The sequence below is a fragment of the Zonotrichia leucophrys genome, chromosome 20 (assembly GCF_028769735.1).
Source record: "Zonotrichia leucophrys gambelii isolate GWCS_2022_RI chromosome 20, RI_Zleu_2.0, whole genome shotgun sequence".
Classification (NCBI taxonomy): domain Eukaryota; kingdom Metazoa; phylum Chordata; class Aves; order Passeriformes; family Passerellidae; genus Zonotrichia; species Zonotrichia leucophrys.
Window position 1 is genome coordinate 8,567,670 of NC_088189.1, and position 138,594 is coordinate 8,706,263.

General features: G+C 50.3%; 8 protein-coding genes across 14 annotated transcripts in view; 5 read left to right on the plus strand and 3 right to left on the minus strand.

Annotated features, from left to right (window-relative positions):
• The first annotated feature begins 7,336 nt into the window (after nucleotides 1-7,336).
• On the plus strand, nucleotides 7,337-14,521 carry LOC135456398 (thyrotropin-releasing hormone receptor-like). Of its 4 annotated transcripts, XR_010442527.1 has the most exons (3): nucleotides 7,337-8,540; nucleotides 11,181-12,907; nucleotides 13,959-14,521. XR_010442527.1 is itself a non-coding variant. In XM_064730205.1 (2 exons), the coding sequence occupies exons 1-2, from the start codon at nucleotides 7,379-7,381 to the stop codon at nucleotides 11,486-11,488; spliced, it is 1,470 nt and encodes a 489-aa protein (XP_064586275.1). In that variant the 5' UTR covers nucleotides 7,337-7,378; the 3' UTR covers nucleotides 11,489-12,966. The 4 variants fall into 4 exon arrangements, 2 of the variants coding, with proteins under 2 accessions (XP_064586275.1, XP_064586277.1); XR_010442528.1 differs by lacking the exon at nucleotides 13,959-14,521 and having other exon boundaries at nucleotides 7,337-9,676; nucleotides 11,181-11,295; XM_064730205.1 differs by lacking the exon at nucleotides 13,959-14,521 and having other exon boundaries at nucleotides 11,181-12,966.
• Nucleotides 14,522-17,933: 3,412 nt separating this feature from the next.
• On the minus strand, nucleotides 17,934-49,722 carry JPH2 (junctophilin 2). Its single transcript, XM_064730153.1, has 6 exons — nucleotides 48,787-49,722; nucleotides 40,761-41,544; nucleotides 26,798-26,916; nucleotides 22,624-23,420; nucleotides 21,304-21,401; nucleotides 17,934-20,420 (listed from the first exon to the last, which is right to left on the minus strand). The coding sequence occupies exons 1-5, from the start codon at nucleotides 49,163-49,165 to the stop codon at nucleotides 21,321-21,323; spliced, it is 2,160 nt and encodes a 719-aa protein (XP_064586223.1). The 5' UTR covers nucleotides 49,166-49,722; the 3' UTR covers nucleotides 17,934-20,420; nucleotides 21,304-21,320.
• Nucleotides 49,723-52,751: 3,029 nt separating this feature from the next.
• OSER1 (oxidative stress responsive serine rich 1) lies at nucleotides 52,752-58,674 on the minus strand. Of its 4 annotated transcripts, none has more exons than XM_064729876.1 (4): nucleotides 58,595-58,674; nucleotides 56,218-56,335; nucleotides 54,309-54,422; nucleotides 52,752-53,561 (listed from the first exon to the last, which is right to left on the minus strand). In XM_064729876.1, the coding sequence occupies exons 2-4, from the start codon at nucleotides 56,295-56,297 to the stop codon at nucleotides 52,874-52,876; spliced, it is 882 nt and encodes a 293-aa protein (XP_064585946.1). In that variant the 5' UTR covers nucleotides 56,298-56,335; nucleotides 58,595-58,674; the 3' UTR covers nucleotides 52,752-52,873. The 4 variants fall into 4 exon arrangements, with proteins under 4 accessions (XP_064585946.1, XP_064585947.1, XP_064585948.1 ...); XM_064729877.1 differs by lacking the exon at nucleotides 58,595-58,674 and adding an exon at nucleotides 58,431-58,572; XM_064729878.1 differs by lacking the exon at nucleotides 58,595-58,674 and adding an exon at nucleotides 58,070-58,412.
• An 11-nt stretch (nucleotides 58,675-58,685) lies between these two features.
• On the plus strand, nucleotides 58,686-63,711 carry LOC135456169 (oxidative stress-responsive serine-rich protein 1-like). The gene is made up of 4 exons (XM_064729881.1): nucleotides 58,686-58,756; nucleotides 59,603-59,723; nucleotides 61,372-61,482; nucleotides 62,096-63,711. Exons 2-4 carry the CDS (start codon nucleotides 59,647-59,649, stop codon nucleotides 62,769-62,771), a joined length of 864 nt encoding a protein of 287 aa, XP_064585951.1. The 5' UTR covers nucleotides 58,686-58,756; nucleotides 59,603-59,646; the 3' UTR covers nucleotides 62,772-63,711.
• A 4,731-nt stretch (nucleotides 63,712-68,442) lies between these two features.
• Nucleotides 68,443-82,480, plus strand: GDAP1L1 (ganglioside induced differentiation associated protein 1 like 1). Its single transcript, XM_064730040.1, has 6 exons — nucleotides 68,443-68,759; nucleotides 71,103-71,295; nucleotides 75,794-75,967; nucleotides 78,024-78,121; nucleotides 78,243-78,357; nucleotides 81,089-82,480. Exons 1-6 carry the CDS (start codon nucleotides 68,580-68,582, stop codon nucleotides 81,430-81,432), a joined length of 1,104 nt encoding a protein of 367 aa, XP_064586110.1. The 5' UTR covers nucleotides 68,443-68,579; the 3' UTR covers nucleotides 81,433-82,480.
• Nucleotides 82,481-89,997: 7,517 nt separating this feature from the next.
• On the minus strand, nucleotides 89,998-95,509 carry FITM2 (fat storage inducing transmembrane protein 2). Its single transcript, XM_064730183.1, has 2 exons — nucleotides 95,335-95,509; nucleotides 89,998-92,672 (listed from the first exon to the last, which is right to left on the minus strand). Exons 1-2 carry the CDS (start codon nucleotides 95,505-95,507, stop codon nucleotides 92,021-92,023), a joined length of 825 nt encoding a protein of 274 aa, XP_064586253.1. The 5' UTR covers nucleotides 95,508-95,509; the 3' UTR covers nucleotides 89,998-92,020.
• Nucleotides 95,510-111,614: 16,105 nt separating this feature from the next.
• R3HDML (R3H domain containing like) lies at nucleotides 111,615-115,779 on the plus strand. Its single transcript, XM_064730084.1, has 5 exons — nucleotides 111,615-111,954; nucleotides 113,149-113,267; nucleotides 113,817-113,949; nucleotides 115,011-115,126; nucleotides 115,227-115,779. The coding sequence occupies exons 1-5, from the start codon at nucleotides 111,694-111,696 to the stop codon at nucleotides 115,357-115,359; spliced, it is 762 nt and encodes a 253-aa protein (XP_064586154.1). The 5' UTR covers nucleotides 111,615-111,693; the 3' UTR covers nucleotides 115,360-115,779.
• Nucleotides 115,780-137,718: 21,939 nt separating this feature from the next.
• HNF4A (hepatocyte nuclear factor 4 alpha) overlaps nucleotides 137,719-138,594 on the plus strand; it is a 15,250-nt gene continuing 14,374 nt past the window's right edge. Inside the window, exon 1 of the mRNA XM_064730344.1 lies at nucleotides 137,719-137,945. Within this exon, the coding sequence (XP_064586414.1) occupies nucleotides 137,719-137,945 (227 nt within the window). The remainder of the gene's footprint in view (nucleotides 137,946-138,594) is intronic.

Genomic DNA, 138,594 nt, shown 5'->3' on the forward strand with positions numbered 1-138,594 from the left:
ATTATATTTTTTTAAGCACCTATCTTACAAAACCCTGGTGAATTCATCTCCCCAGGGTTTTTAATGCCCTGTTGTTCTGATGGTTAATCCAAGCATCTTTGTGCCTCTACAGCAGCTGGGGGCTTTGTCATGGTGTTTCTGTAGAAAATGCCGTGTGCTCTATGGTTTAGGTGAAAGCAAAAAGATTTCCACTGAATAGCTGAAATTATCTGGAGCTGGGGTTCAAACAGCTGGGAGGAGAGAAGCCTTCAGACAGCAAACCATCCCAGCAGCATGCTGTCTTCCAACAAAAACAACTTGAAAAGGAGTTTTTCCTCAGGAAGACTTATCTTTTTGACATCAGCCATGTTGTCCCTGATGCTGAATTGGGCTGTATTTAATGTTTTCCCCAGACAGGGGAACTGGCAGGAGGCAGAGCTGCTGGAAATCGCTCTGCCCTCCTGAGAGGCATTGTTCCTCAGCCAGATAAAGGTGTGACAAAACAGAAAACATTGCCATTATAAAGCTGTATTGCCCACTGGAGGGGTGAGCTGCCTTGCCAAGGTTTGCTTGATGGTGCAAGAGAGAAACGCTGAGCAGATTAACCAGCAGGAAACGTTAATTTATTCACATATTTTTTATTAAGTAGAACCAATGTACAAGTCTGGTTATTTGCTGAGGGATTTTCATCCCTCAGAGCCCTTCTACACTCACACCCTCACTCCTGCTCATCAGGGCCATCATTGCCTTTGTTTTCAAGCCCCTGATTCCCTTGGAATTTTGTTGTGTATTTTAGTGAAGGAATGGAGGGGAACTGACTCCATTTCCTCATGTATATTAGGTAAAATAAATGTTAAGTTCTTTTTATGGCTGGCTGTAAGTCAAGAATGAATGCCCTAAATATACTGAGGTGCAAGTGTAAATAATCCAGCTCAGACAGACTCTAGGAAACATCTCATTCATAGCCACAAATCTGCATCTATCACAACAGACAGGCAAGCAAACAAAAAACCTTTCTCCAGAAGTATTTTGTGATTTTTAAGCAAACTCCATTTTTATTTTGTTTATCCTATCTATATTATTTGCACTGCAATTGCAATGGAGAAGAGACACTTCTGTGCACCAAATTTTAGAAAAGGAAATATTACTGAACATTAATAATAGCAAAAAGCTACTTCATCAGGTGTGCAGAATGTGCTGTACCAAGTACTTGTTGTTACAGAATTATGGTGTTGACATTCAGATGTCACAGAATTTGAAATAACCCATAATTACAGTCTAATTGTTCTGCCAGAGTTTTTATTCCTTTGTAATATCACACGAAGAGCTTTTATCTCCCCTCAGCATTATTGTGGCTGTTATCCCCCCAGGATGCCCCTCCAGCATTCATCCACCCAGATGAGTGTTCTGGGAGCTGCCAATCTCTGTCCTGGCTGCAGGCACATCCTCCCCTGCACGCTGGGATGGGGGATTGAGGTGGGATGTGTCACAGACACTGCCCCAAAAGCACATCAGAAGATGTGTCATTTCCACAGCACACCTCCAAGCCTTGCTGCTTCTGGCAAAGGTTCAGCTTTGGCTTCCCAAACCACAATTTCCTCTTACAGACATCAAGGCTCCAGAAAGAGTGGAGCTGCCAGTGCTTCCATTTCTTTGTGCTGCCCTGAAAGCCAACACTTCCAGCTGCTTCTCTCCATTTGCTTATCCAGGCAGATTTCCTGGAGGATTGAGCACACTGGAGCAGGTGACAGAGTTTATTGGTGACAGCAAGAGTTGTGAACTGTGCCCTGCTGCTGTGGCTGATGCCCAGGTCCTGCAGGGCCGTGGGGTGTGCAGGTGATGCCATCCCTGGGTGTTGGGCTCAGTGGGAGGGGAAGGGACACTTTGGGCCCATTCTCCTGAGCACCTCCAGGCTCCCACAGCCAGCCCAGAGCAGCACTGCTGGTGACATGGGGTGAGGAATCCCCTGGGATGACAATGTTTGTTTTCACTGGCTGTATAAAATACACTGTCTCCCACACACACACTCAAACCTGCACAGAGCATCCTTTCCCATGCTGGTATTCTCTGCAGAGCTGGATAAATGCCCAGTGGTTTGGTTCATTGACTTATCAAATCAGTCCAATGCATGTTGCCACAGATTTATTATTCTGGGGTTTTTTTTACTATTCAGGCTGCTCAGCCCTTCCAGGAGCCACCTGGAGCAAGCAGAGTTTGAAGGATGCACTTATCAAAATGTTAGTAGGGACATACTCAGAAATGAGAGGCTTGTGAATGGCTGGCCCAGGCCAAGCCCCTCATTTGCAATATCTGTTTTCATCTGTTTGATAACTCTGGGGCAGTGAGAGGCTTTTTCCTTGAGGTCTCAGGCTGCAAACACAGCAAGGAAGCAAGGGAAGGGTGAAGGGATAATTTTCCTGTTTGTGAAATGGCCTCACTTGACTTTCTTTAAAAGCTCAAATTACAGTTATTAGCTGAAGAAAAATCACCAGTTCCTTTGTGTCTTGAAGGCATTTGTAAGACACAGTGCACCACAGATTGAACAGCAACAGATCTTTAAAAGAGATTGTTCAAACCAGAGAGGAAGGTACCCAGAAGCCAGGAGGAAACTCTGCCAGTGAGACAGGGAAGAGAGGATCCTGAGAGGACCCACAGAGCTGCCTGTGCTCCCTGAACCTGGAATTAACAAACCCTGTCCTCATATGAGCATGGGGAAGCATCCTTTCCCTGGGACAGCTCTTCCCCAGGCTCCATGTTACAATGAGAGGTTGGAGCTCCTGGCACCACCAGGTCCATCAGGCAACCCCTGCCACAAGGGAAATGCTGCCTGTGCTGGGACCTGAGAGGAGAGCCTGAGGAAATTCTCATCTTCAAAAGTGGAATGGTTTCATCCACATCACTGCCTTCCTCTTAATTGTTTTCCATTCCTTCAGTCTTCAGCATTTTCCATAAAGCTGTTCCCTTCTACATTGCTGGCATGGATGTGATGCCACCAGGTCTGTGAGCTGCTCCCTCTAGGGCTCTTCACAGAAACCAGTAGAAAACCACCAGGGTTTGGGATTTTTTTTTTCACATTTTTGTGATCATTAAGCACAAACCCAGATCAATTTTGCATCTGTTTAATTCCTTGACAGCTGCCTTTTTTGCTTGATCTCTGAGGGCAATAACCCAGAAAGCCCCAGAGCAATTTACCCATTGCCTGTGACTCTGAAACAGTGAAGGTGATTTTGACAGAACTTCTCTGTCCTTTGTCTTTCTGACTGAACAATCCCTGCTGCTTCTGTCAGACTGGCCCATTCCCCATCTCCATTGGCACCTGTCAGCCCTCAGGCTGCTCAGCAGAGCCACCAGCACCCTCCTGCTCCCTGCTGAGCTGCAGGAGTGCACAAGTGGGAATCGCTTCCCCACCACCACTCACAACTCAAAATTTGGCCATTGCCTAAACCCTGTCACCAGGGTTTCAAAATCACTTGTGGTTTCTGTAATTGCACTTCTCCACGTTCACTGGCACCATGTGGACACTGCCACCTCTGTGCCCTGGCTCTAGCAGCAGAAGTTTTATGGATTTAATATTTGTAGCAATGAAGCCCAAGGGAACAGAAAGAAGTTTTTCGCAGATTTAGGTAGGAGGATCACTTTCTTTTAGCTCTGTTTACTTAATATATGAAACCTCAGAGTTTTTTCTGTTCATAGGACTAAGGGAGCTGCCCAGTGAGGCTGTGTGAGAGGGATGAGCTGCAAGAAAACTTCATGGACATCCTGAAGGCAGTGCTGAACTGCCTGAGCCCCCAGCCTGGGCACAGTGCTGCTCACCTGGCCATGGAGCTGCACAGACACCATCCTTTCTTTAGGATTTTTCCTCCTGAGAAGCCGAGAGACCTCAAGAACAAAATGTAAACAATGATTATCTGCTGCTGTGGAATGCAACAGGTGCATCTGTGATTGGTCCATGTTGGATGTTTGTAATTAATGGCCAATCACAGTCAGCTGGCCTGGGCAGAGAGTCCGAGACAGAATGTTATCATTCTTTGCTATTCTATTCTTAGTTAGCCTTCTGATGAAATCTTTTCTTCTATTCTTTTAGTATAGTTTTAATATAATATAGATCATAAAATAATAAATCAGCCTTCTGAAACATGGAGTCAGATCCTCATCTCTTCCCTTATCCAAAAACCCCTGTTTACATAGTCACAGACACCCCTTTCCAAAACCAGCCTTGCCAGCACCCAGGAACATGGCCATTCCCATTTAGAGACCTCAGGAAAATGAAAATTTCTCTTTGCTGATGTTCAGAGAGTGGGTGGTGGCAGGTATTCATAGATGGCAGTGCCAGGTGATGCCAGCAGAGAAGGAAATGCTGATGTGTGCTAAAAGAACAAAACATGGAATTTTAGTTAAAAAAATCAATGTCTTTGGCCATCAAAACATTTACATTTAAGTCAACCTGGAAGAAAATATTTTTGCAAGTGTCAAGCTGGGTAGCCTCTTAAACACACACCTCAGTCACATCCTGAACATCACAGTTACTGAAGGAGTCTGTAAGGGGAATATTAACCAGACATCAGAGCAAACCTCACAATTCTGACACAGAATCCCCCAGTGAGTGCACGGGGCAGACACACACTCCCCCAGCCCAGCCCCAGCCCGGGGATGGGCACAGAGCAGCTCAGGCACAGGCAGGAGGAGCTGCTGCAGTGGGTGCTCTAATGCTGCTGTTATCTGCACTAATAGCTGCTGGACTGTCTGTGCCACAGAGCAAAGCAGCCAGGGAAATAATTACCTGCAATTATGCTGCACTGTGTTCCAGGTCTGAACCAAAACAAAGCTTTTTCCACTACTTGTAGGAGTCTGTCTTGATTTTGCTTCCTGATCCCACAAAGCCAATTCCTGGAATGGGTTTGAGGAAGCAAATGAACACCAACCCCCCTCTCAGGACATTTGAGCCAGATTTGTCCCTCCTCCTCCTCCTCCACACACAGTTCTGTGACACAGTCCCCATCCTGAGGATGTGCAGCATTACTGTGAGACAGCAGCAGTGGGATGAAGTGCTGTAATTGTGTCTGAGCACCAAAATAGACAAGCCCTTGGCTTATGTGAGCAAACACTTGTGCCCACACTGCCAGTCCTTCCCACGGAAGGGCAGTGAGGGACAGGAGCTGCCATGCCCCCCAAACCTGGGGCCATAGAGGGTGTGAGGCTGCCAGTGGAGCCCTAAGGAAACCACATGGAAAGAGAAGAGAATAATTGTCCTTTAAAATTGACCCATAGGTGAAGGAAATATCATGGGAAGAAGTAAAAGCCTACATGGATTATTGTCTGCCAAAGAGCAGCATAAAGTTTCCCAAAGCAAAGGGGAAAATGCTATTTGCCACAGCAAGTGAAAGCCTGGGGACAGAGAGCTGCTCCTTGGGCTGAGGCAAAAGGCATTTTATCCACCTGGGTTTGTGCAGCCCAGGTTTAAAAATTTGCCTGTGAAATGCTGGACTTGAATCCCTCAGCATCAGAATGATCCTTCACACTTTGGATATGTGCCTCAGTGTCTGGGATTAACAGCACACTTCTGCCTTTAATTGATATCTAATCTAATAAAAGAGAGAGTTCTCCCCTTGTCCTTTCCTTCACTCCACGGGTTAGGGGCCCCTTAGCACAATTGCTCTTTCAATTAGAAAGTGCATTTTCTGACAGATTGCAGAGATGTCAGGAGCGAGCATGGAGCTGGCAGCAAATTGTGTTTCCTGCTGACCACCAGGGAGACACTGGACCACCAGGGAGATACCAGATACCCCAGACTCATTGCTGGAAGGATTTGGAATCTCCCAGTCCAGGACTGGTTAAGTCTTCTCCCTCAGAGGTGACACTGTGCTTGTTTGGGACTGTGGTGGTGTTCACAGGGGTCCCAGGATGAGGAAAGAGATGGGAATCTTGACTCCATGTTTCAGAAGGCTAATTTATTATTTTATGATGTATATTATAAGAAAATTATATATTATAACTATACTAAGAGAATAGAAGAAAGGATTTCATCAGAAGGCTAGCAAGGAATATAATGGAATGACAATAAAATCTTGTGACTGAGCAGAGAGTCCGAGACAGCTGGACTGTGATTGGCCATTAATTATAAACAACCACATGAGACCAATCAAAGATGCACCTGTTGCATTCCACAGCAGCAGATAATTCTTGTTTACATTTCGTTTCTGAGGCCTCTCAGCTTTTCAGGAGAAAAATTCTGGCAAAGGGATTTTTCAGAAAATATCATGGCAACATGGGACAGGGATGGCTACAGGAAAGACAGCATGAGGAGGTCACTACCCCATGTTCAGGAGTGCAATTCCTCTGCTCCAGCCCCAGGTAAATGGGAAAGGCTGTGGATCTCACTGGCATCTCTGCTCCCATCCTCCTGAGAATGAGAAATAAAGGATTCCTCACCCTCAGCTCCACTTGCCCTGGGGTGTCACAGACACATTTTCTGAAAAATCCTTTCCTTAGGATTTTTTCTCCCGAGAAGCTGAGAGACTTTAGGAACAAAATGTAAACAATGATTATCTGCTGCTGTGGAATGCAACAGGTGCATCTGTGATTGGTCTCATAGAGTTGTTTGTAATTAATGGCCAACCACAATCAGCTGGCTCAGACTCTGTCCGAGCCACAAACTTTTGTTATCATTCCTTTCTTTTTATATTCCTTGCTAGCCTTCTGATGAAATCCTTTCTTCTATTCTTTTAGTATACTTTTAATGTAATATATAAAATAAAATAATAAATCAAGCCTTCTGAAACATGGGGTCAGATCCTCGTCTCTTCCCTCATCCTGGGACCCCTGCGAACGCTGTCACACTGGGGGACAGCGAAGCCTCGGCTGGGGACAAAGGCACCCACACTCCGGGGTCCCACTCACTGCTGGGCTGCTTTCAACCTCTGCTCCTCCCACCCTGGGATCTCTCACCTGCGCTCCCATCCCCTGCCCGGGCTCCTCTACTCCTCCTCCTCCTCCCGCTCCGGCTCCGGGCGCGCTGGGACCCGGCGGGCTCAGCCGGGGGATGCCGGCTGGAGGCGATGCGGGGTCCGGGCACCGAGGGCCACCTGGGGGGCTGCGGGCTGTCCTGGGGGAGGGCTGGTTCCTCCCGGGGGTCCCGGCGGCCAAGGGGAGCGCTGGAGAGCCCGGGAGCCTGGGGAGTCCGGACAGTCCCGGCTAGAGGGTCCCGGGAGCCGCTCCCTGCCCCTCCGGGAGGAGAGTTTGCAGGGGAGGAGGATGCAAGAAGCAGGGAGGCTACAAGACCTGGGGTGAATCGTGGAAAAAAAAAGGAGGAGGGAGGAGCCGGGGTGGGCGGGAATGCGGGGAGGGGGCTCGGGGCAGCCCCGGTCCCCGCTGCCGCCGCAGGGTGCGCGGGGCTCCGCCGATGGATGCGGGCACGATGGAGAACGGCTCGGCCAGCGGCAACCAGAGCCTGGGCAGGATGCCCCGGCAGCCCCTGGAGCTGCAGGTGGTCACCATCCTGCTGGTGCTGCTCATCTGCGGCGTGGGCATCGCGGGCAACGCCATGGTGGTGCTGGTGGTGCTGCGCACCAAGCACATGGTGACCCCCACCAACTGCTACCTGGTGAGCCTGGCCGTGGCCGACCTCATCGTGCTGCTGGCGGCCGGGCTGCCCAACATCTCCGAAGTGGTGGCTTCTTGGGTGTACGGCTACGCCGGCTGCCTCTGCATCACCTACCTGCAGTACCTGGGCATCAACATCTCGGCCTGGTCCATCGCCGCCTTCACGGTGGAGCGGTACATCGCCATCTGCCACGCCATCAAGGCGCAGCTCCTGTGCACCGTGTCCCGCGCCCGCCGCATCATCGCCTCGCTGTGGCTCTTCACCTCCCTCTATTGCCTCATGTGGTTCTTCCTGGTGGACACCACCCAGGTCACCTTCTCGGACGGGGCGCAGGTCATCTGCGGCTACCGGGTCTCCAGAAACCTTTACATGCCCATTTACTTCTTGGATTTTGCCGTCTTCTATGTCATCCCGCTGGGGCTGGCCACTGTCCTGTACGGCCTCATTGCCCGCATCCTGTTCGTGAGCCCCCTGCCCGGCACTCCGCAGCAGCAGCACTCCTTCCTGGGCTCCGTGCACCTGGGCAGCTCCCTCCGGCTCTCCGGCCGGGGCACCAGGGGCGCCCTGAGCTCCCGCAGGCAGGTAGGGGCTGGGTGTGCCGGGCTCGGGGCTTTGACGGGTGTTCTGGCTGGGAGAGAGGTGCCACAGTGCTTTGTTTGCCTTGCTGGAGGGAGTGGGGAGGGTTTGTTTGCTGCTAAGGAGCCCCTCAAGCCCTGCTGGGGTCTGGTAGCATGGATGGGCTCCCCCTGCTTTGGTTGGGCTTGGAAGAGCAGGACAGGGCTTCAGATGGAGAGGCAGGAGTGCAAGCACTTCTGCTGGCTTATTAATTACTGGTTGCCTCTCCGAGGAGGAGAGGGCTGGGTCACCTCTCAGACAGTGTCCGTGCATGTGAACTCAGATTTAAAGGAGCAAAGAGAAGGGAGAACTGTCTTCCCTTGGAGTCCTGGCTGCAGCCATCTAGGTGAGTCACCTCGGTGTCACAATGGTGTGCTTGCATTTTGGTGATTCCTGTGTCTCTCAGCTGCTTGCTTCTCCCCACGTCCTTCTCCTCCCACCTCCTTCTGTCCTCACTGCTCTGTTCACACGGACGATCTCTGCCTCGTGTCCCATCCCTTTGGACAGGTCAAACATGGGACAGTCCCATTCTGAATAGCTAGGGCCCATTCAGCTTTCCTTTTAAAGGAAAGGGTTGAATCTGGGAGTTTGGCTCGAGTCCTTGAAATCACTAGTTCTGTTGTGATTTGCAGATAGCCCAAAGTAGACTTCAGCCTGTCCTGTTTCCAGCTCAGTAACTTGTTGCCTGCCTTGCAGAGGAACCTCCATTCCCAGGAGAGATGAATCAGGGTCACAGAGAGGAAGCAAACAGCTCAGAGAACGTGTGTTTCTTCATGAACTTCTAAGTCTTTCCAGTCCAGATTTTCCTTCCTTTTTTTCTGAAAGGTTTAAAGCAAGTTCTGACTTCTTCTAAAGCATTTGCCTGCTCTCCCATGACCACTGGCTGCTGAAGGAGCCTCGGGCAGGGTGTTTGGCAGCGAGGGCTCTTGACTGGTTGATGGATTTCTCCTTCCAGAGCAGCTGCTGGAGGGGCTGTGCTGCTCCCCCTGCAGTGCTGTGCCATGGAGGAGCACAGTGTGATCCAGCACCATTAGGACAAGTGGCTGCTGAGGCGTTCCAGCTCCTGGAAACATCTTGTGCTCTCTTCACTGTTACACCAGGAGTTTACTGGAGATTCTCATTACCTCCCAAAATATCCTAGCATGCAAAGACTTCCCCTGAGTGGCCTGACATTGCAGTGCTGCTATCATAAGGAATAAAGATATCACTAAGTTTTTAAACTGTAAAGCAGTTTTCCAGGGTTTCCAGCTGGTGTGTGTGTGTGTAGCTCTGGAGGTGCCTGTGAACAGAGGACAGGCACTCACATCAGCATTCCTGCTCTGGCCTCTCTTTATAGGGGAACTGGCTCTTCCAGACCCCGTGCCCAGAGTTCCCGGCGAAAGGTCCCAAAGGAGCTCTCTCAAAGGTGCCCATTTTCTCCCCTGCCTGGATGGCTGAGACAGATTTTCTGTGGCTGTGCTCCGAAACTGCACTATTTTTGGGGTATGAAGATGTTGTTCTCTCACTGGGGCTTCAAAAGTACCTGAATCCTGAGCAGGACAACACAAGGTGTTTGTATTTATCACTTCAACGAACACCTCCAAGTCCGTATTTCTCCTCCCGGAGAGGGACCACTAGAGGGAGTGGGATTCCTAAAAAAAGGATGTACAACTCGGAATGATGGAGCAGGAGCAAGGAGGGAGGATACTGGCTGGGGAGAAGCATCTGTGGCTCCCTGGACAGAGCTTTGTGAGACACCACTTGTACCTTCTCTCATATCTTTCCCAAAAGGCAAAACACTGTGGCAGAAAACAAGCTTCAGTCTTAGCAACAGCCTCAGCACTCACTGTATCACTGTGAGAGCTTATTTTTGGAAGTGTCCTCACATTTCCATTTATCCACACACAGCAAACCCTTCTATTTCAGCCACAGCTTGGTAACAGTTCCTCTCTTCTAGGAGAAGTTTTGTTGTCACAAACAGTGACTCCCGGTTTCTACTCACGGCATAACAGAAAGGCATAGTTTCTTTTGATGAAGTAAAAAAGCACTCCAAAAAAAGCTGAGAGACTCTAAATGTGATCCCAGTGCTTATTTTCATACTAATAACTGGATTATTGCACAACTTCCCTTCTGACGTTTGAACCACTACTGCCTAGATTTGCATGTGGCATCAGTGTTTAGTCATATTTTCTTCTTTGGAATGTGTGTATTTTGTAAGTAATTTGTTTGAGGAAGATTGTCACTTAGCAGATTGTCAAGAAACAGCTGTTGAAATTACTAGGATGACTGGTGTTTCAGAAAAACCCCAATTTCCTAAACAAGTTTATGCTGAGCTGAGGGCAGTTATTGCTCACTTCTGAGTTCTCAGTTTCTTTTTGTTCCCAATATGATTATGTAGTACTCCACTAGTGTGCTGAAAATTAAAGTAACCCATGGTAAGCAGCTAACTAGCCCTATATCAGCACAAGTAATATAAGATTCCTAACAGTCTCTTCTGCTTCCAGGGTTGCTCTGTACCAGGAGCCTATTCCCTGGAGCCATATGGGTGGTGTAGGAAACCAGGAAACCCTAGGGATGGAGATGAAGTGTATCCCATGGCACCCCTAAAACCAAGGTCCCCACCTTTAGACAAGTATTTTCCCCATTCATTTACTGTTATGTACAATTTTCAAATTTGCTTTCTGGTACAGACATTCCTATAGTTATCCCGGCCCGCTTCCAGGATGGTGAATACTTTCTCTAAAGAGATTTAGAGGCTCTTCAATGGTAGATGAAAACCTATAATTTCTGGTTTTATTTATGCAAGATTATTCCCTGATTAAAATGGAGAGAAAAAAAGTGAGAAATAGCCCCATTTTCTTTTAAATGCTTAGAGAGAGAAACTAGCTGTCTGCAGCAGTGCTCCAGGTGGGAAAGTTCTGCTGGGGGGAAAGTTCTGCTGGAGGCAAAGTTCTGCAGGAGATTTAGCCCCATCTGGCTGTTTCTCTTTTTGATGTCCCCCACCAAGGTGACCAAGATGCTGGCAGTGGTGGTGGCCCTCTTTGCCGTGCTGTGGCTGCCGTACCGCACGCTGGTGGTGGTGAACTCCTTCGTGGACCCTCCGTACCTCAACACCTGGTTCCTCCTCTTCTGCCGCCTGTGCATCTACCTGAACAGCGCCATCAACCCCATCATCTACAACCTCATGTCACAGAAGTTCAGGGCTGCCTTCAGGAAGTTGTACAAGTGCCAGGAGAAGAGTGCAGAGCACCCTGCCCCGTGCGCCACCCCGGTGTACTACAGTGCTGTGAAGGATTGTTCTCACGACAGCTCTGAGCACAACCTCACCGAGCAGGAGGATCTGAGCAGGCTCCCTGCACCTGCAAAGAAGAATAAACAAATCCTGTGAGCCTGAAACAATGCAGGCAGTGGGAGCTGTGTGGCTGTGCATACTGTGCTGGGAGAGTGCCAAGAGGAATTGCTTTGGCATTGTGGCAAGCTTCATTCAATATTTCTTCAGGGCATTTAACAAAACATATTGTTATAAGCAAATTAATTTGCTTTTCCTTAGTGCTGATTTATCCTTGTTTGGTGAAGCATTAGGCACGTGTCAATATTTAGCATCCCTAAAGTATCTATTGTTAAATATAGCAGTGCCACCCCATTTTGTGTTAGGGGCAAGTGCTGAGCTGGGCCAAAGCACAGAAAGGAATCCCAGGAACAGAAGGGCATTCAAGGAAAAAATACACTTTGTTAGAGTGAGCCTCTCCTACCCAAACTGACACCCTATGGAAGCTGCTCCTCTGGAGTCCTTCTGAAGTTAATGGGAACAATTAGGCACTTTCATGTGTCTCCTCTCATCTCAATGCTCTCCTATGAGGAATACACATCCCTACAGAGGAGATCAGTGCCTCCAAGGTATGAGGCCATTGGCTGTAAAGGGACTCTCTGGAGGAGACTCCTGCATTAGGAATAACCAAAGTTGGGTGTCATGAGCCTCCTGTCATGTTTCTGGAAACGCTGCAGTGCTGATAGCACAGAAACCAACGTCCAGACCAGATGGATTTGCTACAATGAACAAACTAATAATAAACAAACTAATAATGAGTGTTCCCTGATGTATCAGAAATACTTCCAATGCTGTGGTCTGAGTTTCTTTAGGATAACTTCACCTTTCCTATCCAAATTCCTCTGGTTGTTTCAGCTGGAAGCTATACTCTTGTCCTGTAAGCCCCAGTGTGGCATAGTCATTACCATAGAGAAGTGTTCTCTCTGCCCCAGCTACAGGTGCATTGCAATGGCAGGTGAAGAAATTCTCCTATTTCCTGGGAAGAACTTGTGAAGTCCATTAAGTGTTTTGTGATTAGTGACACAAATATTTATTGCTGCTGTCATCTTATAAGCAAAGTAGATATTTATACCCTGCAGCATCCAGGAGACCAGCCCAAGGACACTTGCCCCAGACTTGCAAGAGTCTATCTGGACTATGAGTAAAATCAAAAAGCTTGCAAATGAGCCAAACCCTAGGGCTCTTGCCAAATAAAACAAGTGTCTGCCACCAGTAAACCTCAAGTGACTGTGAAGTACTACTTTAACAGCCAATGCAGCCTCACTAGTCAACACTGGCTTTCACCAAACTGTAGTGTTAAAAGAGCCTAGAATTTTGCATCCATTCAGGAAAATATGTGCATGGTATTTTCAAGGGCACAAGATGTTAATTAACCATTCTGCATCTACAGGAAATGGCTTCACTGGGTGAGTCAGCACAAGACCTCAAATCCCCTCAGTGTGTTGGAACTGTCCAGGACCAGGGTTTTTTTTGTGTATAGGGGGATTTTGCATGTATGATTATTATATTGCATGTTATTAAACCATCCATGTTGCCCCTATTTATTTAGATATTTAGATATAGACTATAGATATTAGATTTAAAATGTAGATATTTATTTTGTCCCTTGCTATTTAGATATAGGATGAGGGAAGAGAACATTGTGGTTTTGCAATTATTTTAAACATAATGCATTTGGAATTTAGGGATTCATTTTTGTACTGTTTTGTGTATATTGTATAATGTGAATTTAGGAACAGAGTTCATATTTATTGTTGTTAAGAAAGTTTTGCACAGAGATTTGTGATTTACTTCTTGAAGAAAATGGAGGAGTTTTTGCTAATGTGAGGATTTGCTTGTAACAATATTTCTTATAGTACAGACTATTTTTCCCTCCTTAGGAGAGGTTTTTCCTTAGCAGCTCAGAGGAAGCCATTGATAAAAGCATGTGCAGACAAACCAGAGCAGTAAGGACCAGGATAAGGTGGAGCAGGGGAAGGGGATCCCTGGGTGGCTGCTGGTGCCCTCCTGGGACCTTGAGCACAGGCAGCATCTTCTCACAGGCCATGGGATGGGCTGTCCTGTGTCCTCCAGGCCTGCACCCTGAAGCTGTGAGTGCAGGGAGCTGGATGTGGGAAGAGGATTTACTGCCAGAGCTTGGAAACCCACCTGCACCCTGACCTAAGGCACTTCTCAGGCATGGGCTGTGCCGTTTGACAGCCTTGGTCTCTGCAAACACAAGGAGCAGCCAAATTCTGAAGTGTCCCCAGCAGGATGTTTTCCACCTCCTCATCACATTTCCTATCTTCACTGTTCCCCTTTCTGTGTCTCTCCCCAGATGGAGACACCCTAAAAGCATTATTTTCTTAATTCAATTTCAGCCTCAGGCCAACAGCTAATTGAAAGTTCTGAAATATTTGTTCAGCATACTTGAGATTCAATTAAAACCTGGTTCTCTTCTCCCTTTTCTGCTCTTAGCTGCCAAGGACTGCGTGACCCTTCATTATTTTTTGAGAAGTAATTGGCAGATAAATTCTCCTGGAACCACGAGATCTCCAACAAGTGCAGCAGAGCATTAAACTCTGTAGATGAGGAATGAATTCCTGGTCATTCCCCCTGCATGTATTCTGACACTTTAGGAGAAGCTGAGAGACTTTTGGGTGGAAGTGGAGGCAGAAGGTCACCACTCATCTTGCTAAGGAGATGCTGCTTGAGAGATGCATTCTGCTGGGAAATAAATCACTAGCAGAAAGGAATTAAAATAAATAACTCATCACAGCAACTTCCTTTGGATATTCAGGGTCTGAATAAAAACCTTGATTCCTCATAAGAAATCAGAGAGCTCCCTTGAAGCTTCAGCCTGCATTACCTTGTACCTTGCAACATCTCACACTGCTTGTAAAACCTCAAGCTGTATTTTACCCTCAGCATTTATTTGTCTCAACAGCATGAGTGTGGGCTGTGAGTTTATAAACATGCCAGCAAATAAAGAATCTATTGCTCCTAAGTAATTTATTGCATTGAAGTGCAACTCAACATGATCTGACCTGTTACTCTCCTAATTAAAGCTCATTAATTCTAACCCCTGCCCTTTCAGGGGTTGTTAACCTGGTAAAACACCATCTGGTTTCTTCAATTACAAACAAATAAGTCCCTGGCAGGAGAGGAGGGATCTGGCAGTGCTGCAGAGCCCTGGGGTGAGGGGAAGAATTTGTGAGCAGTGCAGAGAGGGGGTGGAGGAGGCAGAGGCTTGGGGAAGAGCTGATGGCAGAGTGGTGAGTGAGGTTTCTGTGCTGAAGAGCCATAGGTTGGCTGAAGCTCCTGCCATTTATTCAGTTTAGGAGATACCACATCCAGCACATTTACCTGAATTTGGCTGGTGCCAGTGATGGAGGCCACACAGTGATTGCCTGTATGCAGGGCATGGATGGGATCTTAGCAAGGGTTATTTACCCTGGCAAAACACAAGTTTAAGTAATTTACCAAAATCTGTAGTTCAAGCTCCTATCAGGTTGTCCTCTTACTTTGTCTCTAGATTTGGGTGATGGGAAATTGGGAAAATAGGGCATCTATGCCAGCCTGTGCAGGTGGTTTTTTGGGAGAGCCTCTCACCTATGATGCTGCCCAGCATTCTGAAAGTCAGCCTGCTCTAGGGCCAAATTACAGGGTAACCAACAAAATACCAGCAGCCCCCTAAAAAAAGGGATGTAAAGACCATGAGGGTAATTCAGCACCTCCCTGCAACCAGAACAGGGTTCTACTCTGTGGTACCCAAACATGTTTCTAAGATTAAATAGTGGTACCTTTAAATGAATAATATTCAGGTCACCAAAAAGGATGCTGAGCAATTGCTTATATTTTTAAGAGCCACAAGAAAGGGTGGACCACCCATTAGGGAAAGATTCAGATGCAGCCCTTTTTCAATGTGGTCTGGCCCCAGCTGCTTCTTTGAGCTAATTAGTTCAAGCACATCACAATGAAAGAGCTGCTAATAAAACCTGGGGATAGTCCTACAGCAATATTAATGTAATCACTCACAGTTACTTGTTTATTTTGCAATTCCTGTTTCCCAAGGCTTCTGGAGGGCTCTTGGGCCAGTGCTGCCCCCAGACCTGCCTCCAGGCTTGCACTCACTTGGGGGCTGCTCCTCAGGACTCTATAAACCAACTCAAGAGCTGAGTTCCAGAACTGCCCTGAGACACAAACTGGATCAAAGCTGTCCTGTGGGACTGACTTTAATTTACTAAAATACCCTCAGTTTAGCAGTTAACCAGCCCTATACATTTCTATCCTGCCAGGGTCTCAATGAAGGCTTCCATAGGAGGGCATTGCCTGTGCCCCAAATCCAGGGTGCTTTTTCAGATTCTGCCTAAGAGAGGGAACATGGTGGCAACATCACAGGTCCCTGTGCCACAGGTGATAGGCAGAAGTAATAAGGGCAATTTGTGCTTTATAATTGATGAATTATCTTTAATAATCACCCTATGAATTGGGCTCTGAGTGTGCTGTTTCTATAGAGACAGGGGATGCTGTGAGTGCACCAGTGGCTGCTCTGCCAATAGGGAATTAATGCCTGAAAACACAAGCTGTGAGCCTATAAAAACTTTACCCTCTCAAGGAGAAGGCCCTGGGGTGGTCCTGGTACTAACCTGGTTTTGAGGTCCTCAGCAAGGGCCCACTGGGCTCCCAAGCTGGCTGATCCTGTCCTTGAGGGCACACTGTGGCTGTTCAGAGGAAGTAAATTTAAAGCAACTTTTTCCAGCTGTGAGGTGCCAGCATTTCCAACAGGAGAGGAGAGGGTTCCACAGCCCTAAGCTGGGCATAGGATGCCCTTGCTGGTGGTGTGTGTTCCCTGATGTTTTAGGGCTCCTAAGATGTATTAGTGCTCCTGGGGCTCAGGCTAGCTTCCTCCAGGAAGGGTCCTGAAGCAAAGGCAGTGGTGTGGAGCCAGCCCCAGTCCTGGCTCCTGGGCCAGAGAGGACCACAGGAACCCTTCTGCACATTTCAGCCCTTTCTCAGTGTCATCTTCACCCCAGTTCTGACCCTCCCCTTGTTCAAAGATGAAGACCTAAAGAGAGGGTGGCTCCTGAGAGCCCCCATGGCCCACAAGGATGGTGGAGCACAGCGTGGCTGTCCCCAGGATGCCTGGGCAGGTCACTGTCAGAGGACACTGAGGCTCAGATTGCACCTTCCCTCCCACAGTGGAGGGTAAGGCTCCTGCCCTTCGACACAGGATCAGGCCAGTGCCTTTAGCCTGGTTCTCACATATCAGACACTTCCCTGCCTGCCCTTGGGGACACTTGGCTGGGCTCTGTGGGGACATTATCCCTGAAACCAGCAGCCATTGAGGCAGAGCGCCCAGCACTGTCCCCCCTATCCTGGGGAAGATGCAGACATTTTGTTTTGCCTTTATTAATACTTTTAAAGCAATGTGTCATTGCTTTAGCAGCAGACCCACCTTCCTCCCTACTCCCTCTGCAACACATGAGCCAAGGACCTGCTCCATTCATCAGCCTGAGATTTATGAGGTGCACAAGGCTCCAGTTACCCTGCTGCCCCTGACTGATGAATGAGATGTAGCTGGTTCCTTCCATACCATAAAGAAGGAAGAGCAGAGGAGAATAAAGCCATTATTTCATCAAACTCAGCTCCTTCAGTCTCTACCAGGGCATGAAATCTTCTGCCATGAGACCCCTCACACCCACAGAAGCAGCACTCCAGCCCATGAAGGCTGAGCCTGTGTCCCCCCAGCCTCTCTGCACAGTCTGGCTTTGCTCATGTGAGACGCTCCAGAAATAGAAAAAGGATTGGAGGTTTTGGCTACTCTGGATTCCTCAGGGCCCTGCTGCCCAGGCTGCTGCTGGGCTCTGCTCATCCATCCTCCCCCATAAATCACCCAGCTGCCATTTCCCTCTGCCTCGTGCCTGGCTTTCCTCTCACCCAGGCTGCCTCCAGAGGCTGAGTGAGAGGCTGGGGCACAGGCAGTGGAGAACCACTCCTCCCCAAAGCCAGGGGGAGCAGCCAGTGTTGCACAGCTCAGAAGGAGCCTGGCAGCAGCCCTGGGGTTGGGAGGCAGCAAAAAGACCTGTCAGCAGCCATCTGCATGGCCTGGGCAGGCTCTGGGACAGAGAGCTGCCTTCCTCCTGGCCCTGTGCAAGCCCTGCCCCGAGGCCAGCACCATGGGAGCATATGGAGAGTGCTCAGAGAGTTGCAGGGTCCTTAAAGGCTGCCTAAAAGCATTTGGTGGAAACAACTCTCTTTGCTAAGTATCCCCATCAATTAAAAAATGCAAATTTTTGAAACAGATAACTAGAAAAAAGCTAAAAAGCATCCAGATGCCACCAGTGAAATTCTGCATTACTCTCTGCTTTAAAACTAGAGTGAATGTGCCACCGTGGAAAGAAACTTGGAGATTCCCCTGCAAAAATCCACATGGATAGAGTGAGCAGATAACTGTTTATTATTGCACATAATCCAGCAGAACAACCGACAGAAAACTCTGGACAGTAGTACACAGATTGTAGTAAACAGCTAGCAAAATCTGTGATAAAGGTATTTTTGTGTGAAGAATGAAAGGTATCTGCATCTTTGTAAGACCTGAAAAGTATAACACAAAATCCTAGTCAGTTTTGAAAGCATGCAGTTTGAGGTAAATCTGGTATTTTGCATCTAAGAAAATGAAATCCCTAAGGGGCTCTCTCTCTATGTGTTTATATCCATATCTCAGTGCAATATGGATACAGTTATACGTCACATAAAAGCAAATCTACCTACTTTTCTCAGAAGGTTACTAGGAGGAAAGCACATTACTGAGTGCATATCACATGCATAAAAAATAGGAGGGGGGAAGGAATTACTTTGGCACTGTTGAAAAAGATTCATTTTTGTGCTTAGTGATAAATAAAAGCCCCTCAGGTCTCTCAATGGAAATTGTCTTGGTGGTGAATAAAAGCAGTTGGGATATTGAAACTGCAGAGTTGGCAAGTGAATGCCAGCAAATGGAGACAAAACATTAAAGGCAGCAGAGCCTGGGGTTTGCAATACATTTATATTTAAGGAAAGAAAAAAAAAAGAAAATAAGCAAACTGCTACTAAACTATGCTCTGTGGAAGTGTAGATGATGCTGCACAGCTTTCTCAGGACTGGTACAGCCACATGGCTTTAGGAAAGGATCACATTCACTTCTCCCACACTTAATACCACATATTTGCTACTGTGGCAATGTTCCTGAGCTCAATAAGGTTAAAAAATAGACTTGGTTCACAAAGAAAAGTACTGAATTATTCTCACTCTCTTATGCCATAACTAGAGTAGATAAATTAGGTAGGTTTTGCCCCATGTCTCCAGTGAGTGTAAACCCCCGTGTGTCTGCCACTCTGTCTCTGAAATCCTTTCAGATTGACCTTTGAAGCAGACTGGGCATCTGTTTTTTTCCTTAACTATCATTTCCCCATTCTTTCCAGTCCAACAAAGTTTTCCCACCCAGTCCTGTGCTGTGGGACTTCAGGATACACAGAGGTGCACAACCAACTATAAATAACATCTCTGATTATCTTAAAAAGGGATAGAAAATACACATTGCTCTTAAAAGAAGGAATAAACATGTCCAAGCACTCAGCCTCACACTAAACTGTAACTTCATCTGTGCCGACTTTCTAAGCTCGCACTAAGGATCAGAGCAGATCATGGTGGAAAAATCTCCTTGCAAAGGTCACTCCCCGTCACAGCTTTGGGAAAATGGGTGCAAACTACCCAGGCCTCTCAGCCTTGCACACACCAGCAACAGCTACACTGCCCCACTCTTCTCTGCCACTGCTGACAGCCTGGCTGCTGCATATTTCTGAGCCCAACAGCCAAATTACACTTCAGTCACTCACATCTCTGCACCTTTTTTCTTTCAGGCATAAGGTAACCTCTCCCATGATAGCCACCCTGCATCCTCTGCTGGAAAATCTGTTTGTTGGGTGCAATGAGAGGCCAGGACCTCCCGACAGCCTGGCACACCAAGGGGAGGAACCTGCAGATGTACAGTGGCATTTTCAGCAAGACCCTCCTTTTCACTGTAACTCACAACATTTTTATAGAAAAAAAAGGGGTGAAGGGACAAATTCAGCACACCTACTGCCTTTCCCATTACAGTGGGAAGCCACCCACTGCAAGCTGCTTTTGTGAAGAGCATTGTTGGTGGCAAGAGAGTGCTTGGATGGTGCCTGGTCCCAAAAGAGACCCCATCTCCACCCAGGGCACCCCAAAGGCACCAACAGCCTTGGATCCACCAGTCCCTCCCACCCCACCCTGCAGCCCCATCCATGGGCAGGACTCGGGTCACACTTCAACAAGCCCAATTTCAACTTGCTCCCCCTCTCAGTCCTCCATACATGGAAAATGATGCCAGGTGACAGGGGAAAGGAAAGACTTTTTGTTCATCCCTCTGGATGACTTCCAAGCACGGAGAGCAGCGCCATCCACCCCGAGCCACAGCGCGGCTCTCATGAGTCATTCCGCTTGCTGGATTGCTTCATCTCCATGCCATGGATGACAATCTCTGGAAAATCTCTGACACTGAGTCAACCAAGGGAGTTACAAAACACATCAGTGTGCACGTATGAGACCTTCTCACTCATTTTCCTACAGCTACAGATAAATCCCTCATCCCTGGCATGGCAGGACAGTTGATGGCTTTGGTGAGAATAATTTAAGGCAACTGCTATTTTATACAAAGAAGAGGAGACCACAGTGCAGAAATCCTGGCTTTTCCTTGGTAGATTGCAGAGGCCAGCCACAGCCTGGGAGCAGGAAACTGAATTGATCTTCAGACACTCTCATTTAAGGTTGATGTTTGCAGTGCAACCTTGGGATCTCAAGTCCTCCTCTTAGGTGTTTCCAGGTGGCTGAGCTTTAATCCCCGCCAAGGTCTGAGGTCTCCACCAGCAGCAACGCCTGTCCCAGACACAGATAAATAGGAAAGTCAAGGGAGAGCAAAACACATGACCAACACTTTACCACAGCTGCCTGCAAAGCTTCCACCTGGGCAGGCTGAGTGAGACTAAATACATGACAGAAAGCAGTGCCCAGCAGAGTCCTGGGAAAGCAGCCCAATATCCTCACAGGGGCTTAGAGGTGTCTCTTGTGTTCACATGAGGCTCAAGGGCCAGGTTCAGCCTGGATGGCAGATTTTGTTTGAAATATTTGAGCCCAAGTCCTGTGCAAGCTCAGGACACTTTCCTGTCTGTGGGAGTACCACAGGCACGAGAAACCTCACAAGATTTTATTGCCACCAAATCCAAATGTAAACCCTTATCCCAATTCAAGTGGAAGACCTGAGCAAGCTCCAGCCTCACATACATCTTGATTCATCTTTATCTTTAGTAAAACAATTAAGTAACTGCTGCAAACTAGTACTGGTGCAATTAGAGCTGCAGTTTTCACAGTTTCACGTTTTTTATGTGTTCTTGCATCTTGCTGGTCTGAGTGCCAAGAAATAAAGTAATGCACAAGTTACCTGGGAGCAGCCATGTTGAAACAGCAAATTTAAAGTGTTTCTTGAAGCATCTGCAGCATTTGCAGTAAACAAATTTCAAATTTAACATCACACACTCTTGCAATGGAATTCTCACTCCATGAAACATGCCCATGGTACTGGGAAGGCAAAACTATATGGTGAGAATGTATCCCACCCACACAGTTCTTAATTTTGAGAAAATGTATGAAATTATTAAATAATTTCATGCAATAATTTTTTGACATTTCTGAAAAGTGAGTCAACCTTAAAACACCCAGTGACATCTACAAATTGAGGGTAAAATCTCTTTCTGCTTCTTACCTTGTTCAAGAGGCTCATCATGTCAAAAAATGTACAAATAGGATGGCCAGACCAATGTTCAGTAAGATGACCATGCAGATCACAATTGTGTTAGGTCCCTGAAAGAAAAACCCAAAACAGAGCATTACACAGCACAGCTCCATATAGACATAGCTTGATTCTGCTGCTCAAAAATACCACAATCACCCCCTCCAATGCACTGAAATCTGCACTGAAATTTAACAACCAGCCTGAATTTCAGACTAGTGGAATGTTTATCCTCTCCTATTCCTACTTCTTCCCTGCAAATTCATTTGAAGGATGTGAAATCAGGCTTCTTTTGCAGCTAAATTAGATTAAAGGAGCCCCTGACCACAGGAACATGAACTCCTGATCCCATGTCAGGCTGCTCCTCCCAACTCCCTTCTGCATCCACATTGCCTGTGTTTGTAAACTTGTCATTTTTAATATCATAGAATCATAAAATGCTTTGGTTTGGAAGGGGACCTTGAAGATCATCTATTTCCAAACCCCAACAAATGAAACCATGTGAGATTGCTGTAATTTCAGACCAAAGTATTTCCAAGCTGTGCTTTTCTAAAGTCACATCGGAATCATTCACGTCCAAAGGACTTCAAGATGGGACTCAGAGGGCTAATAAAATGTCTGGGTTTCCAGCTGTATTTGCTAAGAGCAAAATTAAGTTTCAGTGACTATATTTTAAACCTGGGAAATTGGCTGGTGATTCAACACCACAGTTCAGCTCATGAGGTGCCCCTACAGCAAAAAAAAAGTAATGGGTAAAAGAGAAACACACTTGAGCTCTTCCCGGTTTTTTTCCCCTAAACTTTCACATCCAAGTTGGTTGGTAATGGGGAGGGAAAAGAAGGTGAGAAAAGTGGATAAAATTAACTGGAAGATGCCTGCTTTTGCACAAATTTTGAAATACGATTTGTCTGAAAGGTGAAGAGAGGAGGTCAAAACAGGAAGGTTATGAATGTCAGGGCAAGCATCCAGGCAGGGCAGGCTGGGAAGGCGGCAGGAGATGGGTTTGCCAACACTTTTCTAGTGGGCTCTAGGATCCTAAAAAGAGCCTCCAGGCACCACTTGGCACCACTGCAGCCCCAGGCCCTGAAGTGCCATGGGCTGGCTCATGCCCATGCTCGGGTGCTCTGGAGTTTCCCCACTCCAAGTCAGATCCAACAGGCCTTGCTGGGTGCTGGGGAGGAAGAGGCAGGCCCGAGGGGTCTGCATCTCTCTGGGTCCTGCCAGACCTCATGGGGAACAGTAAAGGAAAGGCAAAATGGTTCCCAGGAGGCTCCCAGGGATGCCCCACGTCACCTCTTCACACTCCTCCGCCTTCTGTGCTGCCACCACTGCCGCCGCCTGGGCCGGGCCGCGCTTGGCCCCTGCCTTGGGCTCGGTCCGGCCTGGTGCCCTGGCCTCAGTCTTCCTGTCGGCCACGGGCTCGGCCCGGCCCAGGGCCCTGCGCTCAGGGCTGGGGCGCTGCTGCTGCTGCGGCTCCTTGGCCCGAGGCAGCTCCGGCTTGGCCTCCGCCAGCGCTGATGGCTTCTCCTCACGGCCCTGCGGCGGGCCAGGGGTGCCCCCTCGGCGCTGGGGCTCCCCTCGAGGCTCCGGGGAGGGCGGCTCATTCTCAGGGAACTGCTCCTCGTCATAGTCCGTGGCGGGGGTGACCGGCGACGTCCGCACGGCGTAGCTGTGGTAGCCCTTGAAGTGCTCGACGTCGGGCTCGCGCGCCATGCGCTGCAGCGGCCCGATCTCCATCTGCTCGGTGCCACGGCCGCGGCCACGCGAGGCCGGCCGGCCCTCGCCCTCTGAGGGTGCTGGGCTGCCATCGCCTGCCCGCCCGCCCGCCTCGGCCCAGCTGCCCGGCCGCAGGGCCCCGTCCTGCCGGGGGGCCGCCTTGGCCCGCTTGGCCTCGGGAGGGGTGGCGGCAGGGCTGGGTGCTGGGCTGGCACGGGGACGCGACTCCTCCTGCTCGTGGAGCTGGGGGCTCTCAGGCGGCGTGGGGGGCGGCGGGGCGGCCTCGGGCCGTGGCGCCTCCTCCTCCATGTTGACCGCGTGTTCGGCGTTCTCGATGATCTCCTGCAGCAGCTTCCGCTTCTGGTACTCGGGGCCTGAGGAGAGAATGTGTGAGGAGTCACTATGGGACAGCGCGGTACCCCAGTGCCATGGCAGCTGTGCCCCAGCAGCAATGGGTTAGGGAACCATGAAGCAAGGGTCCAGGCTGGAGTCAGGGAAAGGAAGAACTCCCAAACCAGACGTTGCTGCCAGGAGGAACTGCCTCCAGGAACTTCCTCTAGGAATTTCCTCTAGAAACTCCTGAAGGCTCCAAGCCTTATCGTGGGCTCCTTATTGTGGACTCCTCCAAGCCTTATTCTCAACTGTCCAGTTGGGAAGAGCTGAAGGAGCAGGCAGGAGCTGCAGATAAGGTTAAATAATGAAACAATGAAAGTCTGCAGCCCAGCTTCATGTGGTCACACAGATGGGTCATGCAGTGGCTAAGGAAGATACAGTGCCCAATGAACTTTGTTTAATTTTTTATTTAATGGATGGGAAGCTCTTCCATGTGGCTTCCTTGGTGTCTAATAGCATGGTAACTTCACAGGACATACAGGATGACCAGTGTCATTGGGAAAGGCAGGGTCCCTAGATTATCTATGTGCCATCTATCATGATAGGAAAAATATGTTTTTTATATATGGAACAGGGCTGGAAGTTATACAGCCCTCTTGTCTGCCCTGAGCTCCACAACAGCAGCAAAATTACCTGGCACCATCACAAAAGGTGACTCAGGGCTTCATATTTCATTTTGGCCTCATCTCACACAATGACTCGTGAGTTCCTAGCAACATTGCCTCACTTCAATTTTTCACCTATCATTAAATCTTTACTTCTCATTAACCTATTACAAATTGCAGCCCAGCCTGGGCCAGGGGAGTTCAGACAGAGCCTGACAATGAAGATATCCACCAAAATGCATCACTAAAGAACTGGGAATATTATGTGGAATAATAACCCTCCACAGTGCTCCACATGCTGAGATGTGCTGGGAGAAGGGTCCCCACACATCACCCTGACACTCATAGCAAGTGAGGACAAGAAGAGCATCGTGCTCCTCCTGTGCAGTGTGAGGTTGCAGAGCAGTTTCTTTGAAAGCCAAGCCCCTGCTCTGGCCTCATTCTGATGAACCTCAGTGATGCTGATGAGGGCTTGCTCTGTGCTCCTAAATGACACTGTATATCCTGGAGCCACACTGCCTCTGGCTGCCTTAAGGTCTCTCCCCTCAGCTCCTCCATCTCAAGGACTGATTCAGACCTTGGGAAATTTGGCTTGGTGCTCCTTTTGCTCTCATAAGTCAGTGGTATGATTTGCACACTGCTACCTCCTGTCCATTCAGGCAATGCCTCCACTTGGAGGGGCAGTGGGGAAAAGGAGGGCGCTGATTTCAGTGCTCTGCTCTGCCTGCACACTCCTGTCAATCAGCAGATGACCCATTCAGGGCCATTTATTTCTGGCTGCAACTGAGTTATTTGGAAGCCATTTCAACAGTTGTTCAGACTCCTCAAAATAGGCTGCCTGCAGCTCCACGCTCCTTGCTCTCTCCTGCTGCTTTCTTCTCTTCCTGAATAATTTACAACACAAAAAACCCCCAACTGCTGGGGGGGAACACACTCAGCTCCCCACCTTCTTCTCCCAGCACATTTCAGCAAGGTTTTGGCTTACATCCTTCTCTAAGTTACCAGGGATGATACCCTGAAATTCAGGGCTCAACAGTTATTAGGGATATGGGGCTTGCTGAGCAGGATTGCCTGTGCCAAACACAGCATGGTCAATCTGCCAGGACAGCAGGGAGAAATACAGCTACCAAACACAGCTGGGCTCTCCTGGTTGTGTGAGCAGCAGCTCTCACTCCTAGCAAAACCCAAGGCTGGACTACTGCCTGTTTGTTCCTGGATGGTGCAACTGTGTGAGAAGAGATATATCCTTGTGCACTTTTGGCATGTAGAGGTTTAATAGAATCATAGAAGAATAACATACATCAGGAGCTTGAGAGAGGCCAGGACCCAAGTGAGGCCCTACACAACAGCAGCAAGAGGATCCAGCACCTGAGGAGCCAGGAGTGGAGGTCAGGCTGCCCCAAGTGTTTTACAGAGACTGTTTCAGTTGTCTCATTCAATTGCCACGGGTGGAAAAAATAATCTAGCTAGATGTCCAAAACCTCCCCATAGGGATTCCAGTTCCTTTGTTTCTGTTCTATAAATACCCCAGTGTGCAAAGGGTGAATGTAGAGCTGTGAGTGGCAGCTGGGGGACTTATGTGAGGATCAAGCAACATTTAACCATTGTTAAAGGAAGTGCCATGGGCTGGCTCATGCCCATGCCCGGGTGATCTGGTGTTTCCCCACCCAAAGCCAGCTCCAACAGGCCTTGCTGGGTGCTGGGGAGGAAGAGGCAGCCCTTCAGCACAGTGTTTCCCCAGCTCAGAGGTGCAGTACAAGGTGGGAGAACAGGGAATTTTGGAAAATCTGTCAGCATGACTCTCCCCAACCAGGCACCAGCTCTGAGCTGTTCCCATTTCCCACTGTGTGCCCTGTGCTGGGAGTGGTACAAGAGATGCAGAGACACCGAAATCAGAGCAGGGGCAGGTGTCAGGTTTTGCTGAGCACAAGTCAACCTTTGGCTTCTACCCCCAGTTTTACCACTATGATAGTCCCTTGTCATCTTGTCTCAGTAACCATGGGACACTCACTCCAGGCAATAAATCCAGAAAATAAGAAAGACAGAATGAAAATATAGGCACTTGGAATTTTATTTTTTGCTCTATTATTACCTTCTCTCTCTGTAAAGGAGTTTCCCAGGAAGAATATATCTCTCCCTAACTCAGTCCAGGGAAAAGTAATGGCATTCACAATGCTGATTCTAATATGACACTTCTCATCTACCAATCCTCAGTGCTTGGTCTCACAGAAGGAACCTCCCAAGTGCTTACCAGCCAAATAATTAGCAGTGATACCAACAAATTAATAGAGAAACAGGAAAATAGTATTTTGTATTAACTGCTTTCTTATAGGATATTATAGCCCCTAATTAGCAGAGTCTGATTGTTTTGAGGCCCCACAGGATGTGGGTTTGTGAGTTAATGTGCAACACTATTCCAAGAAAAAGCCACAAGGGATGTATCTACAGGAGAGCTGCAGATAGCCCCGAGCTTGCTGCCTGTCCTGCCTGCTGTTCTGAGGGCTTCAGTGTATGGAAAAACATGAGAAGCTCAGAAACTGTGAGGTTTTCCTCCAGGCTATGGTACCACAGTGAGTAAAACAGTGGTGTCAGGAGGACAGCAAATCACCCAGGACAAGGGGCTGGCTGTAGAGCAAAAGAGGATTTAGGATAGACAGGAGAGCATTTTGCGGAGTTATTAAGTGGGTGAAGCACTTGAACGGATTCCCTGTAGAAATTGCAAGGCCCTTCTTGGAAGATGCCTCTGATCCTACCTGGCTGGTAGAAGTCTGGGGAGAGCTCCCTGGCCATCATTCTGGCTATGCCTGATTCGTTGTTGGCTGCCTGAGCTGCCTGCTCAGAGCCTTCAGCCTTGGCTTTGGCATGAGCCGTCCTGCAGAGAGAAGAGGGGAGAACAGTGAGCACCCTCTGAGCCAAGGTCATCCCACCACACAGCAAACCCTGGCTGCCACCATAACTGCACCAGCACAGCTGGCATAACTGCACTCAGAATTTGCCCACATGACCCAAAATCCTACATTCAGGCAGAGAAAAAAACCAAAAAGAGCAGATTTTCAGCATGGAAGGGGCCCAGCTGCTCAAGGGTAAGGTGGAAAGGCGGCATACAGGGAACAGGGTAGGTGTATTTGTAAATGTGAGCATGTTCACACATTGCAGTGAGGCAGCAGAATGGGCTCATTGCTGTGCTGCTCAGAGGAATGACCAAGGCATCACACAGGCATGGTTGGTGGCTGAACTACTCTGTGTGTCACCAGCCCTGAGCTGCTGCACCTCACCTGTGGCACTGTGCCCCTGCTCAGCACACCAGATGGGTTTTCCCAGAAATTTCTCACTTGTAGCCTTGTCCTGGGGCTCCTTTACTCACTGCAGCCTGACAGGCTGGTCTCACCAGAGCTATTGTCTCCCTCTCAGCTTGGCTCTCTGAGTCCTTTCCACTCCTTCCCAGCACATCTCCTCCTTGCTCCTCAGGGCTGCAGGCTATGGGAGTTATTTTACTGGCCAGCTGTCATATTCCTCACATGCCTCATGCTCGGGGCCCTGTGATCTTCCTGCTAAAAGCAGGGATGGCTTTACAGCCCAGCTGCTCACAGGCTGGGAAGGAGCTGACTTCAAACAGCAACGTTGCACCTTAAAAATCAGGGTGGGTGAAGAACAGTATATTCAGCTGCTTTGTTGCACTCAGGTCTTACTGAGAGCTGCCCTCCCTGTGCTCTCACTGGCAGATTCCCCATTTCATGTACAAATCCACATATTTTTGTGTGATAAGAAGTTAGCATTCCTCAAACTCCAATTCACCCTAAATTACAACCTTTAATGTGGTCTGATGAGCCCTTTTCACATGCAGGTTGGTATCTGGTCATGTTTTAGGACAAAAAAGGAGGAAAGATGCAGTTCTCATTCCTGCAGTAAAAACACTCCAGTGGAATTTTTGGGCTGTTAGTCATGAAATGAGGATTGATTCCTTCCCATTAAACTGAGATGCAGTAGGCAGACAAGACAAGCTGAAGTTTGAACACTCAACAGGTGCAATGAAAAGATGATAGAAATGCTGTTCTGAGACCCTTACAAGGGAGAAGATACATATGCCATTCTGAGTAGCTGCAGGGAAAGAACTGAAAGTGGGGCATCAATCCCAACTGATACAGGCAACAGTGTGACTTGACAAGGGGCCAAAAACACTTCTCAGGGCCCTGGGATAGAGAAGAGGGTGCAGAGCTGCTGTGGCTCAGCCTGTCCCTCCCTGGGATGACATCCCACTCTGCTGGAGCCATGATTCACCTCCCTGCCCACACTCACATGCTATCTCCCTGCTTTCTCTGCAGGCTGAGCTGCCTGGGATTGCAGTCATTCTTGCTCTTTTTATCCAAAATCATTACAGCTCCTGAAAAACCCAGAGACACAATGAGGCAGAAAACAGCATTTTTAGGCTGCTGCTTGCAAGCAGGGGGTCTGAGCCAGTTCTGAACAGAGAAAGCACCTCCTTTTTTGGTAGCAATATAATCAGCATGATTAATTCCACTATAATCTGGCAGGGGCCAAGGGGAATGTGTGTGTGCTCTCCATGCCTGGGGGATCAGAGTGGGCTGGGTGTGCTGAGCCTGGGGCACACAGCCTGCCTGGCGCCAGCCCCAGGCCAGAGGCTTTCCAAGGGAGGATCCAGCTCTTCATCCTGGCAGGACGTGCTCCAGGCCCTGCCTTCGTCCTGCTGCTCCTGGAGGATGGGATTCACCATCAAGAGATAAAATTCTCCTTTTCAGTTGCTCTCTGAGCCAGGCAGATGCTATCCTGACCAATTCCCAGGCAGACAATCACCCAGCTGGCCCCAGCTGGGGGAGCAGCAGGCAGCTCCCAGCAAGTGCTTTCCCCAAAGGAGTCCCAAAGAAGTAATCTGGAAGTGCACTAGATGGGGGTCTGGTCTCACTAGTAAGGACAGAGATGGACATGTCACCAAGAGGGTGCAGATGGCTCCTGCATGCTCAGCTCTCTCAGCACCTGGGGACAACACAAGAGAACAGGGCTCTTGTGGAGGGCTGTGAGCAACACTGCATCTCTTGGTGCCTGGGAATGCTGCAGGCTGAGGTAGCTCTCAATTCCTGCAGAAGGAGAGATGGCAAGACCAAGAAGATCCAGCCTGGGTTGCAGAGGCTGCACTGAGGATGCTGTGGGAGGTGGGGAGCTGAGCCACTGCTGTGAGACACCACAGCCCCAAGGGTAGCAGGGCTCTGCAAGGAGGGCTGTGAGGGCAGGGACACTCTGGGGCAGCTCCTGGGCTGCTCATACAGAGTGGTGACAAGAAGCTGAGCAGCACAGTTTTGGCATCCTGCACTGCCCCATAGCAGCTCTCACTCTGTGGGACACAGCTGACCTCTGCTCCTGTCCCCCTGCTTGCAAAGTCATCCAGAGGTGTTTGATTTGGGGGACTACTGCCAACACAGCTGCCCTTTCAAATCTGGCACTTCCAGCAGACCACACAACAGCCTTATGCAGCATCCCAAGAGAGCACTGCTCTCCCAGCCAGCCTGGCCCCAGCAGGGATGCCGATGCCCTGTGCTGGGTCCCTCTGCTGCTGACATCATTTATCTGGCAGTAGCTAGGTGAGGAATGTTTGGCTTTCAGAGACATGGCATGGTGGCTGAAGTTCATTTTCCCTGGCTGAGCTGCACATGCCCAGAGCACCAAGGGATGCAGTGCTGCTCGCAGCCCTCCAATAAACCTACACTGAGGGTTTAGTGCACTGTGACAAAGCCCAGCCTAGAGGAAAGGGTCCAGCCATTACAGTAACTTCTAGCTGGCCTCAAGTATCCCTGAATTTATGATTTATCTGCATGGCTGGCAGAGCGTGGGAGCTCAGTACAGAGGAAAACTTGGCCCTGGTAGCAAACCAGGAGACAAATGCCAACCACCCTGGGAGAGCCCAGCGCATGCAGCACAACAGCCTGTCCCATCCCACAGCCTGGGGTCTGCCAGGAGCAGGAACTAAGGAAAGAAAAAACCCAGGGATGTTTGAGGGTGTCAGGAAGATGATTGCAAACCCCAGAAGTGAAACGTGCAAGAAGAAAAATCTCTTCCAAGGTTAAGATCTTCTCAACAAGCAAAATGAGCTTTCACAAAAAGGAAATACCAGCCTTGATAAATTTGATGCTATTCAGGCACACATTAATCAGGGCCACACTTTTTTATTTATTGCTGTTGTGTTGTCAGCTCCCAGTAACTGTGCAGTAAACAGCCGCTGCAAAAACCAGCAGAGGAGAAAGTCTGGAGATAGAGGAGCTCAGCAAGAACTGAAACACAGACCCAGGGGCTTTAGAGCAGCCAGCAGCAGGATCCAAGAGACCCTTTTCAAGGCAGCACTGGAAAATGAGCCACGAACAATAAACACATCCAGCTGGAGGAAATAAACACAAAGAGGGACCTTTACAAACCCACACCGGTGCTCCCTGTCCCAAAGGCAGCGCTGCCAGGATGAACACTTCCCAACTGCACCCTGAGCCATCTCCCTGGGCAGTGCTGATAAAAATAGCTCCAGCAGATTCTTTGCAAGGAGGAGCAGCAGCTCGGAGCCGAGCTGAGGGGAGGCATGTGGGCAATGTCTGCAGCCCCTGTCCCAGCCCTGCTGCTACTGCCTCCCGGCTGGGTCACAGCAGCTGCTGGGCTTCACACCCCGGCACAACGGGAGGGTTAGATGCATCTGCTGCTTTATTTGCTCCTCTGGCACGGCTCTAATGCTCTAATCGTTTTTGTGCTAGTGCAGGACAGAGCACCACTCCTGTCCTTCCTGGCCAGCTCCCAGAAACACTGCCTGGATCATTCCTCCAAGTGCTGCTGAAATCCCCCAGGGACACACGAGCCGCAGCTGAGCACCGCGCTAACAGGTGAGGCCCAGCCCCAGCAGCACCCCGGCTCTTCGGACAGTTTCTGTGGTTTTGCACATCCACATTGGATTAGACTGCAAATGAAACTGGAATTAGCAGGGAATACTGCAAATACCAGACAGGGCTGGAGTGCCTGAAGATGCAGCAATGACCTTGCAGCTAGAAATAGGGGAAGAGTTCAGCTCTCTGCCCTCACATTTGCTTACTGGGGGAATGTCAGACCTGTCCAGTGCTGCCCTTCCTTCTCCAGGGTCCCCCTTCTCCCATTGATTCAGCAAACCCTAAGCAAGGGCCAACTGAACACCCCTCCAGCCCAACCCATTCTATGATTCTTGCCATTCTTGATATTAGGAGCTGTCTGGAAGACCATTAAGCAAAAGTAATTAATGAGTCAGTTCTAGGAAGAGTCTTCTGCTGAACTCCCCTCTCCTGGAAACTGGCTGTTCCACTCCCAGCCAAATCCCTGCTCCAGCATCCAGCAGGAATCATTTTGTCCTTCTGAAGAAACTTAAAACAATTGTTTGTCTTGGCAGGAGTGTTTGCAGCACTCAGAAGGGAGCTAGGGAAAGCTCAAGAAGTGTTTTTGTTAATGGCAACATGGTCCCTTCTGTGCTCACATCATAAAGGGCAAGAGCACACAGACCTGACAGCACACACCTGGGCTGGGGCTGGGACTGGGACTGGATGACATTTAAAGGTCCTTTCCAGAATTCTATGATTCTACATCCTGACTAGGACAGAACTTTTTGGCTTCTCCATTTGACACACCATCTTCATACTTGTCTCACCTCTCTGGCTGAAGCTTCTTTCTTCCTGTTCAGTCCCAAACCATCTCCTTTGTGTCTCTCCCTCTGCCTCCACACGCACAGATACCAGCAAAACTCTGCTACCCTCATGTGCCCACAGGACTGAAATTCCCTCTTCAGTCCACCTCTCATGCCACTTTCCCTGCCCTCAGTCAAACCCATCTGGGTGTCCTGCCCTGACAGACAGCTGTACCATTCATGTTCCTTTTGCTCTTTTTGCTCCATCACTGACATGCATGTACCCACTCCACTTCCACTCTGAGATCCCTGGGGTGCCTGAGCCTTTGCTGCTTTATTATACAGGCTCTGCACATGCAAGGTGTGATCTAAATTGTGAAATAAGCATAAATAAACACAATTTGCATCCTAAAGGAAACACCTCCATATTATTGAAGCAGAAAGCCAAAAAGAGAAACCATCCTGACTTTGCAGAGCAGCTCATGAGATGCCCCAGGCTTTTCCCTCTCAGTACCAGCACTTACACAGAAGTGGTAGCACTTTGTACATGCCCAGGCTGGATAAATCAGACCTTTTCTGCTTCCTTCCACAGAAAGGGCATGACCAGGCCATTCAGCCCAGAGAAAAGCATCCTTTTCTGTGCAGTGCTTTAGGAGCACAGGCCTGGCAGAACTCTCTGCCACCTAACAAGCTCAGCCTTTATGATTACTTGGTGAATTTTTAAAATACCGAAATGTTATCCTCAGCTGTAAATAGCTCTGAGCCACTTGCATCTTTCACTGAGGGATACTTCCCTTTGGAACAGTTAAAGTGATATTAATCTTTCAGCAGACAGATCTGCAGCTGTCTTCAATGAGAGGACAACCTACTTACCCCAGCCCCACGGACAGGAGGATCTGCCCCATCAGTCTCTGCCAGCCAAGTGCCCCAAAGCTGAGTGGGGCTGGGTGGGCAGCAGTCAGCAGGACCTGGCTGTGCCACCCTGTGAGGAGCCCGTGGGGCTGGCACAGCCCACAGCTGCTCTCTGTTTCCCCCACAGCCCCAGGGTGCAGCCAGCAGCTGCCCAGAGCTGGCTACAAAGGGAGCAGAGCAAGCCAGAGCCTGCCAGCTCGAAGGGCTGCTGGCACCAGGATGGCACCCTGACCCAGGGACACTGCACCATGGGCAGGACAGGCAGCTCCTGGCTCTGCTGGAGCCTGTCATCAGCACAGCCAGGCTGGGAGCAGCTTGTCAGAGCATCCACAGAGGTATTTTTGGGAAAAAGGGGGATTTGCAGCTGCCAGCTGGACCCTCTTCTTCTCCCCCTGGTTTTCAGGGCCCCTCTGCTGCTCTGGGTGCAGATTGAGGGTAGCCCTGAGGAGCAGGAGCAGGTCCCTCAGAGCAGCACAGCCTTGGGGCTATGCCCAAATGCCAGTGATTTATTCCAGCTTCCAGATCACCAGTACCAAAGGGGCTCAGCAAATGCCCTGGGGACCCTGATTTAATTAGGTACTACTGCAAGATGAAAGCAGCTGGGTTATCCCACTGAACAGTGCATCAAAACATCTTTACAGCACATGTGCAATCAGGGTACTTCAGCCTTTCCATCCATAAGAGGAGTGTGCTTTATCTGATTGCCAGATCCACCAGCATTAAAATGAGTGGAAAAGTCTGTGTTTTCACTCTAAGATTGTTGGTTTTTTAACCAAAAGTCTTAGCAACTTCTAAATTAAATGTTTTTCAGATTTCAGTAATCCAAACCAAAAGAGTGAGGAACTGCTGTATGTGTTTTGTGGGGGATTTTTCCAGTCAAAAAAACAAATGGAGATTTTTATTTTTTTTTTAGGAAATAAAGGCATATTTCTTAAAATCCTGCATTTGTCCAAAACCTCAATTACTTATCAAAATTTAAAGTTCTCAAGTCCTGTAGGTCTCTTGAGTTGAGGTTCACAGATCTGAGGCCCAGGAAAAAGAAGAGATGGAGCTGGGAGGGAACCAGCCCACATCCCAGGCTCCAGTGCCTGCAGCTCCCATGCACCTGTACCCAAGGCTGCTGAGAGCACCCAGGTCCCTGCCAGCCCTCAGTGAGGAATCATCAGGCTTTGCAGGAGCAAAATGAAAAAACTTGGACTGAGAAAGCCAAAGGGCTCTGGCTCAGCACCAGGATAAGCTGACAATAATGCCCCTCCTCCAGGAGAAGGGAGGGTTTCTGCATTGCAGGCTTTCTATTTAAACTGGATGTGTTACTTAAATATTATTTCTTTTTCAAGATAAGGCTATTTCACATTCCACTGAAATGAGGATAATCTCTGAGCAAAGCATGGCTGAATCCAATGATTTCAAAGCCCCTGCAAGCATTTGGATGGGAGTCAGAGCCCTCTTGTTCCACGCAGCAGCAGATCAATTGAACGAGATGCTATCATTTTCCACAGTCATTTTTGCAGATTAAAGTCACACTTCATTTTTCCCTCTCTGTGTTTGTAAGCTGTTGAGATAAGGATTTCCCACAAGGTCAGAATGCACAGCCCATTAATTCCACTTTCCCTGCCTGGCAATCTGAACTGTACCCATCCCCAGGTCTGACATCCTGCCATCCCATCTCTGCTGCTCTTGAGGGGATCCCTGCAAGACAGAGCCTCCCTTGCCTCAACCCTGATAACCCAGGAAGCCCTGGGGAAAGCTGTGTGCTGTCCAGCAGATGCCTCCTCCTTGGAGCTACTGAAAATGCATGTTCCCTCTTACCCTAATAAGGCATGAAAGTGCCTGAGGAAATTCATGTGAGGTGGGTGGAAAGCAGATAAAGCCGTGCACCCTCCTCTGGAGTCAGAGCACATCCCGTGCAAGGAGCACAGTGGGCCAAAAATGTGTCAGTGCTGGAGCTGCAGGCAGCCTGGATGAGGCTGTTCTGGGAGAGGGCTGGAAGAAGGGGGTGAAGGCATCACAGCATCACTCACCCAGTGACACTGAATCCCTCCAGCCTCACACACAGCCCCCCTTTGTGGGGGGACACACTGTGGGTGTCCAGCAGCTGGGCTGGGTGTCTGGTCCTGGCTCTGGACCCCAGAGTTCCGGTTGTCTCCACCAGTCCCTGAAGCAACTGGCTTTTGATTTAAAAATAATTCAATCATGCTCCCCACAAAAGTTTGCAGAAGAAATGGCCACCAGGAGAGTAAAGTGAGGGTTTCTCCAAGGAGTGGAATAGGGTTTGGGAATAGGTGTCCTCCTTGCTTATTTCCCTCCTCTGGTTGATAATGAAGTAACTGATAATTAAACTGGAATGAAAAGGACAGCCATGCTGTCTCCATTGCCACACCAGATCAGGAACAGAGAAGAGCTCACCCAAACCCTCTCCCTGCATGGCTCCAGTGGAATGAGGATTAGGCAGAGGTTTGAAAACAGCCATATTTCTGCAGAGCTGGAGACTGCTGTGCCACACAGAAAGAGTCCCAGCCCTGGGCTTCAGCTGGTGCAGAAATAGATGCCAGCAACTGGGTTTCTATTAAGCAAGGGTGATGAAACAGGATTATCCTCTTTATAAACACACCAAGCTCTGTGAGAAACATCTTCACTGGGACAGCAGGACTGAGGAGCGTCCCCTCAATGCTGTGTCCTGGCACTCAGTTATAGCAGAGAGCCACGTGCCTGCCCTTGCTTCTCCTGTCCACTGACTCTCTTAACCCTGTCCATGGAAGTTCCAAGATGCAGATTCCCATTATGGGGGCTGTGAGGCAATCTGAATTCCTGGAGCAGCCAGAATACCCAGCATCAAGGAGCTGTGCTCAGCTCAGGCCACTCCATTGCCTCCAGCTGTGGTTGTACTTTGCTAGAAGTGATCCTTCCACTGCACCTCATGGGAGGTGAGGGGCAGTCCTTAGTCCCCCTGCACCTTCATGCACTTGTCATTTAAGCCCCATGAGAGCTCAGGGTGACATTTGTGATCATTGGTGCCTGCAGAAATGCTGCTCACAACTCTTGTGTCCCTCCCTGGCAAACAGCAGCCAGTTACCCACATGGAATTGGGAAAAGCTCTGCCCATCTCCTGCCTGCTGCTGCCTCCTAATTACACACCCATCCCTCACACGCAGCTGTGGAGTCCTGGAGCAGAGATTGTGAGGCTGGGAGAGCACAGGAGGCTCAGTTGGTCCCTCCTGTCCTGGCAGAGCTGTCCTGAGCCACAGCTGCTGCTGCTGCTACCCACTCTCACAGGGTGACCATGAGCATCCTGCCCTCCTCTGGCTTTAGACCTAAAGGTCTGGGAATGTGCTGAACTCCTGAGGTGTCTAACGCCTGTGCCTCTGACTAAAAGCACATTTTAAAAAAATCCTTTTGCCTTTTTAGAGCAAACCTCAAGTGTGATTCAACAAACCTAAAATCCCAGGTCTGAAATCTGGCCTCAGGGGAAGCTGAGCTGTGCTGTCAGCCCCAGGAGCACCAAGATCACTGTGCCCACCAGCCCAGCACTGCACTGGACACAGAGTAACCCTCACCAAAGAGGTGTCTGGGGAAGATATCCCTTTGGTTGCCCACTTTCCCCACCAGCAGCCTAAACCCCTGCGAGCAGTGGGGACAAGAGCAGAGCTGTGCCAAATAAAGCACCTTCCCAGTGGGAGCGGCGTGGGCTGCCCCAGCCCCAGCTCTCAGCTGTCACACTCAGGCCACGCTGATAAAGCCCTGCTCTGCCTGCCCTTATTTAGTCAGGAGCCTGTGCTGACTGCAGCGATTTTGGGACGTCATTTGCACCACGATCCCCAAGGAGACGCTCGCTCTGCCCGGCCACGCAGCCTGCAAATGCTGAGAGCAGGGAGACAGCCCTGCTGGGAGTGCAGCCAGCCACAAGAGCCTTGGAAAGTGATACAGGAGCTGCCAAGGGCTCTTGCTGTTTGAAGGGAGAGCTAAGATGTGCCCCAAAGTCTGGGTATGGATAGAAAACTAACTTAGGCTTCCAAACCAGGCAACAGCTCACACTGAGCAATGCCCATGTGTTGGCAGGGAAGCCACATCAATGTAATGTGCTTCCACAGAGCCCAGGCTCACCCTAACGAGCAAACCCCACTGAATCAGGAATTGATGCCCCACACTTCAGAACAGAATACAGAAATACCTACAGATATCTGCTCATAGTACATTAAAACAAAAATAAATCCAAAATGTATTCACTTGTAGTTGTACTCTCCAGGTATAAACCACACAGGGGCTACAGGGCCAGCACATGAGCACAAACTGGTGAAGCACAGCAGCCATTATAGCCTCGAATATCTTGCTTTCCTACTGATCCCATGACATCCAGCAGATGTATCTGAGGTGTTCCTGCCAGGACAGGCACCCTTCAAAGGATCCCAGAGCTTGGCCAGACCCGTGCCTTGCAGGACACATGGCCAAGTCCCTCCATTGATTTTGGTCCAAGTCACTGGGAAGCACAAGCATGTGCAGAAGCACACCACGTCAGATACTGCTGCAATGGGACAGAGGTGGGATTTGCAGTATTTACACTCATTTTGTCCTTAAAAAGCACCAGAGAGAAGGAAAACCCCTGTAAAAGCTGCCCAGCTACTGAGCACACAGCTTTCAAAAATCAAAGGTTCCCCCTGCAGACAATTCTGCCCTTCCTCTTACTTTATTTTATTGAATTTTATTTTAATCTGTTCTGAAGAGATGAAACCCAACCATTTTTATGCTTCTTCTCCCTGTATTCTGTGGGACCATCCTCCCCACCTGACAGGCAAACACACATTGCTCCCCAGGCACAAGGAGCATCAAGTACTTGGGGTACAGAGCACTCTATTCTGTACCAGCCCATGTGCCCAGAAAGCTGCAGGGCAGCTGTTTCACACCTCAGCATGGCTCTGAACCAGCTCACTCATGGCCTAGTGGCAGCTGTCCCTTCCTCACAGTCCTGCAGCCAGTTTGTCTACTTCAGCTCACAGGAGGTGAAGCCCCAGCTGTGATCCCAGGCTCTCCTCATGCTTCCCATCCACCCCAAATAATTTTCAAAGGAGTCCCAGTCAGGATGGAGTGGAGGAAGGGGAAGGGTGTGACACAGCAGGTGCCTTCACCTGGCACAGCAGGAACAGCCAGGTCCCAGCTCTGACAGGAATCCCTTGGGATCACAGCAGGACAAATCCTGCAGCACCAGCAGTGCAGGGCAGGGCAATGAACCCTCATGGTGTGTGTTAGGTGTGTTAACCCCACATCCATCCCTGGCCACCCCTGGGCAGGAGAAAAGCCCTGTCTACCAGCTGCCACAGAGGTTGCATTCCAAGATGCCTTTTCTCCTGAGTGAGGATTCACACTCCAGCTTCCATCACCTCCATCCCTCCAGCTGATCCCCAGAGCTGCTGAGGGACATGCCCAGGGTTTATACCCAACATCTGAGCAGCACCAATGGGCTTTGCATGGGGTGAAGCTGGCTGACCTGGATGGGCTGCTCAGGACAGCATGGCCCCGTGACAAATGATTTCCACTGAAGTAATGAAAAACAGAGCTGTTCTCTCAGCTGACAGTGAGATGATGTCCTCAGCTTCTTGAACAACTGGGAAAGCAGCTGGATTGCCAACCCAGGAGGATTCAGGAGGGAGCTGAGGAGGCCAGGGCAGCGCCGAGGGGGCAGCAGAGGCAGCAGGACAGGCAGTAGCTGGCACTGCCCACGGCCCTGGCTGGAACACCAAAGTGAAACAGCACTGGGACAGGAGCTGTGAAGCAGCCTGGTGCCTCAGACACCCCCAGAACACAGCATGGGAGCTTTGGTGACTGCACTGACCATGGTCCCTGGCTGTCACTGCTCTCCTGCCCCAGGCAGGGCACCCCTCAGTGCTGCTGCCAGCCCCAGCCCTGCACCCCAGGGCTCAGCACATGCCTGGGATTCCTGCAGTGCAACTGGCCCGGGCAGCTTCCAGTGCTTGGGCTTGTTTTCCTCGGAATTTCTATCCCTAAAGAGCCTTTTATGGTGCAAAAGGGAGAAATCTGGCCTTCCCCTGGCATGTCACCCCCAGACAGCAGGAGGCTGGATGCTACAGCAGTTTAGTTCTGCAAGGGGCTCCCCCGAGTGCCACAAGCAAATGAAACTCAAACATCCACGTACAACAGCACAGGTGTGCAGAGGTAGCTGGGAATTCACACAGCCCACCTGCTGTGTCCTGATAATTAGTGCCTAGTAATGATCTTACATACAGAAATGTCATATCTTCCCCAGGAAAAGATGGGTGTAGCCTCAAAGGCATTTTTTTGGGTAAGGGACACATTGCCACCTGAGGAGAAACATGAATGCTCCATCTAAAAAGCTCCACCTTACAGTTATGAGCTCAGGCAATGCTAATGATAGTGCAGGCCTTCTATAAACTGTAATAATCCATTTTCACAATCTGTCTGCAATTACTCTGCCCTGGGTGTGGAAATTGAGGCAAGGTTCAAGGCCAAAGCAAAAGTTGTGGCAGCGCTAAGAATTTTCTCCAGGAAAAATTATGTAGATTTACTCTCTACCCCAAATCTGAGGTGAAAAGAGGAGGGAGGAGAGCATGAGTCAGATTTACAGAAGGCATCAGGTAAAGAGAGTAGCTCTGCCCTGAGCAAGATACACCAGGAATAAACACTGATGGCAGTGCTGAGTTAAAGTTTACAGGACAGGCAGCCTGAATTCCCCTCTCCCAGCAGGTCCAGCTCAGCTGGAAGCTGTGCTGCAGGAACAGGACAGCAGGAACCAGGGGTTCCACACTGCCAGCCAGCACAACAATCCCTTCTTTCCTGCCCAGCAGCCACACCACTGCAGGGGCTGCTGCCTGAGGGCTCCCTGGAGGAAACCAGCTTCCTTCCATGTCTTATTTCCTCCAGCTCCAAGGTTTCCTTAATAGGAAATTATTCCCTGGCTGCACTGGGGAGGGATGCAGTCCCTGGCCAGGGCAGCGGGCGCATTCCAACCCCTGACTGAAAACACTGCAGAGCCTCTTTTGATCCAAAGTGTAAATAGTGTATAATAAAAAGAGGTTTGTGTAAACCAGCCAAGCTCTTGGGGAGCAGTGTTTGCAGCTCCAGCCTCCTTATTCACACCACAGGCACACGCTCTTCCCGGGCACGGCAAAGCTGGTGTTGGGCTGAGCCTGCCCTGCCAGAAGGATCCAGGGCCCCACGCCACCCCAGCCTGTTATTTTTATCCTAGCTGGCCCTGCATGGAGCTTCTCTTGCAATCCTGCTGAGTTTTCTCCACCAATCCCTGAGGCAACTGGGTTTTGATTAAAAAAAAATCAATTGTGCTCCCCACTAAAGTTTGAAGAAGTAATGTCTGCCAGGAGAGTAAAGTGCAAGGAGTGTCTGCAAGGAGTGGAATGGAGTTTGGGAATAGGTGTCCTCCTTCCTCTGGTTGATAATGAAGTAACTGATAATTAAACAGGAATTAAAAGGAGTGAGACAGGACAGCCATGGAGTCACAGCCACTGCCCAGAAGCTGAGCAAAGCCTGTGCAGGGTGAGGTTTTCTTGGTGAGGTCAGGTGAAACCTCAAGCACTGTTAAAACCACATTTCCCCAAGGAAGAGGAAAGGAGCGAAGGCTCCCAGATCTCTGTTCTCTGCCAGGTCAGCTCTGAGACTGGCAGGAATGCTGCAGGGGGAATGTGCTGCCAACACAGCTCGGACACAGGCAGGGATGTGAGCTGGAGGAGGAGAATTTCCCGTGCCCTTTTCAAGCAGACCCTGAAGCCACTCTTATTTCCTCTCTCCTCCATCCCAGGAGGGACAGTGGAGCAATTACACTCAGCTGCTAAAATTGACAACGCTCGTGCATCCCACAAACTTCCCCCAGAGCCACACTGGGGGCTCCAGGGCCAAACTGTGTTCTGGGGCACATCTGGCTGCTCATGAGCCTGTTGGATTTATCACCACCAAACCCTCTGTTTCTCAGGCTGCCCCATCAATGCCCAACATCAAAGAGCAGCCTGGATGCTCCCCACCGTGCTGAGTGCCAGGGCTGGTAACAACTCCTGCTGTCCAGCACCTCCCCTCTGGACCAGGGCTGCGGGGGAACAGGAGAGGGGATGAGAAAAAGGACAGCTCCCCAACACGTGGGATGGGACCATCCCCACGGGAACCTGCGTGCCGGAGCTCCAAGCACCCACCTGGATGCCGCAATCTCCGACTTCTGCCGGGCAATGGCCGCTGCCCTCTGAGCCCCCTCCACGCTCCTGTCCACCTTCTGCCGGATCTTGGCGCTCTTGAGGGGTATCACCCGCTTCTTCATGCCCTTGACCAGGACGTTGTGGCGGTACTTGCCCTCCTCCTTCTTGCCGTCGGGCAGCGTGGTGCAGCCGTAGCCGTGCCGCAGGTTGTCCAGCCACTCGCCCTCGTACTTGAGCCCGCTGGAGCGCTCGCTGACGCCGAAGCCGGCGCGTTTGTCGTTCTTCCACTCGCCCATGTAGGTCTCGGTGGTGGTGGCGTCGATGTCGGACTCGAACGGGGTGTACTCCTCGCCCTCGGCGCCCTCGCCCAGGCTGACGGTGGAGGTGGCATCGCTGGCGGCCGAGCTGATGCCGCTCTCGCTCTTGAGGAAGCTGACGCGGCTCTTCTGGCTGGCCAGGGACGACTTGGACTCGGACTTCTTCAGCTTGCCCAGCAAGGAGCCCCTGCGGAAGAGCCCGCCCTTCTTGGCCTTGGCGGCCTCGGCGTCCGCGTAGAGGCTGAGGGCGAAGCCGCCGCGGGTGATGGTGGGCGAGAGGGGCAGGCTCTCGGCGTTGGCGGCGGGCGAGTCCTGCTGCGGCAGGGTGCCGTTGCTGTGCTCGCTGCGCAGGGAGGACAGCGAGGTGCGCAGAGGGGAGCGCACCACCGAGGCCATGCCGTAGGGCACGCTCTGGCGCACGCCGTAGCCGTGCCGCATGCCGTTGGTGAACTGGCCCTGGTACGTGCCTGAGGGAGACAAGACAGCGTGAGAAAGCGCCTCGGGCCTGGCACGGCCAAGGGAGATGAGATGTGGGGCTGTGCTGAGCCCAGGCATGCAAAGCATCAGTGCCCAGGGAGCAGGGGACAGCAGCACAAGAGGCTCTGCTGGTGGGTGACAGCTCATTGCAAAGGGACTGAGGCACCGGGGGACACTTTGCAGACCCACTTACTGTACGGGATCTGGATTTTCATCTGGAGAAGGCAGAGGGAGGCAGCCCCCAGGGGTGGTTTGGGCTGTGCAGAGGGTGGCCCCAGCGGGCATGTGAGCTGCAGTGACACATCTGCCCTTGGCTTGGTGGCAGTCCCTTTCAGCTTGTCCCTTGCAGGCTGCCAGGACCACCCCTAGACCCCTGAGTCAGGATCCCACATGTCCATGGACTGCCCTGCTGCCTGAAACCACATCTCCTTGGTGCTGACTTATGGCTTCTCTGAGTTCCCGTGATCAAGGCTTGTGCCACACTGCACAAAGCAAGAGATGGGCAAAAAAGGGAGGAGAGAAGCAGCTCTGTGTGGGGTTCCTTCAGCCCTGCCCCAACCCCACTCCTCCAGACCCAGCTCGAGAGGGCAGATGGTGTCATATGGTGGGAACACAGAAAAGTTTGTGTTCACCATGGCCAGGGCTGCACCTTGGGTACAGGATCCTGCTGGGAACCAGCAGGACTTTGGCAGTGACACCTTGAAGGACTGGGACACTGCTCCTTTCCAGATGCCCTGATCCCAAAGGTGAGCACATTTGCAGGCTCCCAGCAGAGTGGAGACCCCACTCTGATTTTTCTCACTAGGATGTCAAGAGACTTAAATGAGGTGCATCAGAGGTCCCACAAAAAGAGCTCCTGGGAAGGGCAGGGGCTGGTGGGGCAGCAGGCAACCTTCATCCATAACACCCAGCATGCCAGCACAGGGAAGGTCAGAGCATCCCTGAGCCCGATGGGATGGGATGGCTTCCCATCCTGACTCTCATCAGTTGCCTCAGAAACCAGCAAACCACCCAAAACAAAGGCAGCATTCCACCCTGCTCCTGGCATTACAGGACCTGGAATGGGCCACCCCAGAGCAGCCCCCTGTGGAACAGAGGCTGCCAGCAGCTCCCTCAGTCTGGGGCACAGGCAGAGGGTGATGGGGGAGCACAAATGCCTTTGGAAAGGCCACTCTATTCCTTTACTCTCTCAGGTGCTGCTTCATGTAAGTGAAGGGTCAGCTGTGCTGGGGATATTTTCGCAGACATCTGTCCTAAACCTGGTTTGCAAAAAGCAGTGACCCACCAGAACACACATGATTTTGGGAGAGCAGGCACTCCCACGGTCCTGGGGAGGCTCAGCCAGGGCTGGGCTGAGATGGAAGGGGGTGACCCATCTTCAAGGCATGAATCTCCCCCCTCAGACACTATTACTGAGCCCAGGGATGACCCTGCTCCCCAAGGAGCAAATCCAGTTCCTTCTTTGGCGATCGTGGGAGTGCATATTTTACAGTCTCCCAGGCCACTTCTGCAGCATAATCTCTCCTCCCAAGCTTCAGGTTTCGTTGAAATCCTCTTTGGACCTGCCTGTGGAGTGTTAACTTACAGTGCTGAGGGCCAGGAAAGACAAGAAGTGCCCGAGTGAGCAGCAGCTGCTGCCCTGGGTGAGCTGCCCCCAGCCAGCCCCTGCCCACCCTGTGACACGGGGGATTATGGGGTCCCTGTAAACAATTGGTCTCCCCTACAAAAATGTGGGGGTTCAGGTAGTAAATGGCATTTGCAGGCTGCAGCCAGCCATGGGGAGCCATCTGCCAGAGCAAGGGGCCATTTTCCATTTTCTTGGATGAGTTTGAAGCTCTTCTAGGGAAAAATAAGGAGAAATAAGCATGGGTTTGGGCATGAGTCAGGAGTCAAGGAACATCACGGGAGATGCCAGGCACCTGGGCATGTTCCTCACCATGCTCCCAAATCCCTCTCCATAAAATGGTGATGAGCCTTCCTAGTGCAAACTGAAGTTCTAGAGACCCCAGAGTGCCCCCATGTCCCTCCCTGGTGAGGTCAGTGCTCCACCCCAGCTGCCCAGCCAGCGAGCAGGGCTGACACATGATCAGGGTGACATTGGAGACCTTCTCCTAGGATGGGAACAACTTCACACGTATCAGGCTGCAGCTGGTAATGCCTCCATGTTAATTCCCTGGAAAAGGAACTCTGGAAAATCTTGCAGGTTAAGGGGGTTCACTCACTCCTCGGGGGTCAGGTCAGAGCAGCTGCTGCACTCCAGCAAATCCCCCTCTGTCCCCCTCAACAGCACCAGAGGCAGCTGGGTGGGAGAGCCACCAATGGGTCTCCAGGGAGCAGGGATGGAGTGCCACCCTCAGTGCAGGGTTCAGCTCTGCAGGCTGCTCTCTGCTCCCTGATTTCAGCCTGTACAGCACCAACACTGCCCCTGTGACCAGAGCTGCCAACCCTGCCTGGATGAACCAACACAGAGCTGCCCAGCCAAGGCAGGGGCGAGCAGGCACTGCCATATCCCTGTCCTGCTGCCATTCCTGCCCAGCTGAGGCTGTGTGCCAGGGCAGGGCCATAAAGCAGCCCTGGAGAGGAGCCAGCGGCTGCAGGGAGCGGCTGGAGGCGCCGGCGGCCGTGCGTCAGGGCACGCAGGGTGTGAGCACAGCCAAGGCCTGCCTGGCCAGCACGGCCCAGGGCAGGCACCTCCCTGAACGTGGGCTCTGCAAAACCCCCTGCAGCAGGGCTGCACATCCCCAGGCCAGATCCAGCACAGCCCAGATCCAACACAGCCCAGGGCAGGCACCTCACTGAACGTGGGCTCTGCAAAACCCCCCTGCAGCAGGGCTGCACATCCCCAGGCCACCAAATCCAACACAGCCTAATGCAGGCACCTCACTGAACGTGGGCTCTGCAAAACCCCCTGCAGCAGGGCTGCACATCCCCAGGCCACCAGCACACCCCAGATCCAACACAGCCCAGGCAAGGGGGCACAGCAGCACAAAGAGCTGCCAGCCAGGCTGCCATGGGCTCACACGCATCTTAAGTTCTGTAAAAATAATTTAAAAGCACTGGATGTGGAACAAATAAATCTCTGTTTAGGATAGGGAGCCCACTTTTCTGCCTCCCGAGTGCTGGTGATTCATGAGGGTAGTGGGACAGACACCTCATATAATCAGGGTGTGATAAGTGGGGGACAGAGCCCCAATAATCCTTTGTTGGCTGCATTTTTATTTGTCCTAATATAAAAACCACTGTCTCCTCTGCAGCCCCCAGGAATACAATTCATCACCTCTGCACAGCAGGTGATACTGCCTGGGTAACTTCATAGGTTGGGAAGGACTAAATTGTGGCATCAATAGAGATTACATCCCTGCAGCCTTCACCCCTAAACACTCCCCAGGGGTGGGAGCAGCCCCTGCTTCACCCCAGCAGCAGGATGGGATGGTGCACAGCTGCTTCCAATGCAAAAGCTTCAGCTCCCAGCGCCCTCCAGCCCAGCAGCAGCATCCCATCCCCAGCAGTGACACACTTCCCCTTCCAGCCTGTCTCAAGGCTCCCATATAATTAGTGATGAATGTAAATAATACAAACAACCATGTAAATAATGCAAACAGCTCAAATCGCTTCCCTGCCCTACAGTCCCCTGCTGTCACCCAGATACTGCGATGACAGGCAGGGTGGAACTCGCTGTGAGTGGCCAGGGACACTTAAATGATGCACAGCACCATGTGCAGGACAGGCCAGCAAAAACAGAGTACTGCCTTGTGGTGCCAGCAGTAGTGTCTGATGGGTTCTGCTGGAGAAGAAAAGCAAAGAAAATCACATAGAGGGGTAAAAAATTTCCTATATTAATTAATATATATAATATACTATAATAATATATTAATATATAATATTAATAATAATAAATAATATATTTTATATAATTAATATATAAATCCTGTATTAATGAATATTACTATATTAACTCATGAATCACACTCGGCCGGGCAGGAGCTTTGCTACAGAGGCAGCAGACAAAAGCCAGCACCACGGTGGCTCTCCCAAGCCCCTTTCCTCCTTTCCCAGCCACAATCCCATGGATGCTCCTTCAGTCCTGGTCCAGGCCCCTTTCCACTGCACTTGCCCTGCCACAGGGAAGAGTTGTGCTGCTCCCTATCACCCATTTCATTTTATCTGCACTTCTGCATTTCTTTTCCCCTCTTCTGTGGTCTTGTGATCACTGACTGGTCTAATTGTTTCCTCGTGGTTAATTGACACCACTGTTTTCCTCAACACCCTAGAGAACAAATTGCAGTATCAAAAATAAGTTGGTTTTAGGCTGCACTGATTGCAAGTGATGTTTTTCCCTCTCCATACATATAAGCAGTTATTTGTACAGCAAAGACAGGCTTTGGGCTGGACTATGGGTATGCAGCATGATTCAGTGAGCAGTTTTTCTGCAGTAAGATTTGACTCAGGGGTTTGATTCACAGTCAAATACACAAAAGTATCCAAAAAATGAGGTCTTCCTTGCAGCATGGACAACTCACAGGGCAAAGCCAAATAACTACATGTTTACTCATAGCTTATGTTGCAGAACAATGAGTTCCTTCATGCTATGCCTTCCACAGCCCCACTCACTGCTTCAGCCAGAGCATTCTGCTCCTCTAAAGGGCTCTGAGCTCTCTCCTGGTGACAGCAGCACACAGAGCATATCCAGCTTGGACACACAGAGATATATCAGAATGTCACTGTGTCTGCACAGCCACACCAGGAGCTCTGAACCTCTTGGCTGATTTCAGTCTCTTTAAAGCCATCAGTCTCCCATAGCTTTCACAAAAATGGGCTTTTGGTAGTGGGGAGAAAAGCAAATAACTCACACAGTGCCTGGGTTAAACTGTACCATGACCCTGGTTCTTATTAGACACCAAAAATCTACATGGGATTTCAGAAAGCTTCACTCCAGATTTGGGCTTTTTTTTTAATCTTGGCCAGACACAAGATTCAAACACAGACAGCCCTATAAGTATATTTTAAGTGTCTTTTGAAATGTAAATTTTTATGTATGTCTATATATGTATGTATCTATAAAAAGTTAAAGTCTTAATAAACATCAGAATCAGCTACATTTCCCTGAAATCTGCAAACAGTCCAACCATGACCTAAAGTTTCTGACGACCTGGCAAGGGCTGCACATTCCCAGAGCCCTTTTCCTCGTGTGGCTGGCTTCCAAGGGGCTTGGGAATCATGTCCCCTACTCCAGGGACAGCAGATATCCAAAGCCTTTCCAGATGTTTATCTTGGCAACCTCAAATTCAAACATCAACAGGTCCCATTAGCAGCCTGGCCACATCTGGATCTTGCAGGTGGTTTCTGTGTGCAGGTGAGGAGACAAAACAGGAAAAGGTGGTGCAGGTCAGTGGGACCATTCCACCCCTGTCCTTCAGGTGTGGTGCTGGATGGTGATCCCTGACTGAAGTTTTATCCATGTTGCTGTGCCATCAGAGAAGCTGTTGTGTTGAATGAGCAGCTCAGATCAGCCAGGGTGTGATGACCCAGCACATGGAGCAGCACTGGGCACCCCAGCACAACCCTCGTGGGGCTGAGCTCAGTGCTTTGGCCGGGCACATCTCCATGGATCAGGGCTGAAGTGGCACCAGGGGCCAAGCAGCTGGCACGTTCTTGGGTGAGGGACAACACCCTGGGGAGCACTGTGCTGACAGAAGCAGGATATTCTATATCCCTGCAGGAGAGAGCACTGGTTCATCTCTCCCAGTCTTCTGTCCCATATCTAACCAAACCCCTGATAAGATGTCAAGTCTTATCCCTCAAAATTCTCCCCCAGAACATTAACTGGAATTCCAGTAGCCCTTCACCCTTAGAAGGATTTGCATTTTAGGAAGCAGCAAGGAAACAAATTCACAGGAGACCTTGACATCTCCAGAATGAAATTCCCAATGGCAGCTGCTGCTGACAGTTACCTGATTGCTGCTCTTTATTCATCAGAGCACACCTCCCATGTCACCTACTCCTCTTATGGCCTCACATGAAGGTTCTGTGCACACAATCTGCACCCATTAAACCATTCCATGGCCACAGGAGAGAATGGGGGAAAATTTTAAGGAGCTGGGGGGATGTGTCAGTTTGTGTCTGTACCTACAACATCCAAGGGCACAAGGAAAATGGGTTAACTTCAAGACTGTATTCTCAATCTTAAAGTTAGCCACAAACCCACACAACTCATTGAGAAATATTTATGAAAAACGTAGCCCTGAAAGCCAGTCTTGAATTAGTCAATTTTTCTAATATCTATAAATGTGATGCTTTTCATTCTGAGAATTCATATTAATTTTGCTTTATAAACAAACTCCAGTGCCTGTCTTAGATAAATATAGATGCAATTTTGATCCATATTTTGAAGGGTATTTCTTTCAAATCACCCTCTCTATTTAGCTATCCTAAATGTGGCAGCCCGGAACATTACAGTGCTGAAGAGCTACTAAATTACTTGCACAGAAATTCTTGCAATGTTTCTAACCCCAGAATTGCCACTAATGCAAGAACACAATTAGACTGAGCATTTACAGAGCACAACAAATATCTGACTACACAGTACAGTTGTATAGTAGTGGAGGTTGAAACCTTCCAAATAACCAAAGGGATTTTGGGGAATATGTGTGGCTACATATTCTAAACAGCTTAGACAGATTCAATCCAAACTCTTTGGCAAAGCAGATGTGCAGGCAGCCCATCAGAGGCATGCAGGCAGTGTTGATGCACAGGGAAGGCGTGCTGGGATGCTGTGGGTGGCTCATATCCGACAGGAGAACATTTACAACTCGCTGCTGTGCTGCACCAGCTGGGGATTTCTGGGCTGGTTCAGCCAGAAGCTGCAATAACCCTGTGGAACCGGGAGTCAAAGACTACACACAATCAAGTTGGTTGGTGTTAACTGCAGAAACAGACACTTAAGGGCAGCTTGGGGCAATGCTCCTTCTGCTCCTCCCTCATGTCCACTGAGAGTGAGCTGCGCGTTCTGTGCCCACTGGGAAAATCAGGGCACGCACACATGGATGAGACGGCATCAGCCCAAGCTCCCCTTTTGACTGAAGCACCCCAATGGCTCATTGTAGAACACTGTGCCTGTCTAGTGGGAACAGGACCAGGTCAGCCCTTCGGCAGAGCCAACATGCAGCCTCTGTTGTCCCAGTCTGGGTGTGACACTGTTCATCCCCCTCCCGTTCCCTCTGGAGCACCCTTACCTCCGTCAGCGTAGGTCTCGGTGCCGTAGCCATCCTGCAGGCCATTGTTCCATGTACCCTCGTACTTGGCTCCGCTGCTCATGCTCTGCCTGGCGCCGTACCGTCCCTTAAAGCCATGGGTCCACTCTCCTCTGTAAACCCACCGTCCTTTGGTCTCGATTCCCAGCCCGTGCCTCTTGCCTTGGGACCAGTAGCCTTCGTAGGTGTTGCCGCTGGGCCACGTGTAGATGCCCACCACCTCGAAGCCGTAGTTCCAGGAGCCCGAGTACTCGCCCTGGCCCTTGGGGCCGGTGCAGATGCCGTGCCCGTGGGCTTTGCCCCCCTCCCAGCCCCCGCAATAGGCGCCTCCATCATCGAAATCAAACCTGCCGCCGCTCATGGTGCCCTGCGGTGCCCCTCAGCCGGGCAGCGTTCCCAGGGGCAGCGCTCCGGGGCTCCCGCATCCCCGGAGGGAACGGGCTGGGCGCCGACAGCGGCCGCTCCTGCCTCTCCTGGCCCGGCCGAGGGGCTGGGGCACGGCAGGAGAGAGAAATTGGACGAGAGGGAGGGGAGAAGGGCGGGCCGAGCCCCAGTCCTCCCGGAGGGGCAGCGGCTCCGCGCCGGTACCTGCCCCGCGGGCACGGGCATGGGCCGCCCGGGGAGCCGCCCCGCCTAGAGGCAGGGATGGGGGTCCCGATCCCCGCGGCCGAGAAGGGATGGGGGTCCCGAGCCCGCCGCTCTCCCCCGCCCGGCCGCCGCCCGCCCCGTCCCGTCCCGCTCTCCTCCCCCGGCGGGAGAAAGGTCAGCGCTGCCCTAACAAGGCCATCGGATCCCAGGAGCTGCTCCCAAAAATAACCCCCCTGGAGCCCGGCCCCCGCCTCGGGGCCCTTTTATGAAGGAGGGGAGAGACACATCCCACCCCCCCGCCGTCCCCCGCCCCGGGCAGGGATCCAGGCGGAGAAGAGGCTGGGAAAGTAAATGTCTGCTTAAAATAGAGCCTGGGAAGGGGCCGCCGCTCCCCCGGGCCGGCAGCCGCGGTCCCGCTCCGCCGGAGCCCCGCGGGATGCGGGGACGGAGCGCCCGGGGCCGGGACACTCGCACCGGGTGTACCTGGGCAGAGGTGGAACAGAGAGCACAGCCGTCACCGAGTGCAGCCAACAGCTCGCTCAGCCCCTCTGCTACTCCCAAAGTGACCTTCCAGAGCTGCTTTAGGGCACTGAAAGACGTTCAGCAGTCATTTACCCCTCTCTCCCGAACAACAAAATCCCCAAATTTCCTTTGGTTAAACAGCCAGCAGCATAATTCAGTCTGTGTGTGGAAAAGATGGTAGCTGCAGACACAGGGAGTAGTGACAGGACACCTGGCGTGTAATAATGTCATCCAATACAGATGGCAGAGGACAAGAACTGAAAGACCAGCTAACAGGCTAATCCAAGCCCTCTCTTCTTCCAGCACACCCATCCCACTCCTAAAAAGACACTGTCCCAGAAAAACCTCAGAGAAATCACCATCCCTTACTGACCACCAAGCTGAGAAGCTGCAGGAGCTGTGGGGTGTTATCAGCCCTTTCAGGGGAGATCCCAAAATCCCACCAAAGCTGCCACAGACAGTGGGGGGTTCAGACTCAGTTTTTCCACTTTCAATCTCCACATTGGCATTTCTAGGAAGAAAAGGCACAGAGGAAGCACACAATATATAGCTGCAAGAGAAAGTGTGTATGGACAGCACATAAACACAGAACACCTGCAGGCACAGGTGAGAAGGACCAAGTTAGAAAGTTAATTACAAAGGGCTTCACTTTTATTCAGCCACAGGAAGGAATGAGCTCTTTGGTAACAGATTCCAACATGACTCAAAAGTGCCACTTGGCAGAACCAGCCCTCTAAAGTCTTCTTTAAAAAAAGGTCAGATTTTGAAATTGGCTCAAGTTAAATTTTTTTGTTGTTTTAAACTAAGTTTTTAGACTGCTTAGGCAAGTTTTCAAGGTTCTTGCTACATGATTAAAGGCCATAAATTCACATTTTCTCAAAGCAAAACCAGAAGGTTTTGCTTTATGGTTTCTGTGAAGACCAAAACATCTGAAAACAACTTGTGGTAACAGAAGAGAAAGCGTTAAGGCAGCGGTTGCAGCAACTCATGGGCTTCTATTCCACGGTGTTCCAGCACTCACAAGCCCAAAGATGTCGTAACTGTCCCAAGAGGATGCCAAGTTCAGGACTATGTAATTATTTACTTAGCAACTTTTCCTAATTGCACAGCACAGTTGTGAACTGATTGCACACTTTGTTTAAACATTAATAACTTATGCAGATTTTGGCATTTAAAGAGCTTTTGTTGACCACCAACACTCACACAAACTTCAGAAAGCACTGACAGTCTGTGTGCACAAAGGCACCACACAGAAATAAGAGGCACCAAGGAAATAAGAGCTGCTCTTATTTCTTCGTTTTGGCAGAAAAATTCCCATTTTCCCTGAAGACTGAGCCTGCTGCAGCAGCCAGCCCCAGCCTGGGGCTGACCTCTAGTGGCACTGCTCATCCCTTCTCAGTCAGCACCAGCTCACATTTTTCTACTATTTTTACATCTCCTGGATTTCAATCCACTTTAACACAGTACTGAGCAGTGGACAGTGCAATCCTAAACCCTGCAGCACAGGTCTGTGGTCACTAATGAAGGGCTAAAAGCAGTGCACTCTTGAAAGGCACTTTCAGCCCCACGATGGTGCTGTGGTTGGAATTTGCATTTGAGAGCAGTTAAGAATAATTATTTGAGAAATAAAGTCATTCTGCACTTTGTAGCCCAGTTTTGTAGACAACAGTCACCAAAAAATTGCCTTGACTTCAGAACACAGGTGGCAGAAATGCAGCTACTGCAGAGCACAGAAGGAGATGTGGGACACAGGTACATTCTGCATGGTGCAGGTGACACTTCAGAACTGGCAAAACAGGTAAACTTACATGGCCACTTGTTCTGAGACACCAGGTGCTGCCACAGAAACTGCAAAAAAACCCCAAGAGAAACACCAAATGATTTTGCAGGAAAATGTTTGTCTCCATTCCTTCTCCACATCTTACACCTCAGAAAGCTGAGGTACCACAAACAGTAAAGACAAACCAAACAATTTTTCTCACCCTCAACAAATTATATTATTTGATGGCATGCTCCTTTGCTGGACACTCATAAAAGAGACACTGTGCTGATGCACACTATGTATGGAGAGCTGCTTGCTTCTGAAGCAGTAAATTCCAGGAGAATGCAAAGCTGGACAGGGCAGCTAAAGTGATGATGGTTTAGCAGGACTGGAGAGGAGAGAGTGCTCAAGATGCCCCTAAAACTGACAACTGTTCACTCCAGTCAATGGGTTTTAATGCCTGAAGGAAGGGTAATATTGGGTCCTATAGAATACACTAAAAAAGAAGCTAAAAAAACCCTTAAGTGACAGACAATGTATGAATTAAGACCACTGACATGAGCAAATTCTGGTTTGCTCACCATAATAAATGCAGTGAGCAGAGCCCTTGCCCTCACTTTTCCTTTGGTTAACCACAGCAGCAACTTCCCTGAAGAATGCAGGATGTTTTTCTTGCACACAAATCTCTAAGGCCTGTTGGAAATGCAGTGAAAGGTTTGCTTTCCACTTTTTCAGTAACCTAGGGGAGGGTATGAGATGGTCACACTCCTTATCAAATAAAATCAGAGGCACAAGCATCCAAAACCACAAGCCTGAGTCTTACAACCTGAGGTCAAAGTGATTTCAAAGGAGCTCAATGACACCAGGTGCCTCACAAGAAGAGCTCTAATCACCAAGCAATCTAGGGACTCCTCTCCAACAAAGAAAAAGAGGATTCTGGAAACAAAGCAGAATTAAGTGTTGGGTCTCTTAAGTATGGGTAGGTATGCTCTAACTTCATTTACCACATTATCTATTCCAAGCTTAAATTATAAGGCTGAAACTAAACTGTCCAGCTTAAATAATCAACATCAGCTGAGATGCAAAGAAGTGTTTTTATTGCAAGCACAGTGAGCAGGGAGTGGGTTGCATATTCACATGATGTGCCTGAGGGCAGATTTGAACCAGCCACCCTTCTGATTTTAGTGCTCCTTGCTGTCAGGTGTACATCATTTCTGCCATGTGAGACATTTTCTTTGGAATATACAAGTAATACTCCATGTACCCCGAAAGATCTTCAATTGTCACATCATCCACAAAGGCCCTGGCTTGCTCAGAGCAAGAGCGTGGAGAACTTGAGGGAGTTCTTGCTGGCAAAGGCTGGGAGTGATCCTCACACACTGTTCTATCAGGTGCCAGAGGGAGGGTGTTCTGCAAGCCAGAGAATTTGTACACTTCCATATCTTGCCACAGTTTGCACTGACAGGCTTTATCTGCACATGCACACAGCTCACTCGTGTTCAGCTTGCACATAGACTGGAAGTCAGAAAGCTCTGTAGTCTTTAGGCTTGTTTTGGATGCTGGAGAAGCTGCAGCTGGAGAGTTCTCCTGTGTGTTCTCTGATATCAACTGTGCAGCAGAAACTCCCAAAGGCTCCTCAGCTCCCTTGTGGCCAACGTCCGGAGTGACGCTGCAGTGTTCATGTGCACAGGCTTCCTTTGGGACTGGCACCCCAAACCCACTGCTGTCCTCCTGGCCATCAGCCTGGCTCTTCTGCACCAGCTGGCTGCATGTGGAATGGGATTTTGTGCTGCAATGGATAAACTTGGGAGGGTGAAGAATTGGAGACTTGGAACGCCGGCGGCGCTGGGTTCTCACAACTCCTCTCGAGGGCTTCTTCACAGACCTGCCAGGGAAAGGCACAAAGGGAATGAAGATTCACCAAAATAATTACTGTTGGGTTATAAGTAACACTGGGCAAAATTTCTCCTGCATTTATATTGCATGCACAAGCTTTAGGTTTGGAGTGTTTGCTCAGGATAGTCTGCTGTCTTGAAATTTGACTCAGTTCTAGACAAGCAGTTGAATGCAATATAAAAGAATACCATGGAAATGCATCTCAGAGAATGGGCTTTAAAGGCCAGAAAATGTGTAAAGCATGTGAGACATGACAAAAGAATCACTAAAAGAAGGACAAAGCACAAGAAAAAAGCACGAAACTAATGAATCAAGGGCAAAGGATGGTTTTGTTTCAGATGAGCATGAAGCTCTGCAGAGATACTCTAGAAACCAATTCTTTATTTTAATCTAGTTCCAAAGACACAATGACAGCTTCTGCAGTGTCAAACAATGATTAAAAGAGATGCATTCATGATTGTCTGATTCAAAACCAGCAGCTCACATTTGCATTGAGAAATGTCTACAACGTTTAGCCACCTACAGGTGACCAGCATTTCCTTTCACTTCACATAACTGTGAAGAACAGCAATCATATATGAAGACAAAAAGCTGCTGTGAGTATTTTATAAAGTTCTCTGGTAAAGACAACTCAGGTCTCTTGTTTAGAGGGGCACCAACTAGAAACTGTCTACTTAATATTCCTTTCCAATGCAGTATCATTGGAAATAGTCTGATAATGCCAAGCTTCTCTTACCCATGCCAGGTTTCCTTAGAAGCACACACATTCTTAGGTTTGGTTTCATCTGCCACTGTTCTAACTATTGCTCTGGGACTTGTCCCATCACCCACAGAGAGAGAAGTGGCACATCTGTGAGAGACAGAACGAAGAGTTAACAGCCTACACTGGTTAGCGTTATGAATATGAAAATAAACCCTTGTTCATCTTCTTTCCCAGAAAATACTGCTCCAAATCATCTAGAATACATCTCCAAAGACCTGCCCACAAAGACCCAAATCAGAAGGATGAGTGTTGACATGCTCCCATCTCCAAGGTTTGTGTAACAGACCCTCTGACCAAGAGATGCCGTTCACCACTGCAGAGCCAGCCCCACACACTGTGTGTCAGTGACAAACACACACAATGGCCAAATTTCAGCTTCCCAGGAGAGGGGAAGGCAGAAACACCAGCACTGAAGAAACACGTCTCTTTTTCCACAGACAAATAAGCCATTCTTTCCTAAAAATAAATGTTCTTTGGACATAAATAGACTTTGTTTAGCTGAAGAACACTTAAGCCTCTGTCTAACATAGCCTGTCAACATAAGCTACAACTCTTCATACTCCTGCAAGTTGAATCATTTGAGCCACAGAGTTGTGTCAGACCTTCAGCTTCTATTCAAGGCAGGGGCCTTAGTAGATGTACTAAATTTTCTGGTGATATGAATTCATTCCACACTCCCATTTTGAAGAGCTCACAATAATCCCAGAATAATTCTTTCAAGTTGTGATTTCACATATTACACTGGACGGCCCAAGAAAATTATTTTCCAAATCCTATGCTAAATCAGTTTGTAAACAGGACAGATTCCCTGAAAAGTGAAAATGGGTCCCCACACACTGGTCTAGGATGGGGTTAAGAGAATCCAAACTATTAATCAAACTAATTTCCATTTAAAGGACAATGAATACAGAACACAAGATCAAAAGGCACCAGTAAAAACTCCAAAGTAATCAAATATGCCCAGCTGGAGGATGGTACTAGAGATATTGAAGAAATGAGAGGTAACTCATTACTAATGAGTTTAATTACTTAAAAGATAACTTTAGAAGCCCATCTACTCACAATCTCAGCTCTGTGCTAATTCCAGTTACCATGTTGATGCTGCCTTACCTGCCCTTCCTTTCAGTGACAGCCTAATTGCATCACTGACAACAGCTTATGAGATCCCAGATTCTACAGGTAATATGCAATGGTGCACATTTGTCAGCAGAAAAAAAAAACATTAGATGGAAGTCTTCCTTTATTTAATTTCAGGTAAAAATTATCATTCCAAACAGAAGACACGTGGTGCTTGTGTTCTGCACCTGGGACAGTGAAGGTAAGTGCCATGTGTCAGATCTCCACAAACCAAGACAACACAAAAAGCATTCTTTCCCATTTAGTGATTCTGGTTATTAATAGAAATTTTGTGACAGCAATGAAAATAGTTTGTGTGGGAATCATGCACTGAATCTAACGCTCTCCCTTACTGACATGGAAAGAAAGTTTCTCTCCTGGGAAAAGATGTGATTTTATTCTCATGACAGGCCTTCAGAACCATGGTAATATCCTAACTTCAACAGCAGAGTTCTAGTCCTATGGACTGGTAACCTTTGGCAGCCAGATTCATGCCAAAATTCATTTCAAGCACATTGCGAGCTGATCCTGATTGTGAGTTTTCTTTCAAACCTGCTGCAAGCTGACAGCAATCAAACAATTTACAATTCCTTAAGAAGTGCAGTCTGCAGGTAGTGAATTTATTTCAGTCTGTTTAACTACAATGAAAGCTTTCTGTGCCTAACCTTTTGCAATTACCTCATTCCCTCAAATTTCACAGCAAGGGTGTTCCCTTTGAGTCCATTTGTAAGATGTTATGTCTGTCCCTTCCTGTGTTGTTACTCACCCAGCTGTGTCAACCCTCAGCTTTTTGAATGCTGTCTGCAGGCTTTCCTCTTCTCCATCCTTAGCTTCTGATTTCATCATTGGGGATGGCCAGGAGGTGATGGAATTACCATGTACTGCTACAATCAGAAAAAAGACACATGAAAATAAGGGCCAAATCCTTGTTAAAAACATTAGTTGCCCAGCAGCACCATAATATGTGAAAATAAACTCAAAATAGCACACTGAGCACACAAAGCTGAGGTCATTCTAGTAGAACATTTCTGAAAGCTGACTCAGAACAAGCTTTATGGTACCCAAGAATGAAATGAACGGGCTCTTGTACAACTGCAGGTGAATTAACAATTCAAAGTCAAATTTAGTGCCAACAGCATCTTGCACATATATTACAGCCCAGCCAGACTATTCCATTTGTCTTACAGTGCTACCAAAATAACTGTAGAAGAGGTGAAAGTGAGAAGGAACAACATTATTAGAAACAATCAACCTTCTACAACTCTTCTTCCCAAATTTGGGACTCAGTGTTACATATACACTTTTAAAAAACCCAAATCAAGAGATTTTTTTTTAAAAAACAAGATAAGTTTTAAGCCAAACAAAACTTTTTGACCTTATGCCTAGATCCCAGCAACAGTTACACAGCCCTATCAGAACATGGTATTATGGTTACAAATAATTGTTAAAATTTACTGGTATCAGCTTGTGAACAAGTACAAATGCAAACAAATACAAAAAGCAATTTGAAAGCCTTGTTTTAAATAAATACATTTAAAAAAGGCTGGTTTTGTTTTTTTTTTTAATCCAACCTGGCCATCATTTAATTTAGCTACAAAGGACCTCAAATCTTTTTAAATTTGATGCTCTTTGGGTTTGCTGGAGGTCAGGCCCCGTGGTGTACCCCAGGGTCAGGACTGTCCAGTCTTGTTTAATATCTTCATTAATGACCTGGGTGATGTGGCAGGGTCCCCTCACCACGTCTGCTGATGCCACCAAACTGGGGATGAACGGCTGAAACACCAGTGGGACCTCAACAGGAACCTCATGAACTTCAGCACAAGGTTTTTTTGTAGCAAGGAAAAGAACTCTCTCTTCACTGAGATCTTTTCTGTTAGAAGCTCTGCAGCTCAGTTACTCATGCAGAGGGATGGGGAGATCTCTGCTCCCTCTCACTGCAGTTGGAGGGGCAGCTCTCCCTCCCTCCCTCGCCACTGCTGCTCTGGCTGCTCACTGTGCTGTGATTCCACCTGGATTGCACACAGCTATTATGACACACTCACACACACGAGGATAATGCAGCACAACAATTTCAAGGCACATGGTGTCCAATGAGTCAGACAGGGAGTAAACAGGAGAGGAAGAAGCTTAAACACCGACAACATGACGCTCATCTGAGCAAGTTACTATTTCATATTTTCTCTTAGCCAAATATTACTGCTATGGTGAAACAGATGGTCTGCACTTCACTTTTATTCCTTGGCCCCCAAGTCATCCTAAGATGATTCTTTGAAATTAAAAAAAAAAAACAGGCTACATAAGTTTGGTGGTTTTTAACAGCAAACTCCTGTATTACATAGCCTTAGCAGAAAGACGAGAGTTTTAAAATCACTGTACATTACTCATAATAGAGTACCAGTTTTTAGACTATTTTATCGTGCTGCCCTTCATCACCAACACGGCAAACCCTCAAAACAATGCGGAATTTATTTAAATAGAAGTCTCACTGAAAGATAACAATGTATAAGCTTAAGTATTTCAAATGCACCAGCCAACGAGCACACACATACACAAAAAAAATCAATTACTGTGAAAACCAGTCAAAAGTTTACTGTATCAAAAACCACACTGAAACTTACTGTTTTTACCTCCCAGGCAAACACGCACCGTTCCTTTTCCATTTTATTTTCGGATGTTTCCCAGTACCACCGCACCACCAGCCCACCGAGCGCAGTGACAAAGCTCGGGCACCTCCATCCCCGCGGGTACCCACGGGCACGGGAAGGGCCGGTCACACCCCGGGCCGCGGGACAGCAACTCGTGGATGTTTAATTTTATTTTCTGTTTTTTCATTGTGTATTTTGAACCGCCCGGAGCTCCCTGCCCAGCCCTTCCCGCCCGCACTCCGGGCAGCCCCAGCAGCTCCCGCCGCTACCCCCGGGCCGTGACTCAGCACCGCCCTGCGCCCGCCGGGGCTGCCCCGGCGCCCTCCGCCCTCACCAGGGGACCGGCGGCGGCGGGAACCGCGCGGGAAGGTCCCGCCGCGGGGACCGGACGGCGCTCACCGGTCTCGGGGGGAGCAAGGGGGACCGGCGCAGGGGAGCGGGATGAGGAGCGGAGGGGATGAGGAGGAGGATGGAGGCAGGGACGGGAGCGGCACTCACCGCACTCCGCGGGCCGGACCCGCCGCCTCCCGCCGCCCCCCGGAACCGCCGCCGCTCGCGCACGCGCACCCGGCGGGGCGGGCGGGCCCGGGCGCGCCCCCGCGGGCGGTGACGTCACGTCCTGTTGTGCTGCGCGCCGCGGGCAGGCGGCGGTGGGTGAGGGTGAGTGGCGGCCCCGGGCCCGGCACCCCGGGAGCGGAGCGGAGCGGAGCGGAACCGAGGGGCTGCCGCGGGCCTTCCGGCGGGGCGGAGAGGGCAGGCCCCGGGGCAGGGGGCGGAGCGGGGCCGGTGCTGGGCGGCTGGGGAGGCTCCGGCGGGCACGGGCAGCGCGGGCCTGGCTCGGGCCTGGCGCCCGTCCCGGCCCCGCGCCCGGGCCAGCGGGGCTGTCACACCGGGCAGTGCCCGCCGGCCCCGCGCTGCTGGCCGTGAGGAAAGGCTCGGGAGGGATCTCAGCTGGGTGTGAGATGCCTGAAGGGTGGGCACGGAGGGGACAGCCAGGCTTTGCTCGGTGTGCCTGCGGACCCGACCGGGCACCATGGGCACACACTGAAACGCTGTCTGAGCCAAAGGGAACGCTTTGCTCTGAGGAGGCTGAGCACACGCTGTCCAGGGAGGCTCTGGAGTCTTCCTCCTTGGGGTTATTCAGAGGCTACCTGGACATGGTCCTGGGAAACCAGCGTGGGGTTTCTCTTGCATGAGCAAGAGAATGGGACTTCCAGGGATCCCTGCCCACCTAAACCATCCTGTGACTCCTGAAACCTTTCTGAAGCTTTGCTGCAGGTGCCATGCTCACAGCTCAGAGTTACACAGGTTGCCAGGATCTGTATTCACCCATTGATAAAAAGACACTTTGATATTTTTGACATAGGGTTCACAGTGAAAAGCCCAGGGTGGGTCTGGTCAGTAGCACTGCCCACAGAAGAATGGGCACCCGTTACAGTGACAGTCAGTTTTGTACAGAGTATCTGTGTTCAAACCTTTTATCGAATCCCAATGTCTGTGTTTCAGTTTATTCTATATGGCACGGTTGGTTGCCCACTGAGAGCACATCAATGGACTTGGAAGCTAAAGATGAAGAGGAGGAGAGTCTACAAACAGCATTCAAAAAGCTGAGAGTGGATGCAGCAGGGTAAGTGAGCAACAAAAAAGGCAATGTAATTTGTCAGGTTTTTATTACATATTTGTATTTTTTTTCTATTATTTTACATTTCAAAAAAGAAAAAGTTATTTTGGTGAAAGGTTCTTTGCTCTCTTTGAACTGCATCCCTTCAGATGAATAGTCATTATAACTGTCTAATATACAAAGGAGTACTTTATTACAGAGTAATTTTGACTAATATCCAACTGAAATCACACAGTGACTGCATGGAAGCATGAAAAGACTCACCAAAAGCAGTGAACCCACTTTTAACTGTCGTAGCTGTGGTCACCTGGTGTGACACAGAATTTGTTTGTCTGTCCCTGTAAACACTGGTGTCTGCAGCCACATTATAAACCTTTAGTTAGTGCAGAGGATTTTGCTTGGAAGATGTCTGGAAAGCAGAACCAACACCTCAGAGTGTGCTGGGGAGCCCAGTGTCACTGGGAAGGGCCAGGCCAAATATGAGCTCTGAGCATTTCTGATTTCAGGGGCATTTTGTGGAGTCTGCAAACATTTTTACTATAAAAATTTACTCAGTAAGATACTGGGTGTGCTGGTAATATGTAGTGTAAGAGCTGATAAAATTATGCAGTCTAACACTAAGACTGTTCACTTGAAGTCTTTTGGGAATTTACAAACACAGGAGGAAGTTTTGTGTTGACAGTGTTACCTTGTGAATTCATCCCCACAGCCATCAGCACTATGAATTCAGGATTTCCTCTGCATGTGGGAATATATTTTGCTTTGCTACTCTCTCCCTCTTCTTTGGGATGTCTTCTGAGCAATGTGGAAAAAAATAGCTGTTCTCTATCAAGGAACTGTGGTTATTAATCATAACACTTTTGATGTAGTACCTCTGGCAGACTGTGTGGGCTTCTGGTTGATTCCTGATGATATCTTAGGCATAAAAAGATCTTGTTTTGCAGGCATGTGTTGTGAACAGCTCAAATCTTGTGACTAATCTGTTAAGATCAACTTTGGGCAGAGTATTTGGGCTCTTTGCTGAATTTCAGCCTCGTTTCTTACAATTTCCTGTGTTCACATCACACGTGCAGCCATTATAACTATAAATACAAATTCATTTGTATTTATAGTTTGAGGCATTTATGCTGAGGCATTTATGTTTGTCATCTAGACCTCTAGGGTCAGATGCTTTTGTCATTCCATGCTTATCTCAAAAATTTAATGAGAACTAAATAAATCAGCAATCTGTCCTTGCCTGTTGTACCTCCTCCACTTCTCCACTGACTCCCCCTCAGCCTGCTGCTCCAGGTGCCTGGCTTAGCTTTCAGAGGAGTAAGAGACTGTCTTTAATGACTATTGTCTGACAGGAACGTTTGGAACCTGAGTTTACATTCCTTTAATGTGTCATTTTAGTACAAATAGGGCATGACATCAACCTCTGGGCATTTTGGCTGCCTTTCATTTCATCTCACCTATCTTTAGGCACTCGACCAGGCCAGTATAGTAAGAGGGGTTGTATAAATCTCTCTAAGGCTCTGTTTCTACCCACTGACTACAGAGGGAGCAGATTTGATGGGCTTAGCTGAGCGTCCAGAGCACAGGGGCTGGCTGTGGGCCTCTGGAGCTGTGTGTTCAGGCATTTGTGTGATGTGGCATTTCCCTTTTCACCCAGATGTATCGCAGCTCTGTCCGTGGGCGACGGGACCATTCTCAGAACTGTGACAAGAGCAGCCATGGATGGAGCCAAGCAGCAGCCTGTCAGCTCCAAGGAAGCATGGCATGGGTAAAACATGACACATTGAACAGTTACAGGCTGCTTTCACTGCCACTTGTTGTTAATTAGTTGCTTCAAGATATCTTTCCTTTCTATCACAAAATGTTTCCATAACTGATATGTTGTTCTTTGATCTCATCAAAGTCTTTAAAAACAATATTGCTTCTTCTCTTAGAGAGGTTCCCAAAACTTTCTTTGCTGTTGATATCATCAGTAATACTTCTCTTCAAGTCTTAAACCTTTGCAACCCCCTGTCACCTCACTCTTGGGTTCTTTTGTTGCTTTTGAAGTACCTGGATATTCAGTGTGACTCTGCCAGCAGCTCCAGCTGACCCAGGTTCTGCACTACAGTTGAATTTGGGATGACAGAGTATCATCTGCTTAAGGCAGAAGACTTGGGGTGAAGCACCTTGAGTAAGGGTTCCTTGTGTGTATCTTCCCTTTGGGGGAACCCGAATTTCTTCCGAGTCCTCCACAGTTTGTGTCAGAGATTGTAAGTGTCCAATCATCTGGTACTTCTGAGCAGAAAAATAACCTTGTAAAATGTTTTTAATGACATTTTCGAGCTTACTGGGCTGTAGATTGTGGAGTTACCCACTTGCTGCCCTGTTGAACCCTGCAGGTGTGTGAGAAAGCCCTCCCGAGGATCGGCCAGGCTCCCGCGGCGCCGGCGCTCCAAGTCTCCGGTCCTGCACCCTCCCAAGTTCACCTATTGCAACATGAAAGCCAACAGCCAGCTGAAACACAAAGCCCAGGCAGACACCTCGAAGGGTGTCATCAGCTCCGATGTTTTTGCCCCAGCAGAACATGGTACGAAGGACGGGCAGGATTCTCACCTCGAGGCCAGTAACGACAGAACTGAACCGTTGGAAGCTTTCACCGCCGAAGAGCCTTTGCAGCTGCTGGGGGAGAATTGCCCTGCTCTCTCCTCATCCTTTGAGAACAGCTTGCAAACCTCAGATTTCCAGTCCTTATCCATGCTCAGCAAGGGCAGGCAGTGCCCCTGCAGGGACAGGAAGTGCCAGTGCCAGCAGTGGCGCGCCATGGAGGTGTACTCCTTCTCGGGGCTGCGCAGCGTCCTGTCCGAGTGCGAGAAGGCTGTCCTGGGAGTCCATGCCCACTCCCTCCAGAACAGATCTCCCTCTGCGACAGCCTCAGCAAGCTCTCCCAGGTCTTGTTCTGAGCAAGCTCGAGCCTTTGTGGATGATGTGACTATTGAAGATCTTTCGGGATACATGGAGTACTACTTATATATTCCCAAGAAAATGTCTCACATGGCAGAGATGATGTATACTTGACTGTAAGCAATAGAAAATCCTGAAGCAGAGTTGGATACAATGGTTGGGCTAATTGCCTTGTCAGTGCCATGTTTTCACTGTTGTGTGTTTGATTAAATGTTTCTTTGCCTCATACAGTTTAGTTTTCTAATAAAATGAAAAATTAAATATAGTTTCTGAGCTTAGTTCTAAAAAGAATGCACTAAAGTCTCTGAATACCTTAACAAAAGCACTCTAGATCAAATGAGCTCTGTTTGGTTTTTGGTTTGTGCTGTGGATATTGAAGCTCTGTATGCTGTTTTCACTATGTTTTGGAAAAAAACCAAACAAAACCAAAAAAACTTCTATTTTTTTTCTGATATTTTGATGTGTTTGGAATGTTCATTCTTAATGTATCTCCATGCTTAGAGAAAAGTTTCACAGCTACAGCTCCATCTTTTTTATCCTGCTCTAGAGAGAAGGATGAGAAGGCATTCAGCATTTTGGATAGGATGAATCTCCTTTCCTTGAACACTGGCTGGCTCCGTTTTTAGTTGGATCAAGTTGTGAATGCTTCTTCCTTACAATTTTTTTGGGAGGTCCAGAGCGTGTGTACTTGGACCCTTAATCGAACTCGCTCACTCTTAAGCAGTTCTATTTTTCTGCAGATAAGTGAAGCTCTTAGAAGTAAAAATATATTTTGTTATTTGTGCTTTACAGATGGAATAATTTAGGGGGGAGTGGAGCATGCTACCAGTTTTTTGAGCTGTGCAGTCTCAGAAGTGGAGAGGGTGGAACCATCTATACAGGATGTTTCTGAGCACATCTGATACACAGTGGTGTGGAAAGGGGGTGAGCAAGATGTGTGTATCATCCTGGCTTTGTGCTGTAGAGCTATGACATTCCTGCTGGTTGAAAATAACTGCAATAAAAAATTCTGTTGCCGAGACTTGCATTAATAAATGTTTGTCAAACCCAGCAACTTAAAGTCTGACTAATTTGGCACATATTCCTCTTCCCTCAATACCTTTTTAGTTAAAAAAAAACTTAACAAAACTCTGGTTTCAGTGTCAGCTGTACCTGCTCAGCAACCATGTCTGAGTAAAGTACTGTAATTTTTACTTACATGCTGAAAAATGAGTGGTCAGCAAGCCAAGGAGTCACAAGCAGTTGTGTAAAAATAGATGAAGAGCAGATGTGGACAGTTGGCCTTGTATTCTGTGCTGGAGAAGGCTCAGACATTCCAGATGATAATCACTGTAGATTTTCTTCTCACCATCCCAAAAATTTACAAGTCCAGGAAGCTGAGATTTAAAATCCAAATAAATCAAAAATCAAGAATACAACTAAAACTCATTTTGCTCTGAAGTTTCATGCATATATTTAGCATGCAGTATTTGCTCTTACTCAAATTAAATGTAACTGATTTCTACATTTCCTCTTGTCACCTCCCCCTTCCATCTCTATCCTGCAATACCCACACACACTCTGGGTTTTCTCCACTTTCCCTTCTTTCTCCCTACAGAAAATCTGGTGTCATATGTATTTTGCTTGTAAACATAATATTTAGTATCAGCTATCTTTGCTGCTGCTATTTTTTGGAGGGTGTTTCTGCTTCAGCAGAGGGTATCTGCTCCTATTTTTATTCCTGTTTTGGTTCTGTGCCCTCTTTAACACCATGGGAATTGTTGCTAGACAGAGGGTTGTTTCCCTGCCTCTTGGTGAGCCCTGATCCACAGTCCATGTGTGTGAAGCTGAGGCGCAGCTCTTCCACAGGCACAAAAATGGTTATTTAAGCCTGATATTGGTTGTCCCCACTCCTTTCTGCATCTGGAGCCTAATGAAGGGGCACAGCAAGGCCCTGCTATAGAAATGTGGAGTTACAGCCTGCTCAAGGTCACCTTGGGGCAGTTTCTGCTGTGCTGCTCTGGAATAAAGTGTGCAGAACCCTGGGAAGTGTCTGGGCTGCTGTTACATAAACCCAGTAAGGATGGACAGCGTTGGAGGGCACGTTTTCAGCTGGGGAGCAGGACAATGTGCCACACACCTGCTCTTCCTTCCAAGAGGAGGAATTGGGGAAATCATGGAAGTTAAAAAAGTCCAAGATATAACCTGAAACTGAGGGTTGAGAAATGAATTTAAGTTGCCAGAGCACCAGGTGGGAGGGAGCAGCCTGAGAGCGGGTTCTGAGGGCACACGGTGTCCTGTGGGGGACTGGAGGAGCTGCTAGTGAAGGAGGAAGGAAAAGCGGCAAAAAGACAGTAACTCATTTTGTTTCCTTCCTGAACCCCTGGTTTTGCCAGTGTTTAAGCACATCTAGTGCTGCCTGTGGCAGAGCAAGGACATATTTTGGTTCTTGACTGCAATTGTAAGGTTTACAGCAAATGTACTGGAACACTGCTGGTGACATTTGCACAGTGCAGACCAACCCCTGGGGGTGGATGATGGGCCCTAAGAGAGGCCCAAACTTATTGTTTCCATCAAAACCTTCTCAGTTGAGCTCATCCATGTCACTCTGATAACGCAGTGACTTATTTTTGCTGTCTGCCTGAAACCTCAGGATTTATTGGAAAACTGCATCTTCTCTGGGAATGCCTGCACAGCACCTTTAGCTTGATTGATGAGTAGAGATGCCCTGGTACAAACAGTGCTGAATGCAGCCCTATTGCTCCCAGCTGCTGCTCTACCTGCCCCAACAAGCCTGGGGGATCCTTACTGTGTGTGGATGCTCTAGGATCTGTTCCCAGTCAATCTAGAGAATATGTCTGAAATATTCTGAGAAAGCACCAGTGTCGCAGACATCTTTTATAAAAAATCCTTTCCTTAGGATTTTTCCTCCTGAGAAGCTGAAAAGCCTCAAGAACAAAATGTAAACAATTCTTATCTGCTGCTGTGGAATGCAACAGGTGCATCTGTGATTGGCCCATGTTGGATGTTTCTAATTAATGGCCAATCACAGCCCAGCTGGCTCGGACACAGAGCCCGAGCCACAAGCCTTTGTTATCATTCTTTCTTATTCTATTCTTAGCTAGCCTTCTGATGAAACCTTTTCTTCTATTCTTTTAGTATAGTTTTAATGTAATGTATATCATAAAATAATAAATCAAGCCTTCTGAAACATGGAGTCAGATCCTCGTCTCTTCCCCAATCTGAAAACCTCTGTGAACACCATCACACACCAGTGGACTTGCAGTGCTCCCAGGACTTTCCTGTACCTGATCCCAACTCTCTGCTTCCTATCTCAGCAGACCCAGCTGGGTGTTTTCCATAGCACAAGTCCTTGTCCCTCTGCTATCAGGACTAGTTAAACTGAAGTAGGAAACAGAAGGACACCCTGGATCAATGACAGTTCTTTCCTGCCTTACAGAAGCCAAATCGAATCCAAGCTGAGCTTTACATTGGCAGACACTGAATCAGGCCACTGGGGGGAAAAAAATCAATGGAGCCGTTTCTGGAGCCTGTTTTCCACCCTCTCTTTCTAAAACAGGGAGGGCTCTTCTGTGCCTGCAAAGTCCCGTGACCGACTCCATCCTCCTGTTCTCTCATCTCTGTAATCTTTGCATCAGCTCTGAAATTCTTCCCATGGATTCAGAATTCCCAAAATGCCAGCAGCACAATCCTGCTCCCGCGGCACCCTCTGCCAGGGCTGTGCACAGATCCCGTGGGGCAGCCCCACACCGGCCCCTCTGGCACTCAGGGAGGCTCTGTTGGATGCTGGCGATGATCTCAAGGTCACACAAGGTCAGGGGGGCTGGCACCCGTCGTGCCCTTCAAGCCTCGCTCGGTTTAGCAAGCCAAACCCCAGCTAAATGAACAGTCCCCTAGAGAGGCTCCGTGTGCCTGCAGGACCCGGAGGGATGCAGTAAATAAACCCTGTCGTGTTTTGCTCCCCACGGCGCAGCACGAATCCATCACAAGCTGTACCACTAGATGGGGCCGTCTGGACAGCGATCCAGGGAGAGCAGCAGCTGCCTGGCCAACCCATCCCTGCCTTTCCTGCCCCACCGTGTCCCCCTTCTGTGCAAGGAGCCCCCAAAAACCCCTGCAGCGAGGGGAGGCTGTGGAGCAGGGGCAGGGTGATGCTACATGGGGGGCCAGCTCTTCAAAGCTCAGTTTTCCCTCGTTTTTGCAGCCCCAAGGAGAGGCCAAACAAGAGCCTGTCCCTGTGGGGACTCTGAGGGCAGTTCAGGGACTTGGGAGAGAGGTTGTTATTGGGGGCTGTTGCCTATGGGGAGACAGGGAGGAGCCAGGGCAGAGCACAGCACTTGCCAGCCTCACCCCTCTCATCCCCTTCTGCACACCCTGAGGAGCAGAACATCACAACAAGCAAACTATTCATTTCATCCCCCAGTCCCTAGAAAACTGCTCCTTGCACTGTATTCACGCAGCTGGGCACCAGTTTGGCCCTGCTCCCTCCCCATGCTCTTGGGTGAAGCGTGCCTCAGTTTCCCCACTCAAACCAGCTCTTCCAAACCTTCCTGTCTCCATCCTCACCAGCCCCAGTGGTTCACATGAGAGCCCTCACACAGCCCTGAGTCACAGGCTGGCTCCCTGTGCCTGCAGGGCCTGTCCCCATCCTCACCAGAACCTGTCCCTACAACACCCCTGACTGGACTGGCTTTATCTGCTGGCACTGGCAATAGCTCCAAGGGTGGAAAAATATCACCAGGCTCCCAGATTGCTGCAGATGAGGCATAACAAAGCCAAGTGTCATAAAGCACAAGTCCAGATGTCCAGGTCACTGCATCCAACTGCCTACACACCTGTGCCTGCAAACCTCTGTGTGATGCTCACAGGGCTTGGAGAGCAGCAGCAGCTCCAGAAGCCCCAGTGCCCTCTGAGTGTCCTGGCTGTTTGGAATTGTGGAATTCTGGAAAGTGATCCCCAGCTGTGCCCACTTTGTCCAGTTTGGGATCTGGCACACACCAAAGGCTCCTGGGCTTTTTGTATGGGCTACATAATACCCAATAGGCAGCAATTAATTCGTGCTCTCCAAAGATAATTGAATATCTTTAAAGAGCCATTCTTTGTGTGACGATTGAAAGGCAGACACCTTCTAGGCATTTTAAAACCAGTGTCCATCACTGTGGCTATTCTTTACACATCCGCCATATCTAAAGCACTCAAAAAAAATCTTAATCTCTACTGAAAAATGTTCTCAGGCAGCCGCAGGGATTGGAGCTGCCCTGTGCCTACATACCTGTGCCTGCAAACCTCCGTGTGATGCTCACAGGGCTTGGAGAGCAGCAGCAGCTCCAGAAGCCCCAGTGCCCTCTGAGTCTCCTGGCCAGTTCGGAATTGTGACACACCTTGCTTTTGTACGGGCTACTTAACACCCAATAGGCAGCAATTAATTCGTGCTCTCCAAAGATAATTGAAAATCTTTAAAGAGCCATTCCTTGTGTGAAGATTGCAAGGCAGACACCTTCTAGGCATTTCAAAGGCAGTGTCCATCACTGTGGCTATTCTTTACACATCCGCCATATCTAAAACACTCAAAAAAAAAAAAATCCTAATCTCTGCTGAAAAATGTTCTTAGGCAGCCGCAGGGGTTGGAGCTGCCCCGGATTGCCGAGCTGGCAGGCGGGAGCCTCCTCTCGGGAAGCGATGCCTGCACGTTTCCGTGGGAGCCCCGCCACGCGCGGGCACGGGCGGCGAGCCCAGCGGCGGCACCGGGAGCGGCACCGGGAGCGGCACCGGGAGCGGCACCGGGAGCGGCCCGAGCCGTGACCCGCGCCCGCAGTGCCCGGGGGCCGGGGCTGCCCCGGGGATGGGCTGCCTGGAGCCCATGTGATGTGATGCGGGGCTGGCGCCGCTCTCCCGTCCCTCTCCCGCTCGCTCGCTGCTGTCATGGCGACTCCCAATAATGTTACTCCCACCAACTGCAGCTGGTGGCCCATCTCGGCGCTGGAGAACAGCGCGGGGAAATCCACGGAAGGCGAGGAAAATCACGACCCGACGGACCCCGCTCTCAAATCGCAGGACACATTGGTTTTGTACCACTGGACCCAGTCTTTCAGCTCACAAAAGGTAAAGAGAGCGATCGCTCGGCCGGGCGCTGGGGCGAGAATCACCTCCAGGTGCCAGGGCATCGCTTTGCTAGGGAGGATGGATGGATGGACGGATGGATGGACGGATGGATGGATGCACTGGGGGAGAGCGAGGGGCTCAGCCCCGTGGCTGGCCGGGGCAGCAGCGTGCGGCCAGGCAGATCTTTGTACCTTTTACAGCATCTGCCTGGGGAGGGGATGGGGATGAGGATGAGGATGGGGGGAGCTCGGCCAAATCTTGTCTTTGCTTTGGTATCACGGCTTGCACCGGGAGCCGCCTCGGCTTTTGTGCTCGCTGCCAGCCCCACACTGGCGTGGCCGGGAGCGCAGACAAAGGCAGAGCCGGGCCGGGACCACCCTGATGCTGCTGATGCTGATGCTGCGGGAGGAGAGGCAGCCCGAGCCAGGCTGGTACCCGGGAGAGCATCCCGGACCCCGGCACGCAGCGATGATTCACCCCTCACACTGCAGCAGCGCCCTGGAAATTCTATTCCCGGATTGCCCCAGCAAGAAATCCCGTTTTCCACACAATAGTAAATGCTCATTTCGCAGCACGGCAGCTGTGTAGCAAACCCAGCCTTCACCCCCAGCCTCAAACCCCGCATCATTCCTAAGCCATGAACACCATATGGAGAATGGGCTGCTCGCAGGGGTGGGTGTCGGAACACCAAGTTCCCGGTGCCAGGGCCTCCCCGAGCTGCACAGCCCGGCGGGAGGGCCGGGCAGAGGTGCCCGTTCCTGCCAGCAGACACAAAGGAGGGAGGATGCCCGATGCAGCAGGGGGCTGCACATGGTCGGCGGGATCCGCACTGCCGGGGATGCTCGTGCCCGGCTCCCCTCGCAATTCCCGGGAATGTTTTGTCACCCCAGCCTGGGATCCCCTTTGGGGTGTTGGCAGGGACCCCGGCTGCCTCCTGCCAGGCCTTCAGCTCCTGAAAGCAGCACGGGGAGCCTTGGGCTGGATACCCCTGATGGTACTGGATACCCCGGGTGGTACTGGATACCCCGGGTGGTGCTGGCTGAGGTTTATTTATCAGCTGGGAGGAAAAGGCCAGGAGCGAGTTGCAGTTGAGGAACCCTTTCTCTTGGAAGGAAGGAACCAGGAGGAACCAGGGTTTCTCTTGTTTGACTTTAAAAGAAAAAAAATTAACTTGCCAGTCCTGTGAATAATTAATGACTAATTCCCCAGGAACTCTGAAGTACTCACAGAAAGGCTTATATATGTTAAATTGTATTTTTAGCTGCTGCTAGTTGGATGAAAACAAGTACTTTTGCCTCATTCGGTGGTTCTGTAAATCATGGCTTTCTCACATCCCCCGTGGGCCTTTTTTTTTTTTTTTGTGTTTGACATACTTAGTTCATAATAGTCAGGTTTTATAACCCAGAAGCCCAAAATGCCATCCCTGAGTGCATATTCAGCACTGTCTCATGCACAGAGCAGAGCAGCAGGATCAGCCCTGAGGTGGGGATGGTGATGGTGTCCCACATTCAGCCCCACTCCTGCCTCCTCCTGCCCCTCTGCAAGGCAAGAGTCACCTTTCCCACCCTGAGATGTGTGGGTGCCATCCCTGCCATGCTGGGCAGGCCCAGGGCTGGAGGAGGGCAGGGGAAGGGGAAGGGGAAGGGGGATGCAGCAGGTTTGACACAAGAGGTGTGAAGGTGCTGGGTGATGCCCTGGAGATAATGTCAGCATGGAGGAAGAGGAGGAGGAGGAATGCTGTGCAGGGTCACAGGGGCTGCCTGGAACTTCTCACAGAACAGAGCCTTCACCTGGCAAAGGCAGAGTCCACTCCTGAGAGTGGAACATACCTGAGTCAGCATCCAGGTCTCCTTCAGCCAGCCAGCAGCACTCACTGGGTACACGTGTAAGCATAACATTGCTGCAGCCCTGCTTCCTCCTCTTCCTCCTCTTCCTCCTCTTCCTCCTCCTTTTCTTCCTCAGTACGTGCTGGGATTCACAGCCACATCACTGCCCCAGCTGGAGAGCTCCTGCCTCCCTCCACCCATGAGGGATTGACTCTCCTCTGCCTGTCACACAGGCCACCGGGACCAGGGAGGATGGTCTATGATTCTGAGAACACAGGATGGGTTTAGGTATCCCCTCTTTGCCAGAAAAACAAATTCTTTGCAGCTGTCCCATGGCCACAGCTGCTTGGCTTCTTGCAGGGCAAGCCCGTGATCCTGGCACGTCAGGATTAAGTTTAAGTTAACTTAAACTGTGCTTAAGTTTTAGGGAAGGGTCTGGGGGTGTAATGGGGTAGTGGGGACTGGAGAGCAGCTCAGAGTGCTGGCTGAGCCCTTTCTCCCTGGCTGCCTGCCCCAGGTGCGGCTGGTGATCGCAGAGAAGGGGCTGCCCTGCGAGGAGCGGGACGTCAGCATGCCCCTGATGGAGCACAAGGAGCCCTGGTTCATGCGGCTCAACCTGGGCGAGGAGGTGCCCGTCATCATCCACAGGGACAACATCATCAGCGACTACAACCAGATCATCGACTACATGGAGAAGAACTTCACGGGAGGTAAGGCAAGGCTGGGCTCTGCCTCAGAGGAAATTCGTGTCTAGTCCACATTTTAAACTGATCTACTTTTTTCCTTTAAAGTTTCATCTTCACCCCAGAAAATCAGCAAGACACCAGCCCTCCCCAGACTTCTATGTTTTCCCATGAAATTGAAGAATTTCCAGCAGAAATCCCTTGCTGGAGAGCTCTGAGGGGTGTGGCAGCTAAGTTCCCCTTTTTCTGTCCTGGAAGTCAGGCTTCCAAACCAGGCAGTTTCTGTCAGTCCCCACGGTGCATGGTGGCATTTCACCAGAGTCCCCACTGGGGCACAGCCCATGGGAACACTTCTGACTTTAGACACATCTGTGCTTTGTCCCTGGGTAATTGTATAAAGGGGCAAAAGGGCCTCTGCTGAGAGAAGGTGGGTGTAAGCTGTGTGCTGCTGCTCCTCTCCCCTCTTCCTCCAGGATTCCTGGGCCAGGGGACCCTGCTGTCCCTGCTGTGCCTCTGAGAAAACAGCCTCTTAAAAGTGAAAACCAGCCAGCAGTGCTGAGGACCATGGGAGGATGATGTGACACAAACCCAGAGGAAGGGACAGCCAGGAGAGGGAAGCTCATATTCCCCTGGAGCAGGGTTGCAGGCCCGCTGAGCCTGGCACACCGGGATGCTGAGGCAGAGCTCAAAGCCAGCTTTGCTCAGCAGCCTCTCCCTGGCATCTCACACCCCTTCACCCTCATCCCCCCAATCCTGGGGCTGCTGGGCTGGGACACCCACAGGGCAGGCTTCAAAGCTGAGCAGGGATCTTGGGCTTTGCCATCACGATGTTCAGCCCAGCATCCATCCCCTTGCAACAGAGACATCAAAAACATCTCAAAATAGCTCCCGGAGCCAGGGCTCCTTGCCAGCTCAGCTGCTGTCCTCTCCTGGCCCCACCACTGCGCTGCTGCTCCATGGAGGCAAAGAGATCCCTCCCAGAGGGGCAGCAGGAGAATCCCACACGAGCAGCATGTCCTAGGGAATGGCAGCTGCTTTCCTGCCTGGCAGCAGCCCCAGCACGGGGGACATCAGGGGGTGTCAGTCCCTGCACCACTTCAGCTGGTCTCTGCGAAGGGCAGGTGGTCTGACATATGTGACAACAGGCTGTCCCCAGCAGGAGGGGCACACAGAGCTGTCCGAGCACTGGGAAACTCCTCTCGTTGAGGTTTTCCAGCCAGGTGCGGTTTCTGACCTTTTTGCTGGGAAATGGAGAGGGGAAGCTCCAGGAAAGAGGGCCCAGAGCATCACTCCCGGCTCCATCACATCACCCAGCAGTGCAGCTGCCAAAAGCATTGCCAGGATGTGGCAGTGCTGATCTGAGGGGAATCAGCCACTTTGCAGAGATGTGTACAGTTTGAAAAGGCCTTTACAGGGTATTTTTACTGAGCTGTGTTTTCCCTGGGCTAAGGGCATGGCCTTTATCAGCTGCTTACACACACTGGGGTCCAGCTATCAGTAAAGGGTAGTGTGTGGGTAAATGTTTTCATTTTCCCAAAAATAGCAGTGAATAGTGCCAATAAGCCACATTTGAGGATGTTTCTCACTAGGACACTGCCCAGCAGCGCCTAAAAAGCCAGAAACTGATCAGGGCAATATTTCTTCCAGGCAGGAGTGTCCTCCAAGGTCTGCACCCCCTTGCACAGCCACAGAGTGCAACAGCAGCCTCTATGTGCAGGTTGCTGTGGCATGTAAAGGCAAGTCAGGCCATCCCAATGAAAAACCTCCCTGGAACATGCTGAAGGACGTGGGCTGGTGGCCAGCACGCTGCTATTTCATTGTGGTTGCTCCATCTTCCTGCGGGATGGAGCAGTCCCTCTGCATGTGCTGTTCCCAGCCTCAGCCCCAGCCCTTTGGCTGCTGGCCAGGAGCCCTGTGGAAGGAGCACACAAGCTGTAGGTCAGTAGTTGTTTCACTCATCTGGTCACTTTTCTCGGGTGGAAAATCCCCACTTGGAGAGCTGGAACCCAGACAGGGCAGGCAGGGAGCAGCCCTTGGCAGGGAGGAGCCACCAAAACCTCCCTTTGCTCTGGGGACAGTGACACTGGTGCCTATCAATGGGAATAACTCTGTGGAGCCTTCCAGCAGGGACAGGCTGGGTCAGAGCCATGAGATTTCCAGTACAGGGGGTACCAAAATTTGCCTGGTTCTCATCCAGCCATGGGCACCAGCAGGCACAGTAATGGCAAGGCCAGCTCCTGCCACCAGCTCCTGTCACTTGAGGCCCTCAGACAAGGGGCTGCCCTGCTCACATCTGCTAAATCCTGCCAAAATGACCCAACTCAAGTGGGGACACTGACTGGGATGTGGAGAGCCCAGTGCTGCAGGCAGGATGTGAACAACAGTCAGAGTCCTGGTGGTGGATTTACTCACTGCCTGTAGACACTATAAACATTTATGGTCCCTTAAAAACCTGGGAGAGTTCAAAATCTTGGGGGAGACAAGAGCAATGTTTTGCTTCTTCTGGTGTCACCTGCCATGTATTTTGAGCTGACAGTGTAATAAAAGGCACAATGCAAATTACTATCCATAGAAAGTGAATAAAACCCAACAAGGCAGGGAGGAGCAGAGCCAGCCAGGGCAAGGGATGTTCCTGCAGCTGAGCATGGAGGGAAGATGCACTGGGCTTCTTTGGTCATCTACTCTGATTGCCCATTTGGGGATTTTTAAGGAAGCCCAAGAGAACGAGGTACCTCACTACCACTGGGGTAAAGAACATGTAACTCAAGAGATCCTAAACTCAAATCCCCATCTTTTAGCTCTTTTCTGCAGACCAGGAAGATTTTTCTCCCATTCTAAGAGACGTGAAATTAGAGTGTGGAGATCAGGGCTGGCTGCACTGACCCCAGGGAACAGCAGGGCTGTGGGGCTGGGTAATGACATCCCTACACTGCCCTGTGATCCTGTGGGTTTGCCCATCTCGGGGCACGGGCTGGCTGCACTCCTGGCCGGGATGGGCAGCAGGGAGGGCGAGGGCAGAGCTGGCAGACTCGAGTGAAAGCTCTGCCCCTGGCAGCCCTGCTATCCCAGCAGGATTGCTCCCTGCTGTCCCGAGCAGCTGAGGAGCCGCTAAGGAGCACCTGAGCCCTCGCAGGTGCTGCTGATTTGTGGAAGCAAAACAAACTCCACAACTTTTATGAAAGTTGTGAAGCTGGTATGTTTATTACAGAGCTGGAGGCATGTGGGGACTGCTCCCTTCAAAATATATGTGTACCTCTGGGAACTCGAGATCCTTTTTTATCTCTCTCTCTCAAATACATATGCATGCCTTTTCACAGTAGGTTCACACATATTCATTCTAATGTTTTCACGTGACATTGGCCGCTAATTCTTCTTTATCAGAAGGAATTCCTGGGTCAGGCTGCCCCCTCTATAACAGTCTCTCTCTCTGCCCCCCTTATCTCTATCCTTTGGCTGAAGAATTTTCTCTGAGCATTGGCTTTCTACAAGAACAGGCAGTCAGACTAAACACCTGTGTTTTCGAGCTACAGATTAACTCAAAGATTTGTGAGAATCCATAAATCAGAAAGTTTTGGGAAAGCTGCAAAAGAGACAGCAGAACTGTGATTAGAGCTAAGCAGTAGCCATGAGATAGATCAGCAGAAGAATTACGTAAAAAGTAGAAAAGCAAGGACAAATAGAACAGTGGTTGTGTATTAATGTTTGTCTAGAATAACACCTTAAGCTACAGAAAAGTTTATCTAGCAAGATATTAGGAAGTATTAAGCTTAATAATGGAGCTCTGTGCATTGTGTTTTAAGGCTCCTGCCTGGATGAAATACTGCCCAAATATTATTGTATTCAAAATAAGCAAGCATTGTTTTATTCCAAGGTATATGTGCTTATAGTGGTTGGATAGAACTACTGTCAATGTGCTTTTGCTTTGTGTGATTGGTCAAAAAACGTATAAAGTAAGTTGTAACATTAAGTTCTCGGTCTGCTGCCTGGGATGTAAGCTGGTGGCATCTTCCTGTTGTCATTATATTGCAAAAGTTCTATTGTCATTATATTACAAGGGTTTCATATTTCTAGAGTTTCTAGAGTTTTGTACCGCCTTGATGTTTTCCTGTAGGCAGCTCCTCAAGGCACTGACTCTTCCTTGTCCTTGCAGTAGCCAACTGACTCCAGTTCCCCCCAATCCACTCTTTTCTACCACTCTTCTTATTGGTTATAGGTGTGGCCTGTTAACATCAGGCCTGCTCCTCATCTTTAGTCATTGGTTCAGCTGCAACTCTTTGGGGAATAAGATTACATTCTTCATTCTTCATTTACCCATAATGTATCCCCCTACATCTTCCCATTGTCATAACCATACAATGAGACTGATACTGAAAAATTAAACAGCTCCAGGCACGTTCCTAGCAGTCCCATCCTGTTGGTGATTTGTACAGCGATAGATGTGCATTTCACCTAAATCAAAACCGATTTTTGCTCTGGAGAATTTCCGCCGTGTCTGACCAATAACACCGTTTCCCTGGCCGTGCAGAGAACGTGCCGCAGCTGATCCCCGAGCCGGGCAGCGCGCTGCACTCGCGGGTGCTGCAGTACCGGGAGCTGCTGGACTCGCTGCCCATGGACGCCTACACGCACGGCTGCATCCTGCACCCCGAGCTCACCACCGACTCCATGATCCCAAAGTACGCCACCACTGAGATCCGCAGTAAGTCAGTCGCCTTCCCGGGGGGCTGCTCAGCTCCTCTGGGCTCCACAGCCCACCGTGCTCCTGCTCGTCTCCCCTTCCTCCCAAAGGACAGCTGGGAAATGGCAAAGCACACTGGAGCACCCACAGGGTCCCCACCACACCCAAGAAGCTCTGCCTGCAGCACCCACACAAGTGCAATTCCCTGATCTGGGAACTGCAGGCATCCTAGAGAGACTTCCTAACTCAGGGGGTGTCTGGGCCCCCATGCTTCTCCTCAGTTCTGACCTGGAAATTGCAGGCATCCTAGAGAGACTTCCTAACTCAGGGGGTGTCTGGGCCCCCATGCTTCTCCTCGGCTCTTTCTGGAGCACAGGAATTTGCCCCTCTCCCTGCAATAACTCTAAGGGCAGAGGAGGGAGCAGCCAGATTGAGTTGCAGGCAGGGGATGAATCGGCACAAGTCTGTGTACCTGACCTTCAAGTGCTCATGAAACATTGACGATGCTTAATATAACTCAATGGCAGGAATTGCTCCTGGAGAGAATTCCTGGCCAGAAAAGTGACCTTGTCAGGAGGGTGTTGGCACATCCCAGGTCTCTCCCTTCCTTTAGGGTCCAGCCCCAAGCTGAGCCCATTGAAAACACTGTTCCCAGCCCCATCCCTTTGGTTGTCTGGGTCTCAGATGGCCCTGCTGGGGTGGGATGCACTTGTGCACAGAGAGAAATAGGCAGTTCCTGAGGTGCAGCTTGTGGTCTGCCCTGCCTCTGCTGACACCCATCACAGACAGCTGTCCCCATGTCACCAAGTGTCACCTCCACCCCCAGACCCTGGGCTGACGTAGGCCAAAGGGTGTGGCTGTGATGGCTTCAGCCCCCACCTGCCTCACATCACCTCCCCAGCACTCTGCAGAGGTCTCTGAGCACATCTCCTTGTCCTAACCCTGTCACTGGTGGCGTTTTCCCAAGCCACACAAGGGGTATGAGCAGGTCCATGGGCTGATGGTGTCCTTCCTCCCCAGCTCATCTCCTGCCCCCAGGGAATGGCTCAGCTGCCCTGCTGCAGTGGGTGCTGAGGGGAATCCATGTTGTGGTGTCCCAAGGAGAGGGTGAACCCAGGTTCCAGGCTCTCGCAAGGGGAATGAAATCAGGATGATATCCAGGTCTCCATCTGAGTTGCAGCCCCAGGAGAGCTGCTTGGCAGCCTTAGCAAGCACAAGCTGATGGCAGAAATGGGAAATTCAGCATTTTATAGCAGTGCACAGCCTGCTGCTGGCTCCCACCCCACTGGCCCTGGCACCTCCTGCATCAGCACCCTGGCAGAGCCAAATCCTCCCTTGGTGGAGGAACAAGGAGGGAAAGACAGATGGTCCCTGGCTGGATGATATTAGCCCAACTTTGGGTAATTTATGCTACCCCTTAGGTTACTCTGCCTCTAGGATTCCTTTCTTCCTTTCACTCTGCCCCTTTCCCTCCTTTAGCTCCCTTGCACGAAGCCCTTCCCATCCTCCCTGTGCCCAGAGAGGCAGAGGGGTGAGTGAGCATCTCTCCATGCCCGTGATGGGCCCCACACCAGGGAATTGCAGCCCAAACACCCAGCCAGGGAGGGACAGCTTCACCCAGGAGGGAGCACTCCCTCCCTGCCCCACTGCTCTGAATGCACACCCCAGTGTGGGCAGCCAGCTCAGACATCCCACAGGCTCAGCCTGCTGGGGATGGAGCTGCAGGGGCCAGGTTATGGGCAAGCCCAGGGCTGTGCTTAACCAGCAAGCAACAGACAGAGCTTCAGCAGCTCTAGTGTGAATCCAGCAGGGAAAATGAGGAGCTGAAGCTCCCAGGCTGGGAGTCACCACAGGGAGGGGGTGGTGACTTGGAGCCAGCCCTGCCCTGTGAGATCCCTGGGTGCAGGGAGCCGCACGTCCTCAGATGTGGGAGCACAGCAGCAGCAAGCCATGGATTTGGCCCAATTTTAGCTCTCTGGGATGTTTTCCCTTGGTGCTACAGCCATATTTTGGCTGCAGGATGAGGTGATTTGCTGTCACACACACGGCTCATCCCAGCCTCTCTGTGTCCCCCCAGGACATTTAGCTAATGCCACCACGGACCTGATGAAGCTGGACCATGAAGAGGAGCCACAGCTCTCTGAGCCTTACCTCTCCAAGCAGAAGAAGCTCATGGTGAGTGGGTGAAAGCCACACACATCCCTGGTGCTGGGGGAACACAGACCTGCCATGGGCACCTGGTGCTTTGTGTCCCTGTATCCACTTATTCCACATTCTAACCCTGCTCTCCACCCAGGCCAAGATCCTGGAGCACGACAATGTGACCTACTTGAAGAAGATCCTTGGAGAACTTGGGATGGTGCTCGACCAGATTGAGGCTGAGCTGGAGAAAAGGAAATTGGAGTACCAAGGTAGGCACTGGGCTGTGCTCCCACACGAGGCTGAGGTGCAACACCAGAAACAGCCAAGATTTGCACCTGATGAACAGCTCCCATGGAACAACCACTGCCGGGTCTGGGGCTGCCTCTGGGCTCTCCTGCTTTTGGGTACACTGATGTTGTTGCAGCCATGCTCTTACTAACCTGTGGCAAACCACCCCTGCACCCTTTGCCACAGGGAACAGCAGGAGCCCAGTCCTCATGGGTGCTCTTTGGGAGCCCCAAAGTCACCTCAGGGTGATGGCAGGTGCCCTTTACCCCAGCAAGGTACTGACAGTGACTGATGCTCTGTCTGGCTTAGGAAGCAGCAGGCTGGCCCCAGCACCACGAGGAGCTGAAAGTGCAGAGATGGGGATGTGTGCCACAGAAAACCCTCACATCACCAGGCTGTGGCACATCCCAGAGGAGCACGGGCAGGGAAACCCAGGAATCTGAGGGGCCCTGGAGGGCAGAGCCCTTACAGAGCCTGCGTCACAGACCAGCAGGTGGGAGACAGGGACACCAGCCATCCCTGACAGCCAACAACGGTGCTGGGAGCCTGCCCAGAGCTGCCCTGGCAGTCAGGGGTGCCTGGGCACAGCTGGGCAGCGCTTGTCCTGCCATCACCCCTGGGTGATGCCAGCCTTCCTCCTCTGTGCCTCACTGCTGGCAGCGCTCAGAGCCCTGGCCCCGAGGGCTGCCAGCACCAGGGGCAGGTGCAGAGCAGAGCCCAGGCACAGTCAGTGAGGGGATGGTCCCACAGCTGGCCCTGCCCCGGGGAGCCCTGCGTCACTCAGGGCCACCCTGGAGAGCCTCGGAGGTGCCAAGGTGGGGCCCTGCAGGGCAGGGGGCTGGGGATTTACCAGGAGCCCTGATGTGCTCACTGTGGCATCCTGCCTTGCCCTAATTTCCTCAAACACCCTCATTAACCACTGTGAGGGCTGGGACAGCAGAATTCAGCCTAATGAGATGCCCTGGGAGGACATCCCAGGTGCCTGGAGCAGAGGCATCACTGCTGCTGCATTGCCAGCACCCAGGTGCTCCAATGCCTTCAGTCCTGGTGTGCTGCTCCTGCCCTCTGCTCCAGAGCCCCAAACTCCCACCCTGTGCCCATGGTCAGGATGTCAGCAGTGGGCAGGATCGCCACTTTGGCAAGCTCCCAGGAGCTGCAGTGCAGCAGCTCTGCTCCCACGCAGCCCAGGCTGCAGCAGAGCAGGGTGGGAAGTGCTGCAGCAGCACCAGGAGACCCCAGCCACAGGCACCCCCTTCAGCAGGGACAGACTGAGCCCAGCTGGGGCTGCTGGGCATGCAAAGAGAAGAGGTGTTTGTGCTTCCACCCCACTGGGTGCTGGGCCGGGCTGCAAGGGGCTCCAGACTCAGCAGAGGTTCCAGCCCAGAGCCAGGAGGGACAGAGGGACAGGGCTGGATCACAGCTCTCTCCTGAATTCACCATCCCCTCATGTGCTTCCTCCTTCACCTGCAGCAGCTCCTGGAGTGATGCAGCTGCCTCAGCCCTGCTCCCCTCACCGCTGAGCAGCAGCACCCACAGGGTCCCAGCCCACCCGAGAAGCTCTGGCTGCAGCACCAGCACGAGTCATTAGTCACTGAAAATATTTATTGATTAATTAGGCACAGGCAATCTGTCCACTTGGGCAGTGCCTCCAACAGGATCTGGCAGGCTGCCAAGCAGCCACAAATGAAGGTTGCTAATTACCCATAATTGCCCCAGCCTGGTCCTGCAGCAGCTGCAGTGCCTGCCCTGGGGTGCTCTAATGGAGCCCCTCTTCTCTTTCCTGACACAATAGCCACAGCACAATGAAGAGCCCCAGAATCAGGAATCTGGAGCAAAGCTGACTGAGGGTGGATTTTTGTGTCCCTTCTGATGTTCTTTACCTGCACCTTCTTTCATCTCCCTCAGCTCCATCCCAGCCCAGCTCCTCGGTATTGAAAGGGCACTGAGGGAGTGCTTAACAATATCCTGGCCTGAAACTGCTTTTTCCAGCCTAACAGCAGCTTGGTTTATTTTTGGATGTCTCTCTAGTGGGGTTATTTCTGGGATCACCCATTATCAGGGGTTCTCACCCCTTCAGTGTCTTTCTTCATGTCCTGCACTCACCCTGAGCTCTGTCTCCCCAAAATCCTGGCTCTTGACACAGAGGTGCTGCCAGTTTTGGTGTCCTGGAGCAGGGTCCCTGGTACAGGAGAGAGAACAAAGGCAGAACCTCAGCACACACAGGAGAGCAGCCAGGCCATGCAGCAAATGGTTTTGATTCCTGAGGATTTCTCATATCCCTAAAATAGGCCAGGTTGACGTGACACTCCTGAAACAGCTCCTGGTGCTGCCAAGGGCAGACACTGCTGCTGTCCCCGAGCACTGACACAGCAGGAGGGGTCACTGCACAGCATCTTCCTTCAAGGGGAGCAAAGGGCTCTTTTCCAGGGATCTCCTACTGCTCTTGACTTGGGGGAGAGGCAGCATAGCTGCTTTGCAGCCAGTAATTTGTGTATTCACATCACATCATCATCAATCATCATCTCCTATTCCCAGCTTTTGGCACCCCAGACTCTCCATCACAGTACATGGGCTCTGAGCTCCTGGCCCATCAAAGAGCTGGGAAAAAACACCCGAGATCTACAAATGTTCCTGCCTATGTGGACCTTTTAGCAAGATTTTAGGTGCCTCCCCAAGGGATTCTTACCTCTGCTCTGTCTCTTCTCTCTCCAGGGCAGAAATGTGAACTTTGGCTCTGCGGATGCGTCTTCACTTTGGCTGATGTCTTGTTAGGAGCCACCCTGCACCGCCTCAAGTTTCTGGGACTCTCTAAGAAATACTGGGAGGATGGCAGCAGACCCAACCTACAGTCCTTCTTCGACAGGATACAGAAACGCTTCGCCTTCAGGAAAGTTTTGGGAGACATCCACACCACGCTGCTCTCTGCAGTGGTACCCAACGCCTTCAGGCTGGTCAAGCGGAAACCTCCCTCCTTCCTTGGAGCCTCCTTCCTGATGGGATCTCTGGGGGGAATGGGATATTTTGCTTATTGGTACTTAAAGAAAAAATACATCTAGTGCTGACTGCTTGGTGTTTAGTTTGGTGTCTCTGTGCTGTGTGAAATTATGATGAAGCCTCAGTAACTGTAATGAAATTTGAAGCAAGGTAATGAATAATTATATTGTTTAATGTAACATTCCATAGTCTAGAAGTAGAAACCTATACTGCAAGGAAATAAGACAACAACAACAACAACAACAACAACAAAAAAGCGTCAACTTGTAAATGCCTTTTTTAGGTTTAGGTATTCAACTCCAGCCAGAGGCTCAAGGGTTCATGGGCTCAGCCCTGCCCACTGGGAAGTGGCACTGCCTCCAGCACCACCAGCTCCAGGGGGACAGACAGAATCCCAGGAGGCTTCCCAACACCCAAGTTGACTACTGGGACTTGGATACTTGGTCCTGTGCGTTTGTGTTTCCAAATTGTTCACTGGCCACATTTCACACATGCAGGTAGTGGGGACTTTCTTCTTCTAGAAGGCGTTGTGTTGTCGTGCTCGGAGCAGGGTGCAGTAGCTGGTCACAGTCAAGGTGGATTTCTGTTCTTCAAGTATTCCATTTTAAAAATTATTTTCATTAAAAGGAATATTTTTTATTGAGCTGCTCTTAGAATGTATCCACTTTCTACGTCTGGTTTTGGTGGGCTTTTTTTTAAAAGAATTTAATGTCTGTCTTTAACTGCAGCACTTTTTCCTTGAGATAAATCATTTTGACTTTCATCCTGAATTCTGGCACATGAAGGAGATTATTGTTTTAAGCCTTTTGGCTCTGTCTCTTGAGTTTTCTTTCACGGATTTGCAAAGCATCTTTCACCAACTGAGCATATTTGGACTCTGAAAAAGTACAACCATTTTCAGAACTTTTCAGCACTTTCCTGAAGGCGCTTTGGCTTTCTTCCATCGGGGGCTCTTTTCTGTCATTTCCTCGCTGTGTGTTTTCTTAGGGACACTTTGCACAGAATCACATTGATGACTTTCTTGTGCCTTTTGCATGCTGGAAAGAATAACAGGCCTCACTGCTACTCATGCTTTGGAAACTGAGATCCTCAATAAACCATATGGGAGGAGTAATGGCTTCGCATCTCTAAATGTGTTCCACATCCTTCTGGTCCCAGTGCAAGGCATGCCCCAGGGCACTGGGATGTGCAGGTGGTTTGTGCTTTGCCTCATGTACTGCACTGGTATAAAACTTGCATGGAAATTATATGTATTCCTCTCCCAACCACTCATTTCTGTCAGCACTCAGCCTGCTGGCTTTCCAGGCACTCCAGTGATCCCTGGGAGCTGTGCTGTATCTCAGGGCTTGGGAATGAATGCCAAGGGTGGCTGAAATAACAGGAATTGCATTTGCCTCTGATTCAAAGGTTATCTTTATGCATTTGAAAGCAGCAACCTTTCCCAGGACCTTTTGGTACAACCTGGCAGCCACAGAATTGGGAATATTTAGCAGGAATTAAAGGGGATGAGCACATCGAGAGTGAAAAACACACATTTATATGGTGCTTGCCATAAGGCTGATCTGACAGGCTTCTGGAATACAACAGGCTGTGTAGCTGCAGAGGCTCTGTGTTATCCCTGTTACCACCCCGTGGTTGGGTAAGCACTTAAAATTGGGGTGTAAGAACCTAAATCCACCTGGCTCCTGCAGCTGAGGCTGCTGAGTGAAACCTTGCAGACACACGTTCCCCCAAATAATTCAGTATTTGCTTTGTGGGGTCAGTGACTTCAGAAGAAATAGTTATTTTCCTTCTTGTTGAAGAGGGAGGCAGGAGGGTGCCCTGAGCTCCTCCCTTTTGCTGAATCTGAAAGGTGTAAAATGAACCAGGGGTCATCCTCTCTTTGGTCAATAACTGGTGATAAACCCCCAGAAATATTTATAAAGGTACACCAACATAAAATCCTTACCAAGATTTCACCCTTTTCCCTTTGTTTGTAGCCCTACATGCACATTCCCTGGTGATCTCCAAAAGCTGATGAAATGCACACACCAGGTGGAGAAAGGAACATTAATGGGTTACAAGGCCAGGAAACCCAGAGGGAAGGAGAACAAAAACTTCCTCCATTCCTAGGGTTTCAGCCCAAGAATGAGGCAGAAGGAAGCTGCTTTGCAAGACTGCTGCTGGTTACTTTGCTCCTTAATTTTATTTATTTTTGTATTTTAAAACACAGAAATGTAAAGTCATGGAGCAAATCAGACCTCTGAACACTGGAGAAAATAGGTGTGTGTTTTGTTAGGAGCACACTGTTAAAATGTAGCTGTTATGAGGAAACCCAGCAGCTGGAACAGGACAGGAGCTGTCACCAGTGTTGCACTGTGGGCTGCTGGGATGACACTGATGCTGTTGTGGTGGATTTTGTACAGGTTCTCAGCTAGAAATAGTTAATAATAAGCCTTTGTTCTGGACCAAATAAAAATAAAATATTAAAAAAAAAAAAAACTGGCGCCAATCCCTGTCACTAAGCCTTGTTTTCATGTCCTGGTAATGAAAAAGTACCAGGACTTTGCTCCAGGGAAAAGCAATTGGTGAGAGTGATAAAAGACAATTTCTGTGGCAGGCAGAGGCTGGATTGATGTGTGAGATCCCTGCATGAATGTCAGAGCCCTGATCAATCCCCTTAGCCGTGTCCATAGGCGGCCCTGGGGTGATTACAGGCTGTCATCATAGAAATTTGCTCTTGCTCTGACTGATCTCAGCCTGATCAGACCTTTCTGCTCCAGTTCCACTGCAAAGGGGAGCCCACTGCATGCCCTGGCCCTGTTTGCTGCCCAGGGCATGTTCTGTACACAGAAACGTGAAAATGATGGCAAAACTCTGGTTTCTCACTCCAGGACTCTCTGCTTTGCTCTCAGCAAGGTGTAGGGCAACAGCAGTGCCCAAGGGGAAAGGCTGGAAGGTGAGGCAGAAGGAAGGTGCTATTTTATATTTCAGACAGGAGGGAATGGCTCCTGCTGCATCCTGCTCCCAACACTCCTGTGTGCCTGACCCAACCCCAGCCAGGGTCCTCCTTCACCCTGGATGTACTTATTTACCCAAGCAAATTTTTATCCTTTGAAATCCCTGTGTTTTAGAGACAAATGTGCTTTGAGGCACCTCAGTGCTTTAAAATGTGTCTGTGTTGAGGTGTGGAACTTCTCATTATCAGAGGGATGAAAATCAGGGGCTTTTCATCAAGTCCAAGCACCCCTGAGATGCAGCTTCATGACACAGAGTCTCTCCCTCCTGCCTCCCAAGCCTCCTGTTTAACAGGCTCCCCGTGGTCACATTTGCAGAGCTGCAGCTTCTGAAATCTTTTCACTCCTCCAGGATTTGCTCAAAAGACTCGATTATGAAAATTGAAAATGTACATGTCAGCCTTACTGCTGGCTGGCATTGCTCTCCTTTGCTTGGCAAGGGATGGAGGAGACCTCTCCATGCAGAATAAAGGATTTCAACATCAAGCTGGCCAGAGGACAGGGAACACACCACAGAGCCTCTCACAACTTGCCAAATAAATCAAGAGCTGCCTAAGAATGTCTAGTGACCATTTGGTGGCCCTGTCAGAAATTATTTGCCAAGTGCTCCTCTGTTTTTGAAGGGAAAAAAACATCCTTACCCCTCAACTGCAATTTCAGAATCCAGGCTACAGAGAGAAGAGGGATGGTGTAAGAGCTGCCCCTTCCTTCCTTTCTGCTGTGTAAGTAAATGAAGGATTTCCTCACATACCACCAAAACATTAAAGCTTGTGAAAATAATTAACATCAAGTTGTGTTTGGTGGCATTCTCTGCCATCATTAGGATCAAAGCCAAAACCACCCAGAATGGATCCACAATGCAGGCAGTGACAGCAACTAAATCCCTCAGGCTACTGAAAGGTATGTGGGATTGAAATAATGTGGGATAGTATGAATACAGTACTTTGAGATGGCTAGGATAATATAAAATATGATGATATGAGACTAAAAACTAAAAACCCAAAGAAACAGGAAAAATGTACAACCTAAGAGCTAACTATTGTAACCCCAAACCTGTGGCATAGTTGAGGATAAAAGGGCAATTCCTACTCACAGCAAAGCTGCTCTTGCTACACAAGTCTGTAGAAAAGCTCCTTCTGCCATAGTGGCAAAAAGTCCCCAGTTCAGCAGCAGTGCCCAGGGAATAATTCAACCCCACAGGTGTGAATAAAATTGAAAACATCTCTGTATGCAGTGAACAGGAACAGATTTTGTATGCCTGAAAGATTTCCCAAAGCATGGCCTCAGTGCCCAAACTGCAGATGTTTCAGACCCAGCCATTTCTACTGAATCTAAAGCTACAAGCAGTAATAAAAACACACAGGAACTTGGATTCTCTGATAAAGCACATTCATGATAAATACATTTCCTGGTTTTCCCCTGGTGCTGATCCTCAAATGTGCCCAAAGGACATTTCACTGTCGTTGTCTTTCATTCTCCTTTTAACTGGCTTTTCTCTGGAGGATTAAACAGAGAGAAAACAGCCTGCACTGAACAGCTCTCAGTGGAAGAAGGAATGGCAGCTCTGCCATAAATAATGAGGATGAAGAATTGCTCTGTCCATCCCTGCAGCAGTACCTGTGTGCTGCTGGCCAGGCTCTACCTGCAGAGAGGAAGGAGATCATTTCCATTTCCATGTCACTTTGGTGCTGGAGAGAGCTTCAATAAGCAAAATGTCAACCTCCACCCACTTCTCAGGAGCTCACAGGATTTTTTTCTCCCTTTTTGTTCCCTCTGCACAATGATCTACTTTCAGCTCCATTTTTCCCTCACCCCTCTCTGCTGTCCTGCCCCTTTGCTGTCCCCTGGGCTCTCTGGTGTCACTCTCCTGTCACAGACAGCAGGCCATGTGTGACCATCCCCCAGGGACATTCCTGCTGTCAGGAGTCCCTGGGCTCTCAGGTTCTGCATCTCCTCCCTTTCCCCCTGTCTGAGGAAGAACTGCTGAGAAAGGAAGGAGATGGAATCTTGCTAAAAACCTCTTAACAAACAGCACAGATCAATGATTTCTAAAACATTCCTTTAAAAATAACACCATCCATCCCCCGTGCTTGCATTGCCTCCCTTCTCAGCCCTTTCCTACCAGCACCTCATCTCTCCTGTGACCTAAATCCTTTTTAGCTCCAGGAGAGTTATCCAAATAAAGCTACTTTGCAATGAGAACAGTGTAACCAGGTTTGAGGGTGCTGTGTAATGCTGCAGGCAGTTCTTGACACAGAACCAAGTATCCTGCATAGTTAAGTGCAGTTTTGCACACGCTCTTTACATCACAAGGTCATGTCACTCCACCACCAGCCTCCTGAACGTTCTTCTATTTTTGCTTACCAGAAGCAATTTCTTTCCATTCTGTCCCCTGGGATCCAAGCACTACACAACAGCAATAGGTTTTTCTTCCCTCGGTCATAAGAAAAAAACCCAAACAAAATCTCTGAAAACAACAAAGAAAAATCCCCAGCAAACAAAATAAATCAAAACCCATTTTTTTCTCCTAACTTCCAAACTAAGACAATCAAGACAAAAAATACATATATTCTTAAAAACCTCAAACCTCTATCACTCCCATTCTTCTAAAAACGGAATCAGGTCAGGCTATGAGAAAGCTGAGGCGCCAGAGCTGTGGTCTGGAGTGACACTGTACCAAGCCCACACCAGGTCTGTGCCTGCTGCCATCACCTGCAAAACCTGCAGTGGGCAGGCCCAGGGTGCCATTCCCAACAATCCTGCTAGGTGTGGGAACAACAATTCACACATTTGGATAAGGCCAACAGGCTCTGTGGGCTGAGCAGCATCCTTGTTTTCCCTCCCTTTTCATGGCTTTCCCCCCACAGTCAGCTGTTCTGAGCTCAGCCTGTTCAGCTGAATTCTCCTCGGTGGTGAGTGACAGTGTTCAGGCTGTCACCAACATGTCACACCACGAGTGACCTCCCAGCACAGAACCCATGAGAAGGGAAGGCTCTGCAGGCAGGGCAGGATGCAGGGAAGGCATTCCAGAAGCTGACATTTACACTGAGGATGTGCCCAGTTCCTGCTCTGCCAGGACTGAGGGAATGCACAAAACTAACCTGGACTGGGTGGGAAAAAGCTTCAGAGAGGTCAGGAAAAAAGTAATTATTTGCATTTTTTCTTGCTGAACATATTCCTTTCTTCAGCCTTCACCTCCAGGGAGATCCTCAGCTCTGCCACAGATCTCCTGTCACTGCACACATTGTCAGGAAGAGCACAACAGGGAAAGGGCATTTTTCCAAGTGCTGCTTTCCCATGATATCCAACCCTCCTGAAAGGATATAAAGCTCTTCCCCTACTGTTAATTTTCTTTTAGTCCCAATGCTTTACAGGAGTAATTTGGTCTGTTACAAGCACATGGCATTATCTTTCATTTTGTGATGGACAGGGGGTAGTTTAAAAATAAATAAGCTTTCAGACTAAATAATACAATTATATAATTGCCTTAGATTTCATGGACTGCACTCAATCTTGATAGCCATTTCCATGTCTGCTTTTTCAGCTTTTAAACTTTATGCTCTCATTCATTTAAGCACTAAGGGACTTCCCACATCTTCCCATATCCAAATTAATGATTTCCTGCTGAGCACCTGGATGAAAGTACCCTGCAGTAAAGTGAGCACTCAGTCCCCAAGAGAAGGACAAAGGTAACTCTTGTAATGCATCGAGCTCTGCTCATCACATCACCTTTTTCCTCCCCTGAGCTCGAGCACATCAGGTGCAGTTCTGCTTAAATGAATAAACCATGTGTTTTTCTCCAGGTTTTCCACCAGCACACTGACAGAGCAGTTTAACAACAGTTAAACATCAGCTCAGAGTCACAACAGCCTTTTTGTGTCTATTAATTACTTTCATCTTAAGCTTTGCAAAATGCCTCAAAGGAGGGAAGGCAAAATACTGAGAGAGCACACATCCAGCAGAGGTGGAGAGCATTTATTACTAATCTGTGCTCCAGGAGGAGAGATGAAGCTATGAAAAGAAATAATCCCAGGAAACAGGTTTCTGAGCAAAAGGAGATAACACAAGGTGATCAAAGAGCTGGAGAAGGCCGATTGCAGAGAGCTGCAGGGAGCTTCTTTGAGTGTCCTGGTTTGAGGAACATTAAACTGCAGTGGAAAAATCAGTTACTTTTTCATGAAGTGACCACTGACTTGTGTTCACAACTAAAGACTGATTTCCCAAAATATTTAACGTATCACAGCAGTTTCTTCCATTCAAGTGCACTCCAGGGCATAACTGGGAGTTTCTCACTTTGTCACCGATTGCCACACACCAAAACAGAAAACAGGATTTTTTTTTTTTTTTTTGCAGCCACCCACAACCCAAGTTTCAGCATACACAAATAAATTGGGAAACCAGGAATATCATTTAGCACCAGGGAAGCATTCATGGATGACGTTTGCTTTAACAAACTTGGAGGAAGAATCAAACCCTGGGTTCAGGCTTGTTTAAAGTCTGAGCTGCTCACATGGCTCTTATGAAAGACCTCAACTTTCCTGTTTGCCTGAGCTCACCTGCAGTGACACCAACATCTGAAAGAGTCCCAGGTAAGTGAAGAGTGAAATGAATCCCAAGGCAGTTTCTCTTCCCACTGTGCTCTACCTGTTCCCAGTAGAGGAAAATGTTGAAGGCACCAAGGGCTGCCTTGGCCACACAGTCAGGCCAAAAGCTGCTCCTGTGAAACAACTGTGAAACAGAACCCACAAAACAGCCCAAACACAGGCAATGAAAGATTAGCAGACAGATGTTGAAATATGTTAGTAAGATGTTGGAGACAAAAATTCCCTGGGTAATTCTGCAGACAGAAACACAGCTCTGTGAGAACAACAGGAACACTTTAATGGAGAAAAAGAAAAAAAAAATCCACCCCAACACTTGAAACAAACCAGTAATACCTGTTGACAGCTGATTTGTGCCTTTGGCACAGGATACCAAATGCTCCCAGCACTGTTTCTCTTTGGCTGCAAATCTGTTGTGGAGAGGCTGCAATTTTTATTTTAATGATAACATTTGGGAGAGAAAGGAAGTCAGATAAATGAGATGGCAAATATGTGAACAAGAAATTTGCAACTTTAAGTTTCCAGATGAAGCACAAGGAAGCAGCTTCCTGGTTTGGAGCAGAGTCAAAAAGCACAAATAAGGTCTGGAGCACAAGGGAACCTTCTGAGCCAAGAGCTGGCCATGGTGTCTGGGCTCTGAGAAAGACCCCAGCATTTCCAAACTCACAAGGAGTATTCCAGCCCATGGGAGTTTCCCCATGCATTTCAATGGATTAGGCTTTCCCTCTGCTACAATAAACCAATGTCCATGCTTACAAAATGAACTGCTTGGTGTAACAGGCACACATTGGGAAACTTGCTTTAGTCAGCCATGGCTTTCGTGTGTTTTTGTTTCTTTTTAAAACCCTGCACTCCTGAGAACCCATCCTCTGTTAACCCTTTCAAACAGTGCAGAATTTTCAGTGCCAGTTTGATCAGATGTCTCAGTACTCACACAAACTCTGGGGGGCTGGGTGATCCAGGGATGTGGAGAGTAACAACAGCATCTTTACACATAGCAGGAACAGATTCTCAAAGACACAAACACTGATAAAGTTTTCAAATGTTTTTCTTTCATTGTTTTAAATAAGAGAATAACCATATCCTACATTATTTCCATTAAAAAAATAATCTGCATGACACTGGTTAAAGTGGACAGAAATATCCACAGTGATTGCACAAAACATTTGTGAAAATGAACATCATTTCAGCAAGTCAGTTGGTTTAAGTAAACAGCATTTCCTGTTCCAAGGGCTTGTCTATACAGCAAAGTTACATAAAGATAACCCAAAATAGGAACTTAATGAAATTAATCATAAAACCTTCTGGGTATATAATCCTTTTTCATGGTGAATGTGGCTTGCAGTCTAGCTTAGCTCTATTGGGAGTAGGCTTAAATTACATCAAAAGAGTGTCTGCAAATACATTTGCATTGTTTAAACAAATTTAGTTAAACCCAATATGAGTTAATCAGTGCAATTTTCAAAGAGTCAGCTTAAAAGGCAATTTAATAGAAAACCAAGAGGAGTTTGACAGAAAAGACATAACCCTGTGGACAGCTTCTTTCTGAGAGGTGAATTGCTCTTTCTAAGGACACACAACTCCCACTTGCCACCAAATTCAGTGGGAATTCCAGTGAATTTAGCTCTCCTCAGAGGCAGACCACAGCATGGAACTAACACTGCTGGAGGAATTGCAAATGCTTCCAATCTCTTGCTGGAAGAGAGAGGTTGAGCTGGCAAATGTGCCAAGATTACCTGATGGAGCATCACACCCTGTAGGCAGAAAAAGTCACTCTGCAGCCTGTGGGGTCAGTGGAGGTGACCCACAGCCCTTCCTGGCTGTCTTGTCATCACTGTCAAACACACTTCATGCAACTGCACCATGAATGAACCTCTATTAAATAATTAAAAGCTTTTGGAGATAAAAACTATGCTAAACATCTGACTGATAAGATGAGCAAACCCATCTCACCCCTATTCATTATCTACTAGCAGTGTTTTGTTCAGTAGTGGCTTTACAGCCACATCAAAAGTGGCCACAGCTTTATGTGCAATCAGAATTAAATAGCTTATTGGTATTGCAAGAATAAATATTGCTTCAAGCACACTCTGCTTTGCAGCTCCCAGGATAAACAATGCATTTCACTCCTTACCAAGCAGACTATTTGGGAAATAGCAGGATAAGCTAGCTTGTTCAGAACACCAGAATTCCACTGTTGTTCTAGAAGAAAGAACAAAGCCAAAGAATTTGTTGTTGCAAAGTGTGTAGTGGATTAGATTTTAAAAAAATTAAAACCCCAATCCTCATACTAGACTTTTTAGCAAAACAGAAAGGAGTTTGGGTTTTTTAGTGTATAGAATAAAATGACAAAATATTATTACATCTACCTCACCTAAGGAGAAGGCTAAGGCTTGTTTTTCCAAGAGTTTCCTTTTAGGACATGGCATGAATTGAGAATCAGCCTGCTTCAGACACTGCACCTCAGACTTATTCTCTGCTGCAGAAGCAGCTATGAGGCATTTCTGGCAAGTTAGTGTTTTTAACACTTGAGAACATGAGATGTTCCAGTTTCACAACAGAACCGTTTTCCACAAGAATTGATAATTTTTGCAATCCTTAGCAGCACTGTGATTATTAGAGCTTTCCCATAAGGCAATACAAATAGGAACATTAAAAAAAGCCTGAGGTTTGGATCACCCACCATATCTTGACATAATTCAAAAAGGAAGAGGGAGAATTAACTGAGATAAATCACACTCCTAAAGATCAAAGGCCTCTTTTAGCCTTGGGTCTGCTACTTCATTTATTAGTGAGAGAAACAGATTCAGCTCCTGATTTCTTTGCTGACAATCCCAGTTGGCAGCTCCTAAACAAGAGGAGACCTCTTCCAATCCTGATTTTTTTTCTTCTCCCAGGGAAGAAGCTCATTACCACCTGCCAGCCAATGGCTAGTACAGATTAGGTTTCCTCCAACCCATCACCTTGTTCCTTACAGTGGAAATACAGTAACCATTCCTACATTCAACTACTCCAGTACTGAAAGCAAAATCCAAAACATTTCAAACCTTATTTTATCTGCTATAGCTGTATTTCTTTGAACTCAAAGGTATATTTGGAAGAGGCAGTCCAGGAGAAAAGGGCTTTAAATACCAATACCTGTATGTCCCATACCAAGCTGCCAGACCTATCAGCACACCAAGAAGCTTTTGGCTGAAGTCATGGAAATACAGGGCAGTACAGAGGAACATGAACACCCAGATCACGGTGAGGGAACACAGGGAAACCAGCAGCACGTTGATCACCACCCTCAGCTTGGAGCTGTGCTCTATGGCCAGCGCTTCCAGCACAGCCAGCTCCTCCAGGATCATCATGGCACAGTAGGAGAGCAGGAAGCAGTGCCCCGAGATGTCGAAGCCGCTCCAGACGCCGCTGTCCCGCTGGCACTCGCGCTTGGAGGCGTAGAGCCGGGGGGGCTGGCCTGGCTGGCTGGGCTGGCCCTGCAGGGAGCACTCCCCTGTGAGGTTCTCTATGAAGATGAAGAGCTCAGTGCACAGGTACCACACGGCCGTGCCCACCAGCAGGGCCCCCAGGCGCCGCAGCACCAGCAGCGCGCTCCGCGTGCGGCCGTACAGGAGCTTGCTCCGGCCCAGCTCGTACGTGCTGAGGGTGATGAAGGGCAGCAGCAGCCACAGAGTCCAAGCCCAGGCCACCTTCACGAAGTATCTGCCAGAGGAAAGGCAAAGGAGACACCAGCATGGGTGAAATGCCACAGTGGAGTAAGTGCTCGAGGTCAGTGTTCAGAACCATCTAAATAAGAGACTTGGCCCTGTTGTATTTGCAGGGAGTGCCCCGACGAAGGCAGGAATGATGTATCTGACTCCATGTCCTCAGAAGGCTAATTTATTACTTTATAATTTATTACTTTATAATTTATTACTTTATAATAATATCATATATTAAAGAATACTATTCTATACTAAAGAGTACAGAAATTATACTTACTCAATGCTAAAAAGATAATAATGAAAACTTGTGACTCTTTCCAGAGTCTCGACACAGCTTGGCCCTGACTAGCCAAAGAGTCAAAACTCACAGCAGAATGCAATGGAACAATCTCCAAATACAGTCCACATGAGCAAAACAGAGGAGAACCAAATGAGTTAAGAATTGTTTTCCTTTTCTCTGAGGCTTCTGAGCTTCCCAGGAGAAAAGTCCTGGGTGAAGGGATTTTTTTCAGAGAATGTGAATGCCACACTTGTGCCCTCCTCCCAAAATACAGCTTAGCTACAGCTTAACCTTCTCCCCAGTACTCCCCTCAAGCCCAAAACCTGAATACTTCCTCAGGCAGGTACCTGTTCCCAAGGCAGTGTTGCCTTGGGCCCAGAGCCCTCATTCATTGCAGCAGACCTGCAGATCAGTTTTGCAATCACTTTGACCCTACAAAGCAGCTCAACTCTGCCCTACTCAAAATGCAGCTGCAAAGAATGTATTTTTAGCTTGCCACCCTGACCACAGTAACCCCTTCTCTGACTCTTCCACCATCTCAATTATCCTTGCTTACAAAGCCTTTCACAACCTCAGCCTCTCAAGACAGCCAGAAGAGCTGGCTCTTTCCCCTCATCAGCCTGTGAAGCTTTTTCTCTCTCATGTCCTTCTAAATAAATTAAACAGCTCAATGTTGTTCCTTTACTGTCCTTTCAATCAATGAGAGCATTCTTTCAGCATACACAAATCCTTCCATCTCTAAATTCACTCTCTGCCCTGAAAACTTTTGCTGTGATGCCCATAAAATCTTGAAGCCCAGCTGACAATGTGTTGATACCTTGTTTAACACAAGAGAGTATTGTGTTAACTTGTTCTCTTTTCAAATCTTAAACTGGAGCACGTGTAAGTGAATTTATTAATGAATTAAGGAGTCCAGGATCTTGTTTCTCCCATCAGCACTTTCCAAGGTGCTTGCTTCCTCTCAGCTGGTGGGAGAGGGAATTGTGCAGCCCCTTTGTTACCCAGAGCCCAGTTTGAAAACAGAGACAGCTGAACTCTGCTCTGTGCCTGAGCTATGGACACAACACACAGTCATCATTTAATCCTCACCTGAGCATCAAAGGCAAAGCCAAACCAGTCTGGGGTTCTGCATCTTCCTTATGACCCTAACAAACCTGTCAGGGCCTTGCCCAGGATTTTGAGGAGTACCTCATTCACTCTTTAATTTTACAGAAGTGATGCCTGTGTGGCAACTGCAGCTGCTACCATGAAACAGTAAATTGAATTATTGAAAATAAATTATTGAAAATAACCCCCTCATTTTATTTAAAAGCAAGAAAGGCTGCCAAGGTTACTGCTGACAAGCCAGGAGGCAAGTAATTTGCAGGGAAAAAATACTTGCTTCAGAAACTGTCAGTACAGATCACCTTCCTCTATTTAAAAAGGAGAACTGAACTGAAATATGCTTTTACTGTAAGATCAATTTCTCTCTAAGTGTTTCCTGTCAATGCTCTTTCAATCACACCGAAAACAGCTCTTGTCCCATGTCACCAAATGACAGATTGGAATGAGTTCAAAGCTGCCCAAGTCACAGAGGAAAACAGCAATTTTAATTTTACTTTAGACCTGTAGCAGGACAGCACATGTGCTCCAGCCCAGCTCATTGCTTCCTTCAAAACGCTCAAACTAATTTCACAGAATGACTAAGCCAGTTAGCTCATTGCCCAAGTGCCAGAAAAGGATGGCAGCCACTCCACTTTTAGGAAAGATGCTAAAAGGCCTATTTCCTTCAGCTGGCTTTTAGATCAGCTCAGTAACTATCACAGAATCACAGAATCTGCTGAGTTGGAAGGGACCCACAAGGGTCATGGAGTCCAACCCTTGGCCCTGCACAGGAGAGTGCAAGAGTCACAGCATGGGCCAGAGAGCACTGTCAAAATGCTGTCAAAATGTCAAAATGGTGAGTTCTGTCAGCCCTGGTGCTGTTACCGCTGCCCTGGGGAGCCTGTTCCAGTGTTCAGCTATGATCCTGATGAAGAATCCTTTCCTAACACCCAGCCTAGCCCTCTGACACAGCTCCAGGCCCTGCCCTTGGGTTCAGCCACTGCCTGCCAGAGAAGGTGAAATCAGTTTATTCAAATACGAGGAATTATCTGCGAGATTAAGAAGGGGGAAAAAAAAAAAAAAAAGAAAGCTCCTTTTCCCCCCCTTCCAATAAAGACTGAGCAAGAAACTCCCGGTATTCTGAAACCTTTGAGTCAGGAACAGGAAATCTCATCACCGAAGCAGCAACCCCGGCCCAGCGCGGCACTCGCGGCCACCACCGACCCCCGGCCCGCTCCGTCCGCCCTGCCCGGCCCCTCCCGCTCGCACCGGCCGCGACCCCCAGGCCCCTCCTCACACGTTGAGCGGGTTGCGCTTGTTCTGCAGCGGCGTGTCGGGCACCAGGTCGCTGTCCTTGAGCGCGGAGCCGAGCACGGCGATGGCGAGCAGCAGCGCGGGAAGGCGGCGGCGCAGCGGCCCGCGGGCCAGCGCGGCCCGCAGCCAGCGCCCGCTCCGCTCCAGCCGCTCCATGGCCGCCCCACAGCGCCCGCACCGCCCGGCCCCGCCCCCGCAGCGCCCCCGCGCGGCCGCCGCTGGCACCGCCACACGGCGCCGCCACACAGCGCCCTCTGCTGGCAGCCTGCGGGACCCTCCTGGAGTCGTGAGGGAGCCGTGTGCGAGCGGCCGTGCGCAGGGATCGGCCCGCAGGGATCCGTTCACAGGGATCAGCCCAGAGGGATGTGTTCGCAGCGATCGGCTCACAGGGATTTGTTCATAGGGATCATCTTACAGGGATCAGTTCACAGGGATTGGCTCACAGGGATCGGCCTGCAGGGATCTGTTCACAGGGATCAGCCCAGAGGGATGTGTTCACAGCGATCGGCTCACAGGGATTTGTTCACAGGGATAGACCCGCAGGGACTGGCCCACAGAGATCAGCTCACAGGGATCTGCTCACAGGGATTTGTTCACTGGGATTTGTTCACTGGGATCTGTTCAAAGGGATCGACCCACAGGGATTGGCCCGCAGGGATCTGTTCACAGGGGTTGGCCCACAGGGATCGGCCCTCAGGGATCCATCCTCAGGGATCAGCTCACAGGGATCTGTTCACAGGGATCTGTTCAAAGGGATCCATCCACAGGGATCAATCTGCATAGCTCAATCCTCAGGGAGCCATCCACCGGGACCTGTAAGGATCCATCATCCACACGGATACATATGGATCCATCTGCATGGAGCCATCCACAGGGATCCATCCACATGGATCTACATGGACCCATCCACACAGAGCCATCCACATAGAGCCGTCCACACAGATCCTCATAGATCCATCCACACAGAGCCATTAACAAGGATCCATCCACACAGTTTCACACAGAGCCACCTACAAGGATCCATGCCCACAGATCCATCCACATGGACCATTCCCATAGATCCCTCCTTATAGTTCTATCCACATGAATCCACACACACAGACGCATCCACAGGGATCCATCCATGCAGACCCATGCACATGGATCCGTCCATTTGGATCCATCCATGCAGACCCATCCACACGGATCCGTCCATTTGGATCCATCCATGCAGACCCATCCTCATGAATCTACACAGACGCCTCCCCACAGACCCATTCACAAAGCCATGTCCCCAAGTGCCACATCTGCACGTCTTTTAAATCCCTCCAGGGACTGTGACCTCTCCACTTTCTTGGGCACCCTCTGCTAGTGCTTGTAACACTTTTGGTGAAAACGTTTTCCCTAATCTCCAATCTAAATTTCCCCTGGAGAAACTTGAGGCTGTTTTCTCTTGCCCTATTAAAGAGCAAGCACTACTTTTAACTAGGTTCCCAGTACACCTGAAAAGAGGGTTTTACCATGATATTAATGAGAAAATCTGAGAATTTTCTCAATCAGAAGAATTATTTTAGTTTTTCCTACATCCTAAGAGGGAGGGAGAAAGTATTTCTGGAGCTGTCATGCCTTTTCATTCTCCTTGTCTAAGGCTGAAAATGGTGTCCAAACACCAGCCATTACTGTGGTATTTGAGACCTATTTCATCTATTGAACAGCTGCCGCTGTCATTTCAGCTTAGTTTTTAAAATATTAAAAAATCATCAGCAAGAAAAGAAATGGCTGAATGAACAAAGAGCCTTTATTCATCCCAATGGCCTCAGTAAGAAAAATGTAAGAGTGGGGGGGGGATAAGCAGATCCCATCTGAGACAGGATGGGAAAGTATTTCTTGCCAGAGTATTTCAAAGCTGTTTCGCCGTCATCGTCAGCAAATCTATGACAACATCTGGGCTGAGAGAGCAGATCAACACATCAAAGCAGCCCCAGCAGATATGGAGGGCTTGGGCTAAGGAGGTTATCCAGGGTAAATGGCATTTGGCAATTTATTAGCTGTTGTTTTTAGCAAGGCTGCCACGGCCATGTCTAGCACCCCGAATTAGAAACGACAGGCAGCTGCGCTCACTCAAACAAGTGAGGATGAGCAGGGCTTGGGAGCAGGTTTCACAGAGCCCCTCATTGTCTGCCTAAATCCCCTATGCCTTTGAAACCTGGCCTCCTGTGCTTCCCAGGTTTGGGTCTGTGCTGTGCAGACTGTTTGCAGTGCTGGAGGTGGGAGCTGCTGGGCTGGCTGCTAATGAGGCGTGCTGCGCTGTCTGCCACACGCAGGGGGATTTCGTAAGCCTGGCACCTGCTCCAGATGAATGCAGCTGATGGCACGGGCTGCAAATGTTGTCTATCCTCAGCCCAGCTTGAAATGTCTGAGGATTAGCTCTGTAAATCGTGGATTCTCACAAGTGCAGTGAGCAAAGCTGACTGGGTCCAGGTGTTCTGCACATTTAGAGACAATCTCTACTTTCAGGCCTGGTATTTGCTGCCGTGAGCACCAAGCCAAGGCCACTGGACCTTCTGAGGAGCCGACTGCCATACTTCTGTAAAGAATCAGAGAAGTGGAATTTAGGTCTTTCAAAACAGCAGATAAAGCTTTCATTCATAAACAAGGACTAAGGTTTGTTCTAAGGGAATGGCTGAAGGCTTCTAAAAAGCTCTCATGGATACTTGGTCAATGTGAGACAGGTATAAACTACACTAAACTGAGTTAATTTGTCAGGTACAGCAGATCTGGCTTTTTAAACTTCTTCCTTAACTTCACCAAATCCCTGCCTGGTTGAAACTGAAATTTTTCAGACTATTTGATTTTTAAAACTGGATTGGGAGTAATTTCTTTTTCTGGTTTAATTTGAACCAAGGCCTCCAACAAATTGCTTCTCTTTGAGAAATCCCATTTTGCCTCTAAAATCCATAGGGACAGATTCATTAGGAGCTGTAGAACAACTTCCAGAGTCGAAGAGTGGTTGGTAAACCTAGTTTCTTCATACCCAGTCACCAGAGCTTAGAACACTTAATTGGACAGGTAATGGGGAGATCCCAGCTCCCTGAGCAGAGATTTGAAATAGGATCCAAAAGAGCTGAAAAAAGCATCCTCATAACCTGCAGCAGGCTGGAGGGAAATCTTTCCTGTTCATGGGGTACCAACTATTAATTAGAGAAGGAATAATGACACTAGGAGTTGTTAATTGTTTTAAATAAATAAATTGCTTAGAAATTTTATTTGTCTTGTTTTGGTGATTCTGTTAATTATCTGTTAAGCATTTTGAGTGCAAAGAAGTCTGCCTCGTTGATGTGAGACTACAGTGTGGATACCTTCTGCAGAACTGAGGCTCCTCATCTTGAAGCAGACACCTCTTTCAACGCAGTCAGTGGAAAGACAGCCTCAGCAGCCCTTTCCAGGAGTCCAGGGCAACTGTTCACCTAATTTGCACACTTAAATTTAGCTGTGGAGAAATTCAGACCTTGCAAGACAGTGGCACTTTGCTCAGGTGCTGTGTTTGTGATCTGCTGTTGCCTCAATGCTGAGATTAAATTGATGCTGCAGTGGGGTCACAGCCCCACTCCTCAATGTCATGAGACCCCTGCTCACAAGTTTTTCCTGCTGATCACTTAAAAATATGACAGGCTAGAAAGTGGCAAGATTGTTATTGAAAAGCTGATTATGCCTTAAAGCCATCACAGGATGAGTTACTGGAGTTTAATTCTTCAGTTCTGCAGGATGTTCAGCCACCTTGAGTGTCCTGACACTTAAAAATAAATTGGCAAAGGGTGGGAGGTTTGCTGTGGAATAGGACCAAGACATTTGAAGTGAAATCTCAGCCCAAATAGTCAAACTAAACCTCTTGACTGTGCTAAACAGGAATAATTTTATTTTATGAGATTTCTGGGTTCGCCACTCTGTGTTGTGGCCAAGGAGGGATGCTGTGAGGAGAAGGAGAAAAAATTACACAATGTATTTTTTTACCAAACTCAAGCAACGGTTCTTCTCTGAGCCACATTTGGGGTAAGGTGGGTTTTTTGGGAAGGTGTGCTCCAGGGGCACCAGGAGCAGTATCCAAGCCCCAAGGCTGGCAGAGCCATCAGCCTGTGTCCACACACTCCCTGGGGATGAGTTACCCCAGTGGTGACAACCCCTTGGGATCTGGGACATCTTCTGCCTTCCCAGCCCATCCTCCCCCCTCCCAGCAATTCCCACAGCCTGCCAGCCCCTGCTGACCCATCCCTGCCTGCCCAGGGCCCTGGCAGCCCCCAGCCCTGCCCTGGGGCAGCCAGGTGCTCATTCCTGCCCAGCCTCCCCTGCTCTCTGTTTTCCTTGGTGAGCACTGCTCACATCTCCATGATTGATTGTGTTTGAGTTTGATCCTGGAGTGTCCTGGGATGTTTGCATGAGAGGTGCTACATAAGCATAATTTGGGCTGTATTTTCTTTGCCTAATGGGAGCTTAAGCTTGAAGTGAAGATAGTTTTGGCCCTTTGCTGAGACACTTCCATCACTTTGAGCTCCACAGCCTTCTCTATTCACTGTTGGCTTAGGAAAAGAGATCAAAAAATAATATTGTGCTTTGTTCCCTTGTGTCAGTGATGCCTTTGAAATGCAGCCCAGGGTGAGGCACAGCAGCCTTTCTCTCAAGCTGGCCTGGATCTTTGCTGCCCATCTCTGATGGGAAAGGATGCTCTTCCTACCAGCTCCAGCCCTGCCATGGGTCCAGGCAGAGCCAAGGCTGACCTGAGAGGGGATGATGTGTTATTTACAGTGGAGATGATGAGTTGGGAAACAGAAGGGAGATGTTGGTAGCTCATCACCTGTGTGGCTCCCCAGATAAATGGGAAAGGTCTTTCCCTGTCCTGAAACATCAGGAATTTTAGAAAAAGCAGTGGAAATTACCCCAGGGAATTTAGACAGAGTGAACTCAGCTAGACCCAGCCTGAAAACCTCTGCAGGTCACACATTTCCCCTACAACTCTCCTCAAGTGAATAGGAAGGGTATGATCTGAGCTGTAGGGAATTTGCAGCATTTGGTGGTTACATCCAAAGATCAAAATATTTTGGTATATGGGGTGAAGCATAAGAAAGGACCAATTCAGTTTTCAGTGGTGCAAACTTTATTAATGCTAAAAATTAATACCTCTTGCTACAAAATATTTACATTTCTTGCTTGGCACAGCTAGATCACAGCAGAGCAGACTAATGACAGGGTTTGATTTACAGGAGAGGATGGTCTTGTGAGAAACAGGAGTTTAATTTGTGGCTCTGACAAACTCCCTCCCCAGGCACAGACCCTTAGGCTCTGTATCCCCACACCCTGAGCAGAATATGGGAGCAATTCTGTTCTTCTCCCTCCTAAATGTCTTTCAGAGAAAAGGGTGAGGTTGCAGAGGGCTGCAATGATGGTCTGAAGAGCTTAAAAATAAGCAGAGTTCACAAAGATGTAAAATAGCTTCTCTGCATAGAACACAGATTAAGGAGCCCATTAGCAGATGAAGTGGGGATGAGATTACATGTGAAAAAATATATAATTCATGTGATTAAGGGTACATGGGCATAAAATGATCTTAATTACTCATGTTTATCTCTAATTGCCTGACTTCCTTGAGCAGCTGTGGTGGCTGCACTTGCAGCTCCTTGATGAAATATTCCCCTTTTTTTTCCACAACACATAATTCACACCTTCTGTGTTTGCCAGAGAACCTCCTCATCCCCAACCTGTGCATTTGAATTAATCTGATTCTCGATGTGTTTTCTTTCAGGGGTGGCTCTGAGAAGTTTTTCCCTGTTGGCTGAGTGGGCAGTGCTCTCCCAGCAGCAGTTATGGGGAATTCACTCCTGCCCAGACCAATTAACCTTCCTGCTAGCCATACACTAACAGCATTATTTATTGTTCCCTTTTATTCCCTTTCTATAAGGATTATCAAGCATAGATTAAAGATCACAAAAAACTCAATTACAACTTCCACAAAACCATTTGCTGGGTGGCCCTCGAGCTACTGTACCAAAACATTGCTTTTATTTTTTCATTTTTAGATTAAAAAAATACTGTTTATTGCAACTGATCAAACATGGGAAGGAAACTGTCTGTGCTTATTAATTCAAATTCAGAAATATGGACTTTTCAAACTCCACTGGTGCATTTTTAGCTCATATATTTGCAGGAAAGAATCAGAGTATAAAATTTGGAAGTGACTTTGTGTTGATTAGCTGTCCTGGTTTCTTGACTGGATACCAGGTACAGCCAGCCACAAAACATGAGCTATTTCAGTCCAATGTATAATTATAAATATTTAAGTATAAATCTAAAATATATGTATACATAATATTTAATCTGAGCTTTACTGGCTTGGATAATGATAAAAGTGTTGGCTGGAAATGTGATTTGGATTTTTCCTGACCACAACGACCATTGAAATGCCCTGCAGACAAAAAAATAATAATTACAAAGATGTTCAAAGGGTGTGCTGAAGAGCCAGTGCACTCAATTCTGTCACAGGCTTAATTTGGATGCCCAACATTATAAATTATTATTTTTAAGAGTTATTTGTTTGTTTTTTTACCTATGCATTCCCTGTGTTCAGTGAGCTTAACATCTCTACTAACCTTGCCATGCTTTCACCACAGGGCTGCCCCATATTTCAGCCTTTGCCAGAAGAAACCAGGATGCCCCAGGCCATGGAATTTATTTATATATATATTTATGATCATCAGCCATGGGTGGCACCTGACAGACAAGAGGGGCAGGAAGGCACTGAGGTGAGATGTGTCAGGGTGAGGTGCTGAGCAATGCCCAGCTCAGCCATCCCCAGGTGAGAGCAGGGAAGGAATGAATTTGCCTCAAGAAGAAGCTCAGAGCTGTTCTGATGCCTGGGCTCCAATTTTTTCCACTTTTCCCCATCCAGGACCCTTCCCTTCATCATCTGCAGGAGTTTTGGAGCCCCATGAACAGAACTACCAGTAGGGTTAAAGGCTCCCAAACATCACATTGAGCCTGAAGTGTCTGTTTGAGCTTCTGAACCTTCTCCAAGGTATCTCCTGGTGTTTCCAGGCACGAGGGGCTGGCAGAACCATCACTGGTTCATTACAGTCTGACCCAAATTTTCACCAAGGAAGCCCATCCCAACCTGCCAGGCACACAGCATCTCCCAAAATGCAGCAACCCATCCTGCACCTTAACAAGTTGAAGCAAATTGTGGAGGGTGGTCAACAGTGCACAGAGACCAGCCCCTGCCACCAGCAGCCCAAGCAGGAGGAGGTGGGTGATGGGTGTTGTGCTCCTCCTGCCTAGACTCTACCTGTTCTGAGAATAAACAACTTTTTTTTTCCTCCTCTAGCTTTAATTCTGATGAAAAATAAAATTAAAGCCAAATCCTAATGCTTTAACTAAATCAGAGCATTTACCAGCTTCACTTAAAGAAACAGGATTCTTTTCACAGGTGTTTATTTGTACAGTTCAAACAAGATTTTTTTTTAAATATAAGCCCACCACAGATGTGCAACTCAGCCCAATCTCTGTTGACACCACTGGGAGGTTAGGAACAAAAATACACATGTAACATGTTCTGCCTTTTGGGCTGATTATTTAATGTAGGCCCCAAACAACTGGCAAAGCAGACCTTGCTCTGGGGTGGGAAGATGAGCAGGACCCTGTGAGATGATGGAAAATGCCAGGACTGCACCTGGTGCCGAGGAGGAGGATGGGGGGATGCATTTCCCTCCTTTCAGAGGAGAGGTTTTGCATGCTGGGGTGAGCTCCATCCTCCCAGGACGTCAGCATTGCTGGGGCTTTGAACTGCACTTCAAAGCTGGGGCTGGAGCGAGGTTTCTGCAAACCAGAGAAACAGGTAAATATTTGTCAGAGTCAATTAACCCCCCTCACCACCTCAGCAGTCACTGGTGGGAGGCGGCTGGAGGGGTTTCAGCAGGCACAGAGGGGAGCCTTGTTGATTTACTGAACCACTTCAGGAGCTGGGCAGACACAAAGCACTGCCAGGAGCCTCCCCTCAGCACGGTCCATGAACTCCTGCACACACCTCATCCTTTCCATCTCTGGGGCAGGCAGAGGGGAAAATCCTTTTCTTGTCTGGGTAGAGGGCCAGTCCTGCTCCCAGCACTGCTGCTGTAGCTTTATAACAACTTCATTGATGCCAGGTACTCCAGCTGGGCATCAGCTGCTCAGAGAGCACTTTGTGTGTCCCACCTGCTGCTGCAGGTTCAGCCATGAACACTGTGAGTCACCTATTCCAGGAGACACAACATCATATAACACCCATGAATTTATCAAGTTCTGGCTTCTGATGTCCCACCAACCCATTGCAGGGGGACTCAGGGTGTTTGTTTTGGAGAGAGGGCTTTGCTGGACCACTCTGGCCATGATGTCTGTACTGCAGCAGCTGCTGGAGGGGGAAACTCAGACACACTGAGCCACCAAACACCAACCAACGTCCCCAGGCTTCCTCTTGCTTATCAGCACAGCATCAAAGTGCAGCTTCAATAAGAAAAAGGGAAGGGAAAAAGTAGAAACAGCTGAGCACCAGGTGAGATGAATGCAAATGGATGGGGCTGGGCTAATTCCTCATGCCCTTTCCCTGCACCTTCACTGCTCCAACACGGTCCCTGGGGCAATGCCACCCTCCCTTTCTCTGGCCAAAAACCCTCAGCTGGATGTTAAAAACACAAAAGGAAGTGCAGAGGCTGTAACAGGGTCTAGCTGGGTATATGCAAAGCCCCTGAGGGCGTCTGAGGGACACGGGCTGGGAAATGCTGGGGGAGGCTCTGGGGGTGCCCCCTCCCCGTGCCTGGGGCACTGTACTGACACACAGTGAGGTGAGAGCTCTCACCTCCCCTGCTTTCAGGGCAGGGGAAGCACAGGAGGGGCATCAAGACAGCATGAACCTCATCAGTCCTGGTCCTCAAAACCTCTGCAGGTAACACATTTTCCCCCCAGCTCTCCTCAAGTGTGAATAGGAAGGGTATGATCTGAGCTGTGGGGAGTTTGCAGCATGTTTGGTGGTTACATCCAAAGATCAAAATATTTTTATATATAAAAATATTTTTGATGCATATATTTTTGATCAAAATATTTTTATATATCAAATAAGTATTAGGCACACCATCCTGGCACTGGGGTGTGCCCAGCTCTGCTGCTCTTTCCTCCCCATTGCTCGTGGCTCACAGGCAAGGTCAGACCAACGTGGGTGTGTCAGCACAAGCCACGGTCAGGCCTCTGTGTCACAGTGTGGACACAGCCTGAGTGATGGACAGAGATGCCAGTGAGCCGCAGGAATCCCCCATTCTGCTCCTTCTGTCCTTCTAAGGCTGGACACAGGGACAGTGGAGCTGCCAGCACTCACACCAGCCTCAGAGCTCTCACCTTCAGATGAGGTGTCCCACTTCCAGGATTTTCTGGGATTCACATGTCAGCATGTCCTCTGGTCAGGGAGGAAAGACCCTGAGAAGTGTGTCTCCCTTCGGAGAGAGATGTAGAGATAATCTCTCCCATTCTTCAGAGCAACCCAAGAGTCTCAATTTCTGCTTTCCCAGATTTTTTCCAGCTTTGAGAAAAGTGGTTCTTGCAAACTTCTGAGCTTCCGTGGCTGTACCTGAGAAATTTCATGTCTAGGCAGAGAGAAATCTGGTGGCTTGGATCCAGCCAACTGGACGTGGGAAAGCTTGGAAGTCCCATGAGAAAAAGGAGATTTCTTGGCAAAAATTCACAATACATCTTTATGGGAGAGTGCAGGGGAAATACAAAATGTCCATCAAACTTCTCACTTTCTGTAGGCAGAATTCAGGAAGCCCCAAGATGTGCAGGTACAGCAAGAGATTTTAAAAGTGAGCAAAGGAGGGGCAGGACTGGCTCTGATGCAGGACAGGCCACAGGAACCCCTCAGAGCCCTCTGGTAGGCGTGATCAATCAAGATGGAAAAGTATAAGCAGAGAAATATGTATGGAAAGTGATTTGCTCAGTGTCACTCTGGAAATGGAAAACTTCTGGATTTCATGCCCGTGTCACCTGTGAGGTGCTCACTCTGCTTCAGCACTGCTGGGGGGAGCTGAACTGTTCCTGTTTCCCAGCCTTGTGCAGAAATGTTAACATATCCAGAGCCTCTGGGGGCACATCCTTCCTGCCCAAAGCCCCTGAATCACCTCTGGATGTCCCTGAGAGTTCCTGTGCTCTGCCTTTCCTTCTGCACCACCTTCCTGCACTCACCAGAGCCTGCTTTTAAACCCCTCCAAGCTTTGGACAATCATCACCCACCTAAGCTGCATCTCCACCTCCCTGCCCCAGGCAGACTCTGGGGAGAATTTACACCCATCCCAACATCCCATGGCACGAAAAAACACTGCAAACATCGCCCTCTTCCTTCAGAGGCAGGGACGAAAAGCAGCATCTCTCTTAGCCCCAGCCATTTAATCTGAGCTAAACAAACAAACACTGGCAGCGTTTTTCTAAAGGAAAAACCTTTTTCAGCTGGAGACAAGGAACCTTGCAGTGGTGGGATGGTCAGAGGGTGTTTGCTGGTGCTCCTGTTATGGGCATGTGAGCAGTGGGGCCACCCCAAGAAGAGGAGCAAAGGGAACAAGACCTCCCTGTGCAGCCACAAAAAACCTGCCTGTGAACCAGCGCCAGGTACTCAGTTTCTATCTTAATTTTGGTCTTGGAAAAAAAGGGAATGGAGTGAATACACAGGGGCTGCAGTCAAGCTGTGGCACACCCCCGTCCAAGCAAGAAAATTACACGGTGAGGCTGCCAGGGTGTCCTGAGTTCACTTCCCTGGGTCTGGCCTTTCGGGGCTGGGATGCACTAGCCCCCATCCAGCAGCTGATCCAGCCCTTTGCTGGACCACTCCCAACCACTACACAGTGGCTGTGTCAGATGATGAGGAAAGACATGATCTCAGCTCACCCCAGATGATGAATTTAGAGCAGGCTGGTGAGGTGGGAAATTCCCACCAGGACTCCTGGGTGTGAGCAATGGGTTTCCCACCAGTGAGCTTGGAAAACCATCATGCACAAATCCAGCGGCAGCAGAGCACAAACACCACCAGCACCGTGTTCCCAGGGCTGTTGGTTCTGGCACGGGTCTGTGGGCACAGCTGGATGTGGGCTGCACCTGCTGGGGCAGCTGTGGGTGTGCAGTGGGCATAGGGGTGGGCACAGCACTGCTGTGGGGCAGGGGGTCTCAGGAGCCAGCCTGGTTGCAGCTGGTGAGGAGCTCACAGCTGATGTTCAGCTCCAAGGTTTGGGTGTTTTTTGGTCTCAGCTGACTCAGGGTGTGATGGGTCCCTTTCCCATAGAGCTGAGAATTTCTTCTCACCTTGGCAGTGTGCAGTGAGACCATCACACACCCACTGCACCAGGCTAAACAACCATTTGTTAGCAAGCAGCAAATTAACTATCTTCTAAATTGTGCTGAGAGGAGCTTCCGTGTTAAGTGAATTTCTAAACTTAGCCCAGTTACTGTAAAAAAATACCTTTGCAAGCAACTACTGTCCACAGAGCTTGACTTCAGAGATGTTTATTTCTAGAGCTAGTGGAAAAATTTCTCACCTTTCAAAGGTTCCAAATATATCTTGGTGCTGGCTGGAGCCATTGGCCATCAGAGTTTCCTCACAGGCTGATGGTGGGGCCACAGCTCTGACAGTGCCACAGGTGTTGCGGGGAGACGTGGAGGGCTGGCACCCACCTCTTCAGCAGGGAGCTCATGGAGGATCATGTCAGCCTTGAGGGACACCTTAGTTAATACCCCAAAACAAGTGGTTTTTACTTCAGGACTCAAAAGCATTAGTCCTGGCCAGCTGCACCACTAAAAGGAGATAATTGTAGTGCCCAGGTCACTTTTGGAGAGGGGTCAGGAGCCAGACTGAGGGCAAGGCTGCTCTCTGCCAGGGTGGTGAGCCCACACGTGCAGGCTCCTGCCCACACTCTCACCTGATGGCTCTCTACAGCATCACTACATATAAAATGGGAAAGGTTTTTTTCCTCACTTTAGCAAATGCACAAGCAGGAGCAGTGGGTTATAAGAGGATATTACACCTGAAGCAGAGGGATGTGCTGGGCATTGTATGAAAAGCTCCAGGAGAGCTCCTGTCCCTGCTGATGGTCACCTCTTCAGTGTGAGGTCTGACAGTAGATCTTCCTCCAAGGTTCAGCTTAGCTCAGTAAAGGATTCAGCATTTACAAAGAACTCCTAAATAGGAAGAAGGATGACTTTGGACTGATCTCAGTTTTGTTAGACCTCAACAGGTGTTTCACTCCTGGAAGATCCCAAAAGAATATACAGGAGCCCAGCCTGGGCTTACTCCAGTCACAAGACGTGGAGATCAAATCTTCCAAGCTCCGAGTCAGAAGGAAGATCTCCCTTGATGATGTGTTAGGAGGAACCAAGCTCTGGATATGCTGGACCTCTGCAGGGCTACAGAAATGAAAAAAAATCCACCAAAAGCCCCACTTCCCTTCTCTGTCAGGGTGGGCACCAAGGTATCTGGTGCTCTTGATGTTTGAGGTGGGACTGGGGAAAAGGAACATCTTTCAGCAAAGATGGAAAATGAGCCTTTCTGTCAGTTGATATGAGGGGAATATTTTACTCGAACAACAGAGTTTGTGCATTGCCTAGGGAAAGTTTTGTTCAGACAGGACCCTGGTTTCATTGTATTTTACCCCAATAAGGAGAAGGCTCCTGCTATGGAAATCCACATCAACCTGCTCCAGGCATCAGGAGGCTCAGGGAGCACAGCAGATCCTGACGTCAGCAAAGGGCAAAGCCCTGCTCAGTCCTGTATGGGCTCATGTCACCGTCTGCCACCTTGGAATGTGGGTGATGGGTGATGCCCAAAGCCAACAGATGGGAGAAATAAACATGACAGAGAAATCCTGCAAGTCCCATTATGTCTTATTCTGGAGCAAGCTGCTGTCTGTTGGTCATAAAAGCATCAGAGTGTGTCTCTGCCAGGAGAGTGCTTGAACGCAGTGATTTATCTTTTTTGTTCCCCCTGATGCTCATTAAAAAGGGAATTTGCCTGCTGTGGCTGTATCCAGCTGAATGCATGTGCTTCTTGGCTCCCAGCGAGGTCCTCGCTGCAGATACCGTGTGCTTTGGCAGCCGGGCCAGTCTGGGCTGCAGGATATTACGCCTGGCAGGGACACAAACCCCTTCCAGTTCCTGGAATTTGGATTGTCTCGTGGAGTGCTGATTAAGCAGTGCTTTCAATCTGCACCCAAGACAAAACCCTCGCCTTGCCTCAGCTGCTGCGTGGCACAGGGAGCTGCGGTGGGTTCAATCTCCCCAAGCCCCCAGGGAGACAAAAACCCCCCAAAAAATCCCAAATTAAAAGCTTTGCAGTTCACAGTGTTGGATGAGCATTTGCTGCTCAGGGCTCTGTCTTCTGTGAAATAATACATCATTAAAAACCACCCTCTCCACAACACAGCCCCAAAGTCCTTACCTCAGTGTGCACTTGGCAGCAGCTGCACCTCCCAGTCTGCCCAGTTAAGATCACTGCTGCATGTCCCCATCTGCCTTTTTAATCTGCTGGGAATGAAACTGCCTTTACCAGCCTCGCTAATGAGAGATTTGATATCTGGGTTTGAGTGGAGGGAGGCAGCACCAGTGCCTGCCCCCCTGGTGCAGCACAAAGCTCTGTCCTGCTGCTGGTCCCTGGAGCTGGCACAGCTGTCTCCACAGATGAACATGAAACAGGGGTGTCTGCAGGGCTGGCAAACTGGGGATGGCACTTTGCCCAGCACCTGTGGACAGGTGACTGGTGTTTTGGGGTGATCTGGTGCTGGAGGGTGACGCTGATGCTAGTTAGACCCTAGAACAGGCAACCTGGAAATTCAGAGGGCTATGGGAGCCACCCTGGCACCCTGGCATTCCCAGTGCCATCCGCAGCACAGCACAGCACAGCTCCCCACAGGATACCCAGCCCGGCTGGTTCATGGGGTGCTGCTGCTCTCTGCACCGAGGGATCCCCTCCTACAGCACAGCCAGAGATGCCCCAGCTGCATTTTTCCCTGTCTCCTCACTGACACAACCATCATCCCACCTGCTGGGTGGAGAATGGATGGAAACACTCCTCTGGCACACAGCAGCTTGAATTGCTTTATGAGAGAGACAATGCCAGGAAAAATGTACAAAGGGGTCTCTTTTGCTGGAGGCTCCCAGCAGGGTGAGGCTGTATTGGTACAGCACATCAGCTCATCACCTGGGCGTTACTCCTGCTCCATGCTCAGGTCTGCACTGAACTCCAGATCAGCTCCTGCTGCCCAGCAGGTCTCTGGGGCAGCTGGGTGCAGGCAGCCAGGCTCTGGGACATGCTGTCAGTCCCTGCACAGGCAGGACTTATGGGTCTGGGATCCTCAGTTCTTGTCAGTCAGAGCTGTGGGCATGAGAAGCAGTGACCTGCTGCTGCTGTGGGACTGCCTTCTCCTCCCTGCACTCCATCTCTGTGCCCCTTGCCAGCTCAGGAGAGGGAGTTTGGCCTTGGTGCTCCTCTTGATGCAACTGTAGTGCCAGAACCTGGCTCCAAAGCTGCCTGTGGTGAACCCAAAGCTGGTGAGGCTCAGGGGGACCAGCACCTTGCCTACCTGAGGCACTGCAGCATGGGGGGATGGCAGGAGCTGCAGGTCACTCATGGCCACCTGTGCTGGCTCTGAGCACGGTGGGAGGAAGATGTGACAGGCATTGCAAGCAGCCCCTCCGGCTGGCCAGGTGTCTCTGTGACCTGCAATAACTCAGCTGTCCCCTGGCATCGTGACTGTGTGGGATGTTGTAAGGAAACACACTTGATGCTGCAGGATATGGCTTTCAGATGTTACAGCCATTTCCCCTGCCTGGGGACAGACACATGGACACCATGGAGGGAGCACGGCCCTGCTTTCCCCTGAGATAACCCTGGCTGGGCACTGCCAGCTCAGGTCAGTGCTGGGGCCATGGGCAGAGTCCCTGTGGCTGTGACAAGTCCCAGCCCTTGGGTTACACACAGGTGGCGACGCCCAGCCCGGCAAGTGGCTTCATCTATAACGGGGAGAGCTGCTGACCCAGGGCCGTGTGTGGCCACCAGGGACATCTCTGCCATCTGCTAAGCTCGCACCAAAGTGGGGTGACCCTGTGGCTCCTGCTGCTTCCTAACCGGGGCAAACCCCCTGTGCATCCCCCACCGACCTGGGTCCGCTTCTCTACCCGCTGCTTCCAGCAAGATCCCAGATAGGGAAGGAGCAGCAAAGAGATGACTTTGGGAATCTGTCCCTGTGGGTAGCCTGAACAAACCCCGAGGCAGCAGCGAGGAGCAGCCCCTCCGCCCGCCGAGGCATCCACCGAGCCGTGCTGTGCCCGCTCCCCCCGGCGCCGTGCGGGGCTCCTGTGCCTGCGTGAGCCCGTGTGCGCGGAGGCACTCACCAGCCTATAAATCTGCTGCCAGGGCTCTTTCCGAACTTCAGCACGTTCCCCGGGGGAAGAGTTAAGATGCTGCTTGTGCGTCACTGGCCGCAGCGGGCTGCCCGCCGGGGCTGAGCCGGTTCTCCCGCATCTGCCCCGCAGCTCCATCCCGCATCTGCCCCGCAGCTCCATCCCGCAGCTCCGTCCCGCCGGGCTCCGCCGCTCCCAGCGCAGCGCTCACGGTATGTGCTCGGGGAACATCCTCCCTCTGCTCCGGGATGCTAGGAGGCGCATCGGCTGACGGATGAGGGGGTATTCCAGCGTTTTCCCTTCTTTTCTTTTTTTAATAAAATACTCAGCTTTTGCAGCGCCAATTTTTCTTTTCCACCTAAATCGTTAGGATTTCTCAACAATGCTTTAAAGTCTTGCCGTGAGTTTCTTTATCTGTGTGAGGTTACTGTTTGTGCTGGGGATTTATTCAACAAACCAAACTCCTGGGAAGTTACAGGGCAGGCGGCTGCAGTAACTCTCAACATACTCCTAACTAACCCCTGTGCCACAGGTATGTGCCATAAGTGAAAAAATGGGGGAGACTTTCTACTGATTTTATCTTTTTAAAAAACAAACAAGAAAATCAATTCCCCAGGCATATCCCTGACAGTCCTGGGGAGTTTGCTCTGATAAATAATGTTATTAAATAGATAAATTTTAAATATTACTATTTTTAATAGGGTAAAACTACTATTATCAATAGGTGAAAAGAAAATTTGTTTCCACCTTATTTTGGGCAATGGTGCTTGCATGGTGTTTGCAACCCTGAGTGGTGCCTGTGCTGTTTTCTCTCCTAGATCTGCACACCAGCAGCAGGGACCAGCAATCCCCCTTGTCCTTGCTTATCCCCGTGCAGGAGCAGAACTCCACCGGCTGTTCCCAGCGAGGGCGGGCTGGCATGGCCATGCTCCAGCTGCACCTGTACCTCACGGCCCTGGGCTGCTGGGTGACACAGCTGTCCAGCTCCCTGCTGCTGCCCAACGCCACCGAGCTGCTGTCCCCGCCCGCGGGCGCGGCCGCGGGGCTGCTCCGGGCCGAGGGGGTCCCGCGGGGCCGGCGGAAGAGATTCCTGTCCCCCCAGGACATGGGTGTGATCCTGGACTACCACAACCAAGTGCGGGCACAGGTGTCTCCACCCGCTGCCAATATGGAATACATGGTGAGTTGGGCTGTGGCAGGGCGGTCCTCAGCTCTGGTGGGATCAAGGGCTCACTTCTGATGAGGGAGCCCTAGCCAAGGAGGGATGTCAGGGTGTTGGTCAGATTCCTGGCTGAACACGTCCTGGGGGATTTTTTGGGTCCCATGCAGCCTCTGTGCAGGAGGGATGGAGCCCCAGCACAGAGATGTTTCCCCATGAGGGCAGATTTAGGATCTCTGGGCCTGTGTCTGGGACATCTGGGAGGTGGCTACAAGCAGGAAAAGCTCAGGTCCCAACCCAAAGCCGACGCAGAAGCCTCTCCCCAATTGCATCTGTGAGGGATGATCCCATCACAATCTCCAGGGTCCCTTTTGACTGTTCCAAGTGGTGCCAGCTCCCAGAAGAATAAATGTTCAGGAGTGAGTCAAGGAAGGGATGCACAGCCTTGACAGGCTGGGCAATTCCAGATGAGGGTCACCCTGGGCAGAACTTTCTCCTGGTTCTGTCCTCCCTGCCTGGAGCTCCTAACCCAGCCCTAAAGGTCCTCCAAGAGGAGCTATTTCCAGCCTACACAGGACAGGACCTCAGGGCAGGAGGTGCCACATGCTGCTCTGCTCCCAGGAAGGGGGCCAGCTCTGAGGGATCACCTGGGTGGTCCCTGGATGTGGTTTGGAGAAGCACAGAGCAGCCCAGCTTGCTGGGTACCAGAGCAGGTCAGACATGTCCAGAAGCATCCTGCACTGCTTCTTGCTTGGCCTAAATTCCTGCCTTCCAAAGTAACTCACACAGGCATCTCCCCAGAGGCATTCAGGATGGGTGAGGGAGCTTTAAATAATGCATGAAGGAACCAGCTGTGTCCAGGGCTGCACTGAGGGCTGGGACAGCTGTGAGGCTGCAGGGTTTCACTCCTGTGCTCAGCTCCACCTTGTGCAGGAGCTCATTCCTGGAGGGAACCACACACACAGGGCTTGCAGCACTGCAGGGCATCCCTGCTCTGCTATCCTGTGTGTCCAGAGCTGCGGCAGCAGCTGGGGAGGTCCATGGCTCCTGGACATGCTGCTGTGCTTCCCTCCCCTGGGTCTTTTCTAGCCTGATGCATGAGTCCTATTTTTTTGGACACCCAGGCGTGCTCAGAAAGCCCACATAGCACAAGGGAGCTCTTCCCTCCTCTGGGAATCCAAAACTCCTGCCTGCCCTTTCCCTTCCCCTGGCCAGGTGTGGGATGAGCGTTTGGCCAGGGCAGCGGAGGCGTGGGCTGCGCGCTGCCTGTGGGACCACGGCCCCCCCGAGCTGATGAAGTACGTGGGACAGAACCTCTCCATCCAGTCGGGCAGGTGAGTGCCCAGCAGGCACAGGGAGCTCCTGGGAAACCCCCACACCCCACGGGGCTGCAGGAGGAGCAGCTGCAGCCCCTCAGCCAAGGAGCAGAGGGGCTCTGAGCTGGCATTGCAGGGAGTGAGACAGAGCTGAGAGGCATGTCAAGGACCCTGGGCTGGAGGAGGGCCCAGCTCGTCTTCTCCTGGAGAGCTTCTCCTACCCTTCTCTTGCAGAAGGGTAAATACAGGAAAGCAGAGGCGCCTGCTGCTCATTTGGGAAGTTTGCCATTATTCCCCTCTCTACCAGGCACCCAGACCAGGGGGATATGGGTCCTGGATCTCCTCCACGTGGCTGAGCGCTCAGGTGTCTCTGGTTTTCCAGCCTTGAGCACAAGTGGGCTTGGCACAAGGCTACCTCCTTTTTTCCCAGGAATGCTTGTTCCCAATGAGCCCTGGCTCCAAATAATCTCTCTCCTCCACTTCCTCCTTGTGGATCTTTCCCTTCCTTTCCTTCTCCCATGACCCCTGATGTGAAGGAGATCCACCTTAGCTGTAGCACTGTTGCAGGTACCGCTCTGTGCTGGACATGGTGAAATCCTGGCACCAGGAGAAGCAGCACTACTCCTTCCCCCAGCCCCGGGAGTGCAACCCCCGCTGCCCCTCCACGTGCAGCGGCTCCGTCTGCAGCCACTACACACAGGTGAGCACTGCAGCCCCCGGGCTCCAGGTGCAGAGGGGGCCTTGTGCAGCTCACAGCTCTTCTGCCAGCAGCAGCTGGGATGCAGGGTCAAACCCTGGCAGCTCCAGCTTCAGATCAGGCAGGTCAAACCCTGGCAGCTGGCAGTCTGTCTGCTGGACACAGTAATACCAGCAATGCCCTCCCACCCTGTGTTTTTCCAGCATTTGGGCTGTTGCAGGAAGGTCCCATGGGTTTACAACCAACTGGAGGAGCAGCTGGGACTTTCTGACCAGTTGACAAGGAGCTTTCAATTTTTTAAAAGCTTTTTTCCCCCCCTTTGGCCTTTCTCTCCTCACTGCACGTCTGGTAACTTAAAGGTGGTGAAGAGAAAAAAAAAAAGCTGCTTTGTACTTTTGCCAAGCATGAATCTTCTTCTCTGTGATGGAACAGCTTCATAGCACCCAGCTGTTTCTGGCTCCCTGGGAATGCAGCCCCTTCATCCCCTGGCACATTCTCACACAGCCTGGCCAGCACAAGATGGAAAACTCCTCTGTTCCTCTGCCTGGCTGCAGAGCTGTGCCAACTCCTAATTACCTCTTCTTCATGGCTCCAACCCTTACCTGAGCATCTGCATCCTCATGTGGCTCATCCATGAGGATACTCAGGGATGCTCTCGGTTGCAAAAGGGCAATATACACTTTTTATGGAAGAGATTTAACCTGGAGAGGCTTTAGGAGGAGCTTTAGCCTTTGCTCAACCTCCCTGTGTGCAGGGTAAGCTGCTGGCCATGATTCAGTGTGAGGTTTAGGAGCTAATTTGGGTAAATTGGAGCAGTGACCCAGACTCTGCTGCTCATGGATGTGAGCTTGGCAAGGCAGGTTCAGATAGGAGAGGGAGAGTAAAAAGTCATCCTCTGATAAAAAAGCACTGCCTGTGATGGGGCAGCATCCAGCCAAAGCTATTGGGGCAGCTGGGATGCAATTCCCTGGGGGAACAGAGCCCTGTGCTGGCATCCTGGGGCTATCACTGTGAGATGTCTGGGTACATGGACACAACAGTGTCTGTTCTCTGTCCTGACACAGATGGTGTGGGCAACCTCGAGCCGCCTGGGCTGTGCCCTGGGCACCTGTGCCAACGTGCGGGTGTGGGGCAGCACGTGGCGCCACGCCATCCTCCTGGTCTGCAACTATGCCATCAAGTAAGTGACTGGGGAGAGGCCCCCGTGCCATCCTCCCTCCCCTCAGCAGTGTCAGCAGTGGGCTGATGATGCTCAGAGGTGATGCCCTCCTCTCTTTTAGGGGTAACTGGCTGGGGGAAGCGCCCTACAAGGTGGGGCGGCCGTGCTCAGCCTGCCCCCCCAGCTACGGCGGGGGCTGCTCCAACAACATGTGCTTCAGTGGAGTCAAATCCAACCAAGTCAGCTGGTTCTAGGGCTGCAGCCCCACGAGGAGCCCTGGCAATGGAGATGGGGTGAACAACAATTATTTATAACACTGACCCCCCCGGCAGCCTGGCTGTCCAACCTGCTTCATCCTAATGGCACGTAGGAAAATGCTTTTCTAACACATCTCCAGCAGTGCTGTCTGGCTGCTTCCCACTTTGGGGGAACTACAGACAGTGCAGGTCCCTATTTTCTGAAATGGGGATGGTTTTGGGATGCATGGAGGGAGTGGGGCTGGCTGGCATGGTCCCTGCTCTGCAGACTCAGAGGGTTTTCCCCTCGGTGCTAAGGCTGGTTCCAAGATGTTTCCCTCGTGGTAAGCTGGATAAGTGGGGAGCCCTGAACATGCTCCTGCTTCACAGCAGCCCCTCTGACTGTGGAGCCCCCAGCTCTGAGCCCCCAATAAAGCAGCCTGGAGATCCCCATGCTTGTGTTGGTTCTCCCTCACTCGCAGCCTGAAGCCTCGGGGTAACACCGAGCCAGTGACTCTGCTCTGGTTTTGGGGGTAAGCAGCAAAGGGGGGGCAGATGCCCTCAGTGGGGCCACGGGCTACGGGCACAGGAGATGCCTGGGCGCTTTGCTCCATCGTGTGGGAGAAGCCAGCACTGCTGGGACACGGGCTGGTGGTGACGCTGAAGGGCCACACACTCAGCGTCCCGCCCATGCTGTCCCACACCATCCCACTGCTCTACCTCACCCACAGTGCCACTGAGCACCCCAATATCCACACCCCTCCCTCTCCAGAACCTCTCAGCACTCAGAAAACTCAGGGATTCCTGAATTACAAGTCCTTGGATCTGAGCATCCAGCTGTGGATTCCCGTGCTGCAGCCTTCTGCGTCCAGCAGCACTCTCTTCACTGCATGCTCCCTTGGGATGTGCTTTTCCATTCCAGAGGAGCAGATATCCCTAATTTGGCCCCCTCAGGGCTGCAGGCTTTCAATAGCTGAGGTGTTGAGGGGATCCTAAGACTGGACCCCTCTGTGCTTCCTCCAGCCTGGTCTCTTCCTGCGATGTACAGGAGATATGGAAGGCTCTGTGCTGATGGATAGTCATTTTTTCAGCTTCAGCTCTGGATTCCCCACATCCTTGGTGTCCTCTCAGCAACACTTGTTGCACATGGCCCTGCTGGCCTCAGCACAGCCCCTGGCAGCCCAGACTGCTCCTGACATGGAGCCCCCAGTGGCACAGGGGCTGCCACAGTCTCATGGGGAGCCCATCTGCACATCTGCTACCATGAGGTCCTGGATGCAGCAGTCCCAGAGGGAACACAGATGACCATAAGTGGCTGTGGCACCTTGAGATTTGGGGAACAGAGAGAGACAGGGACGAGCTGCAAGCACCCTGTGCTCAGAGTATCACCCTGCATCCACCACAGCATCCCCAGGCAACCTCTCTGGTTTGGCACCAGGCAGACAAACCCCGACTCGTGGCCTGGGCATTTTTCCCCTCGTGCCTCAGGCAGGCTCTGCTGTGCCCTTGCCAGTCCCTACACTTGTCCCACAGCCCCTTGCCCCCCATGCTGTGTTTTCCCTTTGCAGTACACAGTCTCATACCTGGTTTTCCCACCTCGGGCAGGTGATGGCACAAACCCAGCAGCACGTGGGGCACTGCAGAGCTGGATGTGGCTGCCCCCACTCCCCGTGGCCAGGGGTGAACCCCAGCCTGGCGGCTGCCCCGGCCTTGACACCATCTGCAAGCGGGAGCCCCAAAAGAGTCCAGTAAAAGCCGTGTTTGAGTTTCTAGCTTGGCAGCAGTTACTATAGCTACAGCAACGGCACCTTGCAGATTGGTTTCCATAAGAGCTTGGTTACTATTTAACATCTCCACCCACATTAGCCCTGATTAAGCGAATCAATAAGATAACAGGAGAGGCAGGTTTCCTTGCCCTGCCTCTCCGCGCTCCCTCCTGCCTTCACCTAGTTCCTTAGTGAGAGACATTTTTTTATTTATTTATTTACATTTCTTTTTTATTCCTCTACTTCCTGTGGTTTTCGCCCCAAGTCCCCATAGCGGTAGCCGGCGAGACATGGTCAATGTAGGCACCCAGCTAAGCGCTAAGATGGAGGCTCCATATGGTGAGTACAGCGTTCCCAGCGCCCGCGCTGCCGGCCTGCCGTGGCTCGGGGAGCGGGGCTGCCAGCGGCCAGCAGCAGCCCCCAGCCCCACCGTGCCCCCCCTGCCTCAGGCAAGGCTGGAGGTGGAGGCAGGAGAAGGGTTCTGGCTGATTTGGATGTGATGGAAATCCTCTATGTGCGTGTTTTCTCGCTTTCACGCTGCTTGACCCAAAGAGGAAGGCACGTGCCTGAGGGAGCAGAGCGGCCCCACGTGCTGGCAGAGGGGCTGCTGCTGCTGCTGGGATCGCAGCAGAAGTGGCAGCAGTTTACAGGAGGTGAAGTGCTGCCCTAGGACACACAGGCTGCAGGTGGCCCGTGGCATGCCCGGGCTGTGAGTGGGCACAGCGGGCACCTGCCAGCGCTGTGCTCCCGCTGAGGGCCGGTGCCATGGCTGGGCAGCTTTCCCAGCAAGGAGTGGAGTGCCTGGACAAGCAGCAGCCTCCAGCCTCTGCAGGGCACAGCATCAGGTGGCACAATGCTGCCTGGTCACCTGGGCACAGCGAGATGCCTGCCAGGCCTGTGTCTGTGCTCCCAGGGTGGAGCAGCCCCGTGTTGTGCTCCTTGGCTCTGACAGATGCCAGCTGCCAACAAATGCAGGTGGACCCCAGGGGACAGGTGGCCTTGTCCAGGCTGACATCAGCCCATGGTTATCCTCAGGATGGGCCAACTGTGCCTGTGTGGCAGCATCCCCACACAGCTGGTTTGGTCCCCTGTGTTCTGGGGACCCTGCTTCCCTGGGCATGGCCAGGCTGGGGAGTGAGGTCCCAGCAGGTGAGGTCTCACAGTTAAGAGGTTCTCCATCACATCCTCATGGTGCTCCAGCACTTCCTCGTGGCTCTCCATCACTCTCAAGGGCTCTCCATTGCTTCCTCTGGCTTTTCATCACACTCCATGGGGCTCCCCATCATACTACCTTGCTTTCCTCACTCTATTTTTCATGTCCTGCTCCTCTTGTCTTCTACAAGTGTGCAGCCCCTGCCCAGCCCACTTTCCAAGTACTGTGTGTGCAAACCCAGGTCCCAGGAGGGCTTGTGGGACTCCCAGACCGCCTTCTTGCACTTTGCTCATGGCCTCTCTTTGTGTGATTGCTTCCCTTGATCCAGGCCTGCAGCCTCCCACAGGTGTCACATCCAGCCCTAACCTACCTCTGTTGTGGCATTCATGTGTCTCCTTGCCCCAGCCCCCAGCACTTTAGTACCCTGCAGATCACTTTATTTCAGGTAACATCACCCCAGAGTGAGCCATGGCCAGACACAGGCCATGTCAGCATTTTGGTGGGTCCATGGTCTACGGCAATGGAAATGTGTAGGAATTATACAGGATCTGCTGTGGTGCAGAAGCAGGCAGTGGTGATCAAGCAATTACAGAATGCTGAGTTTTAGCCTGCTTTTATCCAGTTATGCATCCCCAGCCTGCAGCAGCCAGGTCTCTGGAGGAGCTCTGTTCACTCCTGCCTCTGAGCTGCAGGAGCCAGCAGCAGGAAAATGCCCAGAAAACTGTCCAGGTTTTGTTCTGTTTAGTGCAGGCTGTGTCTTTGTGTCAGCTGGTGCTGCTTGGACAAAGTGCAAGGAGCTGTGTGGTGAAGGACACTTGTGAGCTGGTGAAAGGAAGGATTGGTTCCTCTGAGATGGGCACAGGGTTGGATCCTGGAGTGGTAACTGGCCCAGGAGGAGCCAGTGCTGAGCATCCCCCAGGCTGCAGCCCCTGCTGCTGGTGGGAGATGGCTCCTGACTCACCCAGCTGCCAGGGACTGACCTGCACCTCATTTGCAGGAGCAGGGGAGGTTCCCTCCAGCCTGGGAGATGTGGTGGTGCAGGGTGGCCAGCTCTGACTGTCCCCACACCCAGGGTGCCTGCATCCAGTTTGCCCCAAAATGCAAAGCCAGTGAGCAACCAGCTTTGCCTGGCACATGCAACAGGAGGAGCTGAACAAGTTCTTTAATCACTTAGGATGAAGTTATTCTGCCCACTTCCAGCTGGCTCTAATGTGAGCAGCCCTGGCACATCAGTGACCTTAAACACATGCACGTAATAATTTCTGACAGTAATTTTCTCCTGAATTTTTTTAAAAAGTATTTTTATTAATTACAATTTTAAAAGTTGTTTTTGTTTTAACTTTTCAGTCTGAAGTCAGTAAGTGAGCCACATGCTGAGTACAGGGCAAGTGCAGGCAGAGCCAGGTGCTGTGGGGTGGCTGGGGAGGAATCACTGCCCATCCCACCTGTGGCTGCTTTCCCATCTGCTCCCATGGCCCGACAAAAGCAGGCTCTGGCCAGCACCTGCTGCAAGCCTGGGGCCAGGCAAGGGGGAGAGAGAAATAATGAGAATAAAAAAGCAAGATGGGCCTCCCAGACTAAAGTGAGAGGAAACTCAGAGTGTTGGCAGAAGGAGGGGAGTCCTCATAAATGAAATGGGTGAAAAAGTTATCCAAATAGAGGTGAGGAAGGCTTGGTGGGATGGGGACTGGGCAGTGCCTGGCTTCCCTGGCAGCTCTCTAGGGCTGGGCTGGGGCTGGGCAGCAGGGTGGGCACAGCAGCTGGGATGCACCATCCTGCAGATGGCAAAGTGGTGGCCAAACCCTTCCCAGGGACACTGGGATGTTTGTTCCCTTGCAAAGCAGTGGGGGAGCTCACTCAGCAGTGGTGGTGCTGAGCCCCAGCCGTGCCCATAGTGTTGCCCTGGCAGCTCCCAGCCCTCAGCAGGACAGCCCATGGAGCTGGCAAGCCTGATGGAGCACACCTGGGACCTCCAGAGGAGCCTTCAGCCTTGGAGAGGGTCACAGAGTTATTTTTCATTTCTTTTCATAGATGGAAGGATTTTTCTGATTTTCCCTTCTCCCCATCTGTCTCAGGAGCTTCAGGATTTCAGCATCCATCTGAAGCCAGGGGTACATTCTAATGGGGAAGCTTGGCACTGGCATTCAGCCTTGGGGACAGGTCTGGCCATCCCTTGGCAGTGGTGGCATCAGTAAGAGCATCCCCCCACTGCAGTTACTGCAACCCTCCCACCCATCCCTGCACCAGACTGTCACCATTTTCCCTAAACAGCACCTTGGGGACACTTATTTCCCTCCCATCAGAGCTGTGCCTTGTGTAAAGGACCTGGAGGATGCCCTGCCAGGCAGTGACAGAGCTGGCCTGTCCCCAGCACCCTGGGTGGGTCCCTGGGGGAGAAGGGAGTGATGCTGCAGCTCTGGAGAGACCTGGAGCTGGAGGCACATTCACAATCCTCACCAGCACCTGCTGAGGACAGGCTGTGAGCTGGAAGGGGCTCTACTGGTGCTAAATCCCTGCAGGAAGCTGTAAATAGGTGTGTGAGAAGGTGGAGGATGGAGAGGGGGCAATGGAAACATCTCCTCCTGGGCAGTGAGGAAGGGATGAACCCCTTGATCCACCTTTATCCTCCCACTGAGACTTGGGCACGATTTGGGCAATTGGTCTCACTCCCAGTGCAGGCAGCACCACCCCTTCATATTTTGGATCTCCTCAGAGCTGGGGATCCCCAGGGCTGGTGGTTACAGCAAGGACCAGAGCTTGACCAGGGCTGGCCCTGCTCAGTGAAGCAGCTTTGGAAAACAGCTGAAAAATGCCAGATGTCATTGCTGCTCAGGAGCTCTGGTCAGATGTGGCAAGAGTTTCAACTGGGAAACATAAGAGGGGGCCAATTTTCTGAGTATATTTAATTTTCACTGCCAGATGCATTGAATTTTTTACAGGTTTCCTCTAGATATGACCTGAACTGAGCTTTTCCTCCTTGACTGCTCATGTCAGCTGCTCTTTAATTCCTCTGTTTACTCCTTGGTCTCTGTCCATCATCTCTGGCAGCCATCAGGGAGCAATGGGTCTTAGGACACCTGGCACAGCCTCTTTCCTTGTCCCCACTCTGACCATCCCTGCTGGGTGTTAGGGTGGCTGTAACACTGGTGCTGGCAAAATCAGCACTTTCCAGTGCCTGAGCAGGGTATTGGTGCAGCCAGGAATAAGCACAGGTATTTGCTGGGATGCAAAAGCCACAATCGCTGTGTTAGCACCTTGGCCTTCTCCCAAGAGCTGTTTGCTGGTGCTTGGTGAAGGTTTCCTTGGGGAAGAGCTGGGGATGCTGCTCAGTGTCACAGGATGTCTGCTCTTACCCACAGAGCTGTGACTTCTCCCACCTCATTCCAGCCATTTATGGGGCCAGCAGCACTCCCTCAGCTTCGGCTTGCTTGAAACACAATGGTATTTTTATAGGGGGAGTGAGCCCAGAGGGCTGCAGGCAGCAGGAAATGAGCTCCAGCTCTGGAAGGTAAGCAGCAAGAGGCTCAGGAAGTGCCTGAGAAGTGCCTGAGAAATGTTCTGAGCTCAGCAGGGCTGGTGTAGGTCTGCCAGTCATACTCTGTTAGTCATCTGCTGATATTTCTTAAATGGCATTAAAAATATTTATTTAGTATGAGTGCAAAGGGGTGGTGAGTGATGGTGGTCCCACAGACAGCAAGGGCTGGATGAGTTTCTTCTAGATACAGCAGTATTTGGAGCAGGACCAGGGCCAGCAGTGGGGCACAGGGCAGAGCCAAGGGGAACATCAGGGGATGCCTGCAAGTATCTCTGCTGGCAGGCTTGGGGTTAGAACAGGGCAAAGACTGCAAAAAAACGTCCATGACTATTTGTGTTCAAGCTCCTTCTCTGTTTGCTTTCCTCAAATATTCAAGCAAACAAGGTTCCTGGCAGAAATGTATGTGGAAATGGCAAATGTTGCAGAATTTTCACGGAAGGTGAATTTCAAGGTAGGGTGAACGTGGGGCTGAGGGCTCTGCTCTCCTGTCCTGGGCAGAGGCTCTGGGGCCTCTGAGCAAAGCTGGGCCCCAGAAGCAATTCCTCCTGGGAACAGCTCCTGTCCAAGCTTCAGTCTGAGCATCAACAGAGATCACTCGGCAAATCCCTTCAGGAAATATGTCTCAAAAAATAAAGGTGGGCTCAGGATGCTGCACCAAAGGGATGGGAGGAACAGCTCAGGCAGAGCAAGTGGCTGTGAAAGTCAAGGAGCAAACAAACTGGGGCTCTGCAAGGCTGGACCAGATTTTCTATCCCAAAGTCACCAAAGGGATTCCAGCTGCATCCCCATGGTAATGGAGCTCTGGTGCTGAGACAGAGATGGGGACCATCACTGTGAGCTCAAGCCCCTGAGCCTCCAGCACCAAGGTGTCCCTGAGGACACAACTGCTGCTGGCAGCTCCTGCTGGGAAGAGAACAGGAGGTAGGAATGGATGATAGTGTGTGCCTGCATAGCAGGTGACCAGGCATAGCCCATATTCTCTGTGATGGTGCCCTGGGAGCATCTTCTCCTTCTCTGCACATCCAAGTTGGTTTGACAGCCTGGTTTTCATCACAGTCCTACAAAACTCAGACCTTGCTCATTCCACTCCAGATTTCCAGGGCAGGACCTTCCTTGCAGCTCTGCTCATCCATCTGTCAGGGTGGGTGGCTCATCTCCTGTCACTGAGCACAGGGAACCCAAACCCACCAACCAGCAGTGGGGACCAGCAGACACCTTTCACCTGCCTCTGCACCAGAAACCTGTCCCAGCCATGGGTGTGTGTGAGATTTTATAGGTGATAACTCCTGGGAAAGTGGGAAACACAAGGAGAGACGCACACTCAGCTTCCTGGCATGGCCCAACGCTCTGGTTAGGAGAGCCAATGTCAACAGATAGACCTGAAGGAAGGAGCAAAACCAAATACATGGGTACTTCTCAGAACAAGAGCTGTAAAACCTGCACAAACCTGAACAAGTGCCACAACACTGGTTTATATGGTCAGAATCAACAGTCGAGCTCACTCACCGTGTTTGCCAACACACAAACGACAGCCATCGTGCTGGGTTTATGGCCCAGTGCCCCTCATGGAGGCAGAGCCCAGCTCCTCCTGCCCCACTCAGCCACTTCTGTCCCTCTCTGCTCCTAAGGGATGCTGATCATTTTGCCACACTGTCCCCAAAGCCGTGATAGCCCATGGCAAGGGGCTGCTGCTTGAGCAGGTCCTGTGCTGGGGACAGGCACGCTCAGGTGGAGGTGGCACAGCAGGGAAGAAAGGACAAAGCACTGATGGATGCCTGAGGGATCCATGCAGAGTTTCATTGTGGGCAGGCCAAAGGTGGCAACAGGAAATAAAGAGCAGAATAAAGAGACAGGAGGGACAAGGGGACAGCCAGGCTTCAGATCCACAGCCCTGCTGAGAGTCTGCTGCCACTTGTGGTGGTGTTCACAGGGGACCCAGGACGAAAGAAGAGATGAGAATCTGACTCCATGTCTCAGAAGGCTGATTTATTATTTTATGATATATATTATATTAAAACTATACTAAAAGAATAGAAGAAAGGATTTCATCAGAAGGCTAGCAAGGAAAAAGAAGAAATGATAATAAAATCATGACTGACCAGACAGTCTGAGACAGCTGGACTGTGATTAGCCATTAATTAGAAACAACCACATGTTGCACTCCACAGCAGCACATAATTATTGTTTGTTTACATTTTGTTCCTGAGGCCTCTCAGCTTCTCAGGAGAAAACATCCTAGCAAAAGGATTTTTCAGAAAATATCATGGCTACAGCCACCAAGGTAGTGGGACCGAGGTGGTGGAAGCAGAGCTGAGTGCTGCCTGTGGCTCATCCATGGGTGTGTGCCTGGAGACTGCCATTGTCTGGGAGAAATGTCTGTTGACTTGGGTGTGTTTGCCTGTTCCAGCCACTAAAACCTGTGTGGCAACACAGGGGTGCAGGGACGTGTCACGGGGTTACACACAGTTCAGTCCCAGCCCTGCTCCACGTGGGAATGTTGGGCATCAGCCCCTGTTGCCAGCACACCCCTCCCTGGGCACAGAGCTGCTGCTCACTCCCCATTCCTGACCCACCAGGAGCATTCTGGAAGCTGCTGACTGTGGGCACTCCAGATTAACTCAAATATACCTCAGGTAGGCCTGAGTGGAAGCAGAAGCTTGTGGAGACAGGACAGGAATGGTTTAGGAAAGCTTTGCTCCATTAGGCTAGTGCCTTTGAGGTGCTGCTTGGGGCCTGATGTCTGGAGAGCAGGAATGAGCTCTCTTCTCCTTGGCACAGCAAAAGCAGAGGTGAGCTTGGCAGGAAGAGTCATCCAAGGAGGAAGGAAAATGCAGGAAAATGGGTGTTTCAGATGGGTTTGTTCCTGAGTTGGTTTTTCTGGACACAGAGGCTGATGAGATCTGGCCCTAGTTGGGTCATAGCCATGCAGCCCAAGGCTGAATTCAGAGGTGCCCAGGTCTCCCTTTCAGCAATCCAGTCACTCAGTGCCTGTGAAACCCTAGTGAATGCCACTGTATTCCCTCACACGATTTTCCTCCTCCATTAAACATGGCCACACTTGCTAGACCACACTTCCTGCAGAGAAGAAAACTCTGGGTGCTCAGCAGCCTCCCTGCTCCCCTCTGGACTGAGTCATCCTGCATTGTGATGTCAGTTGGGAGGGGAGACCAAGGTTGCTGCTCAAGGATATGGTGTTCTGGCTATTTATATAGAAACACTTTAAACCAAAAGCAGTCAGCTTCTCCCTGAGGAGCCAGACCCACTCCTGCTGTCAGACACACCCAGGCACAATTTCTGGGTCAACCTCCAGGCCTGCACATATGGTCAGGTATCCCTGCCCTAAAGAAACCCAGTGTCAGGGCAGAGAGGAGGCAGGGACCTCAGAAAGGTGGCCCAGAAAGCAGCGGGCACTGCTGCAGGCACTGGCAGCAGGGCACAGACCCAGAGCCACCTTATAATTTTCCTCCGGGTAGTGGCCAGAACCCTTTAAAACCTGTGGCTCTGCAGCACAAACTGCTGCTCCCCATCAAATCTCATTGTGACCAGCATTAAGGGATTAGCCTGTCCCTGCTCTGCGCCACAAGCAGCTCCTGGGCATGGCTCGTGCCCCGCTGCCCGCGGGGGGCTCGCCGGCTGCACGGCCCCAGCCCGGGGCCAGACTGCCCTAGCCCTGCCCACGGAGCTGAGCGCCCCTGGAAGATGCATGGCAGCAGATACCACCTGTTCCAGGAAACACCAGGTACCCCCCTGCTCCCCCAGCACTTGCAGCAGGGAGAGAAGCAGCTGCAGAGCCAGCGCTGCAGAGTTTATGTGAACGAAGGGCATTGAATGAAGGGTGACCAGTGTGAGTTTGGAGCTGCCAAAATATGCTCGTTCCCACTGGTATTGCTGGTCCCCAGAGCATGGGACCCCCATGTCTCTGGTTTCTGTTTTGCTTCGTGCAGGGTGCACATAGAAGCTTTGTGGGTGGTGGAGGATCATGTCCCCAGGTTGGTTCTGGGGCTCGAGAGAGATACCCCAATATGGGCAGCATGGTGGGTGCTGTGGCTCCAGGGGGAAGAGGTGATGGAGTCAGGCTGGCATCCCATGGGTACCCCAGTGATTGCCTGTGCTGTCTGGGAAATGATTTAGTCATTGCCAGGCCAGTTCCCAGTGCCTGGCATTACTGCCCTGGGCTGCAGCCTCAGCTGGCCTGGGGACAGATTCTGCCACTCACAGAACAGCCTCTGCCCCTGAGCCAGATCTGCAGTGGCCAGCCTCTTCTCAGCCCTCAGAATGAAAGCTTAGAAAGTGCAAACTTTACTGGTTGCACAGAGTCCTTACCAGAAAGGTTTTTAGGGTTCCCCTCTGGCCCCCTCCAGCCAGCTCTGTGCTCAGCCCCAGCACCCACGGGACCTCAGTGTAGAGGCAGGAGGCTGGGTGGGATTAGGATGCACCAAATATGTCCAGGTTTCTGCACACCACTGCCAGCACCATGAGGAACTTGGACATGTTTGGTGCTTCCTGAGCCCTGGACCCTCACACAACCTCATCCCCAAAACACCCCAAGAGCCTCCATTCCTCTCTCAGCAAAAATTGAGCTGCTCCTCTTGCTTGAGCAATTCCTCCCAAGCAGGGTTTGTGCTGGTGGTGGGTTTGTGCTTTCTGGGGTAGCCTGCAGCCCCAGTCAGCATCCCCACCATCCCATGCCAGTGGGGAGGCACATGCTGGGGGCTGCTCCCAGCAGTACCTGCACTCTTTATCAGCTGGAAATTGATTTAGGAGAGTTCATGGCTTCAGTGTCCCGTGATACGTTTACTACAAGTGGTTCATTTCCTCAAATGATGTCGTTTATGGTCATAATATATTTTAATTTCTTTATGATACAAGAGGCCAATGGCACTGGGACTTGCAGGAATGTAAAGGGATCAAACAATATCCAGTGTTGCAGACCTAGGTTGAATACTCACAGGCTGATCAGCAGTTCCCATGTTTGTTAGCTGGGAGCCAGGCAGTTGTCCCTGCAGTGTCCTGGCTGTGGGTTTCTGGAACTGTAGGGACGTGTGATCCCCTGCCCTTGCTGTGTTCCCATACCTTGCTTTCTGCTGTGTTTTTGTTTCTCTGGCAGTGGACAGGAGGGTTGTGTCACACAGGAGGGTGTGTGGGGGGCGTGCAGCTGCTGTGGACATGGAGCTCCTGAGTGTTGTCTGGCTCTCACTCACCCCTTGCTGTGCTCTGGTGATTGAGGACATTGGGGACATGACAGGTTACTCAGGCATTCCTGCAGAGAAAAAACATTTTGCACTACCTTGTTTTATTCTGTCTCCACAAACTAGAATCTCCCAAATTTTAACTCACCACCCCATTGTGTGGGGTTTTTTTTCCATTCCCAGCCTACCTTTCCCGATTCAGACCTGCCAGTTCTCCCACCTGCAGCAGGCTCCCTCCTTCCTCGTGCTTCCTCCCATCAGGCACACATGGGCCTGTCCTGAGATGTTCCCCCAAGTTCAGCTGCCCAGCTGGGGCTGATTTTGCCAGGCAGCATGGCAGGAGGGCAGCTGGAGCTGCTGGGTCCAAGGAGATGCTTTTTGCCCTTGACTTGCCCTCCTCCAGGGCCATGGGCTCAGACTGTCCCCTGACACTCTTGCCCTGCTGCAGCTCTCCCTCCACCCCTCAGCATCAGTGCAGTCTTTTGCCTTTATTTTGAGGGAGGGCTGATCCCAAGAGCCCCAGCAGCCACTGGAGGTCACTTCCAGGCCTGGCTTGCTGATGCACCTAGCTTTGCAAAAATATTTAAAAAAAAAAAGAAGGTAAAACATGATGTGTAACCACTGTTGATTTTGGCTGTTCTCTTCCTTCACCTATTGCTCCACAGCTGAAACGATTCAGGGGCTGTTTCTTGTGTGTATAATGAATGTATAAAGTCAATGAAACCTAAAAGCCCTGCAAACAGCTGGCAGGGCTGAAGGGACAGACTCACTTGCCTGCTAGACTGTGAGCTCAGTAGGGATCCTTTTCCTTGGAAGCTTCAGGATTACTTCAGGCCCAAAGGAATCACATCCACCTGCTAAACAAGCTCTCCCCAGGTCCAGAGCGGGCTGCTGAGATCCCTGCCATGCTAAATGTGTGAGCTGGCAAGGCACAGGCAGCAATAGGTGTCTGCTGCTGGCAGCAAACCCTCTCTCCAGTGCTGCTGCTTCCCTGAGGCTCCTGCTCCCCCATTTCCATTTCAGTGGGGCTTCAACCACCAGATTTCAGCCAAGCTTCTGCCAGTGCAGTCAGTGAACCTGGAACAGCACATGGCAAAGTCAGAGCTTTTCTGGACTTCCTCCCAAAGAGGCAGGAGAGTTTTCAGCAGGAAAGTGTCTGGGTCTCTGCTGGGTTGGAGTTTGGATGGAGTGCAGAGCCTGTGCTGTAGGGTTTGAAGGGGGCAAGTGGGATCAGTGGTGGGAGCTGGAGCTTGGGCCAGGTTGCAGCCTGTGTGTAATGGAAGAAGATGAATCTATTCCCCTTTCTCTCTTGGGCCCAGCTCACTGCATGATTTTGTATGGAAACAGAGCAGACAGATTTCCAGAGTCACAACTGCAAAACTGCAGGTCCCAGAGCCAGATGCTGCTTTCAGTCCAGGCAGAGTGATGGCAAATACACATCAGCAAATACCCTGGCATTTTCCAGTACAGCCACCCTTCTGGGAACAGCTCAGATTCACTGTCCTTGCATAATAACAGCTCTGAGGAGAAATAATAATTACTTCCTTAAGAGTTCAGAGCCCTTGTTAGGCAGGATAATAAACCCCTCTGCAGTCCTGGGATGAAAGGCAAGCACAGTGTTATCACCAGAGCAGTATATGCTGAAATGGTCTGTCTGTCCCCACGTTTGCAGTTCTTTCCCCACCACTTTTGCAGAGCAGCTATTTATTTTAGCTCCAATAATTGCCTCCAGGCTCAGCATCATCCCAGCTTTGTCTGAAATGCACATGTTGCTTTTGGAGAGGAGTTCAGGCAGAGTCATATACCTTCTTTAAAGTGACTCTTCCCCATGCCCAAAAGCTGCCTCAATTCTCCATATGGGGATTTTGTGGTCTGGGGACCAGGGCAGTATTGGTTGGTTTGACTACTTTTTGATAACTCTGTTCAGAAACAGCCTAAAGTTGCAGTGGAGCTGCCTCTGTCACCCTGAGCTGTGCTGGGGAGCCTGGGGTGCCAGCACATGTCACATGCTGATCAGTGACAGTGTGTCTGGGGTCTGTCCAGGGTTTGTCTGTCGTGGCCATTGCCCCCAGCTCCAAATAGCAAACCTGCCCCAACCCCAGAGACAGGCGCTTCAGCCCTGGAGAAAGCAAATCACCAAGAGTGATTGCTGTGGAACAGGATGATAAAATTGATTGCATCTTCCCCAGGCAAGGTCTGGCACATGGTGTGGTCTCCTCCTGCCTCTCATTGCTGGATCTTTCTGATCCACCTCCCTGGATGGAGCTGGTGGCTCATTTTCACCTCTACAAAGTGTTTTGCTGGGGCAGGGATGTGCAGTGTGCAGCTGGCAAGGGGCAAACAGACCCTAAACAACCTCTGCTGAATCATCTGTTTTCCTGGAGCCTTCTCACAGCTTCTGGGGACGTTCTGGGGAGGGACATGGGAGCAGACCCCCATCTGTGTGTCTGTCATATGATTGCCCAGAGCAAAGATCTGCCCCATGAGCTGGGGGCTTGTGCAGCTGCACTGACCTGCAGCCCTCCAGCCCCAAAAAATTCCTTGGAGCTGCTTATTAACACACTGACAACGCTGCTCTGGAGTCACAGCACGCCAAGGTAGAAGGCAGGAGGGTTTGACAGCATGGCCTAAATACCCCTGTTTACAAAAAGTCTGACAAAACACAAGCCCTTGGCTTTATCTTTCCCATTTGGAAATAGTCACCGAGCAAATATACTCAAGGCATGAAAGGAGGGGGGTTTATATTGACTTTAGAAAAAGCTGTTCTTTAAAAACAGGAAAAAAAAAGCTCATCCTCGAGCTGTGCAGACTAGCTGTGAGACCCAAAAGAATCAGTGTAGGGCCTTAAAGCATGCCTGCTAATCTGTAGCAATTCTGTGTGAGCAAGTCATGCAGTAAACTGCTCTCTGTTAATTTTTTAATGCAGAATAAACAGGTCAAGAAATGATTAGCATGAGAATAAGTCGAGCTTAATTGAGAGAATCAGAAAAGATGAGAGGGAAGAGGCAAATTGGAGTTATCAGTTAACCATACAGAGTGGCTCTGCCTCCACAAGCTCATGTTCCCTCTAGTTTATCATCCCCTCTGAAACTGCTTTTTTTTTCCCCTTCCCTTACTTAAATGATGAGCTAAAATTGCTGGTACAAGCACAATGGAAGCCCTTGTTCCTCCTTCTCCTTTTCTTTCTGCAATGGCTGGCCAAATGAATTGTAGGTGATAAAACTCCTACCTGGTTATTCCCGAGGTTCTTCCCAGAAAGGAAGCTGCTGGCATTAAGTGCAAAATCCGCTTTGTGCAAGTACCAGTGCTGTGCTCCAGTGCAAAATTTTCAGCGTGATCCTGGGAAATCCAAGGACTGAGCAGCCACATCCGTGGGCAAGGGGAAGAGCAGTCCTCGGGACTGCTTCAAGTGGAGTTTGGTCAGTGGTCGGAGATCTATATTCTCAGATAGGCAGGACTTTGTCCACAAACTGGAATTTGAAATTTCAAAGGGGAAAAAAAAAAAAGGCAGAAGGGACCTTTGCATGTGTGGAGATGACTACGCCGGTGACGTTCCGCTGGGACTTTTGTTCTTTGTCTTGTACCTGGGCTTCCTGCTTCCCCTCAGCTCGCTCGTGAAATGGCGGCAGGCCGGGCAGGGCCTGGCCGTGCTCAGGGCTTTGCTGCCCTGCAGAGGCTCCACACCTGAGCCCATCTCTGCTTTGTGGGCATGAGGGGGAGAAAAAAAGCACCATGTGAAATATCCCAGCTCCACAGTGACCTTGGAGCTGTGAATAACAGGGGGCAGAGCTCTGGAGTTGGGGTTGCCAGGCTGGTGATGGCGTTGCCGATGAAAGCTGAGGGGGTCCTGCTGGCTCTGGGCACTGGCTTTACTGCCAGGCACTTCTTGTGAGAGAGAAAAGCAAGGGGCAGGAGGGTCTCTGGTCATGGTCCATGCCCAGAGAGTCTGCAGGCAGCCCTAGATTGGGGTGCTGGTGCATCCACTGGCAGGGAGGGCTGTGTCCTGCAGCAGCAGGGAGAGATGAGCCAGCAGGAACTGCAGGAGCATAACACACACAGGAGCATCAAAAAGATGGGGCCAGGCTCCTCACAGGGTGCATGGCTGGAGATCAAGGGGCATTAAAACTGCAGAGAGGTTCAGCCAGTGTCTAAACATGAGGACAGTCAAGCACCAGCTGGCTGCCAAGGCTGCTCTCCTTCCTTGGAGGTGTTCGATAAAGTTGCAAGGAGCCCATGCTGCTCTCACTGGCTCTGCTTCCAGCAGGAGCCTGGGGCAGAGACTCTGAAGTCCCTTCTGACATCAATTCAAGAAGCACCAGGGAAGACCCCTTGAGAGAAGCCTTCTCACCTGCTGGACATGCAGACTTGGCAAGCACAGTAGGTGACAGCATCCTTTCCAAAAATGCCCTATTAAATACTCTGTTCCTGATCCTCACCTATTGAGAAGCACAGATCTTATCTTCAGGGAATTCCCTTTAGGTTTGCATGAATTTGCCAGACAGGTATATATAGATAAGGTAGAATTAGTGTCATGATGTGCCAGTGTGGGAGAGGATTTACTGCTCCTCAACAGATAAAATTTAAATAATCACTTGGCACAGAACAGGTCAAGCCCCAGAGCTGTCATGATCTCCTTTGCAACCATGACCTGACATAGGAAACAGTGAGTGGAGTGTACAGAAAATGGGGACAGGAGAGAGGAGCAGATCTAGGAGCTGAACTTCCCCAGAGCACCTAGTTTGGGAACAAGCTTCACCTATCAGTGGGGGTCTTCCAGCTATGAGTTGTCTCTCTGCATGGAATAAAAATAGCAAAATGTCTTCAGTAGCCAGAAGTGTTTGAAACAGCCCCACAAGCAGCTGCTGACTCGAATATCTCCCACCTAGAACAGCTACAGAGCCATGACAAGCTGCATTGGCAAGCTGTCCCAGAACTCACCACATGAGGATGACAAGGGGAGACACCAGGGGAGACATCATCTCCATCAACAGTGCCCAGGGAGCAGCCAATGCTTCCATCAGAGCCCATCTCCAGGGCAAAGGAAGTGCATGGTGTCCTTGGCTGGTCTGGCCCTCGACCTCCACACCAACATGAGGGATTTGGGAGGGGCCACTCGTGACCCACAGAGGACACAGGCAGTGAGAAAACAACAGTCAACAGAGCCCTGGGAGGAAAACACCATGTCCCATTGACAGCCCCGGCCTCATGAGCCACCTGATGCTCTCCAAACTTCCCCGCTCCTTATCTGCTGCTCTCCTGCACACGCTGCCTCTCTGATTTCTATTCCTGGCCCTCCTAATCCTTCCTACCTGGGAAGTAAATGGCCTTTGCAGCCCCCTTGCTCAGCAGGCTATTGAAGCAAAAGGTTTGTTTTGCTGAGCAGGGCAGAACAGGCCCTGCTTTTACGATATTTTACTAGACGCTGTGGCAAATCCTGCACATATTTGACCTGGTGTCTGTAGCATTTATCTAATCAAAGGGATCACCGTGGCCTGGCTGGGATTGGGACTGAGGTCCCTGGGATGAGGCTATGGAGGAGGCTATGCTTGACTCTTGCATCTCCATCCCAGTCTGCACATCATAAAACCAATTTTTGGCAAGGACTGTACCTGCCTAAAGGAAGAGCCACCAGCACATGAGCTCTGGCCTGTCCCTCAGGAGCACTGACCGAATGACTCTTTCCCCTGCAGCAAAGGATCATTTATCACCATTACCAAGTGAGAAAGCAGGGGCTCTCCCCTGTGCTCAGATTCAGAGCTGTAGCCTCAGGGTAGAAGAGCTGTTCAGAAGTGCTATGTAGGTCATGGTTTTGGGGGGCAAAGTGCTGCTTGAACAATTCCGTGTGCTCCTAAAACGTGAATAGAAAATCATCACTAGCACAACTGCCCAAAGGCATGTACTGGTGTGGAGCCAGAGACCTTGGATTCATGCTGTGGCAGTGATGGCACTGTGGCCAGGGCAGCTCGTGGTGCCAGTGGGGTTGGGGCTGCATTGGGGTGCCTGGGAAGAATAAACACAAGGCACTGGGAGCCCAGATCAGCAGCGTGTGGACTCGGCCGCCGCTGGTTGCGAAACCTCGGGACTGTTTTCAATGCAGAACAAACTGATACCAAATCATTAATTGCTGATTCTCTTGCACCACGAGCCAGTGCGATTCAGAGATTGATTAAATTCCCACTCAATGATCTCGCAATTGCACTGAAAACTCTCAGTTCTGGCTGAAGTGGAGGAGTGGTGTGGGGCACCTGGGGAGGAAAGCACAGGCAGCTCTGGCTCCACTGCCCAGCACCAGCAGGGTCAGACCCAGGTCTGGGCAAGGCACAGAACCACTGCTGGTGCTGACAGCAGGCAGTGCACCCGCAGAAGGAGAGCTCCTGCTGCTCTGTTCTAACGTGTCTCATGAAACTTTTATGACAGATGAGCCAATGCTCAAGGCTGGGGCTGTCCAGCACAGAGTGATTTCAGCTGTGGGACTGGAGCCACCCTGGCCATTCCCAGGGTGTCTGTGCCACCCCTCGGCCCCATTCACTGTTTGGGCATGGCTGCAGAATGAGATCTGTTTACAGGGCATCCAGCCTCCTGTAAAACTTGGTTTATAGGGAAGTAAAAGGAGTCATACATTTCACTTTACATAGCAACGTGTAAATTTCCAGGCAGGAGCTGACCTTCTCTGATCATGAGGGAGAGAAGAGGAGAAGGAGTGGAAGGGATGGAGGGAGCAAGAGAAGGGAAAAACAAGGGTGCAGACAATCAGTGGTGAGGAGAGGAAGGCAGTGACAGAAGTGGTGAAGAACCTTGTTCTCTTGATACGGTTTTTTCCAAATTTTCCACCCTAGGTATAATTAATGGCAACACAAGCAGCTCAGCATCAAGGTCAGTAGCCCTTGGTGAGTGCCTGCACCCAGCAGCCAGGATCAGAAACACCTTGAGATTCAATAATAAACAGTCAACAAGAATCACTGCTGCTCCACCAAAAAAAAAAAAAAAAAAAAAAAAAAAAGCTTAGCAGTATTCGGCAATGGGTGAGATGATTAAAGATTAACCCTCTGCCTCCTGCCTCCACCCCTCTGGGAGTATAGGCCTTGAGGCTCAGCAAATCCTTTCAGAGAAATATCTGAATTAAAAGACAACAGGTAGGGGACGCAGTGAAGGCAGAGGGAGGCAGGAGGGCCAATAGCCTGGGCCAAGGGAATCGGTACAATCTGGCCCGTGTTTGCCCAGGATAATGCGCCTTTCCAAAGCCCTCATAGACATGGAGATGGCAGATTACAGCGCAGCGCTAGACCCGGCGTACACCACCCTGGAGTTTGAGAACATGCAGGTGCTGGCGATGGGCAATGGTGAGTCCCCTCTGTCCTCGCCCCTCTGCTGGGTGGGATGAGCCGGGGGCTGCAGGAGGAGGAGTCCCTGGGGTGGCCACAAAAATGTTCCCGGGGAGGGAAGGGGTGTCAGATGGGGAGCTCCTGGGAGGGTTCTGTTTCTCCAGGGGAAAATAGAAGGGGAGAGCAGAGCTGTGTTTGGTACAGGTGGGATGGTGTCCAGCAGGCACACACCAGGAGCTGGCTGGAATGAGAGGTCCCCTCCAGACATTCAGCCCAGGGTGCTGGGGCTGAACATGGTGGAAGTCTCCCAGACCCCAGCCAAAATTTCTACCTGAAGTGCTGTTGATAGTTCAGACAGACAACTGACCCCGTGCCTCCAGAGCTGAGAGCAGAAAGGCATTTAGCACCTGGTAAGGGTGAAAATCACTGCCAGAAGTGATTTAGGCACTGCCGCTGCAGCTGCTGTGAGCCACAGCCCTTCCCCAGTGCAGCACTGGGGTGTGGGGTGCCATCCCCTTCCCTGGCTCAGCCTCCAGTCAGAGGGACAAGGGGACATTGAGAGGATAGATAAATGTTCCCCCATCCCTTCAGGAGGGTAGCATCACACCTAACCCTGCAAAATTCACAATGCTGGCCCACCCATTCGGGGACCAAAGAGTCTTAGTGATTAAATGCTCAGAGATAAAAAGAGATTCCTCTCAAAGTCCCCCCTAAAGTCTCTCTAAATATGAGGTTAATGACTAAATGAAGCGACATAAATTGTCCCTCTGAGCCCTTTCCTTCCATCCCAGGGCTGCTGGGCACCTCTGTCCCAGAAGGGCTGTGCTGGCTCTGTGGACTCTTCCATCACAGCCTGTGTGGGTCTTGCCTGAGTTATGGCTCTGCTCTGTCAGGGATGTAACACAGTAGTGCCAAAGTGGCTGTGCTGTGCCATAACCCCCCACCACTCTGGGTCCTGTCCCCTTCTCCACTCCTGGGGGCTGCTCCTACCCCTTCAGGTGCCTCTGGGCCACAAATTCTCCCCCTTTGGCTCTGCTGATACCCATCTGGACACTCTGGGACAAGCTCAGGCCCTGCTCCCTCCCCATGCCCCTCTCCCATCCAGCAAGCATCTGCACAAGGGGCTGTGGCCTGCCTGCCCCAGACCCAGGGCTCCATGGAGCAGAGGGACAGAATTCCCTGTGACAAGACCCAGTGTGACACTCCAGGGGTGGATGAGTCAGCTGGGGCAGGCAGCACCAACTCCTCTCCTCCTGGGCCCATCTCCAGGCCAGGGACAGCCCTTGCTTCCAGGGCTGTTTTGGCACTGCCCTGGAAGACACACCTCCTGCAGGACCTCCACCTGCAGAACCTGTGCCTCTTTTTCTGGCCAAGGACTGCTCAGAGGCCAGCCACTGCCTGCCACAGCTCTGCAGCTCAGCCCCAGGGCAAGTTTGCCTCTCACAGGCAAAATGCATCCTGTGCTCAGACAGGCTCAGGGACCTCTTGAGCAGTCCTGTCCTAACACAATGCTCAGCTGTGAGGTCTCAAAGTCAGATTTTTTCTTTCTTCCATTTACCTTAACTCCAACCATTTGACTGCAGCAGCCAAAGCCCACATTTTTTGGCGCATATTTGTCAGAATAAACTTAATTGGAAAATTATCCATTAGGCAATAATTTCATTGTTGTTGACTATTAGGCTGAGATGTTGCAATTTTCTTGATAAGAGTGCCAGTTTTTCCTGCTCTATGTTCATCTGATTACAGCCTGATAGATTGCTAAAAAGGGATTTATCTGGGCTGCCACAGATATACAAGTAATGGGATTAGAGGCAGATCAGCTCTTCCTCTCACATCTAAGTCCTATGTTTAGCTGGAACTGGGAATTTGACTTTCTTTCTGGAGTGAGCTGCATTTAGCTGAGCCCTGGGGATATGCATGGAGGAAGGCTGTTTTCAGAAGCAAGCTGCTCCCAGGGACCAGAGACAGCCAGAACAGCCTTGGGAAGGCTCAGGGCTCTGGGAGTGGAGGCAGGAGCTTTGCACTGGTGCTGCTGGAGCTGCGTGACAGGGTGTGCCAGGCAAGGACACAGAGGCAGCAAAGTGACTCACAGAGAAATACAGGAGGGACACGAGGAATTGGAAAGAGAAAGCAGCCAGGGAAATAAAAGAAATTGCCAGAGGTAGGGAGCTCAAGAACCCCTGTGCTCACTCACTGCTCATTCTGTGCCAGTTACTCCTGCTGAGGGGTGGCATGAGCAGGATGTGCAGCACCTGCTGAAACACCCCTTTCTCTGCAAAATAGAAGCTAAAAATGCAGCTCTGCCCCAGCCAGATTTGCCTTGGCCCCCCAGCAGCACAGCAGGGCTACCATGGGGAGCCCAGCTGGGACCAGCCCTTCTGCTGGGTGCCAGGTGGGAGCAGATGTGGTCCTTCCAGGGTGAGCCTTAACTCAGTCCCTACAAAAACCCAGAAATCAGGGGCCAATAGACTCAAGCATTAAAAATCCCAGCAGGTTTCTATGGCTTTGCAGATCCTGGGTATGATTTGTGACTGGCATTTCCACTGAGGGAGGGGGATGTGCCTGTGCTGACACAGAAAAACGTACATGGGAGGGGACAATTAGATCAACTGAATTAAGGGCTGATCCCTTCAGCCTTGAGGTTTGTTTGGCTTGCTGGAGGGGTTTAGTGTAGCCCTTGTATGGTTTTTAGCCTTTCAGATGTCCTTTCCTCCAGAGCCTGCTGCAATTCCCTATTCTCCAAAAAAAGCCCTGTCGGTTCCAGTCCCCCTTGGTCTGTAAGGACTGCAAGACAAATCAATTTCCACTGTGACCCTACCAGACTCTGGAAGATACCCAGCCTACAGCCTTCTCCATGCCAGAGTGACACCTTTTTTCTTTAATCAGTCCTTCCTTGCATGGGTAGCCTTTGTCCATGTGAGTTTTCCAGCTGAAGTAATTTGAGTTTGGCTATTTACCTGAAGTCTTGCTTTCCCAGAGAAGGGCTGTGCAGGCTGGAGCTCCATGCCTGGAGAAGGGAACTGCTCAGGGCTGTCTTGGGCTCTTTCAGTGCTATAACACAAACACCTCCCTAACAAATCAGCTGCTCACCCTGAGCTGTAATGCCTCAGCTTTAACTCTGCATCAGCTTTTTCTCTGGCCACACTACTGCAGCCCAAAGGGTCTGCAAATCCCCGAGGAATTTTGGTTCTGCCCTGTGACTCCTGCACATGGGCTCCCACTTTATCTGAGCATTGCTGCTGCCAGACCTTTGGGAAGAGGGGTCTCACCATGGAATACAGGAAGTTTTAGTGCACCCTAAATGCAATTAAACACTGAGAGCTTACACACTCTCTCCTTACACACCTCTCACACAGCCAGGCTGCAGCTGCCTGGTTTCTCCAAGAATCTCTGACTCTAGCTGAGTTAGCAAATGCTGGCTGTTGTCTCACTGTCTTCTTCTTGCTGTGTCCTTCCCCAAGCAGACACATCTCCATCAGAAGCAGCCAGCCTCAGCAGCTCCAGCAGCCTTGGGGTGAGCACGCTGTGTGCCATCTGCGGGGACCGCGCCACCGGCAAGCACTACGGCGCCTCCAGCTGCGATGGCTGCAAAGGCTTCTTCAGGAGGAGCGTCAGGAAGAACCACATGTACTCCTGCAGGTGAGGACACAGGGCACAGAGACCCGTGGCTCACACAGGACAGACCCTCACAGCTCAATGGCAAAGCCCTCAAAGTGCAGCAGCACTGCCCTGCATCCTCTTCCACTTTCCCTGAGCTAAGCCCACAGTTGGAAGGGGTCAGTGACTGCCCTGACTTTGGGACTGATCACTGAAGAAAGACCCTGGGAGGTCCTGTCCCATACTTTAGGGGGTAAATCCCCCTGGGGGTTTGTTAGTTCACTATAGACATCCTATCCCTAATGGTTACTGAGTAGTCTCAGCTCCTGCATGTGACTCAGTTCTAGACTGTCCTTATTGACCATCCAGGCCATGTGTGCCTGCCATCCAGCTACAACGCTGCCACTGCCTGTTACATGACACAAAACACCTGAGGAGCACCATGAGGGGCAACATTACATGCAATTTTTCTGAGGATGAGGCACTCATGTTGCTCCTGAAATTCATGCACTGCACCTCGTGCCATTGGGGGCAGCCCATGGCTCTCCTGTGCCATCAGCAGCTGTGACCTGCTCACTGCTGGCTTTGAGCAACTCACTTGTAGAAAGTCACAAAGGAAAGTGAAGAATCCTCAGTTCACAGTTTCTAAATCCCTTGGGCTTTTTGAGTCAGTTGCTCCTGATGGCCTGAC

What these genes read in the sequence shown, in the direction of transcription:
- LOC135456398 (XM_064730205.1), top strand. Translation starts at nt 7,379, where the DNA reads ATGGATGCGGGCACGATGGAGAACGGCTCGGCCAGCGGCAACCAGAGC. An exon ending in TCCTGGCTGCAGCCATCTAG is followed by an intron (nt 8,541 to 11,180) that starts GTGAGTCACCTC and finishes TCCCCCACCAAG; the next exon opens with GTGACCAAGATGCTGGCAGT.
- JPH2 (XM_064730153.1), bottom strand. Translation starts at nt 49,165, where the DNA reads ATGAGCGGCGGCAGGTTTGATTTCGATGATGGAGGCGCCTATTGCGGG. An exon ending in TCGGAGATTGCGGCATCCAG is followed by an intron (nt 26,917 to 40,760) that starts GTGGGTGCTTGG and finishes TTCTCTCTGCAG; the next exon opens with GACGGCTCATGCCAAAGCCA. An exon ending in AGGCGGAGGAGTGTGAAGAG is followed by an intron (nt 21,402 to 22,623) that starts GTGACGTGGGGC and finishes TTTTTCTTTCAG; the next exon opens with GGACCTAACACAATTGTGAT.
- OSER1 (XM_064729876.1), bottom strand. Translation starts at nt 56,297, where the DNA reads ATGATGAAATCAGAAGCTAAGGATGGAGAAGAGGAAAGCCTGCAGACA. An exon ending in CTGAGGGTTGACACAGCTGG is followed by an intron (nt 54,423 to 56,217) that starts GTGAGTAACAAC and finishes TGTCTCTCACAG; the next exon opens with ATGTGCCACTTCTCTCTCTG. An exon ending in TCTAAGGAAACCTGGCATGG is followed by an intron (nt 53,562 to 54,308) that starts GTAAGAGAAGCT and finishes TTTCCCTGGCAG; the next exon opens with GTCTGTGAAGAAGCCCTCGA.
- LOC135456169 (XM_064729881.1), top strand. Translation starts at nt 59,647, where the DNA reads ATGGACTTGGAAGCTAAAGATGAAGAGGAGGAGAGTCTACAAACAGCA. An exon ending in CTGAGAGTGGATGCAGCAGG is followed by an intron (nt 59,724 to 61,371) that starts GTAAGTGAGCAA and finishes CTTTTCACCCAG; the next exon opens with ATGTATCGCAGCTCTGTCCG. An exon ending in TCCAAGGAAGCATGGCATGG is followed by an intron (nt 61,483 to 62,095) that starts GTAAAACATGAC and finishes TGAACCCTGCAG; the next exon opens with GTGTGTGAGAAAGCCCTCCC.
- GDAP1L1 (XM_064730040.1), top strand. Translation starts at nt 68,580, where the DNA reads ATGGCGACTCCCAATAATGTTACTCCCACCAACTGCAGCTGGTGGCCC. An exon ending in AGTCTTTCAGCTCACAAAAG is followed by an intron (nt 68,760 to 71,102) that starts GTAAAGAGAGCG and finishes TGCCTGCCCCAG; the next exon opens with GTGCGGCTGGTGATCGCAGA. An exon ending in CCAAGCAGAAGAAGCTCATG is followed by an intron (nt 78,122 to 78,242) that starts GTGAGTGGGTGA and finishes CTCTCCACCCAG; the next exon opens with GCCAAGATCCTGGAGCACGA.
- FITM2 (XM_064730183.1), bottom strand. Translation starts at nt 95,507, where the DNA reads ATGGAGCGGCTGGAGCGGAGCGGGCGCTGGCTGCGGGCCGCGCTGGCC. An exon ending in AAGCGCAACCCGCTCAACGT is followed by an intron (nt 92,673 to 95,334) that starts GTGAGGAGGGGC and finishes TTCCTCTGGCAG; the next exon opens with ATACTTCGTGAAGGTGGCCT.
- R3HDML (XM_064730084.1), top strand. Translation starts at nt 111,694, where the DNA reads ATGGCCATGCTCCAGCTGCACCTGTACCTCACGGCCCTGGGCTGCTGG. An exon ending in CTCTCCATCCAGTCGGGCAG is followed by an intron (nt 113,268 to 113,816) that starts GTGAGTGCCCAG and finishes GCACTGTTGCAG; the next exon opens with GTACCGCTCTGTGCTGGACA. An exon ending in TCTGCAGCCACTACACACAG is followed by an intron (nt 113,950 to 115,010) that starts GTGAGCACTGCA and finishes GTCCTGACACAG; the next exon opens with ATGGTGTGGGCAACCTCGAG.